At 45.1% G+C, this 109,394-nt stretch overlaps 1 protein-coding gene across 1 annotated transcript; it reads right to left on the bottom strand.

The window, feature by feature from the left end:
- Positions 1 to 8,052: 8,052 nt before the first annotated feature.
- Positions 8,053 to 103,460, bottom strand: LOC308305970 (cysteine-rich motor neuron 1 protein; the record flags this gene model as incomplete). Its single annotated transcript, XM_080750869.1, has 15 exons — positions 102,887 to 103,460; positions 87,596 to 87,757; positions 85,026 to 85,202; positions 62,816 to 63,061; positions 52,207 to 52,386; positions 48,012 to 48,215; positions 44,033 to 44,161; positions 41,571 to 41,724; positions 28,489 to 28,610; positions 24,625 to 24,846; positions 21,707 to 21,922; positions 16,696 to 16,920; positions 12,793 to 12,921; positions 9,653 to 9,831; positions 8,053 to 8,250 (listed from the first exon to the last, which is right to left on the bottom strand). The coding sequence occupies exons 1-15, from the start codon at positions 103,224 to 103,226 to the stop codon at positions 8,053 to 8,055; spliced, it is 2,883 nt and encodes a 960-aa protein (XP_080606995.1). The 5' UTR covers positions 103,227 to 103,460.
- Positions 103,461 to 109,394: the final 5,934 nt, after the last annotated feature.

The following is a 109,394-nucleotide window of genomic DNA, read 5'->3' as shown; positions in this document are numbered from 1 at the left end:
TTGAACCTATATCTACACAGGCTATGTGGTGAGAAGTTTGTACGTTAAATAATGATTTTTTAATAATTCAATTTATATTGCGGTTTTATGCAAATTATTCTTCGGCCTTTAAATCATACATGCAAAGTTACACGTTCATGGCATTTGGCAAAGATGTGGAGGGTTAGTCAAAGTATCACTGAAACCAATTTTATTCCAATCGGCCAAAGGGGGGCGCTATACGAAGCGTCTGAAAATTCAAACTTCAAACGGGCATAAGTCATGACTCGTTTTGTTTGAAGACATGCAACTTGTTACACGCGTGCTTTGACTCAAGCGGAAGACATCTGTGTCGTTGTTAAGTAAGCTCCGCCCTTCAATTTTCCGCCATTTTGAGCAGTTTGTAAAACGCGTAAACCCGCTTTTATTCTGGAACTTTCGCGTCACGTGCACAAAACTTTTTTTACGTGAACTTTGGACCGATATCTAAAGATCTGTCAGATCGGATTTCTTTAACATTGAAACATGCTTTTTTAAATAATTCAAACAATATTGCATTTTTATGCAAATTATTCTTCTGCCTCTAAAACATACATGCAAAGTCACATTTTCATGACAAAATAGTGTAGAGGGTTAGTTCAAATATCACTGAAACCAATCTTACCCCAAATGGCCAAAGGGGGGCGCTATATAATTTTGAGCAGTTTGTAAAACGCTTAAACCCGTTTTTATTCTAGGATTCTTTTTGTAATTTGCATGAAACATTCTACACGCAATCTAAGGACCTTTATCTAACATGCCTATGAAGTGCACACAAAAAAATTATAAAATAATAATAATAAATATAGCTGCAAGCAGCGATAAAGTGTCCAAAGCCAAAAACACCTCAAATCATGAACACAGCCTGGGATGTGCGTGAAATCTTGCAAGCACATTCCCAATAGGTCAAGGAACAGATACCAACCTTCTCACATTGGCCTGTTATAGCGCCACCAGCGGGTCAACTTTTGCATAACACATTTTTGGAACAAAATGGACCAATCTTTGACGTCAGTAACGTCAAAGAGAGCACTGCCTGCAATCTTGACATTTTGTGCTTTTATAGCCATTGTTTTCTGGCTTGAAGCGAGCCCACAATTGTTTCGAAGGAACAATATTTTTCTAGTTTATCGTGATATCGTCCTCCGTCATGCACTGGGATCAATTCGCCTTTTATTTGCCGAGCTGCATATCCGGTAGCACTTAAACCCTCTATAATTGGTATATAATAATATATACGTACTTGATACAGTCTTTTGATAGTCTTTTTTTTCACTTTCTATCAAATGTCTTTGCCGCGTCGTGAGCTTGTAGATCTGCTATTTATTTGGAAAATGTTCAATTCTTTGGAAAATGTTCCGCCCCAGGATAATGGATTTTGATTATCGCGATAATATCGTGATAGGGGCGGCATAGCTCAGGGGTAGAGAAACCGTTATTAGAGCACGAAGGGTTCCCGAAGGGTTCCCAGTTCGAATCCAGACTCCCCCTGAGTTAATGTCGAGAGTCCTTGAGCAAGACTCATACCCCACCGATGTATGAATGTGTGTGTGAATGGGTGAATGTAATGCACAATCTATGTAAAGAGCCTTGGATAAAAGCGCTATATAAATGCACCATTTACCATTTATCGTAAATCACGATTTATTTTGTCAGAATAATCGTGATATGATATTTTCATATCGTCCCATCTCTACGTGGAACAGAGCTTGCAGCGAGTGCGTCTGCCTTCAACCAGCAAAGGCCTGGGAAACCAAGGGCTTCCATGTGGTTTACTTTATTGATCTTTCCAGAGGGACTTCCGCACCTTGAAGTTTATTGGGTAAAAAGCAGGTCGACGGACAAGTTGGAACAATGGCACACGACCTGCGCCGAGGCTTAGCCAGGGTTTTCCGGGGATCTGGACGGCAAAGCCTCGCCGTTTTCAACTCTTGTGAGTTTTATGGCTCCGCGCTGGAATGAGAGGTCTGTGTAGATCCTGCTGACTCCAGATCGGGAGAGCAAAGCTTTAAAAGGAACACCTCACCTCCTTTTTCTCCCGCTAAGAACATCTGCTTGTTAAAACACAGATAAGGGAGCGGTGCCGGGGCGAAGGGGACAGAACAACGATAAGCCTTAACGAGAACACGGGAACAACATCGATTCCCATCAGCGGTGCGAGGAAAGTACCAGATGTTTTGCGGTGATCCTCGGGGTCTGCCCGCGTGTGTGTGTGTGTGTGTGTGTGAGAGTTTGAGAGTGTGAGAGTGTGCACGCAGCCTCAAAACCACCGATAGCATCTCCAAGTGATTTGTGGTACTGTGTAGCTGACTGTAGACGGTCAGCTACTGACGCGCCCAATCTCAAGTGATTATCTAGAACAGCGTTTCTCAAACTTTCAAATGTCAAGGTCTCCCCTTAACTCTGACAGTGTACAAATGGAACCAAATGGACCCGTCGGGGTCCATTTGGTTCCATTTGTACACCGTCAGAGTTACAGACTTGTATGGGCCAATTTAGACCCCCATAAAGGAACCCACAGAGTCCCTGGAATCTACTTTGAGAACCACTGATATAGAACAGTGGTTCTCAAAAAAAAATCATGTCAAGGACCCCAATTTGAGATGAAGCAGGGACCCCCACTACACAATGGATAAAGTTGTGATGCATATTAAACCTTTTCATAGATTTCATAAGTGGCTTCATAGACTTTTATTGTGCACAGCACACCGGTCCTTGTGAGGTGCCAGCCAACGGAATAAACTCTAAATGATAAAAGCCTATATAATAGCTGCACGCTTGTTGAGGCCGGTGCAAAATTGTATTAGTTGTCAATGGGTGTCGTGCGGGTATTTATTGTCACACGTACTGTACTGTTCTCCCTCTACCCTGAAGAACGCAGCTTGTCTGTCCAAAACGTCGGTCTTTGTCTCTGTGTTCCAATAGAATTGTGCGGATATACTCTTTTATTGTTTGTTTACAAATCATCATTTCTATTAACATGTCGATTTCTTGACACTGTATACTTATTTTCAGAAATGTACCCTTTTAAACCCTCAATATTTAGTCAACTTCTGTACTTGGTCTGCTCTTTTTCCCTCTGCACCAACTCTCCGAAAATAGCCGATCTCCGAGCTCACAGCGCCTCGCAGCGCCAGCCGCCAGGCGTTCTGAGCTTGTAGATCGGCTATTTTTTGGCAAATGTTCCACCCCAGGATAATGGATTTTGATTATCGTGATAATATCGTAAATCGTGATTTCTTTTGTCTCAATAATCGTGATATGAAATTTTCATATCGTCCCATCCCTAATCTAGAGTGATTTGACCCATTAAAAGAGACTCCAGTTTGGTTCACACGTTTTATTTTTCAAAATAAGTGTAAATGTTACAGTTCATCATCATCTAGGAAACATATTTACAAGGTTTTTTGCAACACTGAAATAAATAAGCTCGTATAGAATAAAGCGGAATAGAAATGGTAAATGGTTTACACAGTAACTAAAATGTACAGCGGCTTTGGCTATCAAGGTTCATTTTTTGCCACAAAAAAAAAAGAAAAACATCTCAAACTATAGTTTAGTATTAATAAATAAAGCTATGTGAAAAAATAAATAAGGTACTCTTCTGTCCTACTATTTTAAACTACCGTTCTTTGCTTTACTTTACACATAGAAGAACACATAACTGCATAAGCTTTTATAGTCACCTCTCACTTCATTTTAAAGCACATGGTCATCATGGTACAGACAGACACATTAATCTACATCAGAGTAGGGCATTCACCAAATATTCGAATATCAAAGTCACTATTCGACGTTGTTCACCAAAGTCGAATATTCGCGTATTTGTATTTTTTATTGTTTTCTCTTTAAAAAAAATATATAGTTTATAAAGCTTGGCTAGATAGGAAGTCATAAGAATGAGTTGTCAATGCCCCTGGTGGATGCATTTGTTAATGCTCTATACCAGGGGTTCTCAAACCTTTTTAGGCCGTGACCCCCAAAATAAACATAATTTGAACTGGGGACCCCCACCCTGACAAGCACTTGGAATTGTAGGTATTACATTTAATGTGACTCGGTTCCACAGATAAATATTGTGAAAATAGCAGATCTACATGGCGTTGTGAGCATGTAGATCAGCTATTTTCACAATGTTCGCCTCTTGCTTACTTAATATTTGACAGTTTGGCCAGTCCTGTCGAATATTTGACTATTCGAATACTTTGAGGTCGAATAATTCGAATACTAAAAATCACTATTCATGAATGCCCTACCTCAGAGTAACTTAAACTTCAAAATAAGTTGGTCTTCCAACCGATTTCCGGCATCACAACATATTGAGACAACAGAACTAAGAAATCTGACCCAAGATGTTTTCCCATGGAAAACCTTTTTTTTTCTTCTATTCCGTAATGTGTTTTCATCTCATCTTCTTTTAACCACTTAAATACTTAGATATCCGCCTGTTTCTGCGAGAATTTACCGTAGCATTATCTGTAGGACACTTCCGGTCGACGAAGCATGTATGGTTTTGAGTGCTTAATGTTGAACAGATCAGTCAGAAGCTGAGACTTTGCTGCAACGGCCGGTTCACTTGAATTGTTCAACATCTCTCTGTGTGCTTACATTATTTTATGCTTAACTATTGAAAAATAGCAGATATACAAGCTCACAGCGCGGCACCGAGTGCCGCACTGCGAGCTTGTAGATCTGCTATTTTTGAAAAATCGTGAACGTTTGTGCAGGTCATTGAATATTTTGACCCGCTTTTGTAAGCATCTTCTAAATCTAAAAAGGTTTTTTTTTTTTTTTTTGGAAAAAAACTATGTTTCTATGTCAGTGGTTCTCAACATTGTTCATGTCAAGGACCCCCAAAATCACATGTATTTGGCCGTGGACCCCCATCTCAAAATACTTAGTTTCCAGGGACCCCCCCTGAAACAAAATTTTAATTACAAATATTTGCTTTAAAAATATACATATTCAAAGATTTGCACACATTTTCACAATTTTTCTAAAATAGCAGATCTACAAGCTTGTATATCTGCTATTTTTCAATAGTTAAAGCATTAAATGATTCTAGGCCTAAATGGGTTTTAATATGCCTATCAAATCTCAGATTAGGGACCTTGATCCCGAGAATCCTACAGTGGGCTTTCTAAAAAAAAAAGAAAAGTGCTATGTCTCTTGAACACGCTCTGACGTTGTAATGTGTACCATTATTTACACTTAATAGCATGCTCCCATTTCACATCATTTACTGGTTGATAAGGTGATAGCTTGAACCACCAGCGACAACAACGGTATGCTTGTAATCTGTTGATCTGAGTGAAGAGTGAATAATATATATATAATATTTTCCTGATATTTCTTGATGTTGGATAAGCATACAAGTTATTAACCACGTCCCAATTTTGGGCATGTCATTGATAAACCCAAATCAAAACGTTTTTTTTTTTTTTTTTTTTTTTCCTAGAACGGCACATCTGGTAAGATCGCAACTTTTGAGTCGACGTCGACGCGAGCCTGTGGAATTGGCTACTTTCGCAATTTGTCATACGACAAATTATATATAATATATATAGGGCTCAAGTGGTTAAATGAAACTAATGATGACACATCAACAAAGAGAACACATTAAGGCTGCGAATGAAATAAAAAAGGCATTCAAAGAATGAAAATGGTTTCTAACCACACAGCCAACATTCTGCGGCAACAGTGACTCCAACATTGGATGGAGTTGATGCCAATAGAAGGCTTGTTATCAAAGAACATTCCTCCACAAAGTCCAGTTAGAACGGGGTCTGGCACTGTCCCTGCCGCCCTCTCTGAAGCCTATGAAACAACATTTCACTGTAGATGAATATCACCCCCACTTCCACATTAAAAAGTCTGGCTGACTGAGTGTGAGATGATGGAAGTCCAGCATGCTGCCATCCGGGGTAGACGCCAAGTTTGGACGAGGATGAGTGATGGCGGACGACGGCTATTAGCTGAGAGTATCGCAGAGTTACAATCCTAGCGCCGTTTCCTTTCCGAGTTGCTGTTGCGGTCTGTTCGGTTTAGGAAGGAACATTTTTCTGAATGGAATGACTTTCGGGGGTCGCGTGAAGGTAAACTGCGCCGCAGCAGTTTCTGGAAGCTTTGTCCTTTCCTGCACTTGACCAGCGGGGGGGAAGGGGTGGAGCGTCGAGACTGTAGAGATGGGACGATACGCGATATTATCGTTTATCGTGATAAAAAAAACACTCACGATAATCGTATCGTGGAGATTTAATTTATCGTGATATCGTCCTCCATCATGCACTAGGATCAATTCACCTTTTTATTTGCCGAGCTGCATATCCGGTACCACTTAAACCCTCCTTTGGTAAAAGGTACTTAAAATATACATACTTGATACAGTCTTTTATTTTACGTTCTATCAAATGTATTTGGAAAAAAATAGCCGATCTACAAGCTCACAATGCGTCGCAAAGCGACGCGTTGTTTCTTTTGTCACAATAATCGTGATATAACATTTTCATATCGTCCCATCCCTATTAGACTGGCGTTAAAAAAAAAAGAGTTTCAGTACGGCCACCATGGCGACATCCATAACAAGAGACATCCAAGAACAACACTACATCTATTACGAATACTGGAAGAAAATATACAAAAAAGAAAGAAAAAGAGGCTAAGATGGAAACCACACATTATAAGGCAGGGGGTTTGGGGTCTGTAACGTCTGCTGGCTCTTCTGAAGATAAATGTTAGTTTGGCTATAATGGCCTTCTGTCCAACTCGATTCACTCAATGACTGGAAAACCAATTCAACTGGCCTTCTTTCCCCCAGCAATTAAAGGAGGATATAGTCAACTTTATCTTGACATTATTTTCATTTTAGCGTCCATTTTTCAAGAAAGAGTTGACTATAGCTGCCTCACTCACCAGTCCAGCAGGCACTATGCAACCGTTTGAGCTGACGACCCCACAAACCCCCAAATTCTAAAGCTTTTTTGTGTTTTTCTCATAATCATTCCTATTGATCAGTTCCAGTTGCCAAGAAGGCGATAATAAGCGACGACACAACGTTCACAGTCAAAAACGCTCGAGTAGAGCCGTCACTCTGTCTGTCTGTCAGAGCAGAGCCGCAAGAAGAGGGCCAAGAGGCCATGTCCTTTCTCTCTCTGTCTGTATGTCTGTCCGTCCGTCACATCCCACCAGCATCTCCACACTGGCCACGATAAAGGTCCAAAAACACAGACTAATATAGACATGTAGTAATAGGAAACGAGGTCACTTGCCGTCCCCCTCTTCTCCCTCATATGTACTGTCACACAGAGACGGTTGGGAACTCGGAGGCTCTGACCCAAAGGTACAGTGCATTGTTTAAATAGATCTCCTTGGATATGTCGACGAGAGATGGAGCAGTAGGTGCTGGAGTTTGCTGGGTGGGTGGGTCCGTTCCACAGGGTTTTTTTTTATTCTTGTTTGTGGGGGAGGAGGGTCCAGGCAGGGGCGTCACACCAAACTCTGGGCCCCAGGTACAAGGATTCACTGCGGGCCTACCCCATGAATGTTCTTCGTAGGGGGAGGAGGGGTTTAAACCCATTTAGACTGGGAACGCATTATTTTGTGCTTTAGCTGTTGAAAAATAGCAGATCTCCAAGCTTATAGATCTGCTATTCTTTTCAAATCGTGAAAATGTTGTGCAAGTCTTTGAATATTTCTATGTTTCTATGTCAGTGGTGCTTAAACCTTTTCATGGGAAGGACCCCCAAAATTATATGTATTTGGCCCACAGACCCCCATCTCAAAATATTTCGTTCCGGGGATCCCACAGAAGCAAAATTTGAGTTACAAACGTTCGCTTAAAAAAATACATATATTCAAAGACTTGCAAACATTTTCACGACTTTTCAAAAAATAGCAGATCTACGAGCTTGTATATCTGCTATTTTTCAATAGCTAAAAGTATAAAATAACTAAGGCCCCTCCTCCACCTTCCTTGGGCCCTACTAACTCAGTCCCCCTTCCCTCCCCCTCCCCACCATCTTGCGACGCTCCTGGCTAGCGCGCCGCCCGGCCGTTGGCCAGGCCCAGCTTGGCTCTGGGGATGGTCATCCTCTCGCCGCAGGGAGGGGAGCTCACGTCTGGGGAAAAGTTAATGATGCCGCAGTCGTTCTTCACGCTCTGGAACTTGTTCTCTTTGGACGGCTCCATGTAGACAACCGAGTTCTTGTTCACGTGCTTCTTCAGGATCACGGTCTGTGAACGGGGGAGAGGAAAAAAGAAAACACGTGTTTTAAGAGACTCAAAGCCCTTTCATAACGGCAGGGGCGTCACAAGGGGTGGGGGGGGGAAAGTGGGACTGAGTTACTAGGGCCCCAAGGGTGGAGGGGGCCTTAATTATTTTATGCTTTAGCTATTGAAAAATAGCAGATATACTATATGTAGATCTGCCATTTTTGAAATATATGTATTTTTTTAAGCAAACATTTGGAACCTAAATGTTGATTCTGGGTGGGTCCCTGTAATTAAATATTTTGAGATGGGGGTCCGTGGCCAATATCAATACATATCCTTTTGGGGGTCCTTCACATGAAAAAGTTTGAGCACCAATGACATAGAAACATAGTTTTTTTTCTTCAAAAAACCTTAGAAGGATTTGATATATTCAGACTTCTCAATTTTTTTTCAAAAATAGCAGATCTACAAGCTCGCAAGGAGCGTTGTGAGCTTGCTATTTTTCAATAGTTAACGCACAATATAATGCGTTCCCAATTCCCAGTCTAAATGGGTTAAACATTCATGGGGGCCCGCAATGAATCCTTGTACCCAGGGCCCAGAATTTGGTGCGACACCCCTGCATAACGGGCCTGCGAGGACAGCCAACAAAGCCTAACGGCTTCGTGTTTAGTTTGCGGTGTTGGCGTAGTTAGGGAGTCGACTTGTTCATAAAAACATGTGACTGCCTAGTTAGGGAGTTGACTGGCCATAAAAAAAAGACGTGACAAAGTACCATTTTCGCGGCCACGTACCGGGTGTCATTTCATGGGGGAATTGTAAAACGATCTTATTTTATGAGACCTCACACAATTTTTGATCCAGTTCGCAGAGCTTCTGAAGATTGGAAGTTTGGAGAAACTGCGCTGCTTACTTAACGACTACTTGAGGACAAACTATTGAGCATTATTCTCACAGTGGCCATTTCCTTAATTCCCACTCGGGGTGGGGAAAACCGCGTTTGAGAAACGGCTAACCATAGGGATCATGGTCAAGTAAAACGTATTCTCATTGTGCGAGCGTGGTTAAAACTCTGCGGCAGGGGTTCCCAAACTTTTTTTGGCTAAGGGCACCCCTAGGCCTATAAATATTATTTTCATCCGAGGCACCCCTACATTATATTCATAATTTAACACCTTATATTTATGCCATATTTTAGCGATTATGTTGAGATAATAGCCATTTTGGTTAGAACTGACTGAAAATAACTTTGTACTTCAAGTTTAAAATTATACTAAATATATTTTTTTAAGTATGTCCAAATGAATTCCAAATATTATCAAATTATCTCGCAACACCCCTGGACTGCCGTCACGGCACCCCAGGGTGCCCCGTCACCCACGCTCTGCGGGACAGGGTGGCAAATTTACAAGCAAAATCTCACCTTTTTGGGGGCGCTGTAGCAGGACATCTGCACCCACTTTTTCTTCTTGTTGATGAGCAGCGCGATGACCAGGAAGATGACGATGGCCAGGAGGAGGCCGGCCAGGATCCACGCCGCCGACTGGTAGATGACCGCCATTTCGGTTTGGCTGGGGTAGTTCTCGCCCAGGCCCGGGGCATCTAGAGCAACAACACAATCATAATAACGCGTCAATAATTACAGTATAGGGATCCCTCCCTCTAAGCAGCTCCACATAAATTAACCCATTTAGGCCTGCTTTAACTATTGAAAAATAGCAGATATACAAGCTCACAGCCGCGCTGCAAGCTTGTAGATCTGCTATTTTTTGAAAAATCGTGAGCCTTTGAAGTCTTTGAATATATATATTTTAAAAGCAAACATTTGTAACTCAAATATTTGCTTCTTATCTGGGGGGTCCCTGGAACAACATGTTTTGAGATGGGGTGTCCGCGGCCAAATACAATGTAATTTTGGGGGTCCTTGACATGAAAAAGTTTGAGAACCACTGATTCAGAAGAAGGATTTAGAAGACGTTTATAGAATCGGGTCAAAAATATTCAAAGACTTGCAAAATGTTCACGATTTTAAAAAAAATAGCGGATCTACTATATTTTAATACTGTAGTTAAATTAAAGTTGTTCAAATCTAAAGTGACACACGATTTGCGTGCCGGCCTAAATGGCTTAAACACCATCCCCCGTCCAATATTTCCATCACATTCCCCCACCCTACATCTGATCAATCTAAATGAAAAGCAGCCCTTTATATCGTTCTCTCTGTGTGTTCCTGGCCGGCGTCCCAGCACCATATATACGTCACGCAGAGAATAATTAAAAAAGCTGGGGGAATCCCCCTCCTACTATAACTGGTATTGTTTAGGGCCAGCCACCACCACATTAATCATCATTATTAAACCCATTTAGGCCTAGAATTATTGAATGCTTTAACCGGTGAAAAATAGCAGATATACAAGCTCACAGCGCGGCACCGAGTGCCGCGCTGCGAGCTTGTAGATCTGCTATTTTTGAAAAAGTCGTGAAAATTTGTGCAAAATCGTTGAATATGTATTTTCAAAGCGAACGTTTGTAACTCAAATTTTGCTTCTGGGTGGTCCTTGGAATTAAATATTTTGAGATGGGGGGTCCGTGGCCAAATACATATAATTTTGGGGGTCCTTCACATGAAAAGGTTTGAGCACCACTGACATAGTAGTCTCTCAAGAACAGACTAACTGAGCTCCAGTTAAGTGAAAAGGACCTTTTCTTTGACGATGGCTGGCCAGATTGCTGACATAGAAACAAAGGTTTTTCAAAAAATCTTCGAAGGATTCAAAAGACACTCATAGAATCGGGTCAAAATTATAATTTTCACGATTTTTCAAAAATAGCAGATCTACAAGCTCGCAGCGCGGCACTCGGTGCCGCGCTGTGAGCTTGTATATCTGCTATTTTTCAATAGTTAAAGCATACAATAATGATACTCAATAATGTGTACCCGTTCTGAGTGGGTTAATTTAGTTTAGCGTGTGTGTCACTGCGACTTCTCGCTCATTTATCAAGCTGTCCACATATTAAGCTCCCCACCAATGTAAACACGGCCCAGGGTTCACGGCGGTTTTGGCAACGGAGCGCCACGAAGAGTGACGCCAAGCAACACGGATTACTGGGTTATTACCAGGCGGCTCAGGGAGGGGCAGCTGTGGAGGAGTTGGAATGAGGAGGGTGTGAGTATCAGTGTTCCCGTTTTGACACCCACTTAAGCATTTTTTTTTTTGTCCCGTCTTGCTCTTTTTGCCACGGTGTGACTAATCGTACTGTTGTAGTTCTCAAACTTTGAAATGTCAAGGTCTCCCCTTAACTCTTGACAGCATACAAATGAAACCAAATGGACCCTTACGGGTCCAATTGGTTTCATTTGTATATGAGGATCGATTTAGACCTCCCAAAAGGAACCCAGAGAGTCCCTGGACCCCACTTTGAGGACCACTGTTTGTAGTACTATATCTCTGCTTTCGGGCGCGAAACCTCCTAACTCCAAAATGTTCATTTTCGGGAAAATGAGCTCAAGTGGAGTTAGGAGGTTTTGACCGAAGGGCTTTTTACTACTTTTCATTGATTCAATATTATTTTAACCAACACTCAGACATAAAGGGTGTTCAATAGCACATATTTGTGAAAAAAGAGAGGGCCAATCGGTTGGAGTTAGCTGGTTTGGCAGACAGTGTGGAGTTAGGAGGTTTTGTCCCAAGCACTTTTTACTACCTTCCATTGGTTCAATATTATTTTAACCAATACTCAGATGTAAAGGGTGTTCAATAGCCCTGATTTATGTCAACCTCAAAAATGGAGTTACAGTAAGAGGTTTTGGCCAGACAGTGACGAATTATATACTATTCATATTTACATTTACTTTTCTTTTTCAATTTCACTTTGATTTTGTCTAGTTCAGTTATGACTAAAGGGCCATGCATTCACACTGAGCACTATAACTGTAAAAGTATCGTTTTTTATTCACAATGGTGAATGATATAGTTTTAGTTATCTTTATGGTTATTGTGCCAAGTGGGAATGGTGCTTAACACATTTGTTGCAATCTAAAAAATCTCTTTGAAGGACCAAGATGCCAAGTCTCCATGGGCTTCCATGTAATTCATAGTGCACAGATCAGGCACGCCCATGCCTAGATCATGCACCACATGTGTGCACGCTGTTCACAGCTTTCAAACAAAGAAATTTGCTTGGAAATCCGTTCAGGCATTCATGACATAGCAGCCATTATGTTTTCTTCAAATGTAAACAAACATGGCTGCCATGTTTGAAAGATGGGGTTGGTATGGGTCAATACTGGAGATGTGGGTAACAGCATGGATTTCTACACAGAGAGGGCTATTCTTTCAGAATAAGATGCTGCAAGTTCAAGTTCAGGAGAGTTTGGACAAGGCCATTCTCTTGAATGCTGCCTTCAGCTATGGCATGGAAAGAGGACATTTGCATGTCTTTCACCATAGTGTAAACTGCATTCATGGTCTGGAGAGGGCACCTTTTACAGACGGATAAAAGGACAGGGGCTCAAGCACCCTTTGATGTCTATGTGTGCACATGCAGGATGATGGTAGTCACCTGTAGCAGCGATGACGGGCGGCACGGTGACCGTGGTGATCCACACCACGCTCTCCACTGTGGTGACGGCAGCACTGGTCTTGGGCGCTTTGGTGGACACCATGATGGGGACCGATGTCGTGGTCATTTCTGCACAACAAAACAAAACAATAACAAAAAACATGAATGCGACATGACAAAAGGCTTGAGTCCTTATGCCGCAAAATCTCTTTTTCATCTGTCAGCTAAGTCAGCGGTTCTCAAATTGTGGGTCGGGACCCCCAGGCACTGTCGGTACAGGTCCTTGCACACAAAAGGAAATGTTTGCACCAAAAAGACTAAATGTTAAACAAAGACTCGCTTCTCTATGTCCTGTTCGCAAATATGTCCTGTTCGCAAATTGCCGTCCGACAAGTGACCACCACGACAGAGCGCGTTGCTCCTGTTTTTTTTTTTTTTTTTCTTTTTTTAGAAAAACTCATTGATGGTGTGATCGGTGTGCAAGGACGTTTAGGGCAATGGTTCTCAAAGTGTATTCCAAGGACTCTGTGGGTTCCTTTATGTGGTTCTAAATTGACCCATACAAGTCTGTAACTCTGACAGTGTACAAATGGACCCTAACGGGTCCATTTGGTTCCATTTGTATGCTGTCAAAGTTAAGGGGAAACTGTGAAATGTAAAAGTTTGAGAAACACTGCTTTAGGGTCTGTGAGCACTGAGCAGGAGAGATCTGCTTTCTTTCTTCGTCAACACGGTACGCAGCGGAGGATTTTATCGCTGACGTCCGTCCGTCACGTCCACAGAATGAGCAAAATGCTCCTTTAACACAGTGGTCACAGTGTGACCTTTTCAGGCCACAACCCCTAAAATATTTGAACTGGGGACCCCCCCACCCTGACGAGCACTAAAAGTTGATGCATTACATTTTGTATAACACGGTTCTATTGTGAAAATAGCAGATCTACACAGATCTACACATTTAGATACAATAAACCCATTCCCAAGATGCACCACAATGATCGGCTATTTTAACAATTTCTGCCTCTAATATTTGACAATTTGACCAATGTTTAATTTGTCATTTTAGAGTTATTAAAGTCCTTAAATTGTCACTTTAGAAATGTGCAGATACCCTCTAAACTTCATGTTGGTTTGTTTTCTGTTGAGTGAGAAAACAATGTTGCACATTAAGCCAAACATCTGGGGACCCTCCAAAATAATTTGGGGACCCCTCCCTGGCGGTCCCGATCCACAACTTGCTTTAACCCACGTACCTCTTTGTAAAAGGCATTACGTAAAAAAAAAAGGAAAAAGAAGCTGTTTTCCACTGAACAAAACAAAAGACCCCGGCGCGACAAACCGCTACAAATCAGGGGTGAACAATGGCGGCCTATGATGCCCAAGGTTTTCCTCTAAAGGAAAAGCTGACATGGGAGCTTTGCCTTCCTGTGCCTGCCGCCCGCCGTACACAGAGAGAGAGAGAGCGAGCAAGCGTGCGGCGCGGGGGCCGGTTCAGCCAGAGACAGGAAACACGTGTGAATGTGCGGATGCTCGAGGAATGTTTTCACTCCGTGTGGACTGCGTGTGTATATGTATGTGTATGTGTCACATGGAATGTTGCACTGAATGACAGTGTCTGCCCATGTAGCGCCAGTGTGGCTGGCCCTGATGAGGCCCCCCCCCCAAACACACACACACACACACACTTACAGTTACAGTAGTTATTCAGATCAACAACCCTAGAATATCCTCAGCCCCCCCCCCCCCCCCCTTTTTTCATTTTTTTTTTTCAAAGTGCGACGTTCAAAATGAGTATTTTCCCCTCAACAGACTGTGCCTTGTTCAAGTAGAGAAGCGTCTTTTGAAGCAGTGTTTCTCAACCACTGTGCCTGGGGACCTTTGGTGTGCCCGTGAGAAGGGTCAAGTGTGCTCCTTGAAACTGCTTGAAAGCCAGTTGTTGTATTTATCATTTTAAAAATGATTTAAACTAGTGAAAACAGCGAACTAGTGAACTAGTGAAACTAGCGAACTAGTGAAAACAGCCGATCGACAAGCACACAACCACAACGCCTCGCGGTTGTGTGCGCGGTTGTGTGCTGATCTACATGCTCACAACGCCTCGTGTTGCGAGGCGTTGTGAGCATGTAGATCAGCTATTTTCACAATGTCTGCCTCTAATATTTGACAATTTGGCCAATGTTTAATTAGTCATTTTAGAGGTTTTAAAAATCCTTAAATTGTCAATTTAGAAATGTGCATCTACCCACTATAGTCTATACACTTAAACGTTATGTTGGTTTGTTTATAGTTGAGTGAGAAAACATTAATCATCTGGGGACCCCCCCAAAATAATTTGACCCTAACCCTAACCCGACCCATAGGTTGAGAACCACTGAGGTAGACCACCTCCAAGCACTGCAGATGTGCTAGTTACAGTACAGTCAGTATATTGCACTATAACATAACACTTCTACACAGATTGGTTAAAATACATTGTATTCACTAAAATAGATGCCGGATTGAAGCTTTAATGTATAATAAATAAATACAGAGGTTTGGCACAGTGTTCATCGTTGGTCATATTAGCATAATATGCAGCTGTTATATAAAACCACACAGCTACAGTTTGTAATGCATATGCATCTCTTAAATAAGTACAAATACACAGAGCTAAGGGGAATGTGACAATGCATGCCTTGTGGGGCAATTCTTTGGCAACGGTTATTTCCAGTAAAGGCGGCTTTGCTTTAGCCCTTTACCAAAACACACTCACCCAGACTGAATTCACTTACCAAAACACACACACACACACACACACACACACACACACACACACACACACACAGTGTTGTAAAGTAACTTTGAAGTAACTGCATACATTTACTCAAGTACTGTACCTAAGTACAATTTTGAGGAATATTTACTTTACTGGAGTATTTCTAATTTTCGGTAATTTGTACTTCTACCAGGGTTCCCACACATTTTTACCAATTAATTTCCAAAACTTTTAAATATTTAACCCAATTTCCAGGACTATATAACAATAATTCAGCTCAAAGACAGGTAGTGTATGCCAGTGGTTCTTAACCTTTTCAGACCGTGACCCCCGAAATAATCATATTTTAACTGGGGACCCGGCACCCTGACGAGTACTAAGAGTTGAGGAATTTTGTATAACACGGTTCTATTGTGAAAATAGCAGATGTACATGCTCACAACGCCTCGCTGTGTGCTTGTAGATCGGACGTTTTCACTAGTTTAAATCATTTTTAAAATGATAAATACAAAACAAGCGTTTTGGACATACAAGGTTTCCACCCGACAACGACAACGATATAACTCATGTACAATTATTGGCCCCCTGGCTTGTCACTTGTCATGATCTGAAATGGCAAATCCTTTGAGTAGCAGCAGCGCTATAGAGAGAGATCTCTCCAACTATTTTTCCCGGGCTGAATCAGGGGCCCAGCATGTCCCTGTGCTATTAGTCTCGCGTGGCCAGACTGTTGCCTCCGCGTTTTGGTCAAATGCTCCCGGCATACAGTCTGGCAAACCGGGGAAGAAATGATGAGTGCGAGATGAAGCGGAAGTGAAGCCCCCTCGTCACTTCCGTTTCAGTCTCACATCGCACACATTTATCATTATATAAATAAAAATCATATAAGCATGTTTAGCTTGCTGCTTAGCAGAAATGACATTTTAAAATATATTTTCTTGAACGGTAATGCCCGTTTCCATTACTCGCCGTTAGGGAGCTGCTGTTCCAGACTCTATACAGCATTCAGAGATTGTGGAATAGTTGTCTGGCTACGCAAGACTACTGTGCTATACCTTAGATTTTGCTGAACTGACGCCACTGCACACACACACACACACACACACACACACACACACACACACACACACACACACACACACACTTACCAAGACAGTGTGGACAGCACTGGCCCTTGCGCAGGACGGGCACCCTGCAGTGTGCGGCGGGGCAGCGCTGCGAGAAGCACTGGATGGTGCCGTTGTTGCAGGTGCAGCTGGTGCAGGCGTTGGCCTTCCACGAGTCTCCGGCCAGCAGCACGTCCCCGTCGCCGCTGATGCAGTACTCCTGCTGGCCACCGGGCCTCACCGGCAGCAAGGGGTTCAGCTCCTCCTCTGGAGAGCAGAACAAAGACACGTGCAATATACGATTAACACCAGTGTAAAGTAGAGTTCTCAATGGGCCTGAAAATGAAGGCCCGTCCTACTAGTAAGAATACATTTTAGGCCCTACCCTACCCTAAATGTCGCGTCGGGTTCGGGTATGGTTGGGTTTGGGACGAATTTGAGAGCTCTATCATAGAGTAAAAGTAATAAAATAATAAAAATATATATATTTTCTTTTTTCATTGAGCCTGAGACCCTACCCGGCCCGACTAATTAGCATACATTTTAGGCCCTACCCTACCCTAAATGTCGGGTCGGGTTCGGGTATGGTCGTGTTTGGGAAGAATTTGAGAGCTCTAGTGTAAAGCAGTGGTTCTCAAATCTTTTCATGTCAATGACCCCCAAATTATGCCGTTTTGGAGCGGCATATGCCGCTTTGGAAATGGCATATGCCAAATGCCACTTTTGGAGCTTGCCCTCCCTCTCCATTTGAACAGAACCTTTTTTATTTTGCTCTGTGGCCTCATTTAGTACTGCTATAAATTGTGCATATTTCTGATCCTCCAGAATTTGGGTAATCCAAGGCCTGTCCACTTCCTCGTTGACAGTGGAATTAAGTAATGGGCAGCGTTTGTTGTGCGTTCCAGCAGACTGCCTCATTGACTAATGCTGCATTTTGTGAGTCTCTGATTGGCGTTAGGTGTGTGGTCGTGATGTCACACCTGCCCTGCATCAAAGCTGTTTTTTAAGTGAATTTAAGTCTGAATGAAAACCAGATTTTCGTTGTAAAACCATATCATGTCAATGCGTTGGTTGATGTGCAGAGAGCAAGAAACGACCAGGATCTTCATGGGGTAAAGCTTCAAAAAGACCAAAACACAAAACTAAACCGTATAGTGTAAGTGGTTAATTACATCAAAATCGCTTTCAAGAAAGAAAATTAAGTTAAACGTGCGGTGGCAGCCCAGACACCCTTCATCCCCGTCTGCTCGGGCCATGTTTATGCTTTCCCTTTTTTTTACGTCTAAGAGGAATAAACATGGCTCCCACTCGTCCTCCCGTGGTGAAACATCTTAATCCGCGACGGCCATTGGGCCTTCGGGGTCTGTGTTCTCCCAGATAAGACGGTTTACTGTTACGTTAAACACAAACAGAAGGCCTGGTGGTGGCTGGAAAAGTTCTGATGTTCTGTGGGCTTCAGGCTCGGGCTCCTTATCGCTCTGTCTCATCATCAGACCCCCCCAGGGGGCCTAAAGATCAGTGCCCTTCCCGTGACCAAGCCTTGGTGTGCACGCACACATACACACACACACACACTGTGCTGCACACAACTGTACGCATACATCATAGGGCCTGTCACTGAGATGTGTGTTATTCCCACATTCCAGGCGACCGAGCCCAGGCATATATCAAAGGCTGACCTCTGACAATCTGCGAGTGTGCGTGCGTGCACGTGTGTGTGTGTGTGTGTGTGTGTGTGTGTGTGTGTGTGTGTGTGTGTGTGTGTGTGTGTGTGTGTGTGTGTGTGTGTGTGTGTGTGTGTGTGTGTGTGTGTGTGTGTGTGTGTGTGTGTGTGTGTGTGTGTGTGTGTGTGTGTGTGTGTGTGATGGAGGGGAGGGGAAGGGGGGCACTGCAATGATAAGGCAGACTGACATTCCCAAGGAGCGGCTCTTAGGAGCAGTCATGCATTTCTGATTTGTGGGGCTCATGCTTGGGAGTTTTCCTTTTCTTTTCTTTCTTTTTTTCTTTTTTTTTGCACTTTGTCACTGTCGGGCAGAAACCTTGTATCTCCAAGTTTACAACTAAATGTTTTTTTGTTTTATTTGTTTAATTAAAGGAGCTATAGTCAACTTTTTCTAAAACGGACGCTAAAATAAAAATAATGTTTCGAAAATATTTTATAAAAAAGATTAAGCTTCATATATGTGTTTCTATTCAAAGATGACCACAAAAAGTGTAAAATAATGATAAAATAATCATTTTGGCCGTTGTCAGACCGACTTTGTTTATATCCCTTATCAATCCTAGAAGAGGGATATAAACAAAGTCGGTCTGACAACGGCCAAAATGATTATTTTATCATTATTTTACGCTTTTTGTGGTAATTTTTGAATAGAAACACATTTATGAAGCGTAATCTTTTTTTAATAAAAAATGTTAGCGTCCGTTTTTCAAGAAGTTGACTATAGCTCCTTTAAAGCCCTACTTCATCATACAAGAGTGTCGCACACAAGTAGTGAAAATAGCAGATCTAAATAAGATGCGTGGCTTTGTGTGCTTGTAGATCGGCTATTCTCAGTATTTGAAATCAAAGATGAATACAAAGCGAACAGGTTTTGGACATACAGGGTTTCCACCCTACAACCACGACTTGCAAGTGCATTTCAGGGCACTTGTGAATCAGAAACCCGAGCGGGCGTGTTTCTTCAGGCCGCAGGTTTACGTGCAAGCGCATTCCTGTGACAACAAGACTGGCTCAGATGGAACCGGCTGAACCTTTTGGGAGTTCCGCTGTCCTCGCCATCCCAGCAATCAGCGTCCCCCCAACTAGGGATGGGAACGCTTATCGTTATTATCGTTTATCGTGATAAACACTCACAGTAATCGTATCGTGGAGATTTAAATGTATCGTGAAATTATCCTCAGTCACACACTGGGATCAATTCAGCTTTTATTTGCAGAGCTGCATATCCTGTACCATTTAAACCCTCTATTGGTAAAACGGACCTGGAAATAACGTACTTGATACAGTCTTTTTTTCACTCTTGACCAAGTCTCTTCGCCAAAAAATACATCTACAAATGTTCCGCCTCAGGATAATGGATGTTGGGGATATTTTGATTATTGCGATATCGTAAATCGCATGTTTTTCCCGGTCACAATAATCGTGACATCGCATCCTAGCCCCAACCTTTTCGGGATCACCACTTCTCGAATATCTCCAAAAGCGCCAGCGGGCCACCCGTCACTCGCCAGTGGTTACATGTCTCCATTCCGACATGTTTCCTTTCCGACATGTCTCCATTCCGACACTAACCCTATCCCTATACCTAACCTCTATGGAAGTGTCTATGGAGAGCAGTCACCCTCGCGGTTCACTCGCACAGACACACACACGCTGCGCGCTCGCACACAGACATACATGCGATGTTTGTTGCCATTGTGTGTGCTAATGGTAGCAATGTTGTGCACACGGATGAGGCCACAAGTAGGCGGATCTGCTGATCTGCTAGTGATTGGTTTAGGGGAAGTCAAAGTCCCTCCCCCTGTAAATCGTTCAGACAGGGCACAATGTCAGAGTCAAGCTTCAGCTGAGTCTGAAATCAGGCTAGCCTGGAGGAGGATCCCTGGAAGTGTTGTGAACCCAGCCGGTCTGGGCCGGTTGCTTTATGAGTCCATGTGCCAGACATAAAAGTCCAGCTCAGTGTGTAACACAGAGAGACGCTGCGAAACCACATGCTGATAAACGGGATCCAAGGCAGGGTTATAATATATTTGTATACACCTCACTGCGATGGCCATGCAGCCCTGCCCAGCCCCTGGCTGATCTAGGTGCCATGGCATTGGTCCGAAGGTTCGTTAGTTCGAATTTGTTAAGAATACTATGCCTAACTCTAACCCTAACCCTAACAATAACCTCAGTAACCCTAACTAAATGAACCTTCAGACAAATGAACCTTCGGACTTATGGGCAGTCCCCATGGTTCTATGGGTTTGTCTGTGTTGTCAGTCGTACTAATGGTTTGTCTGTGGTTCTATGGGTTTGTCTGTGGTACTATGGGTTTGTCTGTGGTTCTATGGGTCTGCCTGTGGTTCTATGGGTTTGTCGCTCTGACATCATGCTCTGATGTCACTGTGATGCCAGGGGAACCACTCTTAACAGAATGGGTTTGCCGCTCTGACATCACCCTCTGGCTTGATGTCCCTTTTATGCCCATATATGGAGATCGCTGATGTCATCACGAGTCACACTTGCAAACAAATTATGTCCTTGTCTGTTTTAAGCCCATATATGGAGATCCCTGTACCGATGTCATCAATATTAAGTGCATATTTGGTAATGCCCATACAAGGGCATGTTCTGACATCACATAGTTGACTATCATGCAGGGGTCTCCATATATGGGTAACTGGTCAGATATACATCACTGGCCAGATGGCCAAGAATTGGCGCGACCTCGCGTGTCGCCCTGAGGTGTCTTACTAGTAGTTTAACTCCTACTTCTTAACCGTGCCGTATTAACTCATCTAGTGCCATTCCCGAGATATCTCGCGAAATGTACTCGAGTATCTGTAGTGCCATTCACGAGATATCTCGGGAAAAGTAATATATTACTGTAACAGCGAGTACATTACCGAGAAGAATGGCCGGCGTTCCGGAGACGAAATCCGTCGCTGATTTCGCATCATCACGGCTCCACGAGCACAAAATAGTCCCATCCATAACATTGAGGTGGACGGGGGATCTCATCTTTAATGTCCATTATCTCAAAACTACACTTTAGAAGCTAGGATGGAGGCAGATGCTCGCTTATGTTACACAGTTATAAAAGCTCCCGGTCGGCCATTACACAACTCCACGTGGACACGGATCGGTTCCGGCGCACGACCCGATGACGTCAGACCGGAAGTGATTGCGCTGTGGACTTCTGGCCTTCAAAATAAGATAACGGCGGTGATGCCAGCCTGAATCGTGGACTTTATAATCCGTTAATTTCAGGGGCACTAAATGAGTTAAGACGCTCTGAAGTTTCAGGGGTATATTCTATGAACCAAAGCGGAGGTTTCAGTTTACCTGGGCAGACGTGACAACAGGTGTCCTTGTTCCTGATGGGCGCCTGGCAGAGGGCAGGGGGGCACACCTCGGTGTCACACAGCACGCGTCCTCTCCTGCAGGTGCATCGCGTGCACTCGTCCAGGTTCCACGTCTCCCCCTCCACGTAGAGTTCCCCCCCGGGCGCCCGACACACCACCAGGTCCATGCCCTCTGGCTGACCGCTGCCCGACTCATCTGCAACATGACAACACAACACCATTAGAATACTGAAAATAACAATAAATAATAGCACCTCAAAGTACGGATGGGACGATAAGTGATATTATCGTTTATTGTGATAAACACTCACGATAATCGTATCGTGGAGATTTAAGTTGTCGTGATATCGTCCTCCGTCATGCACTGGGATCAGTTTACAGTTTAGGCATTTAGCAGACGCTTTTAATCCAAAGCGACTTACAATAAGCAGTTAATACATCAGTATAATAAGCAAGATATCAGAACATCAACAGTATAACAAATGCATAAACAATAATATAGGTAGACCATGCACCTAATCAGTAAAAAAAAAGAAAAAAAAAAACGTTTCTAAAACCTAAAAAATGCTAACTAGCTTCATGTATGGTCAATTCATGTTACAGTAGTGCTATGGGTTTAAGTGGAGTCTGAAGAGGTGAGTCTTCAGTCCACGGCGGAAGCTAGGGAGTGAGTCTGTATAGTTCTAAGTGCAACAGAGAGTTTATTCCACAGTTTGGGAGCCAGGAGGGCAAATTGTCTAGGACGAGTGGATTTTTGTCCTGGGGTTTTTGGCAAGGGTTCTGTCAGCATCCCAGTGGGATCAATTCACCTTTTATTTGCCGAGCTGCATATCCGGTACTACTTAAACCCTCTATAATTGGTAAAAGGTACTTATAATATTATACGTACTTGATAGTCTTTTTTTCACTCCCTTTCAAATGTCTTTGCCAAAGAGTAGCCAATCTGCTATTTTTTTGGCAATGTTTCCCCAGGATAATGGATTTTGATTATCGCGATAATATCGTAAATCACGATTTCTTTTGTCACAATCATCGTGATATGACATTTTCATATCGTCCCATTCCTACTCTCAAGTCACCCTTATCATGCAGATTGGCTTTAAAAAAAAAAAGAAATATATTTACAACCTTTTGCTACATCTAGAGGTTGGGCCGCTAGGCAAATTGGACAATGACATGCCCAAAATAGTGAAGCCAGGGTTAATGTGGTATAATAAAAGGTTTCCATAAGAAATACAAAACACACACACAAAAAAAAGCATATTAAAGTTAAGCAGTGTGTTAGGCTATATCAAAATTCCTATCGTGGTCATGAGCTTTCGACCCCAACCGATACTAACAGACACCGCAAAGTTGTGCAAGAGTGGCGCACAGACAAACAGCCGTGGACAGGAGGATGTTGTTGCTGTGAACAGTAAAAAGGCAGAGGTTACTGGAACACGGATGCGTGACAAGCCTCCATGCACTAACGCAGGCCAACAGGAGCTTAGCCAATTCAGACCGGCTACGCAAATCTGGGTCACTTTAGATTTTAACCACTCCATGTTATGCTTTATCTATTGAAAAATAGCAGATATACAAGCTCACAGCGCGGCTGCGAGCTTGTAGATCTGCTATTTTTGAAAAATCGATGAAATGCGTGCAAGTTTTTTGATGTATTTGACCCGATTCTATAAATCCTTCTCATAAATAGTTCTCAAACCTTTTCATGTCAAGGACCCCCAAAATTACATGTATTTGGCCACGTTCCAGGGACCACCCAGAAGCAAATATTTGAGTTACAAATGTTTGCTTTTTAAAAAACTATATTCAAAGACTTTCAAAACTATTTTTCAAAAATAGCAGATCTACAAGCTCGCAGCGCGGCACTCGGTGCCGCGCTGTGAGCTTGTATATCTGCTATTTTTCAAAAGTTACAGCATTAAATAATTCTCGTCCCAAAAAGCTTAGAGGGGTGTTGGACCACGGCGTCGGGTTGGGACACCGCCGCCGCAGAAAAACACGTCTCTGTTGCTTCTACCAAACAGCAGAGCAGTGGACAAACATCTGTAAATAATTACCCTGTTGTCCCCCGACTATACAAACTGTAGTGTAGCTTCTGAAACTGTGTAGACATTCTTTCACTGCTAAATATTTGAACGGACAAACTGAGTCACTCCTCCGTAAATACTCTGCTGCGCCGAGTCGGGACTAGGGGTGTGGACGAAAAAGGTGTGGGAGTGTGGCTCGGTGCACGTTAACCGCTTTCGCAGAAACAGACCCAGAGTGTGTGTGTGTGTGTGTGTGTGTGTGTTTGTGGAACCGACGTAGCCACGGAGTGTGTAAGATGCTAAAGGTTGTTGGGTGGATGTGCTCCCGTTATAGCTGCAGTCCGTATAAGGGTCATGACACACCTGGGATTTGAATAGTAGTCTTCAAGAGACAAGAAGTTGAGCCACACACACCGGCAGCCGAAAGTACAAATACTTGCACGGTGGCGCTGTCGGTTCAGGTGTACAGTAGGTCACTAACCTGTCAACCAGTAGCTGTCCTACCAGAAGCCTATGAGTTGGTGTCCTACCCAACAACAGGGTCGAGTTGCATTAACATGCTCTGCCGTACAAAGTGGTTAAGACTACCTTTTATTCATTAAAGAGGTGGTGCCATAGTTTTTTTTGTACTTTTCTTTCTGTTTTGTATGTGTCTATGGAGTTAAGATTACTCTAATAGGTCACCACCCACCTGACAACCAGGCATACTTAATGAACTGGTGGGTGTGGCCAGATAACAACACAAATGTAACTCTTTCTGTACACTTTTTTTTTTTTTTTAATCTTCCTCCTAGTATAGTCATAATACCCTGATCGTCATGTTTTAAGGGAGAAAAAAAATCATGGCACTGCATCTTTAAAGACGTACCTTCACAGGTGGGGCAGCACTGGTCTGGCCTGACGACGGGGTGGGAGCAGCTGGGTGCCGGGCAGGATATGAGCACGCACATCTCGCGCCCGGCGTGGCAGTAGCAGTCGCGGCAGCCGTCGTGCCAGCTCTCTCCCTCCTCGTAGCGGTGCCCGTTGGAGGTGAGGCAGTGGCTGGGCGCGGGAGCAGCGGGCACCGTGGTGCTCGGGACATGACCGCCGTCTGGAGACATGAGGTGGTGTAGTCGTTAATATATGCAGGCAGGGACGTGCAGGGAATGTTAGAGAGGCAGGGGCTGAAATCTCAGAAAAGTCACTTTGTGACTTTTTGGGGAATATATGAATTACGATTCTGTCCCTCTTTAGGCCGGTAAATCTAAGCTATCTAAGAAATTGCAAAAGTAATCATTCAGGGTCTTTTATGATCCTTAGGGTCATCCACAAATCATGTTAAAAATCTTCCAAAATATTCTTAGTGGATCAAGGTAAATTCAGGGGGTTCAAGTTTGGGTTCCTTCACTTACTATACAGGAAAAAAGACCCCTGAAAAAAATCTTCTTTAAGTAGCATGTGAGGGGTCTAGGGGTTTTCATGATTCTGAATCCATTGCAAGCATTTGTTTTGCACAAAGAACATTCCTCGGGCCAAAAACGGATCCCAAACACTATGGCGTAGTGATGGTTTAGTGATGAGTCATCACTTTTCACACATGTGGGGTCCGTTTTTGGCCCGAGGAATGTTTTTGGTGCAAAACAAAATGCTTGCAATGGATTCAGAATCATGAAAACCCCCTAGTTAGACCCCTCACATGCTTCTTATCTAAAAGATTTTCTTTTAGATAATGTTTTTCCTGCATGGTAACTTGAACCCCCTGGATTACCTTGATCCACTAATATTTTGGACAATTTTTAACGTGTGTTTTGGATGACCCTAAGGATCATAAAAAACCTTGAACCATTACCATTGCAATTTCTTTTGGATCAAACCTCAGATTGACTGGACTATCTTGGGACATAACTTGGTGCTGAAGAGAAGCGGATTGGACTCATGCATGGAAAGCAGCATGAGATCAGTCTGTTGCTCTCTCCAGGTTGATTACAGTAGACAATTGACACTGGGTGAAAAAATGGGTTACAAAAATAGTGGGATAAAATAAAAGTAAGACAGTGTGATATTACATGAGACAGAGTTGACAAGGCCCTCAACAACCAGGCACCTTTCTGAACTCCTCCAACGCCAAGCCCCCTTGGGCAACGCCAACCTCCTCGACATACCATATTTCATTATATTACACCGGTATACCATATTAAATAAATACCATTTTCTTTTTGCGGTTTTCAAATGTATTTTGACACAGAATGAAATGCTGTAACACTAGGAGCCTGGATGGCTTGGTTCCAGGCTTAAAATAATCTATATTAATATTCATGGAAATCTGTAAAGGAACATGAATGGGCTTTTTATCTGTGGAACCACAAAATGGACGCCACAGCTATGCCGGGTCGTTTTAAGCCGTAGTTTATACTTAAAAAAAATGTCTAGAAATAGGGTTAAAATAGTGTTTGTGTTGAAACTTTCTGAAATTATCGCTGCAATATCAATATCGAGGTACTGTATTTGATTTCCCCCCGCCATACTGGGGACTTCAGTGTGCAAATAAGAAGTTAATTAATAAAACAAGGCAGTCCATGAACCCTAGCCTGAACGTTACACGTGGAAAGTTCATTTAGAACAGCTATTTACGATTTAAAGTTGTTGTCTTGGGTCCAATTTCATCATTACAGCTTTTAAACCCCAGTTTAAAAAGAGGTAATGGTTCTGTGTAGGGGAACATTCACCAGACAGGAATATCTGATGCAGTGACTTTATGCCCCAATAATGAATTTACGGCCCGGCTACAAATACATTCAGTTTAATCATTTCCCTCTGATTTCGGTCACCTGACCCCAGGCACCCTATAAGGATCCTGTGTTTTGGTGGAGGGATGCATTGACTTTAAAGGGCTCTTGCTGCCAATAAGCGGGCCTCAGCATGTGTTAAAGAAAGCGGCCTGCTTCTTTAAAGCCTGCAGGGATATACAGCAGTGTGTGGAACAAAAGCCACGGCGTTGCCAGTGAACCTCCATGTTTATGTACGGCCCCTGCTTTCATTTCACGTTTTACACACAGAAAAAGAAAGGTATATACGCTTCCAAAAGTCGTAAATATTTTTAACAGCCCACTGGCTATCTGATCCAAGTAGTGTCACAATCAGGTAAACATGGCTTCTTCTTTGGGGTAGGTATTACACAGTCTGAAGTGTGTGTGTGTGTGTGTGTGTGTGTGTGTGTGTGTGTGTGTGTGTGTGTGTGTGTGTGTGTGTGTGTGTGTGTGTGCGCGCGTGCGTGCGTGCGTGCGTGCGTACAGTATGCGTGCATGCACATCTGTGTGTGTATACGCACTCATGACTGTGCGTGTAGCGTACGTGTCCCTGTGTGATACAATATGTGTGCGTACACATCTGTGTGTGTGTGTGTGTGTGTGTGTGTGTAAAAGAGCCCGTTGTGTGCTATGCATGTGTGAAAACCCCAAAGTGTATTCTTAAGCTAAAAATATTTATAGTTCGGAATAAAACCGGAAAATAAACACTTTAAATAAAATGTGGCAGAGTATAAATATGCCACACGTTGAAAAACTTCAGGGGTTTTGGGAATCTAATTATGAGTCTCGCACACACTCACGCTCACTCTCATGCTCACTCTCTCACACACACACACACACACACACACACACACACACACACACACAGAGCCTGGCCAGGACGGAGCTAAATAAAAAAACAAGAATGAAAACAAGAACGGCTCATAAAAGTCTCTCCGCCGCAGAGCAGCGAAAGGTCACGGCCAATCAGATCCGCCGCAAAGTGGCAGAACGTCAACTCCGCTAACGCTTCGCAGACACACAATCTCCTTGTACTGCTCCCAGGGCACTACAGTGTACAGGTACGCACGCACGCACCCATACACACACGCACGCACCCATGCACGCACGGCACGCATGCACACACCCATACACACACGCACACACCAAGGGCATAGTACCCGGCTTGCAAGTTGAGGCGATATAGGAAGAGACATCAAGAGAAAGTTCATATGAATGGCCACTTTTTTCGCTATTTTCCCCCCTGCTGGTACCAAAAGGGAGTGTGTTTTTTTCAGGTCTTTCAGTCCAAGTGTATCAAAAAAGCAACTGGGTTAATGCAGCGGAAGCTTGTGATTGGCTGCTGGTGAATGTTAAACTGGTCGGACCAACGGTGCTTAACCCAGTTGCTTTTTGATACACTCGGACTGAAAGACCTGCAAAAAATACTCTCCCGGTACCAGAAGGTATTATGCTCCATTCAAGTGACTGCGTTTTTACCGAATTTTACACTTGATTTTATTACCTTAATAAACATGGTCATAAATACTTTATGCTTCTGGTCACTAGTTTAAAGTCTTCTTTCAATCACCATGATATGCGTTTTGTTCAATTATGGTCCCATGTACTCGAGCGACAGTCGAAAATAGCCAATCTACAAGCTGACAATGCCTCGCAACTCGCAACGCGACGCATTGTCAGCTTGTAGATCGGCTATTGTCGGAGTCATGCCGTGCTCAACCAAGTACAAATAGTTCCCTAGCGGTCCAGGCGCATACCACATAGGCTCTGATGGCTGACAGTGCGTTGCTGGTTCGAATCCCGATCCCGACGACCTTTTCCGCGGGTCACTCCCCACCTCTCTCTCCCCTTTTCCTGTCTACCTGTACTATCAATAAAGGCAAAAATCCCCCAAAATGATATATAAAAAAAAAAAAAACTCAGACCAAGTGCGTTGGATGCGTTACCTTTGCACATGCACACGGAGCAGCCCTTCCTGTTCTGCCGGTAGCCGCTGTCACAGTGCTTGTCGCAGGTGAAGGGGGGACACTTGACACAGCGACACATCTCACAGCCGTGCTTGTTCCTCCTGTGGGACAGGGGGCGGAAGAGAGTCACACACGTGTTGTTAGTGGGAAACATTACGCACACGCACTTCTCAGCATGTGAACGAGCAGTGTCGCTTTTGACAGATTTGTTTTTTTGTTTTTTTTTGTTTTAGTCATTTTTATATAATTATATTACATTTTAGTCATCTGAAGTGTTATTCTTGTTATTTCACTTTTTATCAGTGTAAAAAGTTATTGACGAACATTTTTCGTCATAGTTTTAGTCAACACATCGACACCAGTCAATCGGTGTGACGGTGAGACGGCGAAACCGGTCCGAGGTTGAGGCTGCGTACGTCGGGCAGGGATGGGACGATATGAAAATGTCACGTTGCGATTATTGTGACCACAATAAATGTACGATATTATCGCGATAATCAAAAGATCCCCAACATCCATTATTCTGGGACGGAACATTTTTGTGGAAAGAAACAGACAGAAAGAACCCAAAACAGATCAGATATCAACATCTGGTCAGATTCTGGTGAGTGTCCTCTACGATTGTTTTCAGAGAATCCTGAATGCTGGCCCACTTCATTTATTTATTGTTTAAAGTGCCTGTGTGGGCTATCAGTATCAACAGTGATTTGAATGCTTGATTTAATTTGGCTACAAACTCCCCGAGTAACCACCTGCCATCTTTATGTGAACTTTTAACAAGAGGGGCGCTGCATGAAAAACAAATCTACCAAATCTCTTTGCCAAAAAAATAGTAGATCTACAATTTCACAGGGCATCGCATCACTGCTCGTTTTGAGATTGTAGATCAGCTATTTTTTGGCAAAGAGATTTGGTAGAGTGGAAAAAAACACTGTATCAAGTACATTATTTCCAAGTCTGTTTTCTGTATCAAGTACGTTATTTCCAGGTCCTTTTTACCAATTCACCCTTTGTCAAGTCCCGCCCGTTGTCCCGCCCCTCTTCGCACCCATTGGTTGATGTGTCTTGGTGGGACAAAAGTCCTTTCTCTCCATCCGCTACCATTGAAATTCAGTTGCTTCTTATTGTTATTCTGTGTATTGAATTCTCATTTTAAACTTGGTTTCAGTAAAAAGTAGCCTCTCAGGTGCAGTATAGTGACTGGGCATGTTTTTAAATGTTTTTCTTTCTCCAAAAATTATGTTTTAGCAAATTCAACATAAAAAAGGAGGAACCAGGGCGGGACAAGGCAGAAAGGGCCTGCTGGCTGGTCAGTCAGTGACCAATCAGAAGGCTGACAAAGGGTGAATTATCGAGGGTTTAAGCGGAACCAGATATACAGCTTGGCAAATAAAAGGTGAATGCGGTAGGATAAGTTCACGATAAATTTCAATCTCCACGTGCACTCCCCGTGGTGTGCACATCATACCAGCCCAGAGACTCTGGAGGCAGGGGCGTCACAAGAGGGGGGGGGGGGAAGTTGGACTGAGTTACTAGGGCCCAAGGTGGGGGGACCTTGATTATTTTCTACTTTAGCTATTGAAAAATAGCCGATCTACAAGCTTGCAGCGCGGCACGATCTACAAGCTCACAGCGTGGCACCGAGTGCCGCGCTGCGAGCTTGTATATCTGCTATTTTTGAAAATTCTTGAAAATGAGTGCAAATCTTTGAATATATATCTTTTTTAAGTGAACATTTGTAACTCAAATGTTGCTTCTGGGGAGTCCCTGGAAGTAAATATTTTGAGATGGGGGTCCGTGGCCAAATATATAGGTATTTCATTTTGGGGGTCCTTCACATGAAAAGGTTTGAGCACCACTGACATAAAAACCTTAAAAGGATTTGAAATATTCAAAGACTTTTTCACGCTTTTTCAAAAATAGCAGATCTACAAGCCTGTAGATTTTTCAACTTTAAAGCACAAAATAATGCGTAATAATGCGTTGCCAGTATAAACGGGTTAAACCCCCTCCTCCCCCTATATGAAGAACATTCATGGGGTAGGCCCGCAGTGAATCCTTGTACCCAGGGCCCAGAAATTGGTGTGACACCCCTGTCTGGAGGGAGCGAACCCAGAGCCAGTTCAGGTGCTTCCAATTCATTTCGACCCCAGCCCTTTCCCATCCTTTATGTTGTTTCCTGGAGCCTTTGGCTGACATGTAAAGTGCACCCGAGAGCCAGCAGGGCCTGAAGAGGCCCAAAAGCAGGCAGGTTGACTTTAGTCGGGGGATATCTTCAGAAATAGTGTCATATCCTTGAATAAATTCCTTCAACAATGTGTTTATAAAGGTGTCTAGTAACACATCTCAGAAAGACTGAAATTAATGTTCTGTTCTGCTTCCTTGGGGTAAAGGCAGCTCCCACAAAACTGTGAAAAGTGATGACTCATCACTAAAACATAGTTTTATGGGGGCGTTTATAGACCAAGGAATGTTTTTCGTGCAAAACAAATGCTTGCAATGGATTCAGAATCATGAAAAACCCCTAGTTTGACCCCTCACATTTTGGTGTGTTTTATCCTGTATAGTTAATTTAATGGGAGCCCAACTTTCAGCAGCTGTCATGGATTCTCCTTAAGGAAACTGAATTTCAGTCTTGTGTAGTCTAACCTAACGCGGACATTCTATGTTGGCCGGCGGATCTCACCGGGTGCTCCGGCGTCTTGAAATGACACGGAGGGACATGACTCCTGCTGCTGTCTGCTTTGAGTATATGAGGAAGTGATCCGCAGTGGAAAACGAGTGATAAATCATAGCGATTTTATAATTATAATGGATAAGCCTAAACAAAACAGTTCACATGAACAATACTGATGTAAAATAAGATATCTGAACGGCTACATTTATTTTATGCAATTAAAATGTCATGAACCAGCACCAGCACAGTAATAGGGGGGTTTGCCCAGGCTTATTTTTCTTCCAATCGCCAAAATAAGCCTGGGTTTCCGAGGCTAGTCTTTGTGAGATGTGTTACTAGACCAGGTGTTCCCAAACTTTTTTGGCTCGGGGCACCCCTATAAATATTATTTTCTATCCGAGGCACCCCTACATTATTATATTCCTAATTTTCACTCCCAGCATCTTATATTTATAGCATATTTTAGCGATTATGTTGCAAGGAAAGCAAGATAATAGCCATTTTGGTTAGAACTTTTGTTTTAAATTATACTAAATGTATCTTTAAATGTCCAAATAAATTTCAAATATTATCAAATTATCTCGCGGCACCCCTGGACTGCCGTCGCGGCACCCCAGGGTGCCCCGTCACCCACTTTGAAAACCCCTGTACTAGACACCTTTACAAACACATTGGTGTAGATTTTTTTTTTTGGTAAGGAATTTATTCCAGGACGTTTTAAGATATCCCCCGGCTACTTGGAGACTATATGGAGTAGAGAGAGCTGCAGCCCTGTTGCTGATTACGTACGGTTGGTGAGCTCATGGTTGATTTGTAAATACGGTGATCTGTGAACACAGCATCTGCCGGGACAAATGGAGGGGCGGGTGGTTGAGGTTCATTCAATTAGGGAGCAGACCTGAGGACGGGGGAGTGCGTCACTACGAGGACGAGTCTGTTAAACCCGTTCAGGCCTAGAATTATTGAACGCTTTAACTGTTGAAAAATAGCAGATCTACAAGCTCGCAGCACGACTATTTTTGAAAAGGTTGTGAAAGTGTGTGCAAATCTTTGAATATGTGTATTTTTTAAAGCTAACATTTGTAACTCAGATATTTGCTTCTGGGGGGGTCCCTGGAACAACATATTTTGAGATAGGGGGTCCGCGGCCAAATACATGTCATTTTGGGGATCCTTGACATGAACATGTTTGAGAACCACTGATTTAGAAGGATTTAGAAGACATAGAATCGGACATATTCAAAGACTTGTAAAAACGTTTTTTCAAAAATAGCAGATCTACAAGCTTGCAGCGCGGCACTCTGTGCCGCGCTGTGAGCTTGTATATCTGCTATTGTTCAATAGTTAAAGCATAAGATAATGGTTAAAGTGGTTCAAATCTAAAAGTCTAAATGGATTAAGAGCATACGCAATGACTGCAAAACGAAACTTTAACTCTATCAGGGAGTTCGGTGACTCTCTGCTTCTCTCTCTCTCTCTGTGCACAACACACACACACACACACACACACACACACACACACACACACACACACACACACACACACACACACACACACACACACACACACACACACACACAAAGAGTGAGAGAGAGGGGGGACAAAATCAGAATGAATTACAGAATCTGCAGAGGCTGGAAATAGTACTGGAGTGGGGTATCCGGTTAAGATCCAAAAAAGTGTCTTATAAAACATGGATGAGCAGAGCGTCGATAAATCCAGATGGCAGAATCATGGCCAGAGCTTAGGCTATCTAGATTCAAGAACCTCTTGTCTTTCTCCTACTGCCAGCGTCGTTATCTCCTCCCCCCCACCAGGGTTAAACGGTGACACCTATTCTACCACTTTTTGTGGTCACATGATGTTCAGATACTGGATTCTGATTGGCTTAAAACAGTGGTAAATCAGTCAACAACCTTGAGTTGGCTCATGGACCAACTTTCATTTATATGGTAGAAGTGGTAGAGAAGCAATTTACCATTCGAGGGTCATGGGTTGTTGGCTGATTTAACACTGTTTCAGGGTTGTCTGAAACAGTGGTAAATCAGCCAACAACCCACTCCCTCTCATGGTAAATGGCTTACTTAGTTAGCGACATACGTTTTTCAGAAAACTCTTAGGACTTAAAAAGTCATTTTGTTGCCGTCTGGCAGAAACCTCTTACGTCCATATTCTAACGTCTTGTGTTTTTCGTAAATTAATGCCCTACTTCAGGGGTCTTCAACGTTTTCAGGCCAAGGACCCCTTAGTTGAGAGAGCGATGAAGCAGGGACCCCCCACAACCTTGTCATAGATTCCATATCGTTTCATTGTTTGACAGCACAGTCATCAGTGTTTTTTTGGATTCATGTCAATTTGTGTTTTCAGATATTTAAGCACTTGAACTGTCAATACTTCTCCCCTCTACACCAAACCTCTTTGCTGAAAATAGCCGATCTACAAGCTCACAACGCCTCTTTTTGGCTAAAGTTCTCAGAATCTGATTAAGAAGAATAAGGAGATTTCTTTTTGCCTTTCTATCATACAAAGATTTGGAGGACCCCCTGTAGTAACTCTGAGGACCCCCTGTTGAAGACCCCTGCCCTACTTGATCAGCATCAAACAGCATCAAAAAGTAGCAGCATCGAAACATGGCGCGACGCAACGCGTTTTGAGCTTGTGTTTTTTCGATTTGTAATCCTGACCTTGCCTCACATAATGCGGTTTTCACCCGGCAGAGATGATTTGTAGAATTGGCCTCGGGTCTTAATGGGTTAATCTATGACTTCTGTGCTCCCTTGTTTCACACGACTTGTACATTGACGTGAATAATTGGTACGACAATGCAGCAAAGTATGTTTGGAGTTCACATCGCTTACAAGCCCCATAAAATAAACAAATGCGTTATTAGCAGTGGGCGCTGTGCTCAGCGCACACACACTTAAACTGGTTGACGTCAACAATGGCTGCACAGACGGCTGATTGTTTTGTTTTGTTTTTCATGCAGCGCCTCTTGTTAAAAGTTCACATAAAGATGGCAGGTGGTTACTCGGGGAGTTGTAGCCAAATTAAATCAAGCATTCAAATCACTCTTGATACTGTAGCCCACACAGGCACTTTAAACAATAAATAAATGAAGTGCGCGGCCAGCATTCAGGATTTTCTGAAAACAATCGTAGAGGACACTAACCAGAATCTGACCAGATGTTGATATCTGATCTGTTTCTTTCCACCTTTCTTGAAACTGCAATGATGGAGCTTGTACGACAAAGAATTTCCCCAGCAATTTTTGCACTTCAGTTGAGTTGAGTTTATGCAAACTCATTATACAAACTGAAACTCGTTTTTTTTTACGTACTACCCGTGGAATTGTATTCTTCCATGTCATGATCTGTGTAATGCAATTGATTTGCTGAAATCTTGGAGTATGTGCAGTGGTATGATTGTAGGTCAATTTGATTCATTTGTTGATTGACCGATCACTTGACGCCCAAGCAAAACAGTATGTCACAAAACACTGCCATAAGTTTAGAAAGAAATGGCCCACCTTCACCACTGTGTTACACTGGCCTTAAATCTCATAACGCCTGGCACTGTGGTTCACACATCACTGTGACGTCACAGGTGACATCACAGTGATGTCAGATACTCAGAGCAGGGATCTCCATATATGGGCATAAACAGGTGACATCACAGTGATGTCAGATAATCAGAGCAGGGATCTCCATGTATGGGCATAAAAGGGATTCTGTTAGGGATCTCCATATATGGGCATAAAGGGGATTGTATCCCCAGATGATGGCCTGTTATGAGAACCACACTAACAGAATTCATATATGGCCCTTTAGGTCGAGGGCGCTTTTCGCCCTTAGGCGTCTTACTGGTAGTAGGTTTGACAGTCTACATGTGTTGTTTATCTAGCAACTTCTAGACATTTTCCATTTGTCATTGTATAGCCTAATGCTGTTAGTTGTTGGAATAATTCTGTATCTCTCTGTCTTTCTGTCTGTCTGTCTGTCTGTCTGTCTGTCTGTCTGTCTGTCTGTCTGTCTGTCTGTCTGTCATTTGGGGTGTTGCACCTTATGAGGAATGTCTTTGATATCAAGTCATCAGAGGGTGTGGCTTGTTACACCTGTATGCATTCTGATCGTTAACTCACTGCTGTCCACATTCCCAGCCCTGAGGCAGTCCTTTGGCCATAACTTGTAACCATGTATTGAAAATGCATACAGTATATCATACTAAGTCAAATATTGTTTAGACTGAGTGATGACTTCTCTCACCGTTGGAACTGAATTGGCATAACACACTCATTTGTTTGCCTGAATAATCTATCCTCATTCTCTCTGCACAAGAACCACAGCTGCTGATGATCTCCAAGCTGGTTGGATTTTATGGAGGAGATGGTTCAGGTTAAGATTCCATGAGCAGCGGCGATATTACGCATGCGAGAGCCCTGTCACAGTCTCTGAGGAGAATACATCTGCAAACAAACCAAGTGCGGATAATCCTTGATCCTTAAAGACCTTGATGAGGTCCTCTGACGCTGACTTATTAAGGAAAGTGGATTTTTTTCGGACCCGGTCAAAGACCTTCCTGTACAGAAGTCAAGACGGCAATGAAAGATTCAACAAAAAAAGGTAGGCCGTTCAGCTGTTTTCCTGTCGTCACTGTCGGGCAGAAACCTCGTATCTCCAAGTTTCAAATGTACACTTTTTTTTTTTTCGCGATGTAAAGCCCCGCTACATCACACAAAGCCGTCGCACAAAAGTAGTGAAAACAGCCGATCTGCAAGCACACAACGCCTCGCGCCGCGAGGCGTTGTGTGCTTGCAGATCGGCTGTTTTCACTAGTCTAAATCATTTTTACAATGACACATACAAAACACCCGACAACGACGCTATATTGTCGCTGACTCTCATGGTGTGTGTGCTACGCTGCGTGTACTCATTTGGTTGGGAGTGATCTATTGCTGTTGTACCGGGTCCCAAAGCCTGGGTGGCAATGACTCATGTTACGCAGACAACATAAGAGTTTTTGTTTATGGAATTGAAAGCCGATGTGATACTATGTATATTGTGTTGTGGCTGCTGTTGAAAGTGACAAGATGATTGCTGTATTGAGTCATTCATTGGTGTGTGAGTGTGTTCCTCAAGGTCAGTTCTCTCTCTCGCTCTCTCTCTCTCCAGAGGCGTCAATTGGGTATGGCAGGGGTATGCAGCTGCCATACCCTGGGTCCAGGGGGGGAGATAAAAGTTACTTTTAAATATAAATCCATGAATGTCTCTTTGTCTATCTGTGCTGGTTATTATGTTGTTAAATTACAGTAAAATAACTACAAATGCAACGTTTAAGAAAATGGTCACTTTAAAAAGGTACTATAATTATATTCTCCACATTTTTATTCTCCCCATCTTGACAAGATGGTATATTCCCAGGTTCCGCAGGTCAGCTGCACAGGTGCAATGCATTATTGTTAATTGTGTGGCACGTTTACTAACATGCCAAGTTTAGCTGCACTTGAACAACCGTTCCAGGCTGCCATATCCAGCCGTAGAAACGGGGGTAAAAAATTATCTTCTTAAAATAAATGTATCATGCCTGTTGCTAAGGTATGGCTTCGCGCACGTGCAAGACACCAGCCATGTTGCCATACCTTAGCTTTTTTCTGAACTGACGCTGCTGTCTCTCTCTCTCTCTCTCTCTCTCTCTCTCTCTCTCAAAATTGAAGGCTGAAGGCTAATGCAGTGTTTCTTTTTCAAATGTTGTGGAAACTGTTGCGGCTAGAGGTTTTTTAGCTCTGACATAACACGCTGTTCGCTGGACTTCTATGGCTCTTTGTAGTCAAGTTGTTGATGACGTGTGTATCTGACACTACAGCAGTGGTCCTCAACATTTTTGAACTGGGGAGCCTCCTCCCCCTGACAAGCACATGGAATTGTAGGGAAATTTAGGCATTACGTTTAGTTTGACTCTGTTCCAAAGATAAAAAAATGCTTGTACAGCCAGCGAGGCCACTGATATACTGTATACTGTGGTGTGCGGTTGCCGGCAGCCCCTCAGCGCAACAAGCGCAGAGACATACTGTAGGGAGCCCCTTGCGACCTTGGACCGGGGCTTTGTTTAAAGGTGGCATGTGGAATGCCAAGCAGTGCTCTGGGGGTGGGGTTTGGGGGGGTGGGGCGGGGTGGGGTGCGATTGGGGAGGCACCAGGGGGAAAGGGAGGGAGGGGGACCAGGCTCGGGCCCTGCCTGGGACCAGGGGTGTCGCACCAAATTCTGGGCCCTGGGTACAAGGATTCACTGCGGGCCTACCCCATGAACGTTCTTCATAGGGGGAGGGGGGTTTAACCCATTTAGACTGGGAACGCATTATTTTGCGCTTTAACTATTGAAAAATAGTAGATATACAAGCTCACAGCGCGGCACCGAGTGCTTGAATATTTTCCTTCCTTGAATATTTTTTGAATATTTGAATATTGAATATTCTTTTGTTATCGAAAACCTATGTTTCTATGTCAGTGGTGTTCAAACTTTTTCATGTGAAGGACCCCCAGAATGATATGTATTTGACCACGGACCCCCCATCTCAAAATATTTCGTTCCAGGGACACCCCCCAGAAGCAAAATTTGAGTTACAAATGTTGAGTTACGACTTTTACAAAAATAGCATATCTACAAGCTCGCAGCGCGGCACTCTGTGCCGCGCTGTGAGCTTGTAGATCTGCTATTTTTCAATAGCATAAAGTATAAAATAATTAAGGCCCTTCCGCCTTGGGCCCTAGTAACTCAGTCCCACTTTCCCCCCCACCTTTTGACGCCCCTGCCTGGGACTGCTGGCTCGGCACAAATTCCGGCGTGCCGATCCGATCCGGCGTGGGCCATGGGGGAGAATGCCGTGCACGTCCTGTCAGGTCGCATGATGATGATTTAGAGGCATTGAGGAGGGGAAACGCGCTAAGTCCCCACATTGTCTTCCGCTCGGGGCACTGGACTGTGCCCTAATGTCAATATAAACACCACCTCCGTGCCCCCTGACCCGTTCCGACGGTTCCCCCCTTCGTCCTGGCCTCTCCGGCAGAGGTGGAAAAAGTACACACGTGTTGTATTCGTGTAAAAGTATTGATACTGCACTATGGATGTACTCCTTTACAAGTAAAAGTCCAGAATTCAGTGGAAGTATTGGCATCAGAATGCTTTTAAAGTACCAAAAGTAAAAGTACAAAATGTTTGAAAATAGCCGATCTACAAGCTGCGTTGTGAGCTTGTAGATCGGCTATTTTCAAACAGCCTAGGTATGAAACAGGGCTTAAGTGGTTTGTGTATGTTTTATAATATTATAATTTATGTCTGCAAAGTAACTAGTATCTAAAGTTTTCAAATAACTGTAGTGGGGTAAAAGTAAAATATTTGGATCCGAGATGTACTGGAGTAGAAGTGAAAGTATTGGAAATTGGAAAGTACAGATATTTCAAAAAGTGTACTTAAGTACAGTACTTAAATAAATGTACTTAGTTACTTTACACCACTGCTCTCCGCTGAACGCTCTTGACACCAGACAGTGAGGAGTGTTCGACGGTATATGTTGGACCCTGTATTAGGCTTTGTGCATAACTGTAGTCCTTGCTTTTCAGAAGGTGACACTTTGCAGTGGTGCCGAACCTTTTCAGGGCTGCGACCCCGCGAAATAATCATATTTGAACTGGGGACCCCCCAGGAAACCATGGACTTCAGGGGTTATTCAACGTTTTCATGCCAAGGCCCCCAAAATGTAATGCCTTAACTCTTAAAATATCCCCAGTTAAAATATGATTATTTTGGGGGTCGCGGCCTGGAAAGGTTGAGAACCCCAGGAGTACAGTACAGTGGCCATGGAGTCTGGTGCTAGAAGACAGACAGACTTGCATTGTGCAGCGGTCGGCTTAAAGTCTCTTCCTCTATGGATTTCAGACTTCTGAGGCCGTCCGTACCACATAACATATCGTGAGCGGCAAAGCCAGGACTTCCTGCTTCTGGTTTACCCCTGCAGGGTAGCCCCGAAGCACACACCCCCCCCTCCCCCCCATCCTGTGCAGACGTATATCGGGCTCATCTCCAGACCCGCGGCGGCTCCGGCGGCGTCGTGAGAGCCATGGTTGAGATACCAGGAAGAATCCCCCCCCCCCCCCCCCCCGCCTGACCCGACCGTATAAGGCTGCTTCATAAAGGCCGCTTTTGTTGCAGATGTTGCTCTGTGATCGCTGTTTTGAGACGGAAAGATGATTTATGAAATGAAAAAAGGGGGTGCGCCGGGGGAGAGGAGCGAGAGGAGCGGAGTGGCCCGGCAAACAACACGGAGCACTTCCAGATGTTTGATTAATAAACCGTTTAGCCCGGGTACGCATTATTGCGCGTTATTATTTCATGCTTTAACTATTGAAAAATAGCAGATCTGCTATTTTTGCAAGTGTCTTTTGAATCCTTTTAAGTAAAAAAAAAAAAAAAAAAAAAAAAAATGTTTCTACGTCAGTGGTGCTCAAACCTTTTCACGTGAAGGACCCCCAAAATGATATGTATTTGGCCACGGACGCCCCATCTCAAAATATTTAGTTCCAGGGACCACCCCAGAAGCAAAATTTGAGATACAAACGTTCGATTTAAAAACACAAAGATTTGCACACATTTTCATGACTTTTTCAAAAGAAATAGCAGATGTATATCTGCGTTCAATAATGCTCTGCCTAAATGGGTTAATTTAAATGGGATTAGGAGGAGAAGAGGAGGTGCGGGAGGTGCCTAGGGGAGGACCGCACACCGACACACACCGGCTCTTGTGTGCATGCGTACACACATGTGTGTGCGTGCATGCACGCACACAGAGATTAGGGGTCTTGATTGGCCACCAGAGCAGGTTCCTTTGATCCTGTGCTGTCAAGTCATTGTCATAACAGGCCTTCTGTTTCCTGGCTGTCACTCAAGGGCCCCCCAGCAGCCAATCACCTGCCGTCCTTATCTGCAGCCATCATCGCCTACATCCAGCGTTTGACTGGAGGAGAGATAGGAGATGGCTTCCCTGCTACTGCAATGTATGACAAGTAACTTGTCATAACTAATAATTTAGGCCTAGAATTATTGAATGCTTTAACTATTGAAAAATAGCAGATCTACAAGCTCATAGCGCGGCACCGAGTGCAGCGCTGCGAGCTTGTAGATCTGCTATTTTTGAAAAATCTATTTTTTTTTGCAAGTCATTGGATATATCTATTTAAAAGCGAACATTTGTGACTCAAATATTTGCTTCTGGGTGGTCCCTGGAACAACATGTCCTCCTTGACTTGAAAAGGTTTGAGAACCACTGATTTAGAGGAAGGATTTGGAAGTCGGGTCAAAGATCAGGTCAAAGATATTCAAAGACTTGCACACGTTTTCACGATTTTTTAAAAATAGCAGATCTACAAGCTCGCACTCGGTGCCGCGCTGTGAGCTTGTATATCTTCTATTTTTCAATAGTTAAAGCATAAAATAATGGTTAAAGTGGTTCAAATCAAATGCGACGCGGGTGCTTTCCAGGTCTTTGCTAGTGCTAGTATTATTATTATTAATATTAATAACAATCATTGATTGTAAATCCTCTGCTGCCTGGAAAGCTCTGCCATATGTAGTTTTGTAAGGGACGTTTTGGATTTCGTCAGTGAAGACATACAAACACCTCCAGTATAATCGATAGCTACTCGGTTTTCACGAGCTTTCGTGGGAACGTCGACGTCGCAGTTTCCTCCCATTTGTTGGCTTGGAACGGAGGTGACGGCCCTCGGAAGCCTTTTGATCAGGATAAAAGCGACGTCTGACTGATGGCGCCGTATACTGGGATCGGGAGACCCCGCTAGGTCGCCCGTCCAGGGTCCACTTACACAGGGGTGTCGCATAAGATTCTGGGCCCTGGGTACAAGGATTCACTGCGGGCCCCCATGGATGTTCTTCATATGAGGGGGTTTAACCCATTTAGACTGGGAACGCATTATTATGCATTATTTTGTGCTTTAACTATTGAATAATAGCAGATCTACAAGCTGCGAGCTGCGAGCTTGTAGATCTGCTATTTTTGAAAAATCGTTTTTGTTTTTGTTGAAAAACCTATGTTTCTATGTCAGTGGTTCTCACACCTTTTCATGTGAAGGACCCCCAAAATGATATGTATTTGGCCACGGACCGGACCCCCATATCACAATATTTAGTTTCTGGGGTCCCCCGCAGAAGCAAAATTTGAGTTACAAATGTTCGCTTAAAAAATACATACTGTATATTAAAAGATTTGCACACAATTTTCACGTTAAAGTATAAAATAATTAGGGCCCCTCCACCTTGGGCCCTAGTAACTCACTCCCACTCCCCCCCCCCCCCCCCCTTGTGACGCCCCTGCACTTACACATATCCATAGGGGCAGGTCTTGGTGCAGGTCAGGGGTCGGCACTTGGGCGTGGGGACGCTGCACTCGCACACCTCGCAGCCAAAGTCGTCCTTCTCGTACCCCGTGGGGCACTGCAGGGAGCAGAACCTCCCCAGGTCGGGGCAGGAGTCGTCTGGAAGAGGGAGAGAGAGGGAGAGTTGAGCGAGAGGTCAGTCCGTATACGCGGGCACGGCCATCCATCAGCAGGCATGAGTCACCGGAGCCGCCTGCTCTATTGGAAACATTCCTATGCAGGCACGTGCACACATACTGTAGACATCAAAGGGGGCTTGAGCCCCTGCCCTTTTATATGTCTGTAAAAAGTGCCCTCTCCAGACCATGAATGCCGTTTTCACTATGACGGAAGAAGTGCAAATGCCCTCTTTCCATGCCATACCTGAAGGCAGCATTCAAGAGAATTGCCTTGTCCAAACTCTCCTGAACTTGAATGCATCATCTTATGTTCAAAGAATTGCCCTCTCTGTAGAAATACGTGCCGTTAAGCCACATCCCCAGTATTGACTTAGTTCAGTGTGGTATCAAGCACCGGAAATAGCCGACCTCCAAGCTCACAACGCGTCGCAGTGTGACGTGTTGTGAGCTTGAGGTCGGCTATTTCCGATATTTCCACTAAAAGGCCCTTTTACAAATTTCAGCTCCTGCCTCTCAAACACTCTCTGCACGTCCCTGTTCCTATGACAGAATACCTTGCGAAAAAAGGCCCGTGGCCGTGGACAAGAAATGAGCTGTGATAAATACAGGGGAGGCCTGTGTGTGTGTCTGTGTGTGTGAAGGGCTCCTGTCGCAAACCGAGTTGCCACACTCCCCCTTCTTCTGTGGCACCAAACAAAGGGGCAAATATATCGTCGTTGTCGGGTGAAAACCTTGTATGTCCTAAACCGTTCGTTTTGCATTTTTCATTTTAAAAATGATTTAAACTAATGAAAACAGCCGATCTACAACAGCACACAACGCCTCGCACCCGCGAGGTGTTGTGTGCTTGTAGATCGGCTGTTTTCACTACTTTTGTCTGACGGCCTTGTATGATGAAGCAGGGCTTTTCTTTGCGAAATAGCATACACATTTGAAACTTGGAGATACGAGGTTTCCACCCGACAACGACGATATTGTGGTTGTATGACAAGCGTGGTAATGCGAAGCTGCAAGAAACAGCATGCCAGAGGTCATTCATCACATCCAGAGTGCTACCACGACACATGCTTTTTGCAAGTTGGAACCACTTACAAGCCCTGGCCTTTGATAATACTTTGTCGTGCGACGAATGGCAAAAATAGCTGATCCACGAGATCGCGACGTCACACGGCGACGCAAGCTTGGAGATCTGCTACTTTTTGGACAGTTTTGAGATGTTGCAATGTATTTTTTAAGGTTTTCGCCGAACATGCCGAGAGGTTGGAAGTGTTTAAAACCAGGAAAGCATCTGTGACGTTTTAGATTTTTAGTGTTGGCTATTAAAAAATGGCAGACATACAAGGTCACATCTGCTATTTTAGAAATGTCTTTTCTTTTTTTGCAGAAATCTTTAAAGTCTGGCATTAGCCAGACTGATAACATGGATTCAGGCACACGTTCCTACGCGTTATCGGTCTGGACTTCGGCCCATAGGAAGCAAGTATGAGAAATCAGAAAATGACCAGGTGTTGATTTTGACGTAGTTTTAGTCATATTTTAGTAATCTGAAATGTTTTAGTTTTAGTCGAGTAAATATAAGATTTTAGTGCGACGCGTTGTGAGCTTGTAGATCGGCTATTTTCAGAGCACTGGAGTGCAAGTTGTGCAACAAAACATAAAATTACATTTACTTCTACTGGATCTCCTCCACTAGTCCCTCCCGAACATTTTAGTATAGCTTTTATCTGTTGACAAAATTGTCAATATATTTAGTGTTAGTTTTAGTCATCATAGCTTTTTTTCATCATTTTTCGTCAAAGTTTTAGTCCAGGGGTCTTCAACGTTTTCAGGCCAAGGACCCCTTAGTTGAGAGAGAGATGAAGCAGGGACCCCCACAACCTGTTCATAGATTCCATATAGTTTCATCTTTTGACAGCACAATCATCAGTGTATTTTGGATTCATGTCAATTTGTGTTTTCAGATATTAGACCACTTGAACTTTCAACACTTAATAAACTTGACTTTTCAGTCTGTACCTAGTCTGCTCTTTTCCCCCTCTACACCAAAGCTCTTTGCCAAAAATAGCCGATCTACAAGCTCACAACGCCTCGCAGCGCGAGGCGTTGTGAGCTTGCAGATCTGCTATTTTTGGCTAAGGTTCTCAGAATATGGACACCAGGCTTCAAGTGGTTAATATAAAAAAGAGGGAAAAAGGTTTCTATCACACAAAGATTTGGAGGCCCCCCTGTAGTAACTCTGAGGACCCCCTAGGGGTTCCGGGGACCCCCTGTTGAGGGACTCTACTCACTGTTGAGGCACTGGCAGAGCAGACAGCCGTTCTTGTCGCGGTGGAAGCCGTAGGGACAGTCCTTCCCCGAGAGGGTGCAGTTCTCCAGGGGAGGACACAGCAGAGGACTCACAGTCTCATAGGACGGTTCTGGAGAGGACACACAGGCAGAGACATCCATACACTTAGGATTCAGGGATGGGACGACATGAACATCTCATATCATGATTATTGTGACCAAAGAAATTGGTCACAATAAAAAAATCGTGATTTACGATATTACCGTAATAATCAAAATCCATTATCCTGGGGCAGAACATTTGCAGATCTACAAGCAGATCTACAAGCTCTGAACGCATCGCGTTGCGACGCATTGTGAGCTTGTAGATCGGCATTTTTTTGGCAAAGACATTTGATAGAGAGTGGGGGAAAAATATGTCACGTACGTATATTATAAGTACCTTTTACCAATTATAGAGGGTTTAAGTGGTACCGAATATGCAGCTCGGCAAATAAAAGGTGAATTGATCATAGTGCATGACGGAGGACGATATCACTTAGGATTCCAACAAAAGCAACAGCATTCACAGTTCATAAATCAGCGTCACTGTGTGTGTGTGTGTGTGTGTGTGTGTGTGTGTGTGTGTGTGTGTGTGTGTGTGTGTGTGTGTGTGTGTGTGTGTGTGTGTGTGTGTGTGTGTGTGTGTGTGTGTGTGTGTGTGTGTGTGTGTGTGTGTGTGTGTGTGTGTGTGTGTGTGTGTGTGTGTGTGTGTGTGCAAATCTCGCAAACCACGGGACCAACATATTCATGTTAACTTTTCAGGATCCAAATTCAAAATCTGCCGAAAGTAACAGATCTATACAAGATCGAAACGCACCACAAGCTTGTATATCTTCTACTGTTGATACTTTTGTTGCAACACCGTAGTGCGAATCATCAAGCAGGGCTTTACTTACAGAAAAAATAAAAAAGTTTGAATACCGATGTTCTCTAAGGGGAGTCAGTGGGTCTTTGGAAAAATCCGATTCCAAATCTAGAGTCATACATCTTCGATAAATCATAAGACGACTGACGTCACAGACTGGCCCTGAAGTCCAAGAGACACATTGGAGCCACGCCGTTCCCATGTGGATTTCTTCTTTTTTTTGGGGAGGGAGGGGGAAGAAAACGGAAAAAAACAATGGTGTAATTGTAAAAAAAACTCTCATGGTTCCTATACAAACGATATGTAAATGCCGGGGCCCCCACTGGGTTTGTAATGGGCAACACACATCGCCGCATCTATTGTGGCCGTGCCAGCCGTAATGGTTACCTATTCACGCCGCTCTTAAGTTGAGCGTAAACTGTGATTACAGATAAATGGGGGGCAATTACACCAGGGTGGTTCCCACCGCTGTTCCAAGGGCTTTATCCCCCTTCTGTCTCACTGTCTCCCATTGTCTCCCGTTAATGAGCTGGATCTACGTAAAGAGCACGTTGTGGAAATGACGGTGTTAAGATAACAGGGGGGTGTCCCCTTGCACTGAAGTCGGTGCTTTATTGGCACGGCCTTGGTCGCGTTTGAAGTGAGCCTAACCTCTCTGTGGCACAGCTAGCGTTTGGTGTGGTTTGAATTGACACACGCGTGCGCCACACACAGGGCCGTCACAACAGTGGGGGGGGGGGAAGTGGGACTGAGTTACTATAGAGCTTATAAAGGTAGGGGCCTTAGTTATTTTATACTTTAGCTATTGAAAAATAGCAGATATACAAGCTCACAGCGCGCGCTGCGAGCTTGTAGATCTGCTATTTTTGAAAAGTCGTGAAAATGTGTGCAAATCTTTGAAAATATGTATTTTTAAGCGAACATTTGTAACTCCGATTTTGCTTCTGGGGGGGTCCCTCGAACTAAATATTTTGAGGTGGGGGTCCGTGGCCAAATACATACCATTTTGGGTGTCCTTCACATGAAAAAAATTGAGGACCACTGACATAGAAAAATAGGTTTTTCCAAAAACCTTAGAAGGATTTGAAATATCGAAAGACTTGCACATATTTTCAAGATTTAAAAATTGAGTGCCGCGCTGCGAGCTTGTAGATCTGCTATGTTTCAATAGTTAAAGCACACAATAATGCGTATAATGTCTAAATGGGTTAAACTTAAACCCCCTCCACCTATGAAGAACATTCAAGGGGGGGCCCGCAGTGAATCCTTGTAACCCAGGGCCCAGAATTTGGTGCGACACACACACACAACACCACAACCTTTTCCCGTCAACATCTTCTGCCACGTTCGGAGGGCGGGGCGGCCCAATGAGCTGTAACTAATTATGTAGACGACGAAAAAAAAACTAAAAAAAAGCGATCCAGTCCAATTAAGCGGCCTCCTGTGCTAAAGGCTGCGGTGCAGCCTCGCACCCAGGTGGGTCTCGTTTTGGCGGGCGAGGGTAATAAATGGAACACAAAGAAGCCTGCGGCTCAAAGAATGCTCTGTGGGCCTCCCCTTTAATGAGCCCAGGGCTTCCACAGCAGCGGTACGGGGGCCCTCTCCGCGCGGCGGTATGTGACTTAATGCATAGCTCAGTGTACGTGGGCAAGTGCACCTCTTCTTGTGTCTGTGTTGCGTGATGTTACTGGGCTTTTAGAGCTACATAACGAGGGTTCCTAACTTCCTATGATTTCCGCAGGGGGGAAACGGGAACGGAATCAGGACATAAAAAAATATGGATTTCATATACTAAACGTGGAAGTGTGCGGAATTTGGGGAAATGAGAAAACAATTTGAGAATTTAGTATATGGCTTCAACAGCAGAGGTATACAGTAGGTGCGAGGTGCCCGGGTGCAAGCTGGCTGCACTCATGTTCAAAACTGTTTTCGCGATTCAAATTCAAAAGTATCAAAAGTAGCAGATCTACAAGCTCAAATGTGATTAGTTAAAATACATTTAGTTAAAAAGTCCAATACGGGGTAACTCTATGGGGGTCTGGGTCCATTTGGTTCCATTTGTACACTCTGAGTTACAGTCCTGTAAGCTAAAATGGAATCCGTAGGAGACGGTGGGGGAAGGAGCGCTTCTTTTCGGTTCACCAACCAGTCAGCAGGTTAGCTACTCACCAGCGTCAGGGTTACTGAGGTTAGGGTTAGGGTTTGGGTTAGGTTTAGGCATAGAGGTTAACATTCACCTGGCGGTCCAAAGTGACCACAGCCGAGCGCCCCCGACCTCCGCTCCAGCCAATCACAAGCCGCGCCTTCTAATTTATTCAACCCTGTCTCCTACGGATTCCATTATCGCGTCCTGTAAGACAGTGTTTCTCAAATTTTTAAATTTCAAGGTCTTCCCTTAACTCTGACAGTGAACAAATGGAACCAAATGGACCCGTTAGGGTTCATTTGGTTCCATTTGTACACTGTCAGAGTTACAGACTTGTATGGGTCGATTTAGACCCCCTTAAAGGAGCCCACAGCGTCCTTGGAATCCACTTTGAAAACCACTGCTGTAAGGGTCCATTTGAAACCCCCTCAAGGAACCCTGAGAGTCCCTGGAACCCAACTTTGAGATTTTTCTTTGTCATCATTACACACCGTTATCGGATTGGTCCTCTGTATCGACCGATAGCGCTTAAAGGGGAAGACCACCCATTTTCAATATTGAACTATGGTCATTAATATAACTTAGAGGAGTTGTGTGGAAATAGAAAAAAAGTTCCCCCCCTTCTTTGTTGCCTAGAACTGGAAGATTGATTTTGGGGTTTGTATTGTAAAGTACAATGTGTGATGTCATCAAGTTGTACTTTACAATACAAACCCCAAGATCAATCCTCCAGTTCTAGGCAACAAAGAAGGGGGGGAACTTTTTTTGTATTTCCACACAACTTCTCTAAGGTATATTAGTGACATAGTTCAATATTGAAAATGGGTGGTCTTCCCCTTTAAGTTGCGGGTATCGGAATCGATATCAGGAAGAGGGGCGGGGGTTGGGGGAAATGGTATCGGTAGCAGTAGGTACATCTTGGACATACCTTCGCAGAACGGGCAGCACTCCCCGGGGATCTTGACGGGGTTCTGGCAGCTCTGCTTGCAGGCCATGGCGGTGCAGTGGGGATCTCCTCTCACACACTGGCAGAAGGTGCAGTCGTCCTCCTTCCACTGCTCCTCGTGGCCACGCAGCTTGTTGTTGACCCAGCAGCTGGCCTCCGTGCTGTCCATGGACAGCAGCTCCACGTCTGGACGGGACCGAGGGAGGGAGGGACAAATCACAATCACAATCAGTGGTGTAAAGTAACTTAGTACATTTACTTAACCCATTTAGGCCTAGAATTATCGAATGCTTTAACCAGTGAAAAATAGCAGATATACAAGCTCACAGCGCGGCACCGAGTGCCGCGCTGCGAGCTTGTAGATCTACTATTTTTGAAAAAAGTAGTGAAAATGTGTGCAAATCTCTGAATATATGTATTTTCAAAGCGAACGTTTGTGACTAAAATTTTGCTTCTGGGGGGTCCCTGGAACTAAATATTTTGTATAGCTGTAGCTCACATGATATACTACTGTATGTACTTTAGTTAAGGTGCGAGAAAACCGCAAAAAATATGGCCACATTTTGGCCACATTGTGTCCAACTTAAACAACCAACCAGGTCTGTGCATTTTTTTAGTCAAAGTTGATCCCATGCCATAGTGCCAGCGCTCGCCCAGCAGTCTGCCGTCACCCAGGCAGATGCGTGCACACGCATATGTGCACGCGTCCATGTGCGCGACCTCATTCTTTAGCTTCTCACCCTTAGGGCGTCTTACTAGTAATAAACCCTTTACATGATGTATGTTAAGTGCACATCACATGCTGTGACCTTGTGAAAAAACCTCTGCTCCCCTAACACTGTTGTGATGATCTTCTTCCAGTCGGGTGTAACTGGTTTGGCAGACTAAAGCTGGAGGCTTGGCACAGAGCTCCAGTCCAGTGTCTCTTATCCTATAAATTGAGTTAACAGGAGAAGTACAGGAGAGAGACCAGAATGGGGGGAAGCAGGACAGCCCAGGAGCAACCTAGCATGCTTTGGAAACTGGCCTGCCACCAAGCACTATAAGGCAAGAACATTCTGGATTGTAGATGAAACAAGTTGGGGGAGGTCTTATGCGCTAACACAAGGTGTCCACCCCAGAATAATGATATTTGAACTGGGGAGCCCACAATCACCCAGACAAGGCGCACTTGCAATTTTAGGCATTACATTTAGTTTGACTCTGGTATTATTAAGGTCTTAAAAGTCATTCAGTTGTCACTTTAGCAATGTGCAGATACCCTTTCATCTTCATGATGTCACTGATGTCAATGACCCCACAATCAATCCTCCAGTTCTAGGCAACACAGAAGGGTGGGGGACTTTTTTTCTTATTTCCACACAACTCTAAGGTATATTAAATGACATGGTTCAATGTTGAAAATGAGAGGTATTCCCCTTTAAGTGATGAAAGACACAGGACATTGTGTCATTCAGAGAAGGATTTGTTTATATGGACCGTAGCGGGGGAGATGACATCTCTCTCAGTGGCCAGTCAGGTCTAGGAGGGGAGTGGTGAGTCCGTCCGTGTCCAGTGCGTCACACAGATCTAGTTTCGGGTCGACCCGCGCGGGGTCCGAGGTCGGGTCAGAGTTTAACGTCATAAAATGTCACTCCAAAAGAACCAGCGAGACCATTTACGAACATTACACGTGTATGAGTAGAGCTGGTTTTGAAGTCCTGAGTAGGAAAGTGAACGGCTGAGACAGTTTAAGAGGGCCGGTCTGGGGGAGCCATGCCGCTCCGTCTGAGGTGATGGACGATGCCCTGTGTCCGGTTTCTGGGACCCTGTTTTCATGTCATTTTAACCATAAACAACTTTTCATTTTTCTTTTTTTTTAACGCCGTTTATTGGTAACAGAGGCAGGAGTCTGCAAGTGAGGCAATGCAAAGAGAGGGGAGCTGGAATTTGAACCGTGCGTGCGTGCGTGCGTGCGTGCGTGCGTGCGTGTGTGTGTGTTTGAATGTGTCAGCAGTTCTGTATACTAGTATCTCCCTGAAAACCCAGGAGTGCTGTTTGGCCTATCTGATCTCAGAACCGCCTGGGCAGCTGAGGTTATGATCCATCTGGCTGTGATTACTTTAGACTGGATGTGCCTTCTTATCTCTCTCTCCCTCTCCCCCTCTCTCTCTCCCTCTCCCCCTCTCTCTCTCTCTCTCACTCTCTCTCTCTCTCTCTCTCCAAAAAATATAAAAATAGCAGCTCTAGCCAATCATTTTGTGAAGCGTTGTAAGCTTGTAGTTCTGCTATTCCTACTATTTTGGAAAAATAAATAATTGCGATCAGGCGATTATGTGATAACCAGTCCTTGCCCGTTGTGGTGTGTACTGAGGTGAAAGTATCGGTTCATAGGATAGTGGGCTTTTAGACGCGTGTGATGTCAGTCATCTCCAGATTTGGGCACTGTGTCAGCATGCATATCAGACAGACATCAGACAGATAGTTTTGTGACAGGCCTCTCTGCCTGTCTGTCTGTCTGTCTGTCTGTCTGTCTGTCTGTCTGTCTGTCTGTCTGTCTGTCTCTCAGTCTCTCCCCCCCCCACCCTATACAGCAGTATAATCATATTTTAACTGGGGATCCCCCCCCCACCTTGACGACGCGAGGCGCTGTGAGCATGTAGATCAGCTATTTTCACAATTTCTTCCTCTGATGTTTGACAAAGATTAATTTGTCATTTTAGAGGTATTAAAAAGTCCTTAAATTGTCACTTTAGAAATGTGCAGATACCCTCTATACACTTAAACTTTATGTTGGTTTGTTTACTGTTGAATGAGTTAATCATCTGGGGACCCCCCAAAATAATTTGGGGACCCCCCTGGGGGGGTCCCGACCCACAGGTTGAGAACCACTGCTATACAGTTTCTTTCATCTCTGGGAGCCCAAGCTACTCCATAAAATCCTCACTGTTTATCTAACTCTGAGAGTGTAAAGAGTGGAACCAAATTAATAGCCAGCCACGCAGGCAGGCAGGCAGGCAGGCAGGCAGGCAGGCAGGCAGGCAGGCAGGTTGGAACCGGCTACCACCAAAGCGTTTACCTTTGGCAGACTCTAATGTGTTCGCCACATGCACGGCAACCCCCTTCTCCCCCCCTTTCTTTTCCTTTTACAATCACAACCGCAGCGCATGCAGCAGGTATCAGCCATGGCCGTGTCCCTTTGAGGCCACTTCTCTTGAATGCCCGGCATGTTAATGACCACAGGATCCAGCTGGATCTATGCGGAAGCTATTAAAAGTCAGGGCCATCGAAGGTTAGTGTCGGGACCCTGAGGGAGTGGGTGTTACTGTCCATTTTAGCACCTGGTTAACATGGGTCTGTACCTTGTCATCCAACCTCCTTTTCTTTACCATAATGGCACTTCTGTGCAAGTGCTCCTAAATGCAGTATAGCTTACATTACATACAAGACCTGAGGGCCGATACCACAAAATGACTTCGAAGTCGGTAGTTCTCAAATGTTTTCATTCATCATTTTGAATCAGGCGTTGTAGAGCATGTAGATGGCCTATTTTTCCACAATGTCTGCCTCTAACATTTCACAATTTAACCAATGTTTAATTTGTCATTTTAGATCTACGGTACTAAAAAGTCCTTAAATTGTCACTTTACACATGTGCAGATACCCTCTATACACTTAAACTTTATGCTGGTTTGTTTACTGTTGAGTGACAAAACAATGTTGCACATTAATCTGGAGACCCCCCAGAATAATTGGGGGACCCCTCTGGGGGTCCCGACCCACAGGTTGAGAACCACTGCTATAGAAGACAACAACAAAGAGGGAGAGAGACAGCATGAGCGTAACGTTACCTACACCAGTGTTTCTCAACCTTTTTTCTGCATGGGCACAGTTTTCATGTCCCAAGAATCCATGGGCACACCAACATAATACGGAGGTGTAAATATCATCACTGTCGGAAAGAAACCTTGTATCTCCAAGTTTCAGATTTGTACGTTTCTTCGCAAAGTAAAGCCCTGCTTCATCATACAAGGCCGTCACACAACAGTAGTGAAAATAGCCGATCTACAAGCACACAAATCATTTTTAAAATGATAAATACAATACTGGCTTTCAAGCAGTTTCAAGGGGCACACTTGGCCCTTCTCAGGGGCACACCAAAGGCACCCAACCCAGACAGTGGTTGAGAAACACTGACCTATGCAGACGGGGCAGCACTCCCCCTCTGGGATGTAGAAGTTCTCGCAGTCCAGCTCGGCGCACTCTGCCTTGGAGCAGAAGGAGATGCCCCCCCGGCACTGGCACAGCCAGCAGGGGTCCATGCGGTACACCTCGCCCTCTGAGAACTCCTTCCCGTTGTGGACGCACTTGGGAGAGGCTGCATGGGGGTGGGCAGGAGAGAAGGAGAGAGAGAGAGAGAGAGCAGGGGTCATCGCAATGTTTGCTCGTGGTGGACATTTCTCGTCAAAAATCCAATTCAAGGTCTGTAACTCTGAGAGTCAGGCATGTGCACACATACATGTTAGTCTGGGATCACTTCAGTTTCCTGAAAGAAAAGAAAGCAACAGTTTTGGACATACAAGGTTTCTTTCCACCCAACAGCGATGATATCAGACTTGATCTTCTTACATAACTGCACCAGCTCTCAGCTCGGAACGGCCCAAGTTGTCCGTTCAAAGGTTTACTATGCGTTTGGCTCGGATGCTCGTGGTGTGTGAACGAGTAGCCTACTCTCTCTGGCGCGTCGATGACACGCCGTAATCAAACGAGTAACTCTGTCTGTTCTGATGGATTTTTCAGGTCGCTGAAATCATAGAACTGTCCACTGGAAAAAGAACAAAGCTTTTATTCTCTCTCTCTCTCTCTCTCTAGTCAGTCCTCTTCCGTTCTCTGCCCGAGTCTCTCTTGTTATTTCTCACGCTCCACAGACACACATTGCACACATGTCTACAGTACACAAAGATGTGTACACACACATAACCACCCCGCAGCCTTGGTTTAGAGCGATCAGAGAGGGTCTACTGCCTGTGCAAAGCCACCACTCCAGGCCTGTTATTGTTCTGTAACAATCCATATAGAAGCCATTGTTCGGGAGCGTCTTTCCTTTTGCAGACAGAAAGCCCAGGGTTTTCCGGTACTTTTCTCCGTCTTTACTTCTTGGGCCCTGCAGTCTGCCGTCTGCACATCAGACCCGACACAAGGCAAAGCCTCAGGTTACCCCGAGGCATCAGCGGCGCTTAAGCTCGGCTTCGGTTCATAGTTCACGTGATTTGAAACTAAGAAGTCTCTCGGCTCTGGGATGCTCTCTCGGGGGGGGAAAGGCAAGAAGACTCCGTGCCGTGCGGCAGGGTGATCCGCTTGGCCCCGCCGCCCGCCCAGCGGGCGCGGGTTCTGTCCCGGGCCGCGGAGCAACAGACCCAGCGCTGTTTTTCTTTGGGCTCGGCGGCTGCTAAGACCCTCGCCGCCTCTTCAAGGCTCCACAGATCCCTGTGAAATTCCACCTCAGGGAGCTGGCTTCCATTGTCTGACGATAGATTCCATTCCCCCCACGAGGCTTAAGCCCTCTCAAGCCCTCGGTATCTACCTCGGCCATAGCGGCACGCTCTGATAAAAAAAAAAAAAAAAAAAAAAACACACACATTCTATCAATAGCAGATAACAAATGGGCTGTTTATGAATTCCCAGATGTACACTGACTGTATATACGGCACTGGCACTTGAGATAATTATTTAATTAAAACTCTCTGGTGTTTTCGCTCATATCACATGTGGTTAGTGGTTTAGGAGGGGGGGGAACTGTTAATCCCTACCAAATGTGATGGACACCTGACACAGTGCACAGTGCCTTTATTCATCAGCGTGTTTAACCCTATATACCCATATATGGCAATGCCTTATTGCACATTATATAAAATCCAGACATTAAGCTAACCCCCAACCCCCACACCCCGCCACTGCTGTTAACGGAATTCCTCATGGGCCCTTAACTCATTCTGTGCCAATGACGGCTTATGACGGTTTTTTTCCAATAGCCCTGTGTGCCAATGACGGCTTATGACGGTTTTTGTGTTTTTTACATAGAAAAAAAAGAAAAAAAAACATTTTTTTTTCTTTGTAAAAGATGTCAAAATGACCTGAGATCAGAGAGATGCTTTTCTCTGTTTGTGTGTTCGCTCCCTCGTTTAGCTGATTGAGAAAATGTGTGAAAATGTGTGTCCATTCTAGTGGATGGACACTTTTTTTCATTCAAACAGCTCTATCTCTGGAACCATTTGTCCGATTGACAAAATTATTTTTGCCACTGAATCACAACAACTGTGTCTGTTTCTGTGGGGGAAAACATTATAAAAAAAAAAAATCATTTTTTTTCATTGCATAGTAAAGAAAAACATACAAAATCTCGGCACAGCTACCTTGGAGCCATTTTGGCATCTGGCACAGAATGAGTTAATCTTCGTCTCATTCCTTATACATATTATATCAGTAACGTCTTATGTTTCATGTTTATGTTTGCTTTTCTTTTAGCACAGTCTTGCGGACCTTGCCGTTTTGCTGCTTGCGCCTGTGTATGATTATTGACAAGTAAACCTTCTTGATTCATCCTGATAGACAGTGAGGGAAGAAGTACTCACATTTCATACTTGGGTAAGAGTATCAGTACTCGACTGCAGAAATAGTCTTTTACAAAGTACACATTCGGTATTCAAAATTTACTTGCGTAAAAGTACAAAGGGGTTGCTGTCAAAATATGCTTTAAGTACCAAAAGTAAAAGTACTCTTCATTATGCAGAAGTTTCAAACAACAACACATAAACGTAACCACTTCAAATCACTTCAAACATAGCCGATGCGACAGGTTGTTTAAGCTTGTATATCTGCTATTTTTTTAATGCTTTAAGCATGAAATAAAGGTCTTTGCACACTGCTGCGTTTTTCGGGCCGAATATCGGAGTGAATTTCGGAGCGCGTGAATAAAAAAATCAACCTCACGTTATGTCAATCACGTCTGCACACTGCCGCCGGTTTCGTATTTATTTTCGGACCAGGGTTGATTTTTTCAGATTTTCGCTGAGTCCCTTGCTCTCTCTCTCTTTCCCCTCTCTCTCCCTGGCTTTTGGATTTTGGATTTCCAAAATGCAACGAAAACACGCAGTGCAGTGTGCAACCAGCTTAAGGGTTAAGAAAGGCAGCTCAGACTGCTATGGTCTCTATACCAGAGAGGAGAGCATCTGTATGCCATGCCTCCTGAGTAGGGATGGAGCTCGTTTATTTTTATTGATAATGAGCACCTTATCGATCCTGCTTATTGAGCCGGGCTTTTATCGAGCCCACTATTGAGCGTTTTCTAATATTTTGTGGAAAGATATGAGACGATAAATTCAAAACATAACTGATATTTCTTTTTTATTGGCCAGTTGTTGCGAGTGAGTTTGTTGCTGACCACAATCTATGAAGTTGATAATTGACAAAAGTAACAAATATCATTAAAACAATCATTCATTAGTGAGCAATAAGTGTTAAATGGCTTTATATGTGACTCAGCGTGGCTCAGGGGCAGTCATCTCGGAAGGCAGGATTTTTCACTACTGCTAATATGACGTTTTTTTTTTATAGTACTGTAATACTTTCTTGATAGCCTCTTTTTTAAACATGACATCATGGGCCGCTATGCTCAATAACAAGCTTGATAAGCCCAAAGCTTATTGATACCGGGTACTCAATACATCTGTTATCGGGTTATCGAGCTACCCTTGTTTAGGGCTCCATCCCTACTCCTGAGTGCTCGCACCGTTCGTTCGTTGACCTCCGCGCCTTCCTGCAACCACCGCCGCACTGTAACACAAAGCATGTGCTGCCAACCCAGTTGAAAGTAAATGGGGGGGAGAGGGGGGTTTAACTTCTTTTTCTCTCCCCCTTCTCTTATTCTGCTCTCACTTTCTTCCTGTTCCATTCTCTTTCTACTCCCTCTGTGTCGCTGCCATCCAGCCTGGCATGCGGCACGTAGCCAAGCAGAGAGAGAGAAAATGCAATAAGCAGTTTAGCCCGGAATCAAAAGGCACGGACGCAGGCCCGGCGCTATGGGGGGGGGGGGGGGGGGGCTGTTGGGGCATTGCACCCTCAGTTGCAAGTTGTGCCCCCTCAGTTTATATTCTATGTAGAGTCAAGAAAATATCAATATCTCGAGAACCGTTCGCCCCACCGGCTTCAGATTCGGCACACGCGTTCCCCACCGCGGCGCGGAGTGCAGTGCAGTGCCAGACCTCGACCCGACCCGATGCGCAGTTTTCCCGAACCGGCGCGAAACGTTCGGAATCTCCGTATGCGGAGCTGAGTGTTGACATCAGGCTGTTGCGGAGGAAATCGTCGCAAGCACTGACTCATTGTGACATCACTTCATAAAAGGCTCTGACATCACGTACGCCACATGAGTCAACAAAAAATCTCTGTGAGAGTGTGTGTATGTGTGTGTATCTCGAGATACGCAGATTAAAGGTTCGGATTCTCCGTATGCGCTGTCCGCTAGGCAATAACCGAACAACGGGTATGATGGGTATTGCCTAACAACTGGAGGGGCATCATTCCCCACGGGTGGCAAAGCAAGCAGGCTCTCCATATATGGGCAATTGCATAAAAGGGACACAGACAGACAGATACAGAGATCTCCATATATGGGCATAAATGGACACACGCAAACAGATTCCCTATTTACATCGTTCCCAAGTTGGCCAGGTCGCCGACTAGATTCGGGCAGCCGAGCTTCTAGTAAAAAGAATGTTCATTAATACTAGCCTACGGTATATAAAAAATATGTGCCCCCTCACAATTTTCAACAGCCCCCTTAATTTCACCCTGCAGCCGGCCCTGCACGGACGGCAGCCTTTTCTGACTTTTTCGCAGGAACAATGGGAAGTCACGTGACCGGGGCGCTCACATGTGATTTCCTGCAGTGTTTGTCGACAGTAATCCCTAAAACAAACTTTGCGGCGAACAGCCCTCTGAATTCCAGTCGTGCTTTGTGATGTGTTCACTCCTTCTTGAAAAGCCGGGGCGAGACTTCTTGGGATGTGAAGACGGATGGGTCGTAAAAAGCCCTGACCTTAAGAAGGGTTCAGCCTTTTTCTCTTTATTCTCACTGGTGCTGCTTGTGGTCGACGGGGCGGCAATGGGAACTGCAGCGGTAAACAAGAGTTCCACGTGGTAAAAGCTTTCTCGTAGGAGAGTAGAAGTGGGGTTTATCATTATTCAGCACGTCACTGTTAACCACTTAAGCCCTGTGTACATTATCATACAATGAATAGCAAACATAGTATATTGTCACTGTCTGGCCAAAACCTCTTAACTCCATTTTTTGAGTTTTTAGATTTTTTGGCATAAATCAGGGCTATTGAACACCCTTTACAGCTGAGTGTTGGTTAAAGTATTATAGAACCAATGGAAAGTAGTAAAAAGTTGCTTGGGACAAAACCTCCTAACTCCACACTTTCTGCCAAAGCAGCTAACTCCACCCGATTGGCCCTCTCTTTTTTTCATAAATATGTGCTATTGAACACCCTTTACGTCTGTGTGTTGGTTAAAATAATATTGAACCAATGAAAAGTAGTAAAAAGCCCTTCGGTCAAAACCTCCTAACTCCACTTAATGACTAAGCTTGCGTTGTGAGCTTAAAGATTGGGTCCCTGATCGATGAAGACACCCTAAGAGCCCCCCTACACACGCACACGCACACACACACACACACACACACACACGCACACACACACACACGCACGCACGCACGCACGCACGCACGCACGCACGCGCACACGCCAACCCTCCCTCCCATCTGAGCTGCTGGGTGAAGCTGAAACTTCCCTCACGGGATCAATAAAGGTCTGCGTCTAATAAAAAACATGTTGCTTAAGTCACTAACCAAAGTTATAGCTCATCCTGTCAAATTGTCAGTTACAATTAAGCGTTATTACTTATTACATGGTTGTGTTATTATCGTCGCTATCGCGTGGGAACCCATTGTATGTCCAAAAAAAAAACATTACTTTTAAGGAGATGGGGGGAAAAAGAACCTGTGTTCTTGTGATATATTATTTAGTCACAAGCTGTTGTTAATACTTTTCATTGGTTCTCCAGTATTCACTTGATTATGCTTAGTTTAGGGTGGTCTCAAATACTGAAAATAGCCGACTGCTATTTTCAATATTTTCACCAAAAGGCCCTTTTAGAAATGTCAGCACCTGCCTCTCTTAACATTCTCTGCACGTCCCTGCCCGACAGCGACGACATGCTACATGCTATCTGCGTTTATTTCCTCATAGGGAGACGAGTGACCATACGGCGAGCCTAAACTCTGTCCACGCGGGACACAACGCAGACTGTTTGTCCAACTGTACCGCGCTGATAAACAGTAGACCGCAGTGAGGAGGCCATTCAAACAGAACCATCTGTAATATCAGATGACGTCAGGTCAGAGCGAGGCAGGCGAGCGGGCCGGGCCAACGTTCTGCCAACCAGACCCAACCTAGCTAGCGCTCCGCTCCGCTGCCGCTGTTGGAAAAAACTGGCCTCTTGTCGAAGCGCTGCCGCACCGCGGACACCAAAACATAACAGGTCAGGCCTGTTGTCACTGTACACAGCGCACTGACCCTGATTAAATACCCCGTCCACAGCCAAGAGGACCTGTGGAAACAGAGTGAGGTCCGCTCCGGAGTCCGGACCGGACTAACACAGCAATTTTTTCGATAAATCAGGGCTATTGAACACCCTCCAACCTCCTACAGTAACTCCACACTTTCTGTCAAACCAGCTAACTCCACCCGATTGGCCAACTCTTTTTTTCATAAATCTGTGCTATTGAACACCCTTTATGTCTGTGTGTTGGTTAAAATAATATTGAACCAATGAAAAGTAGTAAAAAGTGCTTCGGTCAAAACCTCCTAACTCCACTTGAGCTCATTTTCCTGAAAATTTACATTTTGGAGTTAGGAGGTTTCGCCCTACAGCAGAGATATATAAAAAAACTATATCAGCAGGTTTTAACTTTAAGTGGTACAATTAATATATTCTAAGAAGTATTCTTAACAGTTGGTATGCTTTAGTTGAGGTCATTGTAATAGAGAGGGACAAAACCAAGGACAGGGACAAAAGAGGGACACGAGTCAGGTCCTCACTAGGGCTGTCACAATTTTTACATAATCGTCTAATCGCCATTATTTGAGGTAATCGCGATTATATTGCATAATCGTCATAATCGTTTCCATGTTGAGAAATGTTAATATAGTTTCAAACACTATCAAAAGGTAGTGGAAATAGCTGATCTATAAGCCGATGCGACGCGTTGTGAGCTTGTAGATTGGCTATTTCCACTATCAATGTTATTTTTTCAGTATGAAGTTGTCAAATATGTCAGTAATTTATTTGTATATTTAGGTTATGTGTCCTATTTGCAATGAGCAACTTCAAAGCCTACAAGCCAAACAGAAATGTAATAGTCAACGACAAAAACACAATTAAATCGTTAATCGCAATTATTTAAGTGACAATAAATCGTCATGTAAAATGTCATAATCGTGACAGCCCTAGACATGAGTCAGGTCCTCACGCTCAACAAGGAGCACAAACTCCCTGAGCCAACCAGGCACGCCAGAATTCACTAATTCAACATTTGAACACATGTGGCGGCCTCTGGGGGAGACAGGTGGTGGTGGTGGGGGGGGGGGGGACACTGCATGAGGCGACTACAGGGGTTGATGCCACGTCTTCCAGTGGTGGAAAGAGTACTCACATTTTGTACTTGAGTAAAAGTATCAATACTGCCCTGTAGATGTACTCCGTTACAAGTAAATGTCCGGAATTCAAAATGTACTTGAGTAAAAGTGTGAATGTGTTTGCATCAAAATGTACTTAAAGTACCAAAAGTAACGCAACGCGACGCATTGTGAGCTTGTAGATCTGCTATTTTCAAACACTTGGTAACACTAGGTATAAAATAGGGCTAAAGTGGGTTAATGTGTGTTCTATGATATTATAATTTACATCTGCAAAGCAACTAGTAACTAAAGTTTTCAAATAAATGTAGTGGAGTAAAAGTACAATATTTGAATCCGAGATGTAGTGGAGTAGAAGTAACCGTATTGGAAATTGGAAACACTCCAGTAAAGTACAAAATAGCCGAAAAGTGTACTTAAGTACAGTACTTAAAGGGGTACTGTCACCTAAAGGGGTTGAGGGGCAGATTACACTGTGACACGAGCTTCTCTGAAAACGGTCTGAAACAGTCTGAAGCTCATGTCACAGCGTAATCTGCCCCTCGCCCCCCCAACAACAGCACAGTAAGTAGTCATACAGTCAGGCTATACAGACAATTAATTTGATTGGCTTATAATTGCGCATCCCCACAATGACATCATAAAAATATTAACTTGTTTTTTTAAGATGATTCTTAAAGTGACAGTAATCCCTTTAGGTGACAGTACCCCTTTAAGTAAATGTACTTTAGTTACTTCACACCACAGGAGGCCGACTACAGGGGTCGATAGCACGTCTTCACCCCGATGTCCCCGTCAGTGGGGGGCCTTCTGATGCGGGCGGGCGGGCGGGCAGCCAGTCACGCAGGGCGTAATGGATGGTCGAGGCAGCACAAAAGGCATCAAGCCCCGGAGCCCCAAAGAGCAGCAGACACTTGTTATCAAAACACTGATCCTCTGGCCCCCGCGGCCGCCATTCAGCCTCCGTCGGCCTGCCCGACTCGATTACCCTCCACCGCCGGCAGACTGGAGCACATAAAAAGCATTCCCATCGCGTTGAACTGTTGAACCTGGTCCCCCGTTAGGACGTGTGACCAGACGGGGAAACCCTTTGACACTGCACTTTCTGTTGAGGCAAAAACCCGTAGCCTAAGCACTTTTCTGGTCACTGGGCTCGTTAAGTCCCATTATTTCCGGGACACGGCGCTCATTTGTGGACACGGGAGGGTCCCAGAATGGGAATTTGTTCTGTTGGTCAAACAAGCGAATATTTTTGCTGGGAACGCAGAGTCAACAGCCTCCAACGCTCCCGCAGGTCCCCCCCCCCCCCCCCCCGCCGCTGCCCGCCTGCTTGCCTGCCTGCCTCCTGGCTAGGGGTGGGCAATATAATCGATATGGCAATACATCGTGATAGTATATTTGCCAATACTGTATGGATACTTCAGGCCATAGTATTGCGATACTTTGAGGAAAATAAAATATGTTCCCATGCATAGGAACCAATGGTAGAAGTCCGGTCCTGACACTCCACTGCCTCTAGATGTCGCTGTGCTATAGTAGCTACTTCCCCTTCCTACGGTTCAGTGAGTGAGGTCTCTCGAGAAAATGGCTGTAAACGACCAAAACAACAACCTTAGAGCAGCGTCTTCAGCTTTTAAAGCGGATATATCGCAATAGTATCACAATAGTATCGTATCGCAAAGATTCACAATATATCGAGATACTATTGCATCGTGACCCAAGTATCACGATACGTATTGCATCGCGAGGTTCTTGCCAATATCCACCCATACTCCTGGCCCTGGTTGAAGGGCGTGGGCGAGGGAGAGCGCCACGGCGAGGTTTCTCTCTCCCCTTTCCGAGCTAAGAGAGACCTGGCTGTGCCATCCAACTAGGGCTGTCACGATTATGACATTTGTCACTCGAATAATTGCGATTGACGATTTAGTTTTTGTCGTTGACAATCACGTTCCTGTTTGGCTTGTAGGTTTTAAAATTGCACATGGAAGATATGACACATAACCTAAATATACAAAGAAATTACTGACATATTTGACAACTTTATACTTAAAAAAGAACATTGATAGAGGAAATAGCCGATCTACAAGCTCACAACGCGTTGCGAGCTTGTAGATCGGCTATTTTCCACTACTTTTGAAAATGTTTGAAAATATGAACATCTTTCAACATGTAAACGATTATGACAAAATAATTGCGATTCTATCAAATACTTGCGATTAGACGATCATGTAATAATTGTGACAGCCCTACATCCAACAGGTGCTCCCTCCCCCTCCCCCTCTTCCTATAACGCCCCCCCCTTTCTTCTCTCTCTCTCTCTCTCTCTCTCTCTCTCTCTCTCTCTCTCTCTTCCTCACGAGGTGAGAACACGCACTCGGGCCGACCAAACAATCTGTATTATGTGACCCATTACGGCCAATATCCCCTGCAGGCAATCTAATTTGCGGGATACGCCCTCGGGGAAGAAACCAAGAAAGTCTTTGAACTTGCGCTGCTAAACAGTGGAAGGCTCAGACAGATCAACAGCCACCGACGGTAATCAGGTTCTATCCTTTTCATCTCTCAGATGTTTGGTCACAGAGGAGGAAATCGCTCGCTCTGATGAAAGTAACTGGCCCGCGCTGGAAGCCGACGGAAACCGCACACACACGCGCCGTCTGTCTCAGATATTTAACCACTTGAACCGTCTATACTTAAAGGACCATTTCACCTCTGGGACAATATGATGCTTTGTAGCATGCTGAAATACTAAAATACCTAAAAACACAGATTGAACACCAAAAATAACTCAGGATTGTGTTGATCGTGTCCCAAACAACAATAAAATAAGATCTGGTTGTCCCAGAGGTGAAATGGTCTTTTAATAAACATGACCTTCCCCTCTACACCAAAGTTCTTTGCCGAGCTACAAGCTGCTCGATCTGCTATTTTTGGCTATCACACAAAAATGTGGAGGCCCCCCTGTAGTAACCCCCTGTAGTAACTCTGAGGACCCCCTTGGGGGTCCCGGACCCCCTGTTTGAAGACCATTGGTGCAGCAGACCATACCTTTCTGGCACTCGAAGACGTCACAGCAGTCCCCCGGCTGGCCGCTGGCTTGGACGAGCGGGACGGCGCGCTGTCCGCTGGGGCACTGGGGCGGCGGGGGGCAGCCGCGGGGGTCGCAGGTGCACTGGGGGGGCAGCGAGGGGCAGCAGCCCGCGGGGGGCGTGTAGCTCTTGGTCAGCACGGAGCCCTCGGGGCAGGCGGGCACCGCTAGCGCGGGGCATGTCACCCCGGCACACCTCAGCTCCTCTGAAACACACAAAGATAAGAATCGTTACTTCAGGGGCACGGTGGCGGAGTGGTTAGCGCTTTGCCTCACAGCTAGAAGGTCCTGGGTTCGATTCCCGCCAGGGGACGCTGTGGGCGCTGGGGGCGTGTTCCCTCCTCCACATCATCAGCGCTCACACCCTAGGTGGGGTTGGCGATAGGGCCTTTCTCTGTGGAGTTTGCATGTTCTCCCCGTGTCTCCTAGGGTAGATACCCTCACAAAAACATGCAGTAATCCTGGTCTCTATAATGCCTCCACCTGGCAAACTTGAACCGTCAATACTTAATACACTTGACGTATCACTCTGTACTTAGTCTGCTCTTTTTCGCCTCTCCACGAAACCTATTTGCCAAAAATAGCCGATCAACAAGCTCACAACGCCTCAAGCTGCGAGGCGTTGTGAGCGTGTAGATCTAAAGTTCTCCGAATAAGGACACTAGGGTTCAAGTAGTTAATATGAAAAAGGAGAAAAAAGTTTCTATGATTTGGAGGACCCCCTGTAGTAACTCTGAGGACCCCCTTTTGAAGACCCCTGGGCTACAGTATAGGCCCAACCTTAAACACCAACTTGTGCACGCACACATACAGGCATGTATGGGTGCACAGGCACGCACACACACACACAGGCACACACGCACACACACACAGGCTTGGCGTCACATACAATAACAAGCCTCTGTGAGGCACACTGTAACGCCACCTTCAAGCAACATCAGGTCTCCAACAGTGCCCACACTGTTCCCTGAGCGACCAGGGGAAAGAGGGTTTACTGTGTGTGTGTGTGTGCGCGTGCGTGTGCGTGCGTGCGTGCAGTGGTGTAAAGTAACTAAGTAGATTTACTTAAGTACTGTGCTTAAGTACAGTTTTGAGGTATTTGTACTTTACTTGAGTATTTCCAATTTCCAGGACTTTTACTTCTACTCCACTACATCTCGGATCCAAATATTGTACTTTTACTCCGCTACATTTATTTGAAAACTTTTAATAGTTACTAGTTACTTTGCAGATATAAATTATAACATTATAAAACATAAATGGACCACTTTAGCACTATTTTATAACTAGGCTATTTGAAAATAGCCGAACTACAAGCTCACTGTGAGCTTGTAGATCTGCTATTTTCAAACATTCTATACTTTTACTTTTGGTACTTTAAGTACATTTTGGCGCCAACACTTTCATACTTTTACTCAAGCACATTTTAAAATTCCAGACTTTTACTTGTAACAGAGTATTTCTACATTGCAGTATTGATAATTGTGTGTGTGTGTGTGTGTGTGTGTGTGTGTGTGTGTGTGTGTGTGTGTGTGTGTGTGTGTGTGTGTGTGTGTGTGTGTGTGTGTGTGTGTGTGTGTGTGTGTGTGTGTGTGTGTGTGTGTGTGTGTGTGTGTGTGTGTGTGTGTGTGCGCGCGTGCAAGGCCCCCCCCCCCTCCCTCGTAGTGTTAGCTGAGTAGCTTTGGAACAGTGCTACTCATGTTGCAAGCCAACTGAGTTCACACACAGTCATCCACACACTGCGTCCGCAGCCATCGGACCCCCCAGCCCCCCTTTTAGGCCCGTGACAGCTTTACAGCATCCTGTCAAGAGACACGACAAGTGCTCTCTCTCTCTCCCTGCACATCCGCTCCAGAGCCCTCTGATCCCCCGCCGACGCGGAGCGGCCCGCTTTCAGCTCCCCTCGCGCTCCCTCCCAAAAAAAAAAAAACGACACGAAAACAACACTTTCTTTATTCTCTACGGTGCCGTTTGTGGTCAACAGGCGAGAATAGACACGACCGCAAGCCATAAACAAAAGGTTCCACGTGGAGAGTAGAAGAGGTGGGATGTCTCATAGTCACTGTTATCCGAAAATAGGCGATTTACAAGTAGGGATGGGACGATATGAAAATGTTATATCACGATTATTGTGACAAAAGAAATCGCGATTTACTATATTACCAATCAAAATCCATTATCCTGGGGCGGAAGATTTGCCAAAAAATAGCAGATCTACAAGCTCACAAGTCACAACGCGTCGCTTTGCGGCACGTTGTGAGCTTGTAGATCGGCTATTTTTTGGCAAAGACATTTGATAGAAAGGGAAAAAAGACTGTATCAAGTACGTATATTATAAGTACCTTTTACCAATAGAAGGTTTAAATAGTACCGAATGCAGCTCGGCATATAAAAGGTGAATTGATCCCAGTGCATGATGGAGGACGATATCACGATTAATTAAATCTCCACGATATGATTATCGAGTGTTTATAATCACGATATACGATAATATCACATATCGTCCCATCCCTATTTACAAGTCCCACAATGCACCAGCTTGTAGAGCTAAGCTATTTTCACTTTCGTTTTTCATCTTTCAAAAAAAATGTTGAATGGCGTGCCCAAAATAGGGATGCCAGGTTGAAAAATGGTTAATACCAGCCAACGTTCAACAGAGCCTTTCCTTTCTCCCCTTCACTTCCAACACAACCAGGAAATGTTTGTCTATTTGTTTGCCAGAGCCTGCATAACGTTGTTGTCGGATGGCAACCTTGTATCTCCAAAGCAGTTCGTTTTGTATTTATCATTTTAAAAAACGATTTAAACTAGTGAAAACAGCCAATCTACACGCACACAACGCCTCACACCGCGAGGCGTTGTGTGCGTGTAGATCTGCTGTTAGGGATCACTAGTCTTGTGCGACGGTCTTGTATGGTGAAGCGGGGCTTTACTTTATGAAAATACGTACAAATTTGAAACTTGGAGATGCAAGGTTTCTGCCCAACAAGTGACGATAATAGCCGCGATGCCGCTTGTTAGAGGGGAAACAGGGAATTGCTGGGGATCGGGGGCTTGTGGGTGAGTGTGTACGTGCGTGCGTGCGTGTGTGAGACCAGGGGGAGGGTATATTTTGGAGCCCGTTCAGGAAAAGTAAAGCAGAGTGCCCCTCTGTACCCACATTGTGCAAGAGAAGAACAGTAGCTACCTTTCTGAGCTAGGATTACCCAAGGCTAAGAGCCGTGTTTATTTTGGTTCAGTGTGTCACTGTAATGTATACAGCACGGGGCAGAGAGGGAAGCGGGATCGCGGAGAGCAGACTCGCGTCCTGTCCCATAATTGTCTGCGTCTAAAGTCGTTTTGCAGATCCCCCCGCTGAAAGCACGGCCGATATACATAAACACAGCAGTCGGGGCAGCTTTGAAAGATGAGAGGAAGGGTAGGGTATAGTGTGCGAGGGTAGAATTAACCCGCCGCATGCGCGATGACAGATGAGGCCTGCGGCGAGATCTGGCAATTTCACGGCTAGTTTGGGTCGTCAACGGTAGGGCTGTCACGATTATGACATTTTACATGACGATTAATTGTCACTTTAATTGTGTTTTTGTCGTTGACAATTACATTTCTGTTTAGCTTTTAGGCTTTGAAGTTGCACATGGTAGATAGGCCTACGACACATAACCTAAATATACAAAGAAATTACTGACATATTTGATAACTTTATACTTGAAAAAGAACATTGAGAGTGGAAATAGCCGATCTACAGGCTCACAACGTGTCACGAAGCGACGCGTTGTGAGCTTGTAGATCTGCTAATTCTAATTTTCAACAGGGAAACGATTATGACAATTGTGAAAAATATTCGCTATTATGTCAAATAATCGCGATTAGATGATTATGTCATAAATTGTGACGGCCCTATGGATGAGGCCGCGGCAAGATCTGGTAATTGCACGGCTAGTTTGGGTCGCCATCGGGCCACTTACAGGAGGAAGCGCCGCAGAGCTCATAAATAACTAATTGCCTCACGAGCAAGCAAAATGAAAACGTAACGACGGGCTTATGATGATTTACTTGAGGGGGAATGCTTGGGAATCTTTGCGTGCATATGGTTTTTGAGGCGGAGGGGAAAAGAAATGGGCCGAGGCCACCGTTGCGTAACAGCGCTTGGGGTTGCGGCGACTCGTCCAAAGTTCTGTTGATGGTCTTCCCAGACTGTCGCTCCAGCTCTCCTGCGCAACCAGGGATGGGACGATATGAAAATGTCACATCGCGATTATTGTGACCAAAGAAATCGCGATTTACGACATCGCAGTAATCAAAATCCATTATCCTGGCCGCCCGCTGGCCTACTGGTCCAGGCGCATACCACATAGGCATTGCCACATAGGCATTGATGCCTGACGGCGTCGCCGGTTCGATTCCCGATCCGGACGACCTTTGCCGCATCTCACTCCCCATCTCCCCCAATTTCCTGTCAGTCTACTGTCCTATCAAATAAAAGCATAAAAGCCCCCCCAAAAAAATCCATTATCCTGGTTCATAACGCGACACGTTGTGAGCTTGTAGATCGGCTATTTTTTGGTAAAGACATTTGATAGAGAGTGGAAAAAAAGACTATTATTACCTAAAAGTACCTTTCACCAATTATAGAGGGTTTAAGTGGTACGGGATATGCAGCTCGGCAAATAAAAGGTGAATTGATCGGATGTGCATGACGGAGGACAGGATATCACGATAAATTAAATCTCCACGATACGATTATCGTGACTGTTTTTTTATCACGATGAACGATAATATCGCTTATCGTCCCATCCCTATATGCGCAACACGACTCTCTCAGAGGATGTGTGCCTCATCCCTGACATTTGAAGACGTGTAAACGGATCCCCTCTGGATTTTACCACCAGATGGGGGGAGGGGGGGGGGGGGGGGGTTGATTTACTGGCGTGGAGTCCCTGGGCCAAGGTGTAGCTGGGGATGAGCTTTAGAAAACGTTTGCACTCCAGGTGACTTTTTCGAGTCGATGTGGATGTTATCCTCTCTCTCTCCCCTTCTCAAATGAAGCATTTAACAGGTGGAAATGATTATATGGAGCCTCATCATTTTCTTTTTGTTTCTTTTGCAAGTTGTTTTTATCGCTCTGAACTTTGGACACTGCACTATTGGGTTGTGTTAGTAGTTTTTGAGTATTTCTGCTTGTGTTTGACATGATGGTGAGATACTTGTTGCTTTGACTGTTATGGTCACTTTGATTTGGGCACTGTATTATATTGATAGTTGTGCTTTAGGACACTTTATGTATATATATATTATTCGTTCCCTTTCTTGATGTACCTTGCTCTTACTGTACTTACTGTACTCTGTACTCTGTTCTTGTTTTTTTTTTCTTTTATCTTTTTCATACTTCTCTGTAACTTTGTAAATAACCTTATACTGCTGTGCTGCCTCTAGGCAACTGATTTTCCCCCTTGGGATAATAAAGGTATCTATCTATCTATCTATCTATCTATCTATCTATCTATCTATCTATCTATCTATCTATCTATCTATCTATCTATCTATCTATCTATCTATCTATCTATCATCCACTGTACATAATGGCCACTGAAATGGCCTGAGACTCCTTTTTCTGCAAGCTCTTGCCATCTATGACGGGATCCATGTCTGTCTGTCTGTCTGTCTGTCTGTCTGTCTAATCTCTTAAACCGCTGGACCCCAGTAGTGTCAAACACGTGCCATGTTGTACACACTCCACCACCGTTGTCCCTATCCATGCCAAACGTTGCACACAACCTCCTTGGCTGCCAAACCACAACCTCCAACCCTGATTTCTCACATGGCCCTCTTCTAACGCCACCATGAGGCCGATTCTTGCAAAACACATTTATGGACACTGCTCCTACAGATGTTGCCCTACAATCACACAAAGCGGTACACAGTATCTCTAAAGTCATGTCATCAACATGGATCTGTCCCATTTTCCCTCCTGATTGGCTATATTGCCTTCTAAAGTTTGTGTATGCGACCTGACAGTCGCTTATCTCCTGATTAGGGAGTCTTACTAGTATACACGCTGTGTCAGGGTTAAAGCGTGTCCTCGCAAGTATAGTGATACTTTGCAACCCATCAAATCTCTATGAGCTTAATTAAGCATGTTGGTCCAGCCCGATGGTTCCGGTTAAGTGTCCTTTTGATGTCTACCTGACCCAGAAGAGACAGGAGATTGGGGGCCGTATGACCCTGAGCAGCACTCCTGCTTTTAAACGTCTGGCAGATGCAATTGTGGACGGAGGAAACGGTGGGTTTTCCCTGCCCTAGATAAACAGAGCGAGAGTGTGAGGTATCTGTACTGTACTGTTTGCTCAGGCGACCTGGAACACTACGGGCCGCCACAAAGCTCTCATTGATAAACCTGAATAGTGTCATAGAAAATGGGGGGTGGGGGGTACACTGAATTAAGGCACCACGCAACCCTTTTAACGGTTTTTGGCCTAAATCCTATGCAGGAGTTTAAGCCAGTTAGACCGGGATATAGGCGGGTACGCATTATTGCGTATTATTATTTTATGCTTTAACTATTCATTCCTTCTAAGGTTTTTTGAAAAACCTATGTTTCCATGTCAGTGGTTCTCAAACTTTTTCATGTGAAGGACCCCCAAAATCATATGTATTTGGCCATGGACCCCCATCTCAAAATATTTCGTTCCAGGGACCACCCAGAAGCAAAATTTTAGTTACAAACTGTAAACATACATATATTCAAAGATTTGCACACATTTTCACAACTTTTTCCAAAATAGCAGATCTACAGTACAAGCTCGCAGCGCTGCACTCGGTGCCGTGCTGTGAGCTTGTATATCTGCTATTTTTCAATAGTTAAAGCATTCAATAATTCTAGGCCTAAATGTCTTAAATAAACTTCAGTTGGAAGGGGCTGATTGGGGAATGTTTTTCATGTTTTGCTTGCAGTAAAGTCGGACACGCAGGGACCCCGACGCTGCACCGCTGAAAACCCCGGTTTTGCATATGAAAACCTTCGAAGCTGTTGCAGACCGTAGAAAATGTAGCCTGTGGACGATCTTGCACAATGTTTTCGGCGACTGAATAACACTTCTTTCTGTGTTTTTGTATGTGCCCGGGAGAAGGCTCCATGATTACCCTCTCGATTATTCACGTATGATAATAGGCCCCGGGGTTGGAGTGCAACTTGGGGGGAGAAAAAAAGCAGCTGGCAGACACGCCATTGTCATTCAAATGAACGGAGCCCGTAGCCTTCAACCGTGGACTCGCTCCAGTCCTTGGAGGTCCAATTAATTATGATTTTCAAGCGCGGACACCCATCTACACGACGGCCGGACAAAAGAGGACGGAAAGAGTCAGCCCTGTGGACGGATTCCATCCCGTTCCCGTTTGTGTTTCGATCTCGGAGCCATAAATGTCTGTAATTAGTGAGTCAGCAGGCCACAGGAGCAATCACACTATCACAATGGTGGCCATTCTCCAGCGCACGCTGGCGCTCGCGCACACACACACACACACAAACACAAAGACCTGATTTGACATGCTTGATAAATTCTCACTCACCAGATTAGCCAGACGCGTTTCTCTCTCTCGCCGAGATAGCATGAAACGTAAAACCTATAGCAACCCTTGACCTCATGTATAACTTATGATCTACACACATACCCACAGATAGACACAGACATTACATGGGCTGTATTTTGATAGTCTTAAGTACCAGCTCCTATGCCTTAACTTCAAGGCCTGTCTATACTGTCTCCGACCACCAAACTTTTCATCTGAGAGTTCCGACTTTCCGCTTGTGCAGCTTTTCGAACTCTAATTCGGGGGAAATGCTTTTTTGTAGTTGAACTGGACCTTTCCGACGAAAAGTTCGGTGGTTGGAGACAGTTGTTGTTATATATATATATATATATATATATATATATATATATATATATATATATATATATATATAACAATCATTAAAGGGAACCGTTAAGAGGGAATCGGAATGGTTAAAATCCTATCCAAACCTTAGCCCAGACACACACACACACACACACGCACACGCGCACACGCACACACACACACGCGCGCACAGTCGCACACACACCTGAGGGCGGTCCTATAAGAGAGGTGGGATGCGGAAATTGCTTCATTACCACAGAATGGGCTCTTGTGTAAACAATGCATATTTCTGGCAACTCAGCGGCTCATTGAGAGAAAGAAAAACACCGTCTTTGTAAATGTGTCTTTTCTTTTCCCTCAGAGGCAGCAGCAGCGGGGCACAAGGAAGGCAGTCTTTTCTGCCGAACCAGAGCGGCTCGGCCAGGCAGAGGAGGCTGTGTTGACAGCCCCCGAGTTTACTCATGGAAAAAAGAGAGGGAGAGAGAAAAAAAAAGCAGCGTACAATGTGAGTTCTGTTCACCGAATGACTTTGGAAAGCAGTCAGCGGAGAACAAAGCTGTCTCAGTCCAGCTGCCCTCCGTGGTCTTTCTGGTCCGTCCTCAGGTTTTATAAAGTTGCTCCGCAAAGGGGACACATCAGGGCCGTCTCTCACGTAAAAGAAGCTGTGGGGGCCTGGCCCTCTGCCCGCCAGCAGTTACAGCTGAGAAAGTCTGCGTTATTCCCCCTATGTGTGACTGTGTGTGTTAGGGATGGAACGATATGAAAATGTCACGATTGTTGTCCAAAAGAATTGTGATTTACGATATTATCGCGATAATCAAAATATCCCCGTCCCCAACATCCATTATCTTATCCATTATCTTGGGGCACCGGAACATTTGCCAAACAAATAGCAGATCTTCAATCAAGTATGTTATTTCCAGGTCCGTTTCACCAACTATAGAGGGTTTTAGAGGGACATGTGCCAATAAAAGGTTCGCAGATTTTTACCTTTTAAAATGTAAAAATAAATTGATCCCAGTGCACGGCGGAGGACAATTTCACAATACGATTATTGTGGGTGTTTTTTATCACGATAAACGATAATGACGATTATCGTCCCACCCCTAGCGTGTGTGTGTGTGTGTGTGTGTGTGTGTGTGAGAGAGAGAGAGAGATAGAGATCGAGAGAGAGAGCAAGAGAGAGCAAGGCTAGAGCTGCTCTCGAGGAGCGCCGAGGCCAGAAGGCGCAGACGGGGTCACTGGGGGAGAAGCGCACTCAGTGGGAACTTCACACTGTGGTCAGAACGGCGAGGCGAGCCGGGCAGCAGCCTGCTGCGTCGACCCTCCCCGAACGCCTCGCTTCTCTCGCACTGTGGCTAAATATTTGCAGACGAGAAAACGTGATCTCTGTGTCCCAGGCAGCGCTCGCTCGCTGCTGCTGCTCCTGCTGCTGCAGCAGCAGCTGCGAGACTTCGGGGGTGAGCGAGTTACTTGAGCACTAACGCGTGCCAGTATGCATTCACATGAACATACGTCCATGTGTCTGCAGCACAGTACAGTTACTGTATGTGTGCATGTGCACATTTATTCATGTGCGCGACACACACAGTATGCATGTGCTGTGCTGTGCTGTGCGTGCGTGCACACAAGTGCATCCAGGCAGATCACATGTGTGCAGTCCCTGGAAAGTGGAAACACGCCCCTTTCCCCTACTGTCAGATGTCCAATAAGATTGGGCCGGTGGAAAGTGCAGGGCCGATCTTGGAGATGATGAGGCTGAAAGGCCTCTCCAACAATGTTGGGCTGAACAGAGCTAGAGTATTCTGACACCGCTCGGGAAGGCCATTGTCTGTAGGGTGAGATCTGGCACAGAACGCATGGGAATACTCCAAGTCTCCTCCAAAATATATACAGTATTTATATAAATCGTCGTTGTCAGGTGGAAACCTTGTATCTCCAAAACGGTTCATTTTGCATTTATCATTTTAAAAACGATTTAAACTTGTGAAAACAGCCGATCTACAAGCACACAACGCCTCGCACCGCGAGGCGTTGTGTGCTTGCTTGTAGATCTGATGTTTTCACTAGTCTTGTGCGACAGTCTTGTATGATGAAGCAGGGCTTTACTTTATGAACAAACATACAAATTTAAACTTGGAGATACAAGGTTTCTGCCCGACAGTGACGATATGAGAGAGAGATTACGAGAGGAGCGAACGGCCAAAAGAGGTGTTCTTTAGATGAACTCTGTCTCGGATCATGTCATGCTTGAAAACCATCACTCAGCCCTTCTTCCTGCTGGTTAACTAATGTATGAATAATAAGTCTACAGGAGACTGTAGACTGCATGCAGCTGCTTAAGAGATTATGGAATAGGCGATGGAGTAGTTATGTAAGCATGCTGGCACACGGCAAAGGTTTCCTTTCAGGCAGGGGGGACAAGAAGAAATAGATGATGATAGGAACAGTGGGCCTGGCGACAACAGTGGCTTGCTTGGGTTACTTACGGCTGCGGTGATCGGGATCGGTCAGTGTTTAGAGGCTGGGACTGCGGTTGAGGCTGCTCTCAACTTGGTCTGCTAGAGTCTTAAGGCACAGGTTTACTGAATGGGGCAAGGGCTTTGCAGGCTGAACTCCCCTCGCGGGGCCCGAGGCTTCCTTATGGACATGTGTGTCTTGGCCTCTCCTGGCTGGCTCGCCAGACAGGTCGGCTGGTTGGCTGGCTGGCTGGCTAGCCGGCCGGCTGGCTGGCTGGCTGGCTAGCCGGCTGGCTGGCTGGCTGGCTGGCTAGCTAGCCTGGTGGTTAGTGGCTGACCGAGAGCTGTTAGTGGGCTGACAGGGATCCCAACATGCCTCGCGGGGAAGCTCTTTGTCCAAGCGGCCACACAAGCTCTGTTTTGTTTCCTCTTTTGAAATCGCTGCCGCCTCACCAAACACACACACACACACACACACACACACACACACACACACACCACACGCACACACTGGGAAAAAGGGCAGACTCGCCAGGGCGCAAACGGGGCCACAGCTTCCGCAGACGACACACAAAATGCCCAGCGCTGAGACATCTCGCACCCCTGCCAGCCAGTGGTGGTCTGGCTCCCCTGGTAATAGCCCTGCCACAGAGAAGCTGCTGCCAAGCAGAGCCAACAGTCTTTTCACAGGGGCTGCAAGGGAGGGGGTTGGTGAGGAGGGTGGGGGTGACAGATGCAGGCGAGGCTGAGGTGGCACAGGTGGGCCAACTGCTCTGTGGCGGGCACTGTTCCTGCACGGCGGGCACCGTGCCCGCATCTGACCAAACCTCTCGTGAACTTCCTCATCCTTGTAATGGGCTTCTTTAAACATTCTCCGCTGAGTACTTCCCGTATTAACCTCTCGAGGAGCTTGGCCGCGCTGGCCTGCAATGTTTTTGGACCGTTAACAAGACAGGGGATAAAATAACGGCGTGGCTCACATCTCAGATTTTCTGGTGTATAGCGTGTGACGTGATGTCAGTCACCCATGACATACAGTATATACAAGTTATGACCAGTAAGACTCCCTAATCGGGAGATAAGCGACCGTCAGGTCGCATGCACAAACTTTAGAAGGAAATCGTAGCCAATCAGAAGGGAATATAGGAAATAGGACAGATCCATGTTGATGACATGACTTTAGAGATACTGTATACCACTTAGTGTGATTTTAGGCTAAAATCTGTAGGAGCAGTGTCCAAAAATGTGTTTTGAAAAAACTGCCAGATGGTGGCGCTAGAAGAGGACTATGTGAGAAATAAGGGGTAGAGGTTGTGATTTGCCATGCAAGGAGTGTGTGTGTGCAAAGTTTGGCATTGATAGGGCCAATGGTGGCAGAGATATGAGTAGGGACGGACAGACTGACAGACAGACAGACTGAAACCGGTGGAGCTTTTCATAGTAACTTTTCATAGAACAATCCAATCCCCATTTTCTTCCATTATAAGAAAATGAAATGTATATATCGTCACTGTCGGGCAGAAACCTCGTATCTCCAAGTTTCACATTTGTATGTTTTTTCACCAAGTAAAGCCCTGCTTCATCATACAAGGCTGTCGCACAAAAGTAGTGAAAACAGCCGATCTGCAAGCACACAAAATGCAAAACGAACGGTCTTGGACATACAAGGTTTCCACCCGACAACGACGATATTTAAAAGAATACACTGAACACATACAGTATGTGAAATAAAATACATGAAGGTCCTTCTTCAAGGGCTTACTGGCAGCGTGCACAAGAAATGGGGCACAGATCGGTCCAGTGGTTTGAAAAGATTATCCCTGGACAAGCAAACACACTCCCTCTTATAAACGACTCGCCATAAAAAAAGCACAGTAATGGCCTGCAAAGGAGCTCGAGAGCTTCTGTTCGCCATAGCCACGGTTTTCTTTTCTTTTTGTGTGTGCATGTGTTGTTTTAAGAGACTATTTTGAGGCATGGCACACAAGAGACATGAATCAACTTCATGGAGGCAACGCCCCCAAAAGCGAATGAAATATGTAAATCACACGAGCGAGAAGCTACCAAATGCTTCCCCACTCCCAGCAGGCACGTGCACACAGACATCAAAGGGGGCTTGAGCCCCTGCCCTTTTATCCACCTGTAAAAAGTGCCCTCTCCAGATCCATGAATGCAGTTTTTACTATGGTGAAAGAACCGCAAATGCCCTCTTTCCATGCCATAACTGAAGGCAGCATTCAAGATAATTGCCTTGTCCAAACTCTCCTGAACTTATGTTGAAAGAATTGCCTTCCCTGTGTGGAAATTAGGCTTATGATTATGCTTAGTTCAGTGTGGCATAACGCACCTGCTGCGACGCGTTGTGAGCTTGGAGGTCTGCTATTTTCGAGATTTCCACAACAGGCCCTTTTCGAAATGTCAGCCCCTGACTCTCTAACATTCTCTGCACGTCCTTGTTCCCCAGCTTAGCCCAGAAAAAAATAAATGCCCTTTTCAAAATGTCTGGCAGTGATTCTGTGACTCCAATATGTATCTTATAACAGCCTTGAGAGCTGTATGACACATCCTCCTCTGTAATACAAGAGGACTATATTACTGTCATCCCATAGCTTCCTCTGACCTAGTGTGATCACAGCCCCAAAGACATACAGGACATGGATACATATAGGATAGGACAGGGGTCTTCAATAGGGGGTCCGGGATCCCTAGGGGGTCCTCAGAGTTACTATAGGGGGTCCTCCAAATCTTTGTGTGATAGAAACCTTTTTCTTTTTTTTTAATATATTAACCACTTGAATCCTAGTGTCCTTATTCTGGGAACTTTAGCCAAAAATAGCCGATCTACAAGCTCACAACGGCTCGCGCTGCGAGGCGTTGTGGGCTTGTAGATCAGCTATTTTTGGCAAAGCGCTTTGGTGTAGAGGGGGAAAAAGAGCCGACTAATTGGAGTGAGTAAAGGTCAAATGTATTAAGTATTGACAGTTCAAGTGGTTAAATATCTGAAAATAAATTGACATGAATCCAAAATACACTGATGATTGTGCTGTCAAACAATGAAACTATATGGAATCTATGCAAAGGTTGTGGGGGTCCCTGCTTCATCTCTCTCTCAACCAAGGGGTCCTTGGCCTGAAAACGTTGAAGACCCCTGGGATAGGAGGATACATACATTTTCAGGTGATCCAACACCTCGAACAGACAGAGGGATGAACAGCCCGACGAGGCTCAAGCATGGAGTATCTGACAAACAAACCAACAGATCACACCAAGCCAAAACAGAGGAGGAGGGGAGGGGGCAGAGTGCACCAATGTGTGAGTCAGAGAAAGAGAGAGCGAGGTTTTGAGAGAGACCCAAGCCAAACCACTACCATGTGTGTGTTTACAAGCCTGGAGCGCAAGACAGGGGATGCTATGTTCAAATCAATGGATGGAGGAGGCTTGTTGGAGTGGCAGCGCGCTACAAGCTCTGCTTTCATTTCTCGCTGCGTGTGAAGCAGGCACATGCACACTTAAGACATCAAAGGGGGGCTCGAGCCCCTGCCCGTTTATCCGTCTGTAAAAAGTGCCCTCTCTCCAGATCATGAATGCAGTTTTTACTGAGGTGAAAGACATGCAAATGCCCTCTTTCCGTGCCATACCTGAAGGCAGCATTCAAGAGAATGGCCTTGTCCAAACTCTCCTGAACTTGAATACAGCAGCTTATGAAAGAATTGCCCTCTCCGTGTAGAAACCCATGCCGTTACATCACATCTCCAGAATTCACTTGATTATGCTTAGTTCAGTGTGGTACCAAGCAGTGAAAATAGCCAACCTCCAAGCTCACTGCGACGCGTTGTGAGCTTGGAGGTCTGCTATTTTCGATATTTCCACTAAAAGGCCCTTTTAGAAATGTCAGCCCCTGCCTCTCTAACATTCTCTGCACGTCCCTGGTGTGAAGAGGCAACGTGATCAGTGAAGCTCTCATGCTGAGGGGTAGTTTGCAGTGCGTACGCACGTACGCACGTACAGTACGTACGCACATGCGCTCTGGCCATCCATCACGTGCCGAAAGGAGCGCTCTGACGCAGCAAGTGGTTTAATAACCACTTGTTTCCAACGGGACATGCAGGGATGGGCGGATGCTCGTTTTTTTTTGCTCACCGCCACTGCACAGTCCAAAATGACCCCGCCAACTAAGCTAATAAGATCCTAACCACACGGTCCCCGCAGCCTGGTCGTATAGAGGAAGCAGCGACTGATAATAGACAATGGGAGGTTTCTGCCCAGACTTCTAGATAAACAAGATAATTATCACACACACACGCGCAGGCACGTGCGCAAACAAGCATGCAGACAAGACACACAGGCTCATATATGTTGGCACAAGCGCATAGCACACCAACGCACACAGGGTTCAAGCAGGGATCCCAGACGCAAATTGCAACACTTATTAGATTTTTTTTTAATCTGATTAATCTAGGGTTGCAATACCTCCCATAGGGATTCAATGCATCAAAATGTTTTTTTTTTCTTTTTAACTATCTGATTGTATTAAACGACGTCAAACTCACCAATATTGCGGCTCTATGGAAAGCTTGAATTGTCCTCTTTCCATCTGCAAAGTGTTTGTTTCAGAAAAATCCACCGTAGACATGTTGTGAGTTACTTTCTGTCAAGAAATTCAGTTCAGGTGATTCTTTTTTCTAAGTGCTGGAGTTTGGAAGCGCTCGTGGGAAATCACTCAATGGTCCTGTGTACCAGCTTGTTCTAAATGTCACATAATGCAGGAGGCAGCGGGACATGGCGTTATAGAAGACGAGCGCTTCCGAAGTTCAACACAAAAAAGCATGTCTGCTCGGATTTCTTGACAGAAAGTAACTCATAACATGTCTATGGTGGAATTTTCTGAAACAAACACTTTGCAGATAGAAAGAGGATTATACAAGCTTTATTTATTATTGAGTTTGACGTCATTTAATACTATCGGATAGCAATAAACTGTTTTGATGCTTTGAATCCCTATGGGAGGTATTGCAACCCTAGATTAATCAGATTTAAAAAAAATCTAGTGTTGCAATTTGCCCCCCAGTCATTCATCACCACATAATAGTTTTTATCCCTGTAGATTCAATACGTGCATTTCCTTTTGGAAATGTAGACTGTCGGATATTTGTTATGTTAACCGCCCTGGTGTCTTTATTTTGGGCAAACATGTCAAAATGTGTAATTTTCTAAAAAGAAAAAGCCAATCGTTTGACAGCACAATCGTCAGTGTTTTAGTTTTTTTTATTTTGGATTCATGTAAATTTGTGTTTTCAGATATTTAAACACTTGAACCGTCTATACTCAATACACACTGCTCATTTTCCCCTCTACACCAAACCACTTGGTGTAGAGAGGATCTACAAGCTCACAACGCCTCGCAGCGCGATGCGTTGTGAGCTTGTAGATCTGCTATTTTTGGCTAAAGTTCTCAGAATATGGACGCTATAGGGTTCAAGTGGTTAATATAACAAAGGAGAAAAAAAAAGCTTCTATCACACAAAGATTTGGAGGACCCCCTGTAGTAACTCTGGGGACCCCCTTGGGGTCCTGGACCCCCTGTTGAAGACCCCTTTAGAAGGCCTTAAATCAACGGAAACGCCCCCAGGGTGTCCACTGAGGTTATTTGTAAATCACACTGTGTGTACAGTGTGTGTACATACACATATGTGCAGGGAGACACACGTAAGCATGCACACGTGTGTGCAGGGGCGTCACAAGGGGGGGGAAGTGGGACTGAGTTACTAGGGCCCAAGGTGGAGGGGCCCTAGTAACTTTAGCTATTGAAAAATAGCAGATATACAAGCTCACAGCGCGGCACCGAGTGCCGCGCTGCGAGCTTGTAGATCTGCTATTTTTTGAATAGTCATGAAAATGTGTGAAAATATTTGTATATATGTATTTTTTAAGCCAACATTTGCAACTCAAATTTTGCTTCTGGCTGGTCCCTGGAACTAAATATTTTGAGATGTGGGTCTGTGGCCAAATACATACCATCTTGGGGGTCCTTGACATGAAAAAGTTTGAGCATCACTGTCATGGAAACATAGGTTTCTTTCACAATTAAAAAAAAAAAAATAGCAGATCTACAAGCTCGCAGCGCGGCACTCGGTGCCGCGCTGTGAGCTTGTATATCTGCTATTTTTCAATAGTTAACATTCATGGGGGGCCCGCAGTGAATCCTTGTACCAAGGGCCCAGAATTTGGTGTGACGCCGCTGCGTGTGTGCGTGCCTTTTCACACACACACACACACACACACACACACACACACACACACACACACACACACACACACACACACACACACACGCACACAACACACTCATGCACCCGCCACCACACTGTGCGTTAGTGGCCTCTCTTACTTAATGAGAGGCCATCAGAGAGGGCGGGGGTGTGAGAACGCATAAGCTGCAGAAAAATGTTGTTTACGGTCCTTCGGCAGTGTGCGTTTATATGTCATCCTTGAGAGCTTGGGAAACGGCGTGGAGTTACGAAACACTCCAGATTTGCAGTATACTGTATGTATCATAACTTGACAACAGTCTTCAGCCAAAGGCTATAATGTACTAGGGAACATGCTTCCTTAGGGGGACTTTCCCCGAGCAAACAGCTGAGTGCAAACATCCCAACTCGGAGCCAAGAAGTAACTGTAAATGTTCCGTAACGCTATGTTGTTGTTGTTTTTTTGCAGAGCTCATAATCTCAGACATTATTTTTTTTCCATGGCGCTTTGCAGGGACGTGCAGAGAATGTTAGAGAGGCAGGGGCTGACATTTTCAAAAGTGCCTTTTGATGGAAGCACCGAAAATAGCAAACCTCCAAGCTCACAACGCGTCGCAGCGCGACACGTTGTGAGCTTGGAGGTCGGCTATTTTCAGCATAATCAAGTCAATACTGGAGATGTGGCTTAATGGCACGGATTTCTAAACAGAGAGGACAATTTGTTCAACATACAGTAAGATGCTGCATTCAAGTTCAGGAGAGTTTGGACAAGGCAATTCTATTGAACGCTGCCTTCAGGTATGGCATGGAAAGAGGGCATTTGCATTTCTTTCACCATAGTAAAAACGGCATTTATGGCCTGGAAAGGGCAGTTTTTACAGACAGATAAAAGAGCAGGGGCTCAAGCCCCCTTTGATGTGTATGTGTGCACGTGCCTGGCGCTTTGCCAAACCGCAGTCAGCTACTGCACTGTCCTTCCAAAGCACCGTACTTCGGCCAAAACGTTGGGAAATCTCGTAGAGAGGGAGAACCTTTCAGGTTTTCTTTTTTTTTGTTGTCACATGGCCTGGAATATGGGCCGCAGTCGTGTGTCGAGCTGAACACATTTCCTCCAGAACTTCAGCAACGTGCCGTGAGTGAGTCCAGATTAGTTTTTCTGGCATGGGGAGGCTTGTTGAGTAATAAAGCAGATGAAACTTACCCAACATACACACACACACACGCATGCACACACACACACATACACACACACAGGGGTGTCGCACCAAATTCTGGGCCCTGGGTACAAGGATTCACTCACATGTTGTGCTTTAACTACTGAAAAATAGCAGATCTACAAGCTCACAGCGCGGCACTGCGAGCTTGTAGATCTGCTATTTTTGAAAAATCGTGAATCTTTGAATATTCCAAATCCTTCTAAGGTTTTTTGAAAAAACCTATGTATCTTGTGAAGAACCCCCAAAATGGTATGTATTTGGCCACGGACCCCCATCTCAAAACATTTAGTTCCAGGGACCCCCCAGGAAGCAAAATCTGAGTTACAAATGTTTGCTTAAAAAATTTGCACCCATTTTTACTACTTTTCAAAAATAGCAGATCTACAAGCTCCGCTCCACTCGGTGCTCCACTCGGTGCCGTGCTGTGAGCTTGTATATCTGCTATTTTTCAATAGCTAAAGTATACAATAATTAAGGCCCCTCCACCTTGGGCCCTAAGTAACTCGGTCCCACTTTCCCCCCGCTTGTGACGCCCCTGCACACAACATACACTCACTCCCTCGTATTACTACACTTTGGAGGGAATCAACATTTTAAGACGGCAATTTTAACAAGCTGAACAACAAACTCAAACAGCAAGCTCACAAACGCGTGTCGCTGCGCTGCATTGTGAGAGCTCATGTCGATTGCCAGTACTTGTTGCGCAGCTCTAAATGCCTAATCCTAAGAATGTTTTCCTAATTTTCAGCCTGATTCACCAAATCTCTTCTAAACAACCTTTTCTCTATGAGGACGAGGAAATGTGTCCTCATATAAAATGTGTTTACCTCAAATTCTACTATACTTGTTGTGGGGACATTTGGCCCTCACAAGTTTAGCTGCGATCGTCAGGTCGCAGTTACTATCGAAACCTCCACCGGCTGTCTGTCAGTCTGTCCGTCACGTCACACTTTTCCCCTACTCATATCTCCGCCGCCATTGCCCCGATCCATGCCAAACTTTGCACACACACTTCTTGGCTGCCAAACCACAACCTCCACCCACTCATTTCTCACATGGCCCTCTTCTAGCGCCACCATGAGGCTGATTCTTGCAAAACACATTTTTGGACACTGCTCCTACAGATTTTGCCCTAAAATCACGCAAAGCGGTACACAGTATCTCTACAGTCATGTCATCAACATGCATCTGTCCCATTTCCCATATTCCCTCCTGATTGCCTACCATTGCCCTCTAAAGTTTGTGTATGCGACCTGGCGGTCGATTATCTCCCGATTAGGGAGTCTTACTGGTAATACAAGTACGTGTGCGTGCGCACACACACACAAAGTTTGCAGAGAGTTCACTTAATGGCACTCTCCTCAAATATCGTCGTTGTCGGATGGAAACCTTGTATGTCGAAAACCGTTCGACAACCATTTTTCAAATGATTTAAACTAGTGAAAACAGCCGATCTACAATCTGTAGGCTGTTTTGTAGGCTGTTTTTGTGTGCTTGTAGGCTGTTTTGTAGGCTGTTTTTGTGTGCTTGTAGGCTGTTTTCACTACTTTTGTGCGATGGCCTTGTATGATGAAGCAGTGCTTTACTTCAGGAAAAAAGTTACAAATTTGAAACTTGGAGATACGAGGTTTCTGTCCGACAGTGACGACATGCTCCCATTCTGTAAATGTCAGTCTGGGGGGCTCAACCTCCACTTCAGGACCCGTCCGTCTCTCAAACACCTCGCACTCGACGGAGTGAAACAAACTCCCCCCACAACACAAACATTCTTCCCTTTAGAAGTGTCACTCACGGAGACAGCTAAGGGAGACGGGGGTAAACACACATTCTTGTATTCCACTTTCTCTGAAGCCATTTAAATGAACCAGCCTCGAGCCTGAAACGCTTCGGTGCCAGACCGCCTCGCAAGTTGCATCTTCTCTGGTATCCCGGGGTGTCACAAGGGGGGGGGGGGGGGGGAGTGGGACTGTACTAGGGCCCCAAGGTGGAGGGGCCTTAATTATTTTATAGTTTAGCTATTGAAAAATAGCAGATATACAAGCTCACAGCGCGGCACCGAGTGCCGCGCTGTGAGCTTGTAGATCTGCTATTTTTGAAAAGTCGTGAAAATGTGTGCAAATCTTTGAATCTATGTATTTTTTAAGCGAACATTTTGTAACTCAAATTTTGCTTCTGGAGGGGTCCCTGGAACTAAATATTTTGAGATGGGGGGTCCGTGGCCAAATACATATCATTTTGAGGGTCCTTCCCATGAAAAAGTTTGAGCACCACTGACGAAGAAACATAGGTTTTTCAAAAAACCTTAGAAGGATTCGAAATATTCTAAGACTTGCACACATTTTCAAGATTTTTCAAAAATAGCAGATCTACAAGCTCGCAGCGCGGCACGTGAGCTTGTACTGTATATCTGCTATTTTTCAATAGTTAAAGTAGCCAGGGTCCAGAAGGTGGGTTTTTTGCGTACTGCTAAACTCTTGGCAGAGTAGGGCGAGCGCTCATCTGACACGCTCTACAGTTACGCCTTCCTAGACACACGGTGCTTTGTGTTTTAGGACCTCCAGGCTTTCATGTCTCCGTCCGCAAGTACAAGCAAATCTGTCTCTTTTAATGGACACGGTCTCCCTTCTGTTGCTCTATCTGTCTCTTCACACTTTATCACTTTTCAGTCCTCCCTCTCTCTCTCTCTCTCTCTGTACACCGTTCTCTCTTCCGTCACCATCAATCTTTCCCTCTCTTTTCCCACTCATTCTTTCCATCAGCTTCGCCGCCGCTGTCTCCCTCTTTCTCTCGCCCCTTTCCCCCCTAGTCGGGGGATATCTTCAGAAATAGTGTCATATCCTGGAATAAATTCCTTACCAAAAAATGTCTTCACCAAAGTGTTTGTAAAGGTGTCTAGTAACACATCTCACAAAGACTGAAATTCAGTTTCCCTAGGAGAATGCTTGACAGCTGCTGAAAGTTGGGGTCCCATTAAATCAACTATACAGGATAAAACACACCAAAATAAATATGCTTTAAGTAAATGTGAGGGGTCAAACTAGGGGCTTTTCATGATTCTGAATCCATTGCAAGAATTCGTTTTGCATGAAAAGCATTCCTTGGGCTAAAAATGCCCCCATAAAACTATGGTTTAGTGATGAGTCATCACTTTTCACAGTTTTGTGGGAGCTGCCTTTACGCCAAGGAATGTTTTTCGTGCAAAACAAATGCTTGCATTGGATTGAGAATCATGAAAAAACCCTAGTTTGACCCCTCACATGCTACTTAAAGCATATTTATTTTGGTGTGTTTTATCCTGTATAGTTAATTTAATGGGACCCCAACTTTCAGCAGCTGTCAAGGATTCTCCTAGGGAAACTGAATTTCAGTCTTTGTGAGATGTGTTACTAGACACCTTTACAAACACTTTGGTGAAGAAATCATTTGGTAAGGAATTTATTCCAGGACTTTTTAAGATATCCCCCGACTACCCAACCCCTGCTAGTCTGGATGCTGGCAACTTGGCATAGGAGGTGCAGTGGACCACGCTATACGTGCCTGCCAGGACCCTGAGGGCCCTGGGACTTTTCACAGGTAGTGCCGACTCTCAGCATGAGTCCATGGCTGCAAATGACTCATTGAAGTGTAAATATTCAGGCAACGACGGCGCGTTCGCTCAAGTATGCACTGTCTGGGGAATCAGATTCACAGCATGCTGTGCTCTCCTCAAGGTGATTTGTAGAGCGGGGGGGCAAAAGCCTCTACAGCAGTTAGCAGTAGTGTACTTCATGTCAGTGGTTCTCAACATATCCCCCCAAAATTATCATAATTGAATTGGGGATCCCCCTCCCCCCAACCCTGATGAGCACTTGTAAGAGTTGAGGCGTCACATTTTGTATTACACGGTTCTATTGTGAAAATAGCCGATCTACATGCTCACAACGCCTCGCAACGCGAGGCGTTGTGAGCATGTAGATCGGCTATTTTCACAATTTCTTCCTCTAACAATTTGAACAATGTTTAATTTGTCATTTTATAGGTCTTGAAAAGTCCTTAAATTGTCACTTTAGAAATGTGCAGATACCCTCTATACATGTGAACGTTATGTTGGTTTGTTCACTGTTGAGTGAGAAAACAACGTTGCCCATTAAGTTCATCATCTGAGGACCTCCCAAAATCATGGTCCCGACCCACAGGTTGAGAACCACTGCCTTATGTCAATGTTTATATTCCACGTGGAACCCAAATGGAAAGATAAAATGCTGTTATGTAAATGCCACATACAGTAGCAAGGGTGAATCTATTTCAGTATCTCAAAAACTTAGCTAAATAGCTTGCCGTTAATGTAGTAGCAAGGGTCATGTGAAGGTTTACCTGCGGCCTCCTGGCACTGGCTGCGGTTGATGTAGGAGAAGTGATGGTGACAGCTCTGGGACTCGCACAGGCAGCCCTCGGCTGTTAGGTTACATCCAGAGAACATGCACGCCGGGTTGGAGGGCCCCACAAACTTCTCCCTGTGCCTCTCACCGCGGTGCTCGTGCCTTCGACCCTCTGGAAGCCAGATGCAAGGCGCACGCGCACACACACACACACACACGCACACACGCACACACACGCACACGCACACGCACACACACACACACACACACACACACACACACACACACACACACACACACCACAGTGATCAGTGGTGGAAAAGGTACTTGCATGTTTTACTTGAGTAAAAGTAGCAATACTGCGACATAAACTCTCTGCTACAAGTAAAAGTCTGGAATTCAAAATGTACTTGAGTAAAAGTAAGAAAGTGTTGGCATCAAAATGTACCAAAAGTAAAAGTACCAAATGTTTTAAAATAGCAGATCTACAAGCTCACAACGTGTCGCATTGTGAGCTTGTAGAATAGCCCAGGATAAATACGTCTAAAGTGTCTTATGTATGTAAAGATATTGGATGTTGTGATGTCATGGGAACCAATCTAACATAATCCCTTTTATGCCCATACATGGAGATCCCTGATGGCATCAATATTAAGCCCATATTTAACAGGACTTCATATGGAAATGCCCATGTATGGAGGAAGACAGCCCATATCTGTGTGGCTGGTTCAGACAGGGATCTCCCTGTATAAAAGGGATGTACTATATACAGTACATGGACCTCCATATATGGGTACCAGGGGTCTCCATATATGGGTAACTGGTCCGATATACATCGCTGGCCAGATGGCCAAGAATTGGCCATCTGTATCGCATGTATATCGTATGTATATCGCATGTCGTATATCGCATGTCGCCCTGAGGCGTCTTACTAGTAATATTATAATATCTGCAAAGTAACTAGTAACTAAAGTTTTCAAATAAATGTAGTGGAGTAAAAGTACAATATTTGGATCTGAGATGTAGTGGAGTAGAAGTAAAAGTATTGGAAATTGGAAATACTCAAGTGAATTACAAATAACTCCAATTTTTACTTAAGTACCGTACTTAGTTACCAGGGGTCTTCAACGTTTTCAGGCCAAGGACCCCTTAGCTGAGAAACAGATGAAGCAGGGACCCCCACAACCTTTTCATAGATTCCATATAGTTTCATCTTTTGACAGCACAATCATCAGTGTATTTTGCATTCATGTCAATTTGTGTTTTCACTTTTCAGATATTTAACCACGTCAATACTTTTACTACTCTTTTCCCCCTCTACACCAAACCTAATTGCCGAAAATAGCCGATCTACACGCTCACAACGCCTCGCAGCGCGAGGCGTTGTGAGCGTGTAGATCTGCTATTTTTGGCTAAAGTTCTCCGAATATCGACCATATCACCCAAAGATTTGGCAGCCCATCTGTGGTAACTCTGAGGACCCCTTAGGGGGTCCCGGACCCCCTGTTGAAGACCCCTTGCTTTACACCACAGTGATCGGTGAGTCACAGACGCCAACGGCACCAGTGAAGAGTGAGTGTGGCAGCAGAGCGCCACTAGACAAACCCCGAACATGTGTGTCATCACTATGATTTGTAATTGGCATTAGTCACCTAAAGAGGCACATCTGCTGTGGATTAACTACTCTCAATGGATGGCATTCTTCCCCCTTCTGTCTAACTGGAAGTCAGTGTACTTGGGCTCTGTGTGTGTACAACACGTACCATTCAAACACGCCAACATCCGTTGGCCGTCCAAACAACGTCGACCGGCACGTCCATGTGACGTCCATCACGTTGGGACTGACGGATATTATTTCTATTGATGCTGGTAATTCGACAGACCTCGTTTTTTCAACTGATGAATTGCCATTTCTAGATTATTATTATTTTTTTACGTTTATGAATTGCACAATTTCAAAACATATCTTTTTCACATAATACCGGTATTGTATCGTCTGCATATTGCATCACGGGGATGGTTTCCGAAAGTGGTCAGTATTGAAAATGACGACAGTAGCAACGACGCTTTACAGATTGTTTGGTGGGCACGTCGTCGTTGGTGTGCGTGTGCGTGTACGCAGGGACGTGCAGAGAATGTTAGAGGGGCAGGGTCTGACATTTCTAAAATAGGCCTTTTGGTGGAAATATCGAAAATAGCAGACCTAAAATTGCGGCTATTTCCGGTGCTTGATACCACACTGAACTAAGCATAATCAAGTCAATACTGGAGATGTGGAGTAACGGCATGGATTTCTACACAGAGAGAGGGCAATTCTTTCAACATACGATGCTGCATTCAAGTTCAGGAGAGTTTGGACAAGGCAATTCTCTTGAATGCTGCCTTCAGGTATGGCATGCAAAGAGGGGCATTTGCATTTCTTTCTCCATTGCAAAAAACGCATTCATGGTCTGGAGAGGGCACTTTTTACAGGGCAGGGGCTCAAGCCCCCTTTGATGTCTATGTGTGCACGTGCCTGCGTGTGCGTGTACGTGTGTAATTGTGGCAGGTTGGGGGAGCACTCACCTGGTTTACTGGCCTTCAGGCAGCTCTCCTGGTCGGGGTAGGTGAAGGAGCCTAGGCAGGAATGCCGCGCGTCGCACACACACTGGCCCCCGGCTCTGTCGCAACCCGTCATCAGGGGACAGCGCTCGTCCTCCAGGCCTGCCTCCGGGAAGTCAGGGAGCGCTGTTGGGAGGTTCAGAAGGAGTTGACATGAGTCACATGACATGGTGGCATATGCTTCAGACTAGGAGCAGTGGTTCTCAACCAGTTGTCCTTGAGGGGGTTCCAGGTGGTCCCCACTTACATGATGGAGAGTTGGTGGCCAATTGGACCCTTATAGATCTTTAACTCTTGAGTGTAAAAAACCAGATGGACCTGTACGTACAGGTTCATTTTATGCCCTACAGGGGTCTTCAACAGGGGGTCCGCGACCCCTAGGGGGTCCGCGGAGGTACTGCAGGGGGTCCGCGAAATTATTGCTTAAAAAAAAAAAAAAAAAGATTTCATTTTTTTTTTTTTTTGCCATTTTCCACATTTATGTTAAAAATAAATCATGATTCTATCCATTTTGAATAGCTTGAATACATGATTACTATGCAATTGACATATTGTTGATATTATTGACATTTGTTCTCAGTTAAGTAGTATGTTTAGAAATGGTTGTGGTACGGCCCACCCTGCTCGCTGTAACTTGTACATGTTTAAAATAAAAAATATGTCGTAGCCCCGACCCCCCCACCCTACGAGGTGGTAGGGGGTCCCTGCTCCATCTCCCCACCAGTTTGGGGGTCCCCGGCCTGAAAACGTTGAAGACCCCTGCGTTATAATTCTCCCGCTCCTTCAGTTGACAATATCCAAACAAAAACATGGATTCTGACAAAGTTACATCTATTAAGAGTGAGTTAAGAGCTTCAATCAATTTCGGTTTGTTTAGCTGGGGGATCCGAAGTAAACACGCACCACATGCACCACATGACGTAACTTCCCTTAAACGCAGCACTTCCGCCAAATTCGAGAACTTCGGCTTATGCAACGCACAGCGCAGGTTGCACCCAGGGAGCATTGCAACACTTTTTTCTTTTTTATCATGAAAAATGCATGAAATAATTGGTCTAATTTTGACCTTTTATGACCAAAAATCTTTTCAGATGGGATCCGCGGCCCAAATACAATCAATCAATTTCGGGGCGTCCTTGACGCAAAAACGTTGGGAGAACCGCTGCTTTGGGGAGCGCTGTGTGCTAAAGAGAGACCACATAACGCTTGGCTTCTGTTGCGACACACACACATCCCACGGAGGGATCATTATTACTGGAAAAGACCCGGAGGAGCAGAGCTGCTGGCCTGCCTCGGCGTCTTCTGTGTCGCGCTGCGCTGCCTCGGCCAGGCAAGCAGGGACGTGCTGGCCATTGGGAAAAGCGGGACAACTCCCGAACGGCCGGTTCATTCCCGGCCGGTCCAGGCCGGCCATTAGGAAAAAATTAAAAATTAAATATCGGCCTTCGTTCCATTTTGGGGGCTGGGCGGCCAACAAAGTAAATCGTCACTGTCGGGCAGACACCTCCTATCTCCAAGTTTCAAATTTATAAATGTTTTCGCAAATCAAAGCCCTGCTTCATCATACAAGGCCGTTGCACAAAAGTATTGATTTAGTTTAAATCATTTAACAGTTTTGGACGTAAAAACTCATGGGTCATTTCTTGACCCAAATCATGGGTCATTTGTGTTAGGTCAAATTTCGGGGTCCTTTCTCAGAGCCACAACCCTTCCTTGAGTTATTGGAATATTATTTTGACCCAATTCCAGGGTTGTTCGAGTTAGGTAATATTTATCTGGGGGTGACCCGTTTTTGGGGTTAGTGGTAACCCATATACTTGGGTCAGTGGTCTAGCTTTGGGCCAATCAGGGGACAGGCACCATAAACCTGTTTGCAAAGCATGCTGGGAAAAGCATTTGTCTAGGTTTCCAGAGACATTTTCTAAGCTGTTGGGAGCTAAAAATGCTAAATATGTCATATCCATGTGTCTGCCTCGGCAAGCTGACTGTCATATGTCTGAATTTGATTTGTCAGTATTTGAGCCTAAACCCTAACCGTAAGTGTTTGGCTGCTAGCTTAGGGTTGAGCTCCCTCCCCCAGCTGGTCTGAAAGAGAAGAACTCATGGTAATATTGAGATTATTTTGTTTTTCTTCTCTAAACTATTCTGATTATAGTATTATCAACATTGTTGCATATATAATCATGCACTTTTATGTTGATATTACTAGATTTTGAACAAATCATCTGTGAAGAAACCCTGAAACATTTCTGATATTATGTTATTGTCAGATAATATTGGCATTGTCATTCTCCAGACCATGCATATGTAGGTTGTATTCATTCAGCCCACTCAACCCAAAACTTGAGTTATATTGACTGCAATCTTGGGTCATTTTAAACAAATAATTTGGTTATTTATTTGACCCAAATAATGGGTCAAAATTCATAACCAAATTTCTTGCGTTAAAATAACCAAACTGGGCATCGGTCCCTATTTGACCCGTGAGTTGGATCAAAAATAACCCAAGTTGAGTTGTTTTTGACCCAGCAGTTTTTAGAGTGTACAAGGTTTCCACCCGACAACGACGAAATATAACTCATGTACAGTAATTGGCCCACTGGTTTGTCACTTGTCATGATCTGAAATGGCAAATCTTTGAGTAGCAGCAGCACTATAGAGAGAGATCTCTCTCTATAGCGCGCAATGAGGGCCTCTCCAACTCTTTTTCCCGGGCTGAATCAGGGGCCCAGCATGTCCCTGCAGGCAAGAGTCCATTTGTTTGCTTTTGTTCCACACTGTGGGGCCCTCCCAGGGTGTCCATCTTCTCTCTCTCTCTCTCTCTCTCTCTCTCTCTCTCTCTCTCTCAAGGTCAATTGCAACATACCTCATTTACACCAATGCATTACACCCTTGTTCTGGCCTATTGAGCTTAAGCATGAGGGCTTATGGTGGGAGAGAGAGAGAGTGAGTAAGCGGGCATCCATCCCCCATACCTAATGAGTTAAATCAGTGGTTATCAACCTGTGGGTCGGGACCCCCAGAGGGGTCCCCAATTTATTTTGGGGGGTCCCCAGGTGATTAACTTAATGTGCAATGTTGTTTTCTCACTCAACAGTAAACAAACCAACATAAGGTTTGAGTCTATAGAGGGTAAAATGCACCTTTCTAAATTGACAATTGAAGGACTTTTTAATACCTCTAAAATGTCAAATTAAACATTGGCCAAATTGTAAAATATTAAATACCCGATCGACATGCTCACAACGCCTCGCAGCGCGAGGCGTTGTGAGCATATAGATCTGCTATTTCCACAATAGAACCGTGTTATACAAAATGTAATGCCTCAACTCTTAGAGCTCGTCAGGATGGGAGGTCCCCAGTTAAAATATGATTATTTTGGGGGTCGTGGCCTGAAAAGGTTGAGAACCACTGAGATAAATAACCGCCACGGACCCGGGGAATCGGAGGATAAAACCTCTCCGTCCCCCAGTTATCAGCGGCCACGGTCTACTATACATGCACAAATGAGCGCACACATAAACACGTACCGTACGCGCGTATATACAAAGAGTACGCGGACACATTCCCCCACTCTGATTTAATAGAGACCCGACCAGGGTGGTCATACACACGCTCAGGTTCATTGCCCGCCTGCTGGCAGCAGGCCAAGACACAGTAACACCAAATAACCCCCTCCACACACACACACACACACACACACACACACACACACAGGGACGTGCAGAGAATGTCAGAGAGGCAGGGGCTGAAATGTCTAAAAAGGCCTTTTGGTGAAAATATCGAAAATAGCAGACCTCCAAGCTCACAATGCGTCGCGCTGCGGTGCTTGATGCCACACTGAACTAAGCATCATCAAATGAATATACTGGAGATGTGGCGTAAGGGCATGGATTTCTACACAGAGAGGGCAATACTTTCAACATAAGATGCTGCATTCAAGTACAGGAGAGTTTGGAAAGTGCTCTTGAATGCTGCCTTCAGGTATGGCATGGAAAGAGGGCATTTGCATTTCTTTCACCATAGCGAAAACTGCATTCATGGTCTGGAGAGGGCACTTTTTACAGACGGATAAAAGGGCAGGGGCGCAAGGCCCCTTTGATGTCTATGTGTGCACGTGCCAGCACACACACACACACACACACACACACACACACACACACACACACACACACACACACACACACACACACACACACACACACACACACACACACACACACTCCATCAAGCAACGGCAACCGGAAATGATCAGCACTCGATAGATCAACCTGCCGCCGTAGCAGCCGTCTGGACTACGCCAGAAGGTCCCTTTCCACGTTGCACCTACTACGCCTGCTGCGTTGACGCGTCGCCATGGGAACCAAAGCGTTCAGTGAAAGAGGTGGGACCCCGTGGCCGACGGCTCTTTGCTTAACAATTTGGACCGCAACGGCGATTGCGTCATAGCAGCCGTAGTCCCGCCTCACGTCGCCGTATTAGAAACGCGCCGCTTAATTTCCCTATTGGCTGCCCAACCTGGACCCTGGTTTTAATCGAGGATTTTTCCCCTTTACTCATTACGAAAAACCTGTGTTTATCAATGGTGCTCACCAAAATGACACAGGGCCTATACTGTATTTGGCCACCATCCCTTATCTCAAAGTATTTTCTTCCAGGGACTCCCAGAAGCAAAGATTTGCACAAATGTTCGAAACAGCAGATCTATAAGTTCATAGCGCGGCTGACGCGCTATGAGATTGTATAACTGCTATTTTTTGCAAGAAACACGGATGCTTTCCCGGTTTTAATGGGTTATGGGAGTTTTTCGTTGCCACGTTGTCAGCACAGCTTGCTCACTGGGGGACATTGGGTCTCCGAGTCTGCTCTATGCGTAATGTGTATCGACTGAGACACCTTGTTGTGATTTGTTACTATAATAGAAGATAATTGAATTGAATAATGCAAGGGTCCTCAGAGTTACCACAGGGGGTACTCCAAATCTTTGTGTGACTTATTTTTTCTAGTTTTTTTTTATATTAACCTCTTGAACCCTAGCGTCCATATTCTGAGAACTTTAGCCGAAAATAGCTGATCTACAAGCTCACAACGCCTCGGCGTTGTGAGCTTGTAGATCAGCTATTTTCGACAAACAGGTTTGGTGTAGAGGGGAAAAAGAGCAGACTAAGTTCAGAGTGAAAGGTCAAGTTTATTAAGTATTGACAGTACAAGTGAATATCTGAAAACACAAATTGACAAGGATCCAAAATACCCATGATTGTGCTGTCAAACTACTAAACTATATGGAATCTATGAAAAGGTTGTGGGGGTCCCTGCTTCATCTCTCTCTCTCAACTAAGGGGTCCTCGGCCTGAAAACGTTGAAGACCCCTTGGAATAATGCAACGATGGACAAACGACATTACACAAAGACTCGTATAGCATTACGCTGCTAGTAAAGTAAATCAATTCAAGTGCTCCATTATGCCGCTATAGTAAAGTAAATCAATTCAAGTGTCTGACTAAACCCACTAAAGTGAGTGATGAAGGTTCCCGCCGAATCAGAATCCCTTTCAACCTCCGCGAAGCTGCGTTGGAGAAACAACAATGGAACGAGTCAAAATGATGGGGTAGGAAAGGAATGCCGCTGCTTTCCCTTTTCAAGTACTGTAAATAGTAATAAAAGTCACATGCTGATTCCTAATAATCCGAAACAGATATCATCATGTTTTGGAAGAAACTTGCACTTTTGTTTTTCCGTTCAGGAGGTACTAGCTTAAACCAGAATGACGGCAGAAGCTTCTTGCAACACTCTCTCAAGGGTCACTTCTTAAGCCCTATTTCATACACTGTCATACGACTCGGTCACGTCACCAAAACGGATTGTCACGTATTTGAATTTCTTTTAAGCATTTAAATTGTTTGCCAGTGTTTGCCTATAATAACTTATACACAAAAACAGGGACGCCAGGTTGAAGGTGGTTATCTAGATTTCCATACAGTTCTCTGTACATTACATCAGCTAAATCAGAGCAGGGTCAGTCGCAGTCGCAGAACAGCTCTACAGGACCAGAGCAGTATAATCAGAGAGTGGTGTCACCGCGGGGTCAGAAACAGCGCTGGTCACGTGGTTCATTGTCACTTTACACCTCATAGACTTCAATGCATTTTGTAAACTTCCGGTTGGCCGTTTGTCACTATACGCCAATAGATGTGTGCGTAGAAGACCTGGCCCCATGAAGTGAACGGGAGTGACGCAACTCTCCATTCTAGGGCTCTGTACAGGACCATCTTTGTTGTACGCCAGGGTCCCATTGGCCCTAAGCTTCGCATGATGTGCTGTGATTGGCTAGCGCAACGTTTGATGAAATGAACCAATAAATAGCACCGCTCATTTCACACGGTGTGATTTTTTTGGTTTCAGTGCCTTGCTCAAGGGCAGCTTGGCTTTGACATCATAGGGGAACCACTCTACCAGAATGGGTTTGTCGCTCTGACATCACGCTCTGGCTTCACTGTGATGTCACACTAACATAATCCCTTTTATGCCCATATATGGAGTTCCCTGATGTCATCAATATTAATGATGCCCTGTTAGAGAGATCACTGTGATGCCAGGAGGAACAAATCCCTTTTATGCCCATATATGGAGATCCCTGTAATTCCAGGGGAACAAATCCATTTTATGCCCATATATGGAGATCCCTGATGTCCACTACCCTGATGTCCACATCACTGTGGTCGCTTGTCGCCCTGAGGCGTCTTACTTAGTATATTATGTATTGTGATGTCAAGTGAAGCATGACTAACATTACTCAGAAAGTTTGCAGGACACAGGTTCACTTTGCTGGGAAAGAATTCTCTGACCGAATACAATAGTGTGTTGCCTATAGCAACCACACTAATAAAACAAAACCCTGGGTACCGAGGCTACTAGTGGGCTTCTTGCATTGAGGCCAACCTGGCTGCCACCCCAGCAGAGACTGAGTAAAGTAAACCTAATGGATGATGGCAGATGCTCATGGTCCCTATGACATGAGACAGCCAAGCTCAGGGAAGTGAATGGGAAAGCAGAGGCAGAGATGAAAATACCGTAATATTATCTTTACCCTTGAAATGTCAAATAGCAAAGAAACTGTCTGTCTGTCGGTAGGTACAGGAGGTCGTGGCTCACCCAGACACACTGCCAGACAGCCAGGACACAAGAGCCTTTTCACCCCCCCAGCCTTCCGCTCCGCCTCGGCAAAAACGTTCTCCATGATTTCCTTTTCACCTTAAAATGATCCTCACCTCAACATTTTTTCCACACCGAGGCCTTCCTGTGCCTGCCTGGGAGAGTATTTTCATTGAGAAGGTGGTGGTCAGGGGCGTCACAAGGGGGGATGGAAGTGGCACTGAGTTACTAGGGCCCAAGGTGGAGGGGCCTTAATTATTTTATACTTTAGCTATTGAAAAATAGCAGATCTACAAGCTCACAGCGTGGCACCGAGTGCCGCGCTGCGAGCTTGTAGATCTGCTATTTTTGAAAAATCGTGGAAATGTGTGCCAAGAAACCTATGTTTCCATGTCAGTGATGCTCAAACTTTTTCATGTGAAGGACCCCCCCCCCAATCTCAAAATATTTAGTTCCAGGGACCCCCCAGAAGCAAAATTTTAGTTACAAATGTTCATTAAAAAATACATATATTCAAAGATTTGCGCACATTTTCACGACTTTTAAAAAAATAGCAGATCTACAAGCTCGCAGCGTGGCACTCGGTGCCGTGCTGTGAGCTTGTATATCTGCTATTTTTCAATAGCTAAAGTTACTAGGGCCCCTCCACCTTGGGCCCTAGTAACTCAGTCCCACTTTCCTACCCCTTGTGACGCCCCTGCGCAGGAGAATGAGAGGGGGGGGGGTGCAGACATAATAAATGAATGATTATGGTTGGGGGGAGGGAGGGGGGGGTAGTCTGTTATTAGCTAATGATTACTCTGAACCTGGAGAGAGAGAAACCACCATTCTCCAAAGTTTGTGTCAGCTGGGTCTAGCAGCGTGGCTTGACCCTTATCTGAGCATAGGCCAGGTTCGGTGTGGTCCAGGCACATGCACACATTAGACATTAAAGGGGGCTTGAGCCCCTGCCTTTTTATCTGGCAGTAAAAAGTACCCTCTCCAGAACATGAATACAGTTTTTACTATGGTGAAAGAAATGCAAATGCCCACTTTCCATGCCATACCCGAAGGCAGCATTCAAGAGAATTGCCTTGTCCTAACTCTCCTGAACTTGAATGCAGCATCTTATGTTGAAAGAATTTCCCTCTCTGTGTAGAAATCAAGCATCGAAAATAGCAGACCTTCTGCCATTTTCGATGTTTTCACCAAAAGGCACTTTTAGAAATATCAGCCCCTGCCATTCTCTGCACGTCCCTGCTGTGGTCTGGCCAGGTCAGGTATAGGTCTGGACTTGCTCCAGTTAGTTCTGGCCTGGCGAAGGCTCTCGTTCTGGGTTCTGCGGGCGCGTCTCGGGGGACCCCCTCTCTCAGCCACGGAGACTGCTTGTCTTGGCATCCGGGGCCAGGACGAACGAGAAAGCTGACCTCCGAAGCCAGGCCCCCCCACCCCACCCCCGGCTGATAGCAGGCTAAAAAGGAAGTCTTTGAAACATTAGATAATGCTGTAGGAATAGGAGGACGTGGACGGCATGTGAAGGAGTAAAGTGGACGGCGCGTCCGGTCCCTTTAGGACAGGCGGGTCAGTCAGGTGGTATGTTAAGTGGCCCTCGAGCCGGGCCGAGCGTGTGTGGGAGGGTGTCGGAAGACAGGAGCACGAGCGCAGCGAAGAACGTCAAAACGAAACGTTTTGCTGCTATAGCTCAGAGGAGTTGAAAGATAGCCGGCTGGGTTTGATATGGTGAAAGAGGCCCAAGGTACTTGGCGATGTTTATAGTCTCACAGAGGCGATTAATAAAAAGCTCTCCTGGTCTAGCGGTCCAGGTGCATAATGCGTAGTCTCTGGTGCCTGACAGCGTGTTGCGGGTTCGAATCCCGATCCCGACGGCCTTTGCTGCATCTCTCTCCCTGTCTACCTACTGTGCTATGAAAAAAGGCAGAAAAGCCCCCAAAAATATCTTTAAAAATAATAATAACTCTCCCATGATAGCAGGAACTGAGGGTGACAACAACACACTTGAGAGAGGCAACAGCGTCTGCCTGCCGCACGTCACTTTCACTTTCACTTCAACCATAGGGGCTGTTAAGTCTGACATCATTTTGTAGGCAAACTTTTGCCAATCTTTTTACTATTTTTACTATTTACTAATTTTTCTTCTCTTTGTTGTTGAAAGGAAAGTGGTAGAATTATACTTTAGTCGTTATCTTTGTCTCGGATCTGTTGAAATAGCGAGGGACAGATATTGACAATAAATCTGTTTGGAGGTCTGACTACAAAATGATGTCACGGCTTAAAAGCCCCATAGCTTTTTAGCTAATCCAAATCCACGACTTCTCCACAAATACTAGTCCAAGGGTCTTCAACAGGGGGTGCGGGACCCCTAGGGGGTCCTCAGAGTTACTATAGGGGGTCCTCCAAATCTTTGTGACCTTAGCGTCCATAATATATTCTGAGAACTTTAGCCAAAAATAGCAGATCTACAAGCTCACAACCCCTCGCGCTGCGTAGATCGGCTATTTTCGGCAAAGAGGTTTGGTGTAGAGGGGGATAAAGAGCAGACTAAGTACAGAGTGAAAGGTCAAGTTTATTAAGTATGGATGGTTCAAGTGGTTAAATATCTAAAAAACACAAATGGACATGAATCCAAAATACACTAATGATTGTGCTGTCAAACAATGAAACTATATGGAATCTATGAAGAGGTTGTGGGGGGGTCCCTGCTTCATCTCCCTCTCAACTAAGGGGTCCTTGGCCTGAAAACGTTGAAGACCCCTGCCCTGTACTAGTCACATCACAATGCCTCCCTTTCACTGAATGTCCCAAGCGCCTCCTGGTCCATAACGCGTGTTGTTATGTCTCCAAACCCGACACCTACTCTACGCCAGATATTATTGACCAATGACCACCCAGAAAAAAAGAAAAGCGAAAAGGCTGCGAGCAGAAAAGCAAGGGGATCAGAGAGCGGAAACATTTAGCCCCTGCTGCTGATTGCGAGCCTATAATCACTTTAAGACGCTGGCCCCCGGGTTCGGAGGAGGGAAATCGGGGATCAGCCTCTCCAGGTTAGCCAGGGGGCCTGACGATTTGTGGCCCCTGCAAACACACCGGGAGGTGTTGACTTACCCCCACCGAGACCCCTGGGAAGGGAGAGCGTGCGTGTGTCAGTGTATCTGTGTGTGTTTGTGTGTGCAGGGGTGTCGCACCAAATTCTGGGCCCTGGGTACAAGGATTCACCGAGTTATGTTGTGCTTTAACTATTGAAAAATAGCAGATATACAAGCTCACAGCGCGGCACCGAGTGCCGTGCTGCGAGCTTGTAGATCTGCTATTTTTTCTGAAAAAACGTGAAAAGTCTTTGAAGGTTTTTTGAAAAATCTAATGTTTCTATGTCAGTGGTGCTCAAACTTTTTCATGTGAAGGACCCCAAAATGATATGTATTTGGCCACGGACCCCCATCTCAAAATATTTAGTTCCAGGGACCCCCTAGAAGCAAAATGTGAGTAAAAAAAGACATTTGCACACATTTTCACAACTTTTCAAAAATAGCAGATCTGCAAGCTCGCGGCGTGGCACTCGGTGCCGCGCTGTGAGCTTGTATATATGCTATTCTTCAAAAGCTAAAGCAGAAAATAATTAAGCTCCCCCCCACCTTGGGCCCTAGTAACTCAGGCCCACTTTCCCCCCCTTGTGACGCCCCTGTGTGTTTGTGTGTGTGTGGGGGGGGGGCGGGGTTCTCTGAGCCATGAGACCAGAGAGCATGACACAATCAGAAGAACCATTACGCTGTTGTCGGGTGGAAGCCTTGTATGTCCAGTGTCCACAACTGTTCGTTTTGTGATTAAATCATTTAAAAATGATTTAAAATAGTGAAAATAGATGATCTACAGCAGGGGTCTTCAACGTTTTCAGGCCAAGGACCCCTTAGTTGAGAGAGAGATGAAGCAGAGACCCCCACAACCTTTTCATAGATTCCATATAGTTTCATCGTTCATATAGTTTCAGCACAATCATCAGTGTATTTTGGATTCATGTACATTTGTGTTTCCAGATATTTAACCACTTGAACCGTCAATACTTATAAAACTTGACCTTTCACTCTGTACTTAGTCTGCTCTTTTTCCCCCTCTACACCAAAGTTCTTTGCCGAAAATAGCCGATCTACAAGGTCACAACACCTCGCAGCGTGAGGCGTTGTGAGCTTGTAGATCTGCTATTTTTGGCTAAAGTTCTCTCAATATGGACACTAGGGTTCAAGTGGTTAATATAAAAAAGGAGAAAAAGAAATTCTATCACACAAAGATTTGGAGGCCCCCCTGTTGAAGACCCCTGATCTACAGTATAAGCACACAAGATCTGCTATTTTCACTACTTTTGTGCGACAGCCTTGTATGATGAAGCAGGACTTTACATTACGAAAGAAAACATCCACATTTTAAACATGGAGATACAAGGTTTCTGCCCGACAGTGACGATTAGCTCTCCCGCCCCCTTCCAAAGCTGTTAATTGGCAGAGCGGCTCCTGCAGCAGCATGGAAGAGGAGGTGGCAGGGTGTCCTGTCTTCCAGACCCCGGTAAAAAAAACTCCTACAAATTGTAAATGGGCCCCCAATCAGCAGTATAGCATCTCCTGGGATGCCCGGGGGCCAGAGACCCATACCCCCCAACCCCAGGACCACCCCGTAGACTAGAGGGAGGGGATAGGAGGGCAGGGTCAAGGGGGTCCGGACGCCCTGTAGGGGCATGCTTTTTCTCTCCTCTGCTCCCGTCAGTCCCTTTGAATCACTCCGGAGCAGTCTGGAGACAGTGCAGGTGGAGGAGGGCACCGACCAGGGGTCCTTAACCAGGCTACTCATCTCACAGGGGGAGGTGATCACTGCTCCTTCACTCCTTCAGAGACTTGAAACACTCAACACAGGGGTTGACACTAGGGTCTCAACGGGCCTGAAAATGAAGGCCAGGCCCTAACTGGGCCGGCCCGACTAGTTAGCATACATTTTAGGCCATACGCGGCCCGAAAACCTCGGGTCGGGTCGGGTATATGGTCGGGTTTGGACTCTTATCACAGAGTAATAGTAATAAAAGTCTAACTTTTCTTTTTTCATTGAGCCCGAGGCCCTACCCGGCCTGACTAATTAGCATACATTTCAGGCCCTCCCTTACCCTACATGTCGGGTCGGATATGGTCGGGTTCGGGCAGAATTTGAGAACTCTATCTCAGGGGCACTTGCCTGTCGGGCAAGCACATGGGTCATGTTCGACTTGCCCAAAGGTCATGCCCGCTTGCCCGAAAAGTAAATCATTCATTATAAAATTATGGGTAAGCTTTGTGCTTGTAGGATTCATGTTAAATCCAATTGATAACTGCAGTGGCAACAGTCACTTTGAGAAACAAAATGTGTAAAAAGGTAGCAATGTTTATGAATACCCAATATAATATTTAACCAGTAAGACTCCCTAATCGGGAGATAAGCGGCCGTCAGGTCGCATGTACAGTATACACAATAATGTTGTCTGCAAAAAGCAACCTCATGGTGGCGCTAGAAGAAGGGCATGTGAGAAATCAGGGGCGGAGGTTGTGGTTTGCCAGCCAAGGAGTGTGCAAAGTTTGGCATGGATATTCGAGAAACAAAATGTGTAAAAAGGTAGCAATGTTTATGAATACCCAATAATATTTCACTAAGACTGGAACGCACTTGCCCGTCAGGGCAACCTGAAAGCAAGCTCCACCTGCCCGAAAGTTTTACGAAGGTTTTACTGCCATGGGCAGTCGTTAGTGTCGACCCCTGCAACATCTCGTACCTCACTTTAACACAGAGGCACACGTTTCTTTGAAGCTCAACAAAACATGTAACCCCATGTGGAGAAACGTAGGAAAATCTTGCAGAAACCTACTTCTGTTTAGGGCGGGAGAGGGACAAGAGCGCATTATAGCGCTGCACTGTAACTCATAGGTTTGTCCAAGATGAGAACTTGCCGGGGAGACTTTTGCAATCTTTCCGCCAAGCCCCGGGGAGGGGACCCACACACAGAACTATAGCCCCATTGATTGTGTAATCAATTCCTCCATGCCAAGGATGGCTTATTTATTTCAGAATCAAATTAAGACTGCATAATCCGGGTGTGGGGGGGGGGAGAGACACAATTGAACCATTCAGTGTTGGTGGACACTCCATGCGCACACAGTCCCAAAGCCTTTCAAAAATCACGCAAATGAAAATGGTCATTTGGTCGTTTCACTGTCTCCCCCCCCTTTTCTTTAGAGAGAGATGTCTAGTCGGATTATGGCAAGGCGAATTAAAACTTTACGAGAGCTGACGTGCGGCCTGTGGTGCCAACCGGCTGTGTTGCCAAAGTTATTGCTATGCTTGTTAGCTGGACAAGACACGACCGAGGCGAGGCTTGAGGGGAGACTAGAGCGAGCTGTTGAGCACGAGTCCTCTCTTGGCAGGCAAGAGCCCTCAGAGCTGCTGCGTGCTGGTGGCGGTGGTCGGGGACAGGGGTGTCGGCGTGTCGCACCAAATTCTGGGCCCTGGGTGCAAGGCTTCACTGCGGGCCCCCCATGAATGTTCTTCATAGGGGGAGGAGGGGGTTTAACCCATTAGGCAGGGAACGCATTATTGCGTGCTTTAACTTTTGAAAAATAGCAGATATACAAGCTCACAGCGCGGCACTCGGTGCCGCGCTGTGAGCTTGTAGATCTGCTATTTTTTGAGTCTGTGAATATTTCAAATCCTTCTAAGGATTTTTTTTTTTGAAAAACCTATGTTTCTGTCAGTGGTGCTCAAACTTTTTCATGTCAAGGACCCCCAAAATGAATATGTATTTGGCCAAGGACCACCCCATCTCAAAATATTTCGTTCCAGGGACCCCCCAGAAGCAAAATTTGAGTTACAAACGCATATATTCAAAGATTTGCACCCATTTTCACAACTTTTCAAAAACAGCAGATTTACAAGCTCGCAGTGCTGCGCTGTGAGATTGTAGATCTGCTATTTTTCAATAGCCAACTTATAAGATAAATAGGGCCCCTCCACCTTGGGCCCTAGTAACTCAGTGCCCCCCCCCCTTGTGACGCCCCTGCCAGCAACACAGCAGCAGTGACAGCTTCAACGCTACAGGCAACCCAATCATGGCACTTAAAGGGATGATGATGATGCCCTCAAGCCACTCTGGTACCAGATTTAATTATGCGTTTTAAACTGTCAACAAGTGTGTAATAGCAACTAATTGGGCTATTTTATAGTCCAATGCAAAGTGGCAGCACACAGCCAGCCATGCACATGTAGGTCTACATTCCAACTATGTATGAATGAGTCTCCCTATCGTATTCGCTGATTATCACTGCAGGTATGGGTCAATGGTTCTCAGTCAAACGTATACATTTCAAGGTCTTGCCTTAACTCTCTAGTGGCAGCTGTAGGAAATAGAACCAAATGGACCCTAGTAGGGTCCATTTGGTTCCATTTGTATACTGCCAGAGTTAGAGACTAGTAAGGGTCAATTTAGAAGCCCTAAAGCAGTGGTTCCCAAACTATTTAGCTCGAGACTCGAACTCAAGAGAATAGTGAAAACAGCAGATCTACAAGGCAAGCTCACAACTTTCGAAGCTTGTAGATCAGCACTTCTTAATTATTATAATTAATGGAAATTCTTAGATGTGTTTGCTTGAAAATATATCAAATTATTTAAAATAAAATCTAAAAATAAAATGATAGACCTATATTTCAAAGGGGTTTCCATCTTTTGAAATAGGCTATATTATTTTGTAGGGAAAAGAAAATGGGTATTTTACTCAAGTCGTGACCCATAACTATTGGTCCATGACCCACAAATGGCTCCCGACACAATGTTTGGGAACCAGTGCCCTAAAGCAGTGGTTCTCAAATTGGAATCCAGGGACTCTGTTGGTTCCTTTAGGGGGGTCTAAATGGACCCATACAAGTCTGTAACTCTGACAGTGTACAAATGGAACCAAATGGACCCGTCGGGGTCCATTTGGTTCCATTTGTACACTGTCAGAGTTAAGGGGAGATGTTAAAGTTTGAGAAACACTGCTGCCCTAAAGAAACCCCCAAGAGAGAGTCCCTGGAGGCTGGGAACCCACTGTGGATGACACTACGCACCTTTGCACACTCCAACGTCGGGGACGGCCGCGACTCCGCTCGCGTTGACGGCGGCGCACGTCAGTCCCAGGGCGCAGTAGCCCAGCTCCCAGTCCTGGCCGCCGCACGGCTCCCACTCCAGCCGCGTGCACGCGGGCAGCAGGTCGCAGCATCCGCACGGGTCCCTGGCCGGGCTGCGGCCGCTGCCGTCGCAGCTGCCAACGTTGTGCGACGCCGCCGCCGCTGCTCCTCTGGTGGGACACGTCCTCAGATCACATGGCGTGCATCCTCCGTGCGCCTCCAGCGACCGCGCCACAAAGAAGACATCCAACAGCAACGCGACCAGACATTTGTGGAACATGTTTTTTAAAAAAAACGTGGGTCGCGTTTTCCGATGTTTTTGGTCGTTCTTCCCCCTCCTGTCAAATTAGAAGCCACATAAAACTCCGCTGTGTCTAATTCTGACTTATAAGGCTGGCTCCCAAACTTGCCAAAAACAAAACAGAATATTCTCTCTCGAAAAAAACTGATAAAAGTTTTATGGAGCTGCGTAACTGCCTTCGCCCCAAGCCTGCTGGGTCTACAGCAGGCACAGAGAGAGGCTCCAGACCACCGGCTCCACCACGGCGAAGCGTAGCGTAGCTGCTGATGCGAAATCACGAGCAGCCCAACGTTTATAGGCTGTGGGAGGCAATATCCAAAGGTTCGGTCTTCAGTGCCGAGGGCAGGTAGACTGACAGACGCACTTCCAAAAGTCGGATCTCTAGTCAGAGAGCGCGTGTATAATAGTCGTACATCCCAGACAGACGCAGCATGTAGGCACGAGTAGTTTGATAGGGCTCGGTGTGTGTGTGTGCGTCAGTGCGTGTGTGTGTGGAGGAGAGCGGAGGATCCGGGCAGCGAGCGACACACGGGGGGAAAGCAATGTGAAGTCCCAAATTGACATGCATGCATATAGAAATTAGCGGTACCCCTCCTCCTTGACTGACACACGCACCGACCAGTCACAAGTTGAGAACGGAGGGAGGATTTGAGCGAGAGATATCGGCAAGCCTCCCTTGTTCGTTGCGCAATGAATGCAACTTTTATCATCATCTGAAAGCAGTCTAAAACGGCAATGTGACATAAATTACGTCATTATTTGTGTGTTTTTTTTCTTTCTTTTTTTTCGGGAGGGGGGCATTGAAATGTGTGCTGTAACGCAATTGTTACACACAAAATATGCTCTTGTTATACAGTACAGATTGATTGGTTGAATACTTTATTAACAGTTTGCAGAGACAGGAAAGTAGCCTACAGTACAATACTAGTAAAACGCCTCAGGGAGACAGGCGACCTAGGTCGCGCCAATTCTTGGCCATCTGGACACAGCTAGTGGCCAGTGATGTATATCGGACCAGTAGGCCTACCTGGTCAGTGGTCACCAGTTACCCATATATGGAGACCCCTGCATGATAGTCAACAATGTGATGTCAGAACATACCCATATATGGGCATTACCAGATATGCACTTAATATTGATGACATCGGGTCAGGGATCTCCATATATGGGCATAAAACGGACAAGGACGTAATTCATTTGCAAGTGTGACTCATGATGACATCAGCGATCTCCATATATGGGTATAAAAGACACATCAAGTCAGAGCGTGATGTCAGAGCGGCAAACCCATTCTGTTAAGAGTGGTTCCCCTGACATCACACAATGTCAGAGCGACAAACCCATAGAACCACAGTGTCAGGCGTGACGTACAGACAGAGATACACGGACAAGATGTGCCGGTTTTCATAGCAACAAGGTCTGCTAAAAGGATGTTTTCCAAGAAAGCCAGTGGTTTGTTTCCATTGGGGGTCCTGTGTAATTCATCGAAACACTTAATGACAGACAAATATACAACATGCTAAAACATGATATAAACATCATATAGGCCTACACATACAGTAGTACATCCACTCACTCTAATACAAAGGTCAAGCAGAGGATGATCGTTTATATTTTCATCCACTGTAATGAACTTTGCTATCAAGTGAATGTAGGCTACACACACAGCATCCTTTCAACAGCCTCCAGATTGGCCATTGCAGGCCTTTATTGTTCAAACAATACAATCATGTCTGTCAAAGCGTCGTAATTGCGACCGTAGGTTGCATTTACTACAGAAAGCTCCACCAGGTGTCTGTCCGTCAGTGCGTCACACCTCACACGTCACACTTTTGCCCTGCTCATATCTCCGCAACCGTTGCCCCGATCCATGCCAGATTTTGCACACACACTCCTCACCTGCCAAACTACAACCTCCAAGGACCCCCGGAGCTCCAGGGACCCCCAGCTCCCTCGGGGACCCCCAAGTGTAAAAAATGAGCACATGTGCAAAAATTACCAAATGACCACCCCAACGGGGCTGCTCACGGGGAATTCCTGGGGACCACCCACTCCTGGTGCTCCAGAACGGATGCAAAAGTGTTGACGCCCCCAGTGGAGGACCCCCTCCACTGCAGCTCACATAAAATGCCGTAACTCGGCCTAGGAGCGTCCGGGAGAGCCGGGGCTGGTACCTATTCGTCCGCCAAGGCAACGCGGAGACCCCACCCCTCATTTCTCACATGGCCCTCTTCTAGCGCCACCTTCAGGCCAATTTTTACAACACATTTTTGCCCACTACTCCTACAGTTTTGGCCCTAAAATCACGCAACTTGCTACACAATATGTCTACACTCATCCCATCAACATGCATCTGTCCCATATAGCGCCACCTTCAGGCCGATTTTTAAAAACACATTTTTGGACACTGCTCCTACAGATGTTGCCCTAAAATCACGAAAATCACTACACAGTATGTCTACACTCATGTCATCAACATGGCTCAGGAAGATTTTGGAAAAACAAATTTTTGCCCTATTTGTGGAGATAAGTGACCTACGGTCGCTTATCTCCCGATTAGGGAGTCTTACTGGTATGTATCAGGTATTTTAACTCTTATCAGTGCTATATATCAGCCAACACTCCTTATCTCCATGTATGGGCATTAAGGGATTTGTTCCCCCTGGCATCACAGGGATCTCTCTAACAGGGCATCATTAATATTGATGACATCAGGGAACTCCATATATGGGGGCATAAAAGGGATTCTGTTAGTGTGACATCACAGTGAAGCCAGAGTTTGATGTCAGAGCGGCAAACCCATTCTGGTAGAGTGGTTCCCCTGACATCACATTGACATCAGAGCATGATGTCAGAGCGGCAAACCCATAGACCGTAAAAATGTGTACATGTCTACACGGACGGACGGACAGACACGGACAAGCTGTGACGTTTCTCATGGTAAACTGCGACCAAAGCCAACTGCTGTGTGTGTGTGTGTGTGTGTGTGTGTGTGTGTGTGTGTGTGTGTGTGTGTGTGTGTGTGTGTGTGTGTGTGTGTGTGTGTGTGTGTGTGTGTGTGTGTGTGTGTGTGTGTGTGTGTGTGTGTGTGTGTGTGTGTGTGTGCGCGCGCGCGCGTCTATGTGTGTGTTTAATTTCTCTAGTTGCATTGTGTATGCAGGTGGGGTTAGGAAGGTAAAAAGTTAATTATAGTAGGCTACTGTAGGCGTGCGAGAACACAATCGCACCGTCAAAACCTAACCTTATTCCTAGTAAACTATGCCTAAACCTAACCTTATTCCCAGTAAACTATGCCTAAACCTAACCTTATTCCCAGTAAACTATGCCTAAACCTAACCTTATTCCTAAACATAACCTCAGTAATATTACAGTATACCTAAACCTAACCACGTTATATTGTTGATGATGTACTGACATATTATCTTGTTTATTATTGTGATGTTATCTGCTTATTGTAAGTCGCTTTGGATTAAAAGCGTCTGCTAAATGCCTAAACTGTAAACTGTAATCTTATTTCTAAACTTAACCTTGGTAAAACTATGCCTAAACCTAATCCCTGTGAACTATGCCTAAACCAATTGTATACTCTTAACCTCAGTAAAACTAAGCCTAACCTTATTCTTAACCGTAACCTCAGCAAAAAACATATACAAGAACCCACTGCAAAAACATGCGGGCAAATGTGTTTTGGGGCGAGCCTTGCGGGTACCGTCCGTGTCACTTGCAGTGTGTAGAACACACACAGTTGTGGGAACATGAAGTTGAAACAGTCTTCGTCTTCAACGCAACACAACAATAACAACAGTCTGAGAGTGTCCATGTGGGGAAAGTAACTCACTATTACAGTATAATCATATTCACGTTGTGGACTGGGACACACTGCCAGGGGCGTCACAAGGGGGGGAAAATGGGTCTGAGTTACTATAGGGCCTAAGGTGGAGGGGCCTGTCTTTAGCTATTGAAAAATAGCAGATATACAAGCTCGCATTACGGCACGAGTGCCGCGCTGCGAGCTTGTAGATCTGCTATTTTTGAAAAGTTGTGAAAATGTGTGCAAATATTTTGAATATAACTCTTTAAGCGAACGTTTGTAACTCAAATTGGGGTGTCCCTGGAACTAAATATTTTGAGATGGCCAAATACATATCATTTTGGGGGTCCTTCACATGAAAATATCTGAGCACCACTGACATAGAAACTTAAGTTTTTCCAAAAAACAGAAGGATTTGAAATATTCAGACTCCGCATATAGCAGATCTACAAGTTCGCAGCGCGGCACTCGGTGAGCTTGTAGATCTGCTATTTTCTCAATAGTTAAAGCACAAAATGTGAGTGAATCCTTGTACCCAGGGCCCAGCATTTGGTGCGACACCCCTGCACACTGCTAATGCACTCAACAGACTGTAAACTGTATAACCAGGACGAGATGGTGGATTAAAAGGTCTGGTGGTGATCAAGGAGTATCGGGGATTTTTTCTTTTTTCTTCTTTTCTTCGTGACACGTTTCCTCCTATGTCAACAACCACATGTCACATGGAAGGACTTTAATCGACAAAGCCATCTTCCCACAAAACAGCACCGCCTCCATTTGCAACATCTGCCTCGGAGCCTTCGCTTGATCCCTCCAACACAAACACAGCATCCAGGAAACCGACCTCGCAAAGCTCGCATAATCAGGCCTCGCAAGGACAAGCCCTGCTCTTGTCTCAATCTGCGTCCTCCATCCTCGGTCCCAGGGACGTGCTGGCCATTGGGAAAAGCGGGACAACTCCCGAACGGCCGGTTCATTCCTGGCCGGTCCAGGCCGGCCATTAGGAAAAAAATTAAATAAAATGTCGGCCTTCGTTCCATTTTGGGGGCTGGGCGGCCAACAAAGTAAATCGTCACTGTCGGGCAGAAACCTTTTATCTCCAAGTTACAAATGTGTAAAGTTTTTCGCAAAGCAAAGCCCTGCTTCATCATACAAGGCCGTCGCACAAAAGTAGTGAAAACAGCAGATCTACAAGCATGCTTGTAGATCGGCTGTTTTCATAGTTTAAATCATTTTTTAAATGATAAATACAAAACGAACTGTTTTGGACATACAAGGTTTCCACCCGACAACGATGAAATATAACTCATGTAATTGGCCCACTGGCTTGTCACTTGTCATGATCTGAAATGGCCAATCTTTGAGTAGCAGCAGCGCTATAGAGAGAGATCTCTCTCAATGAAGGCCTCTCCCACAATGAAGGCCTCTCCAACTCTTTTTCCCGGGCTGAATCAGGGGCCCAGCATGTCCCTGTCGCCCCACCTCCCATCGACCCCACCTCGCCATCTCCCCCTTTAGAACAGTGGTTTACAACCTTTTCAGGCCGCAAACCCCCAAAATAATCATATTTCCCCCACCCTGACAAACACTTGGAATTGTAGGAGTTGACATAACGTGAGTTTTGACTCAATCTGTTTGATTGTGAAAATATCAGGTCTACATGCTCACAACGGGCGTAGTGAGCATAGATCAGATATTTTCACAATTCTTGCCTCTAATATTTGACAGTTTGGCTAATGTTTGACCAGAGATACTAAAAAGGTCTTAAGTTCTTAGTTTGTCACTTTAGAAATGTGCAGATACCATGTATACATGCACTTATAGTACTGTATGTTAGTCTGTTTACTGTTGAGTGAGAAAACAATGTTAACATTAATCTTAACATCTGGGGACCCCCCAAAATAACATGCACCCTGAGGGTCCCGGCCCACAGGTTGAGAGCTCCAGTCTAAATTGAGCTGACCCACCACTGACCGAGTGACCGCTGGCCGGACACCCCGCTGCTCTCAGACGACCGTCCGGACTGACCGGCACCTTTTTGGACAGTTTCTTTTGAGACTCGGCCGCCCGGACGGTTCCCCCGCGCAGGCCTCCACACTGGCTCATTGGACTGGGCTTTCATCCGGGGCCAACTGGCCGTGGTCAGAAGCCTCTCATGCTCCTATCAAGGACCAGAAGGTTTGCTTTGGCAGGCCAGAGGGACGCGGGAGTTTATGCACTCGTTTGACAGAGTGGCGCCCTCGAAAAAACTGCCAATCACACGAGCTGACGAGGAGTCGTGATGCGACGCGCTGTGAGCTTGTAGATTTGCCGATTTTTCCACCGTACCACAAAGC

This window comes from Nannobrachium achirus (assembly GCF_963921795.1).
Source record: "Nannobrachium achirus genome assembly, chromosome: 20".
In the NCBI taxonomy this organism is placed as follows: Eukaryota; Metazoa; Chordata; class Actinopteri; order Myctophiformes; family Myctophidae; genus Nannobrachium; species Nannobrachium achirus.
The sequence above is the reverse complement of the archived record's forward strand: the minus strand, read 5'-3'. Positions and strand labels throughout refer to the sequence as shown.